Source organism: Ricinus communis, chromosome 6 (assembly GCF_019578655.1).
Source record: "Ricinus communis isolate WT05 ecotype wild-type chromosome 6, ASM1957865v1, whole genome shotgun sequence".
Taxonomy (NCBI): domain Eukaryota; kingdom Viridiplantae; phylum Streptophyta; class Magnoliopsida; order Malpighiales; family Euphorbiaceae; genus Ricinus; species Ricinus communis.
In genome coordinates this window covers 8,531,751-8,675,929 of record NC_063261.1, presented here as the reverse complement: position 1 = coordinate 8,675,929, position 144,179 = coordinate 8,531,751, and the positions used below count along the sequence as shown (strand labels likewise).

The window sequence follows — 144,179 nt, the reverse complement described above, 5'->3', positions numbered from 1 at the left end:
ATCCATTGAGATTTCTTTACTATGTTGGCTTAATATTATATTGTTGGATTGTTCGAGTTAGTTTTGTATTCTTCTTGCTTTCAGTACTAATAAGATAATGCATTATTCACGACACATTGTGAATTGTGGTGTTTAGATTCTTTAAGTGATTGAGAAGTCCATTTGGCAATTGGAATTTTGAATAGCAAGAACTGGTTAATAATCACTTAAAGATAAGGATAATTAACTAGCTGGATTAAGAATTAACAAAGCTTAATAGAGGCGGATTAAAGCTTAATGCTAATTTAAGAACCAATCGTTAGGAAGACATTCCAACTTTAGGTTATTAGGTTTAGGAATTCGGTTATCTCGAGAGAGAAACCGAATTCAGTTAAGAATTCGTCCACGGGTAGCATAATTGGACTCATCAATCCTTTATCTTTTGTTTGATTGCCAACTAGTTTATATTCCCTTTGGGTTTGCTTTCTTGTCTTGGTTATTTCATTTATCCATTTATTCCTGCATCTTCCTTAGAACTTAGCTTGTAGCTATTAGTTAGTTTAGAAATTATTCATCATTCATTTTAGGTTAATATAACAAAGAACAAAGTAGTAACTCTAGGCTTTCACTTTCCCGAGGAATATGACCTTGATACTCGCCATGAGTACTAGACTGCATCGATAGGTTCACTGCCTTAGATTGTAGCTAACACGAATAGCCCATCAGAGTTTCCTTGGTCATGCAGGTTTTTATAGAAGGTTCAGTAAGGACTTTTCTAAGATTGCTAGACCTTTGACTCATTTGCTTGTAAAAGATGTTACATTTGTATTTTCTAATGATTATTTGCAAGCTTTTGAGTTACTTAAGGAGAAGCTAACTATAGCCCCTATTATGGTTTCGCCTAATTGGGGGCTGCCTTTTGAGCTAATGTGTGATGTTAGTGATTTTGTAGTTGGAGCTATTTTAGGATAGAAGCTTGATAAGAAGTTTCAACCAATCTATTATGCTAGCAAGAAATTGATAGATGCCAAGGAGCACTATACCACTACTGAGAAGGAGTTGCTTCCTGTCGTATACGCTTTCGACAAGTTTCACTCATACTTGGTGCTATCTAAGACCGTGTCCTACACAGATCATTCGGTGTTGAGGTACTTGTTTGGAAAGCATGATGCTAAGTCGAGACTCATTCGTTAGAATTTACTTTTGCAGGAGTTTGACATTGAGATCAAGGATAAGAAGGGTGCAGAGAACTTGGCCGTAGATTACCTTTCAAAATTGGAGAACCGGAGCCTAAATGCACTTGATGAGAGGGCTATTGATGACAGTTTTTCAGATGAGTACTTGTGCTCTATTTAGGTATATTTGGATATCCCTTGCTTTTCCAATTTTGTGAATTACTTGGTTACAAAGGTCCTACCAAAAGGTATGAAATTTCTACAAAAGAAGAAATTCTTTGTTGATTTGAAGTACTACATTTGGGAATACCCTTTTTTATTTCGAGTTTGTGCAGACCAGGTGATTCGGTGATGCGTGTATGGGGAGGAGATCCTCCAGATTTTGAGGTATTGCCATGAAGGACCGACAGGAGCTCATCAAGCAGCTAACCATACTGCTAAGAAGGTTCTTGATGCTGGATTCTATTGGCCGACCATCTTTCAGAATGCTAGAGCATTCGTGCAGGTTTGTGATGCATGCCAGAGGTCAGCTAACGTCTCTACTCGTGATGAGATGTCCCAAACGTGCATTCAAGCGGTTGAGATTTTTGATGTTTGGGGCATTGACTTCATAGGGCCCATTCTTTCTTCTTTTGGTAATTAATATATCCTTATTGCTATTGAGTATTTCTCTAAGTGGCTAAAAGCGCAAGCTTTCCCTACTGATGATGCTAGAGTCGTTACTAAGTTCCTTAAGTGATTGTTTACTAGGTTTGGCACACCTAGGGCACTAATTAGTGACAGAGGGACTCATTTTTGTAATAATCAATTGGAGAGAGTACTTGAGCGATATAGAGTGACCCATATGTTTTCTACACCCTATCATCCGCAAACTAGTAGTCATGTAGAGGTTACCAATAGGGGTTTGAAATACATCTTAGAGAAAACTGTGGGAGTGAGTAGTAAGGATTGGGTAGATAAGTTAGATGATGCACTTTGGGCATTTAGGACAGCCTATCGTACTTCTATAGGTTTTACACCTTATAGGCTTGTGTATGGGAAGGCTTGCCATTTACCTGTTGAGTTAGAGCATAGAGCCCTTTAGGCCTTAAGAACTTGCAATTTTGATGTTGATTCTGCAGGTAAACAAAGACAGTGGTAGCTCAATTAGTTGGATGAGTGGAGCTGGCAAGCTTATGGCAACTCATTCATCTACAAGGAGTGGACCAAGAAGTGGCACGACAAGCGGTTGAGGGACTCCAAGGAGTTTCAAGTTGGAGACTTTACAATTGATTTGCGTAAAATACACACATCTAAATGAGGTTTCTAAGATTGATTTTATGGACATTTGGATGTGAATTGGTCCCAACATTCACCCTATGCGTCTGTTTGTGTGCATTAGGTCCAAAAGAAGTCAAAGAATGATAAAGGGAAGAATTGGAGCATAATTGGACGTCGAAGCTGCCGAAACAAGCTAAGTATGCGCATAAGGAAGCTGAACATGGCCGTGTTGGTTTCAACACTGGCCATGTTCCCAACACGGGCACCAACACGGCCGTGTTGGATGCATCAAACATCAAAGAAAAAGAAGTTTTTAGGGAGCACGACCACAAAGAGTAACACGGGCATAAACACTAGAAGAGTTTAACACTTTGGTATGATAGAGGCACTTAGGTTTTTCATTCTAGCCAAATAGCCTTCATTCGTTTATTGATTCTGTAGATAACCCCTTCTTTCACCATTTTTTTATCATATTCCATTACCACTTAGTTTTATTCTGCTTCGGGTTATGATTTTGCATATGAGTTATTTTTATTAGCAATTTTTGTCTTGGGAATAGTGTGGAATCTTGTAGCAGCTTTCTTCAATCCAAAAGAAATTAACTCTATTATGTGAATGTTCTTCCCTTATGAAAAAAAAGAGGAGAAAAAAGAAAAAACAATAATAAGAAGAATCGAGGGGAGGGTGATGAAAAGAAAGAAAGTAAGTGAGCTAATTGTTTAATTGCTTTTGGGAGTTCACATTTTGACTTGATTACTATTTTCCACCTTGGACTGCTGTTCATTGTTTATCCCTTGTAATTATTGTGGCTTGTGTGCAGGTCATTTCTCTCATTGCAGAACACCATAGGTTCAACTCTTACCAAATTTACCTACCCTTACCTAATCTCCATTACAACCCTTATAAAGACCTCTTCACATGGTTGTTGACTCTCCATAAGTGATAGGAGTAGGATTTAAGAGCAAGCATATAGTAAGGAAGGCAGTAGTTGATGCATTGAGCGATTAAACACTACCCTTTAAACACTTTGAGTGATTTAGAGTGAATCTGGTGAGGAGTTGGTTCTAAATAATTTTGTTGAGATAGTATTTTATGAATTATTGGCATCTTGGTTATGATACTTGAATTGATTGCTTCGTTTCTTTTTGTTTCACTTACGCTTGTTAAGGATATGTGCAGGAGCTCCTTAGCTTGTCTGTCAGCTTAAGTGTTGTTCCTTAGTGGTTTATTTTCGTTATTTTACTTTTGATTGCTTGAGGACAAGCAATGAGCTAAGTGTGGGGTTATTTGATGTGCGTAAAATACACACATCTAAATGAGGTTTTTAAGATTGATTTTATGGACATTTGGATGTGAATTGGTCCCAACACTTACCCTATGTGTCTATTTGTGTGCATTAGGTCCAACAGAAGTCAAAGAATGATAAAGGGAAGAATTGGAGCATAATTGGACGTTGAAGCTGTTGAAACAAGCTAAGTATGCGCATGAGGAAGCTGAACATGGCCGTGTTGGTTTCAACACTGGCCGTGTTCCCAACACAGGCACCAACACGGCCGTGTTGGATGCATCAAACATCAAAGAAAAAGAAGTTTTTAGGGAGCACGTCCCAAACCCTAATATTTCTCTCTCTAAGGGTTTTCTGAGCTGGAACCAAGGGAGAAGGAGACTTGGATCAAGGTTTCAATCGGATTCCCTTCAAAGATTGAAGATTGGGCGAGGTTCGTTGATTGGTTTTCAAATCGAGCAAGAGGAACAAGAATTGATTCAATTCGAGTAAGAGGAATTGGGGCTGTTTACTCTCATCCAAGGGTGTAATCGGGTCTTCTCTACCTTTACTCTTAATTGTAATTGTATTCTTGTGGATTTTGATAATGAACATGATTAGCTAGATTGATTAAATCCATTGGGATTTCTTTACTATGTTGGCTTGGTATTATATTGTTGGATTGTTTAGGTTAGTTTTGTATTCTTCTTGCTTTCAGTATTAATAAGATAATGCATTATTCATGAGACGTTGTGAATTGTGTGTTTAGATTGCTTTGTGTGATTGAGAAGTCCATTTGGCAATTGGAATTTTGAATAGCAAGAACTGGTTAATAATCGCTTAGAGATAAGGATAATTAACTAGCCGGATTAAGAATTAACAAAGCTTAATAGAGGCGGATTAAAGCTTAATTCTAATTTAAGAATCAATAGTTAGGAAGAGATTCCAACTTTAAGTTATTAGATTTAGGAATTTGGTTATCTCAAGAAAGAAACCGAATTCAGTTAAGAATTCGTCCACGGGTAGCATAATTAGACTCACCAATCCTTTATCTTTTGTTTGATTGCCAACTAGTTTAGGTTCCCTTTGGGTTTGCTTTCTTGTCTTGGTTATTTTAGTTATCAATTACTCCTGCATCTCCCTTAGAACTTAGCTTGTAGCTATTAGTTAGTTTAGAAATTATTCATCACTCATTTTAGGTTAATATAACAAAGAACAAAAGAGTAACTCTGGGGTTTCACTTTCCCGAGGAATACGACCTTGATACTCGCCATTAGTGCTAGACTACATCGATAGGTACACTGCCTTAGATTGTAGCTAACACAAGTAGCACACATCAAGTTTTTGCCGCCGTTGCCGGGGAATGTTTGAAAACTAGAGTGAAATTTGCTATTTGTTAATTTAGCCATTTTTTTTGTTTTTATTTATATTTATTTCTGTTTTGTTTGTACATATTTATTTAGTTAAGTTTATGATTCAGATAGTGGATGATAAGGAGGTTCAATGCTAAACTCTTTGTATGACACATTGGAAAATGGGATCAGGAACCAAGAGAGTGCTAAAAATTGCGATACCCGTGCATCTTTAGAAGCTCGAGTGGAATCGTTTTGCAGGGCTACCGATCAACTCTCCACTCTTATCCTTTCATCTCAAGTTTTTTCTGAATTTTGTTGTGGTTTACATTTGAGTAATGATAGTCCATTGTATAGTGATGTTGCTCATTGTTCTTATAACTATGAACAGGTGAATTATACGGGAAGTTGGCCAAATGACTCGTATGGAAGCACCTACAATCAAGAGTTGAGCATTCATTCACCCTTTGGATGGAGCTTAGATGGCCAAGAACCACCAGAATTTCAGCAGCCTAATCTCGCACCATCAACTCAAGGTGAAGAGTTAGTGTTAAAGGAGCTGACGATGAGGTTTATTGCAAGTCTTGAGGATAGATTCCAACAAACAGAGAGGATATGTGAAGATCAACAAGCCTCGATTAAAAACATAGAGCATCAAGTAGGCTTAATCTTCAAGTTACTAGCTGAAGAGCAATTGGGAACTCCATCAAACGCTACTAAATCCGAGGAACATTTGAGCGCCGTCACCTTGCGTTCAGGTGAGAATTTTTCTGGTTTATCTATTATGTTTAACGATGATGCTTCTTTGTAGGATGACTCTTTGAACATGGAGATAGAACCAAAAAAGGAAGAGGCAAACATGATCCCTCTGAAAGACTATCAACAGGAACGTACAGTTGATGATGCTAAGTTGCAGTTAGAGGAATTTTTTGTAGATTTTCCACAAGTCCTTTCAATGATGGAAGATGAGCACGAGTTATCCAATGAAGAAGTCTTTGAGGAGCTTGAGTTTCTTCTAGCAAGTGAACCAACCCAAGGACTAGAGAAAACCATCGACGTTCCTGAAGAAATTGCCTAACCGTCGATCCTTCCAATTGGTGAAACTTCAGCTTTCAAATTGGAAAAGCCCCTAGAGCATCATGACTACGTGCAATTATATGAGGAGCGAGTTTTGCTCATCATATTGGCAGCTTGCTTGATAGTCAGGAAGAGGAAATTGACGATTATCCCTATAAGTGGATACTTGAAGACATTTGCTTGGAAGAAGGATGGATGGTCATCAATCCCCATCGTTTGCTTTTCACCATGAGTCCAGCTAAAAAGACTCATCACATAAAAAAGAAGTGCTTTTGGGAGGCACCCCAATTCTATTTTTTAATTTTAATAATTTACCCTTTATTGTGAACTTAGTTTGATTAGATTTTACAGTTTGTTTTTCGTAAGTTTTATTTATGTTAAGTGTATGAGTTGAGGACTTATTGGTTGTGCAGGTGAGAAAGAGTGAGAAAGTGCTGAGAATCGCAACTTTTGCATTTTCTAGAGATCAATACGGGCATGTTCAAAACCGTGTTCATTAACACGGACCGGGTTCTAATTGAAGAAAATCAAATTAAGATGAACACATTCACAGAAGGCAATAAGGGCATTTATGCTCGACCGTGTCCCCAACACGTTCCCGTGTTCCATAAACACGGGCGTGTTCTCAGAAGTTGGTAAGTCAGAACGTTTAAATTCGCTTAACACGGCTAGATATCCGGCATCGTGTTCGAACACTACCCCTCAAGGAACACGTGTTCCGCATAACGCCTATATATACCACTTCATTTCGAAATGGCCAAAAATTTTGCTCTCCCTTTAGTTTAGCAATTCTCTCATCTCTTACTCTCTCACTTCTTATTTCTCATCTTGAAGGCTTTGGATATTGCGTTTGTCAAGTAAGTACCCTCCAACTTCATTTTCCATATATTTTTTTTTGATATTAGTTCGAATTTATGTTTTCTTTTTATGTTCGAATTTGTGTTTCAATTTTTTTTAGTTTATTTCCTTATTTTATTATTTGGTGCATGCATTTACATTCATGTTTGTGCTTAATTTTCTTTTGTTTTCTTTAATTTAGTTTATATATGTAACTTGCTCATATTTTCCATTTTTCTTTTCTACCATTATTCATGATTGTGATTAATTTTTTATTTTCCTTTTTATTATTATTGTTGGCAGCTAAACAATATGCTCTATTATAGTGTGACTCTATTGTATCTATTTTATATTAGCATGTTGGTTTGCTTTGTGATGGATTATGGCAAAGTTAAACTCCATGTGGATGAATTGAAAATTTAATTGGTTAGCATTAGTTGGCAGTGTTGTGGATTGAATTTTCTTTGCAGGATATTGAACAGTTTAATTTTATCAAGTTAAATCATTCGGTTTGTCCATTTTATGCCGTTATGCTGCCAGAATTTCGTTGATCCTTAGTACTAAAAATTTCTTGTTTAGGTACCATGTCCACCAGACGAGGATCGGGAGTTTACAAGAGGAGGCGGACCGATGGTTCCTCTTCCTCTCGATCGTCAGGCGCTGCACCGACTAGTTCAGGCCAAATCAGACCATCGCAGCCCCATTGATTCCTACTTTTCCAAGGGCAACCCACCTTTGAGCAGAGATATCAATCAATGAGGCAGAAAGATTTGGGAAAGGGCGAGGATAGATCGCCAAGATCGAATCCATCGGACTTGCACCGCAATCACCGATATCTCGAGACGCCCCATTTCAAAGATTTCTTTGAGATAGTTGAACCAATATATAGGGAGTTGATTGTGGAGTTTGCCAGCACTTTCTTTCCGCAGAGCCAGTTGCAGGACTTCCAACAACCGGATGCGATCAGTTTCAGACTAGCAAAGCAGACTTTCACGATGAGTGTACAACAGTTTGGGGTACACTTGGGCTTATGGACTGAGGAGGATGCAGTTGGAGAGGTTTACAGTCGCTATATACACACGCCTGGTGTGTCATATCCGCAGATGTGGGCCGAGATTTCTAATGACACTGAGGGATATAGTGCCAGCCAGTCCAAGGCATCTAACTTGCCTGAGGGACTGCAGTACTTGCATGCATTGCTGGCTAGAACCATCACTGGCAGGGGAGATAGCGGTGCTGTAGTTACCCAGCCGGACCTATTTATACTTTACAGCATGCACCAACACCAGTCCATCGACATGGGATACTTGTTGGCCAGACAGATTAGCGCCTTCTGCAATAACTCAAAGAAGGTATTTTTCTGTTTTGGGACTTACATTACTCGACTAGCTAGGAGCTTAGGAGTTTTGGAGGAGGCGATACCACATCTGACAGAGCTGGGGGTGATGGAGACGTTGGGACTTCCCCAATTGGTTAGTATGGGGATGGTGACTCGTAGGCAGGGTCCGCTAGGACTAGAGTATAGACTGAGGAATGCTCTCTTGGTAGCACTCAGAGAGGAGTGACCTGCCCCACAATCCCATGGTACACAGGATGTCCCACCTTCTTCTGATATTCTGGAGACTTCCTCTAGACCATCTACTTCAGCTCCTTCTGGCTCTTCATCAACTGTTTTAGGAGTCTCTCCAATTGAGTTTAGAGAGTGCGACACCAGTCTGAGCAGGTTAGCAGAGGAGCAAGCAAGAGATTTCATTCGATAAGAGGCTTTTCAGCAGAACCTTTTACAGCGTCAGGCTAAGTTTTAGAGCCAGATGATGTCTCAGTTTGAGAGGTAGAGGGCTATGATTCAGGCCTTGATTGAGCAAGAAGGTAGGTTAGAGCCCTTTATAGCCAATGACATGTTTGATGATATTTTTGCTATAGACTTTGCACCTTCCTGTCCACAGAGCCGGGTTCCAGAGCAGAGCCATTTTGACATCCCTCTAGCAGATGATCCAGCTGGCCCTCCCTCTCCGACTGAGCACCCTTCAACATAGCAGCCTGACGAGCCTCCTATTGACGCTGCTCCTGCTGATCCACCAGCTCCTGCATGTGACACTACTTCCGATCCTCAGAGAGCAGCCACTCCTCCACCACAGACTAGCCAGCGCCCTGATATACCTGCTGATGCACCTCTATTCACTCTTGAGCTATAGTCAGGGCAGTATTAGTTCTTTTTTCCTTTTTCATTTCTTATATTTTATACACAGAGGACAATGTGTCCTTCAAGTGTGAGGTGGTGATATTTATATACACTTGTTTTCGTGTTTTTATTGTTTTGTATATGAAATTTAGATCCTTTTCTAGTGTATATATCGCATTTCATTTATCCTATCTCAATTATTTGTTTACTTTTTATGCAATGTTTTGTAAAATTTTGAAAATTTTTCACTTTGTTTCGATGCTCTTAGTGTTGACTTGCTTTTAAAATCTTGTTTATGTCCATGTGATCGGGTAAAACCGATATTGTTGAGTTTTGCGAAAGAAAGTAAGATAATTAGTTTGAGTTTTGCACTAAGTTGCTTTGGTATATTTAATTCTATTTTGACGATTTTTGTTTGGAACCTGCTCAAAAGCACACTTGTGAGAAATTGAGCCTAAATTGTAAGCATACACTTTATATGCTTGTATTTATTTCTTGTTGAGAGTGCCAATTACTGTCTTTACTTTTAGAACTTGCTCGGTAATGCTTATGAGGACCACAAGAATAGTTTAACACTTTGGTATGATAGAGGCACTTAGATTTTTCATTCTAGCAAAATATCCTTCATTCGTTTATTGATTCTGTAGATAACCCCTTCTTTCACCATTTTTTTTATCATATTCCATTACCACTTAGTTTTATTCTGCTTCGGGTTATGATTTTGCATATGAGTTGTTTTTATTGGGAATTTTTATCTTGGGAATAGTGTGGAATCTTGTAGCAGCTTTCTTCAATCCAAAAGAAATTCACTCTATTATGTGAATGTTCTTCCCTTATGAAAAAAAAAAGAGAAAAAAAAAGAAAAAAGAATTAATAAGAAGAATTGAGGGAAGGGTGATGAAAAGAAAGAAAGTAAGTGAGCTAATTGTTTAATTGCTTTTGGGAGTTCACATTTTGACTTGATTACTATTTCCCACCTTGGACTACTGTTCATTATTTATCCCTTGTAATTATTGTGGCTTGTGTGCAGGTCATTTCTCTCATTGCAGAACACCATAGGTTCAACTCTTATCAAATTTACCTACCCCTACCTAATCCCCATTACAACCCTTATAAAGACCTCTTGACATGGTTGTTGACTCTCCATAAGTGGTAGGAGTAGGATTTAAGAGCAAGCATATAGTAAGTAAGGCAGTAGTTGATGCATTGAGCGATTAAACATTACCCTTTAAACACTTTGAGTGATTTAGAGTGAATATGGTGAGGAGTTGGTTCTAAATAATTTTGTTGAGACAGTATTTTGTGAATTATTGGCATCTTGGTTGTGATACTTGAATTGATTGCTTCGTTTCTTTTTATTTGACTTACACTTGTTAAGGATATGTGTAGGAGCTCTCTAGCTTGTCTGTTAGCTTAAGTGTTGTTCCTTAGTGGTTTATTTTCCTTATTTTACTTTTGATTGCTTGAGGACAAGCAATGAGCTAAGTGTGGGGTTATTTGATGTGCGTAAAATACACACATCAAAATGAGGTTTTTAAGATTGATTTTATGGACATTTGGATGTGAATTGGTCCTAACACTCACCCTATGTGTCTGTTTGTGTGCATTAGGTCCAAAAGAAGTCAAAGAATAATAAAGGGAAGAATTGGAGCATAATTGGACGTTGAAGCTACCGAAACAAGCTAAGTATGAGCATGAGGAAGCTGAACATGGCCGTGTTGGTTTCAACACTAGCCGTGTTCCCAACATGGGCACCAACACGGCCGTGTTGGATGCATCAAACATCAAAGAAAAAGAAGTTTTTAGGGAGCACGGCCATAGAGAGTAACACGGGTATAAACACCAGCCCATGTTGGGAACACGGGCATCAACACTATCGTGTTGGCAGCGATAGGGGGAATTAATTAAAAGATCGAAGAGATGAAAGAAAAAAAGGAGAGCGGGGGAGAACGTCCCAAACCCTAATATTTCTCTCTCTAAGGGTTTTCTGAGCTGGAACCAAGGGAGAAGGAGACTTGGATCAAGGTCTCAATCGGATTCCCTTCAAAGATTGAAGATTGGGTGAGGTTCGTTGATTGGTGTTCAAATCGAGCAAGAGGAACAAGAATCGATTCAATTCGAGCAAGAGGAATTGGGGCTGTTTACTCTCATCCAAGGGTGTAATCGGGTACTCTCTACCTTTACTCTTTATTGTAATTGTATTCTTGTGGATTTTGATAATGAACATGATTAGCTAGATTGATTAAATCCATTGGGATTTCTTTACTATGTTGGCTTAGTATTATATTGTTGGATTGTTTGGGTTAGTTTTGTATTCTTCTTGCTTTCAGTATTAATAAGATAATGCATTATTCATGAGACGTTGTGAATTGTGTGTTTAGATTGCTTTGTGTGATTGAGAAGTCCATTTGGCAATTGGAATTTTGAATAGCGAGAACTGGTTAATAATCGCTTAGAGATAAGGATAATTAACTAGCCGGATTAAGAATTAACAAAGCTTAATAGAGGCGGATTAAAGCTTAATGCTAATTTAAGAATCAATCGTTAGGAAGAGATTCCAACTTTAGGTTATTAGATTTAGGAATTCGGTTAAGAGTTCATCCATGGGTAGCATAATTAGACTCACCAATCCTTTATCTTTTGTTTGATTACCAACTAGTTTAGGTTCCCTTTGGGTTTGCTTTCTTGTCTTGGTTATTTTAGTTATCAATTACTCCTGCATCTCCCTTAGAACTTAGCTTGTAGCTATTAGTTAGTTTATAAATTATTCATCACTCATTTTAGGTTAATATAACAAATAACAAAGGAGTATCTCTAGGCTTTCACTTTCCCGAGGAATACGACCTTGATACTCGCCATTAGTGCTAGACTGCATCGATAGATACACTGCCTTAGATTATAGCTAACACAAGTAGCACATATAAACAATTCACATCTCCGTTTGTTCCCAGGGAAGTTTAGGAGTTGGTGTTCAGGACCGTTCATGATCCAGCAAGTGTTCCTATATGGCACGGTCAAGTTGCATCATCCTGAGAAGGGAAATTTCAAGGTGAATGGCCATCGCTTGAAGCATTATCATGGAGACTCATTTGAGGTTGAGGAGTGGGTCAATATGGTTCTGTTCCAGTGAGATGACCTTTTGTAGGAGTCTAGCTACACGACTCGGTCAAAAAAAGCACTGTCGGGAGGCATTCCCGAGCTTATCCTTTGCATTTCTACATTTTTTAGCATTTTACATTTTGGTTGGTTTGAACTTAAGTCTTTTCATTTTTGTGTTTTTTTTTGGTTGAAAATTACTTGGTTGTATAGATTATTGGTTTATACAGGTATTAGTGCACAAAATGGAGTGAAAGCACGTTGCTGGGCATCAACACGAGCCGTGTTTGATTGCCCAAGGCGTGTTGGTTGTGAAAAATGGAGCTACACGGTTTCTAACACGATCCATGTAACTCAAAATTGCATGTGTTAAAACCGTGTTGATTAGAAGGCATTCACGGACACAGTCCAAATAGCAAGCACGGCTTGAACACGGCGCGTGTCTCAAACACGATCCACAACACGGGGGTGTCGGTGGAGACGGCTATATATATGTAAAATCAAGAAAATTTCAAAATTTTTATCATTCTTTCCAATTTTCTGGTATTCTCTTACGATTCTTTACTTATTGTGCTTTTTTCTCGCATTTCGTCATCAACCAAGTAAGTTTTCTTCTTCATTTTCTAATTTCTTTTCATTTTCAATTTTTAGTTTTTATTTTCTGCTTGTTTATTTGATATTTTTGTTAGTCCATTCTCATTATCTTTTCTGTTAATTTTGTTGTTCTATTTTTCAGTTTTTGGTACTGTTATTATCATTACAATTTTCGTAATTTAATTGCATTTTAAATAGTTGCTGCATTTTCATTTAATTTTACTTTTTGTTGTTTAGCTTAGTTATTTAATTTCCATTATTTAATTCTACTATATATTTTTGTTGTTTCATTTGGTTTAAGTTGTTAAATTAATTTCAGTTGTTTAGTTTTGCAAGTTAATTATGTGTTCTTTTAATCTGCCCTACATTACTGAATTGTGGAATTTTGGTAACTGTTGCTTATTAATTTATGTTGGATTGCCATTAGGCATTGTTTTGCTGAATTTTGGGACTATGATCTTCAATTGTTTTCTATTTTGTGCTGGAATGCCATTGGGCATTATTTCTTTGTAGGAATTTGAGGTTTGAGGCATTTTCTAATGCCTCAATTTTTTGTTTTTTTTTTTTCATTTTCAACCATTATGCTGCCAAAATTTCGGCTATTTTTGTGTTATTTGAATGTTTAGCTGCTATATATGCGTTCTTTTCTATTCTTTTGTTACTGACTAATATGTTTTCAGGTATAATGTCAGAGCATACTAGATAGCAGTCTCCATGACAGGTCCAGTATAAGCATAGATACAGGTGCCTCTTCTTCTCAGCAGCAGCAGGGTCTAGCACCACCAGCACCAGCACAGTTGCAGCAGCCAGCCAAACCACAAAGACCTTTAGCACCACCACTAGCTCCTACGCGACACCAACTTGTAATTTTTCAATCCGCAGACCACGAGCAGCGCTTCCGGTCTCTTCGATGGAAGTAAGTAAGGACTGGATAGTGTATTGACTTCACCGCACTAGAGAGGGTCGGACTAGCCCCGAAGGTCAGCAAGCTCTTTGAGACCCTACCCTACGTTCACTTTTTCGACATCATTGAGCCTACCTACCGGGAGCTCACTATAAAGTTCTACAGTAGTTACTTTCTCCAGCAGTAGATCACTGATTGGCATCAGCCAGATGCCATTTCTTTCAGGCTCAGGGGCAGACAGTTTTTTATGATGGTGCCTCAGTTTGGGATGCACTTGGGGTTATGGACTGAGCAAAAGATCACCGGAGAGGCATACTAGGGATGCCTATATACTCACCCTATCGCTTATAAGAGGATGTGGGATGAGATTATGACCAACCCAGAACCTTACTATTCGAGCCGCTCGAAGGCGTCCAGCATTTTAGACCGGCTTCGATATCTATACTCACTTCTAGTAAACACCATTACAAGTAGAGGGGAGAGCTTTGGGGTAGTGACACAAACTAATATCTTTATCCTTTAAGCACTACACCAGCGCAGGAAGCTGGATTTAGGCTATCTCCTAGCCAGTAAGATCAGAACCTTTGTAAGGGAGTCCAAGAAGATACATCTCTATTTTGGCCCCTACATCACACGGTTAGCTAGGAGGTTGGATGTTCTAGATGGCTATTTAGGTGAGCTGACCCAGATAGAGGACATGTTACCAACGGGAGTCGGCCAGATGATTAACATGCAGATGGTGACAGCTGTTCAGGGGCCCCATGGCATAGAGCACATATTGATTAGCCGGATCCTGCGGGAGGCTAGGGAGGCCAGAGTTAGAGCACCATAGGACCCAGCTGTAGACTACTAGAGCTCAGACCACGAGACGTACCTGACCTAGCGCGTGCTTTCGCCCCTTCTCCTGGTGCTTCATCTTCATACACTGCCAGCATTTCTAATGCTTAGGTAGGTGGTCTTGCATATTGCTTAGACATGATTTCAGACCTTCAGCAATAGCACTTTACTAAGTTCAGGTAGTACCAGTAGGAGACCAGAGTGCAGCTCTAGGGTTTTCACGAGGTACTGCAATAGCTTTTGGAGGGTCTCAAGAGACAGGTTACAGAGGCCAATCAGATGGCAGCTCAGCTCTAGCGGATGGCCGATTTCGGCAAGGATGATGGAATGCAGCGACTCTTTGATGATATGAGTATATCAACCTGGACTTCAGCGGTTGTTTCCTAGATGCGACCCAACCCCCACCAGCTTCAGCTCCAACTCAGGACCCTCCACCAACTACTAGCATAGCTCTTACCGAGGATGCTAGGTTTACAAATTTCTATGATTCCTTGTTAGGTACTGTTGAGTCAAGTCTCAATAAAGGACCTATTTCTTTCAATTGTTTTCCAAATATCACGATTTCTTTAAATGACAAAAATGTTTTAAAGAGCATCGTTCTTCAAATAAAGACACACAATTACAAAATGCTTGAAGGATCTATTCCGATAGCATTAATTTTCAAAATTCATTACAAAGCTATGATTTCTGCCTTTGGTTCCAAACACAAACTTCACTCACCAAAAGGAGAAACACTGTTCCTACAAACAGATCTATCCAAATCCAACGCAACTATTCCAAAAACCATTCAATGGAAAGACATTACACTTCCAGAAGAATGGATCCTTGAAGGTGCAACCCAACCTACATCTCCAAAGCAAACAGAACCAAACACAAACCTTAAACACATAGCCCAATACCCAGATGGAAAGGTAAAGATCACATTCAACAGAAAATCAACCTCCTCTAGATTTTCTGATGATGGTTCTTCAACCTCGACCATAGATATTGGAAGGGTATCCAAAACACCTTCCGTTATCTATGCTCCTTACAAAGAACCAATTCCATCTCAAACTCAACCCAGATTTTCAACATATGATGTTCCAAATACACTTCAGAATGTTGATTACCAAAGTAATATCCCTAGACCAGTTTACACTGATCCAAAGAAAGATGACGAAGATATAGAGATAACCTCTACCCCATCTTCACCATCACCATCAGCCATAACCCAAAACCTTGAAGCAGAGATCAACATGATTTCAAAAGAGTTTCAAATTGACAAAAAACTCTTGCATGAAGATTTCTATTCAAAGAAAAACCATCTTAAAAAACTTTAGTTTTTTAAGAATTTTTTAAAAGAAAAGGATAGTATACAAGAAAGATACTATCAATTTTGCATTCAAAACCAAGCCCAAATCAAATTTTTTGATTGGTTTCAAATTTACTGCGAAGAAAATGGTGTCCTTTATCCCTTTAAGACTAAGACCATTAGTCCTGTCACAGTAAGGAACAAAGCCCCTGAGTGGAATAGAGGCTAGAGGCTACACCTTACAAATTGGTAGGTGAAGACCTAGATAGGAATGTCAAGAACATTGTTCAGCAAAACAATTTCTCAAATACCTGTCTAAACACTATAGGAAAGCAACTGGTTAGGATAGAAAACCAGATTCAAAAGCCTCCTATAGTTGTGACCTCTCCAATCCCCAATACTGGTCAAGCAAAAGAGTCGAACCAGTCAGAAAAGCTTAAAAACCCAGTTTTTAAGCCATATCAGCTTACAAAGCCAAGCCAAGACCATTTTCAAAAGCAAACTGAGTTTGCCAAAGCAGTCAGAGAACAACTAAGTAGATTAGCAACCTCTGAGTCATTCAAAAACCTAGTACCAGATACTCCTCAAAGTAGTAGGAATATCAGTGCTATAGGACAAGCCCAAAGCGATGAGTCTAACGATTCAGAGCTTGAAAGCCCTATTCAAAAACCCTTCAATATCAACAGATTGGGAATCCAATCCCCTAGATTGACCTGGAATACTCCTAGGAATAAATAAAGAGTTTACTAAGTAGAATACCTGAAAGGGTGACTTAGACAAAAATAGAGTATGCCTAGTTGAAAAACCAAAAGGGCAACTTAGGCAAAAGTAAAATAGCCTGCTAAGTTGAAAACCCGAAAGGGCGGCTTAGGCAAAAGTTAAGGTAGAAAGTAAAAGAAAAAAAGAGATTTGATTGCGTACTTGTAAGAGAATAAGGCTACCAATAAACCATTAATGGGTTTTCTACATGTCTAATCCAACAATGGTTTTAGTCAAAATCACTAGAATAGGATTAACACTACACTCCACTTGATCAGTGATATCAGCAATTTGGATATCTTCCCTTCCTTGAGGAGAAATCAGAAATAATTGGGCGTAAAGGCAAAAGCTCAATATCCTAACCAAATAGGTAATACCCCTTTCCTTCTTATCACAGTAGGAAATCAGAGAAGTAAGGGTAATGTACTCAGCAACTGAATAAGAAAGTACCTTAACTAGGGGCATGTTGAACACCTCTACTAGTTTGATAGGAAAAGGGTCATCCAGTCTTAGAAAGGCAATTGGATGTGTAGAGTCATTGGCACCTCCTAGGATTGCAGTGAATTCTTCAATCATTAGGCATAATTCTTGCCTATTGAAGCGAAAGACATGATCTACTTAGCACCTAAAGTTAACAGCCGAACAAAGGGATCTATAATCGAGCTTGGTGTGTTGTTGCAAAGCCTTGAAGGAGGATAGATGAAATTTTCCAAGTTTGATCCACTCATTGCCAGTTAGGGTCTTGAGGACTTATGCACTTCTTTCAGTCATAGTTTTTAAATTGAGAAAGGACGAATCTTATTTCAGGAAGTCCAGGAAATGTATGCATATTTATAGACCTAAAATTGATGGTGGAATTGGACTCTGTAACTGTAGCACTAATCGACACTACCTACAGCCGATCAGCTGTGTGATGTGGCCCGGCACTAAAACCTTATTATTTATGCATTTTTCATATTTTGGCACTTATAAGTTGTATATATATATATATATATGAAAATTAGCATTGAACAATAAAAATATGCATTTCATATGATCAAATTGGTTGTAGTATTCAAAATTCAATGTTATATTAATAATAAAGTAGCAAATATCAATATAAATTAGTGTTCTAAAATAGGAAAGGTAGTTAATCTAGTCAAAATCGTTGGTGCCCTCCTCGAGTCGTCCATCCCCTCATCAGAATTGGCCTTTAAACCTTGAGTTCGAAGAGCAAACAGTTGGAGCGTTAGAGTCTTTATCCGCCGCAGATGGGCATTGACTTGCCCTTGCAAGCCCTCGTGGTCCTTCTGCATAAACCCAAGGATTAGGCATTGGATTTCATGATATAACATGCATACATTTTATACATTTTTGTTTTATTTTACTTACTCTCCACTCGCCAATGATAAAGAACTGTCTCCCAGTAGCCGCAGGGTGTACGTGCTCAAACTGATCCCTCTAAATCTGTACAGTTACATACTTGTACTACTAACATTTTAGGGAAGTAAAATATAAAGCAACAGGAGGAAAAGACAACTCACATGTGTGAAACCACTAAGAGTGAACTCTGGATGGAGGCTCACTCTAGAGTAAGTAGGTGGTCTACAGTACCGAAAGGGTTCCAGTATAACACGGTCAAATCCAAAAGAAAGAATACTCTTGGGGATTACATCCGAAATCATCGTAGAAGGCACCTTAGAAGTGGTAATAGTGGATAAGCTAGAAATCTAAGTGCCCTTAAGACGACGAACAAGTCGCCCCTCCTCCTACTTTGATAGTTAAGGAGCACTGGGCCAGGAATACTATAACACGGAAGCAATACTTAGACAATCATACAACAATAATTAAGTAAAAGGAAGAATGCTGAGAAAGTACTTAAGCGATATATCTGTGTCTAGGGGCATAGACCCCAACAATTGAGGCATAAAGGATGTATAGTCAGTCCTCCATGACTTGATAGTAAGCTCCTAGAGGTCATTATAGCCCTTGAGGCACTACTTTAGCTCCTCATCAGCCAGGTCTATCATCCAGAACATGGACAAAGGTGGTCACCTAGGCACTCGTCATTGATTAGGCCCTCTCTCCCAACTAGAAATCCGCTCGCCTAAGTACCATACTCGACAAGTAAGTCCCGCAAGGAGTATCCTGTTGTGCATGATATCCGCAGCGAATAGCATATACAGGTCTTAGTAGTGGCAATCCTTGAGCTAGTTAGTGCGAATCTATAAAACATAGAGGTAGATAGTTGAACTTTAAATTTAAAAATGAAATTAATATGTTTTCTTTTCTACCTGATCCTAAGAGAGAGAATTGATCCACATACGATGCACATGGATGTGCGCCCACTCTAGCGAGATGCTCCTATTAGAGCTCCAACAGCTCAAACGTTAGAGAGCCCAAAAGGTGCTGATAGGCTGAGCTCCAAGGCCCACACCTGCATTTTAAATGGTCAGCAAATTATATATAATAAAGGGAATGTGAATGCACAATTGAAAGGAAAGACTTACATGAAGGGCGTGCTAGAAATTGCAGAGCCTTTTGCTCCCGTAGACCATAATATCCATTTGTTGGTATAAGTAAGCCAGCGACAAACCTCCAGTAGTACAAGGGCACTCGTCCCATATCTCTCAAAGGGGCTAAGTAATGGAGGTTCAACGAATTCCTCGAATCGTAAAACATAGTAGTCTTAAACAAGTAGACAAGGAAGGCTTAGGCCATCTTATCTACCTCCTTAGCATACTAGGAAGTGAAAGCTCCTAATTTTTTGCGATTAGGGTGCGGCTCTTAGATCTAGAAGAAGAATTCCCCATTTTAAGTCAAATTTAAGAGGATTTGGTTAAGAATCCAAAGAAAAGTCAAAGAAAAAGTGTAAAGAGAGTTAGAAGGAAAGGTGAAATGAAAGAATGAAAGGAAAAGAATAGTTATATGTCCTAAAAGAGGCAAATTTCCATTTTGGTCCCTGATCGGAAAATTAATATTTTGATCCTTAATAGGCAAATTACCAGTTTAGTCCCTAGAGGGCAAAAATAGTCAAATTACATCCTGAAGCGAAAATTATCAAAGAAAGCAAAGCTTACACTAGTTTAACACCCTGAAGTAGGAAATTTACCATGCCATAACCGGAAGTGGAAATCATAACTTTTTGCTTCCTGAAGCAAAAGGCAACCAAGAAAACTCCAAACAGTCGACGTCGAAAGTGCCCATCACCTAGAAATTCAATGAAATGGGCAAAGTCCCTAAGATAAAAAGGATAGAAAAGCCTACTGATTAAGAAAACCTGAAAAGGCTGTTTGATGGCTGCTACTCGTGTTAGCTACAATCTAAGGCAGTGTACCTATCGATGCAGTCTAGCACTAATGGTGAGTATCAAGGTCGTATTCCTCGGGAAAGTGAAAGCCCAGAGTTACTCCTTTGTTCTTTGTTATATTAACCTAAAATGGATAATGAATAATTTCTAAACTAACTATTAACTACAAGCTAAGTTTCGAGGGAGATGCAGGAGTAATTGATAAATTAAATAATCAAGACAAGAAGACAAACCCAAAGGGAATCTAAACTAGTTGGCAACCGAACAAAAGATAAAGGATCGGTGAGTCTAATTATGCTACCCGAGGACGAATTCTTAACCGAATTCGCTTTCTCTCTCAAGATAACCGAATTCCTAAACCTAATAACCTAAAGTTGGAATATCTTCCTAACGATTGATTCTTAAATTAGCATTAAGCTTTAATCCACCTCTATTAAGCTTTGTTAATTCTTAATCCGGCTAGTTAATTATCCTTATCTCTAAGCGATTATTAACTAGTTCTTGTTATTCAAAATTCCAATTGCCAAACGGATTTCTCAATCTCATAAAGCAATCTAAACATCACAATTCACAACGTCTCATGAATAATGCATAATCTTATTAATACTGAAAACAAGAAGAATACAAAACCAACTCAAACAATCCAACAATATAATATCAAGCCAACATAGTAAAGAAATCCCAATGGATTAAATCAGTCTAGCTAAACATGTTCATGTTTAAAACAATCTAGGAAATCAATTACATTGAAAGAATAATGAAAATAAAACATGTACACCATTTTCTCTCGAATTGGATGAACAGCTCCAAATCTGGATCTACACTTTGATTAATCTCCCAAACTGCCTCTTGAATTGCTTCCACTACGGTTTTGCACTCGAAACCTTGCGATTCTAGGATTCTTATTCCCCGCAACTCTCTCTCGCACTCAATACTGTGCAGAAACCGAACCAGCCGCCAGGGCTCTATGTCATTCTTTTTTTTCCTCTCAAAAAGAACTCAAAATTGCCCATATAGTTGATTCAAACAGTAGGAGTCAGGTGTGATGATTGACGGCCGAGTCCGTGCGATCTTGAATCTGTGGAGTCTGTTGTGCTAACTTCTTCTAAGCCGTGCCCAAGCCGGTGCTGAGCCACCACAGGCCGTGCTGGAGGCCGTGGTGGCTACGGAAGCCGTGCTGAAATGGCACAATTGGGGATAGCCTCTTAGTAATTCAGCACGCCCGGAGTCCAGGCCGTGCTCAACCCTCAGGGTGCTAGTTCTCACCCAATTTGATGGATTTTGGTCCGTAATCACACGTATTTCCCTCGATTATTGATGGTGTCCTTCGAAAATGACCTAAAACGAGAAAGGAAACAAAAGACAGGTGATTCTAGCATAAAACGAGATAATCATGCATAAAAATGTAAACAATCGGGCATGAAAACATGTGTAGTATGATGCTTATCAAATTACCCCACACTTAAGCTATTGCTTGTCCTCAAGCAATTAACAACTCACCCCATAAAACTACAGTTAGCAATTCCTTTCAGTTTATGCCCCTAGTCCACAACAGAGAGTATTCAACACATCTCAAAGGATACTCAATCATAAATCAAATTACAAATCATTAACAAAGAATGGAAATAATATTAATGCATGAGTAACTTAAATGACAACTCAACACAAACATCATGAACCAATGCCTCACAGGGATCAGTCAAGTCGCTCAAAGTGTATATTAGGTGAATAACAAATCCCTCAAGCAAATGCACAAGACCCGCTCACCATAAGCTTGCTCATAAATCATATCTTCGCTACTATGAATAAGTAAATACCAAAATCAAAGGGTCTTTACCAAGGTTGAAATGGGGCTAAGGTAAAGGTACGGAGATTTGGATAGAAGTGTGAAAGTGCTGGAATTCGTGCGATAAACAATAGTATATGCTCAAAGGATTAAATGCCTAAGATCACAAAAAGAATCATTCACTAAAATCCCTACTTCATAGAATAACGCTCGCAAATGCTCTAAATCCAATAAAAAGATAAATAATTAAAGAGAATTGTTTATTATATATTCTTTTTTTTCTTCTTTTTCTTTTTTTCTCTTTTTTTTTTGTTTTTTTGTTTTTTTTTATATAATAATGAACTAGCAGCTTATTAGCGACCGTTGCATACAACTCGAATAAACATAAAGAATAACAAATACAAATTGGATCAAAGGGAGCATTTAAAATATCAAAAAGATTTAGTGAATTTACCAACATAGCAACTAGCATTTTAATCCCACATAAAGTTGAATAAATCACAGAAAGAAATTCCAGCATAAGGGTAAAGGAAAGATAAATGCAAAGAATGGTATAATTGAAGTGTATACGTGTAGATTATGAAGAAAAGGTTAAGGCTCAAAAACTGGCTAACTAATGGAAACATAAGGTGATAGGCTTTTGGTCAAATGTGGTGAATCCTAAATCGCCCAAATCATCTCATGGTATTCACAATATTCATGTAACTTCAACACGCATTACAAAGCAAGTTCTAGAAGCAAAGTTAAGTACAATGCACACTCAAACAAGAAATATAAAGAGCATAAGTATAATGAATGCTCAACTGGCTCAAAATCTCACTTTCAGGTGTGGTATTAGGTGCAGTTGGTTCGCAACATCATTAATTGAATCATTACTTAAGAAACACATGCATATGATATTATCAACGTTCTAAGTTAAAATTCGACAATTTGAAAAAACAATTAAATAACACCGGTTTAACCCGGTAGGGCTGATGTGTAAAACACCATAAATTGTTTTCCAAGGACAATGAACAACAAAGAAAAGTAACTACAATTCTATAAATCAAGTCATCAATTAGCTTAAAAATAGCATACTCAAGTGCATAAAAACACAGTGTCCTAACATCCCCTAAAAATACACACCACCTAGCCATGGCAATTTCAAATATATTAAAAATCCATATGAGAGAGTAAGGTTTACCCATAAGCACCCCACACTTGAAGAACACACTGTCCTCAGTGTAAAATGTTATGGATACCCCGCATGGAATGCTCAACTAAGAGAACAAAGGCAATACAATCCAAGTGCATGACATGTATGAAAAATAAAGTAAATAAATGCGGAAAATAAAAAGATCTAGGGGACTACCCCGATCATCCATCGAGGGCCGATGTTGTGGAAATTCGGTGCCTCCTGGTAGAATCCGAAAATAATAAAATAAAGAAATAAAATCGAAACTGAAAATATGAAAACTAAAACTAATAAAATGTTTCAAAACAAAAGGTTAAAATATTAAAGATTAAAGATAAAGTTTGGGGTGCCTCCCAAAAGCGCTTCTTTTTTATGTGATGAGTCTTCTTAGCTGGACTCATGGTGAAAGGCAAATGGGCGTGATCGACGACCATCCATCCTTCTTCCAAGCAAATGTCTTCAAGTATCCGCTTAGAGGGATAATCGTCAATTTCCTCTTCCCGACAGTCAAGCAAGCTGCCAGTATGATGGGCAAGACTCGCTCCTCGTATAATTGAACGTAGTCATGATGCTCTAGGGGCTCTTTCAATTTGAAAGCTGGAGTTTCAACACTTGGAAGGATCGATGGTTGGGCAATCTCTTCAGGAGTGTCGATGGTTTTCTTCAGTCCCTAGCTTGGTTCACTTGCTAGAAGAAACTCGAGCTCCTCCAAGACTTCATCATTGGATAACTCGTGCTTATCGTCCATCATCAAAGGGACTTGTGGAAAATCTACCAACAATTCCTCTAACTGCAACTCAGCATCATCAACTGTACATTCCTGTTGATAGTCTTTTAGAGGAATTATGCTCGCCTCTTCCTTTTTTGGTTCCATCTCCATGTTCAAGAAATCGTCCTGCACAGAAGCATCATCGTCAAACATAGTAGATAAACCAGAAAAATTCTCACCTGAACGCAAAGTGATGGCGCTCAAATGCTCCTCGGATTTAGTAGCGTTTGATGGAGTTCCCAATTGCTCTTCAGCTAGTAACTTGAAGATTAAGCCTACTTGATGCTCTATGTTCTTAATTGAGGCTTGTTGATCTTCAAGTATCCTCTCTGTTTGTTGGAATCTTTCCTCAAGACTTGTCATGAACCTCACCATCAGCTCCTCTGACACTAACTCTTCATCTTGAGTTGAAGGTGCAAGATTAGGCTGCTGATGTAGTTGCTGAATTCCTAGTGGTTCTTGGCCATCTAAGCTCCATCTAAAGGGTGAATGAGTGCTCCACTCTTGATTATAGGTGCTTCCATACGAGTCATTTGACCAACTTCCCATATAATTCACTTGTTCATAGTTATAAGAACAATGAGCAACATCACTATACAATGGACAATAATTACACACATGTAAACCACAATAAAATTCACAAAAGACTTGAGATGAAAGGATAGGAGAAGAGAGTTGATCGGTAGCCCTGCAAAACGATTCCACTCGAGCATCTAAAGATGCATGGGCATCCCAATTTTTAGCACTCTCTTGGTTCTTGATCCCATTTTCCAATGTGTCATACAAAGAGTTTGAATTTAGCATTGAACCTCCTTATCATTCACTATCTGAATCAAAAACTTAAACTAAATAAATATGTACAAAGAAAATAAAATAATTAAACAAATAAAAATAAAAATCATAATATAATAAGAAAGAAAAAAAATGGCTAAATTAACAAATAGCAAATTTCACTCTAGTTTTCAAACATTCCCCGGCAACGGCGCCAAAAACTTGATGGGCTCTTTATGCAACCTACACCTAAGGCAGTGAACCTATCGATGCAGCCTAGCACTAGTGAGTATCAAGGTCGTATCCCTAGAGATCGGGTGAACCTAGAGTTACTACTGCTTGCTATGTTATCTAGTCTAAAATAGGGTGTGAAAGTTCCAACATACCAGCTAATGGTTATGAGTGCAATTAAGTAAATGAAGGACAATGGATAATCAAAAGACAATTGCAAAGAGAGAAACAAACCCAAAAGGGAGCCTAAGTGATGGAATTCTAAAGATGGATTTTATGGATTGCTGATCTTGCTTACCCATGCCTAAATCCTGAATTGAATCCCGGTTCCTCTCTCGAGCTTACCGGATTCCTAAACCTGCACTAACCTAATGGAATCTCTTCCTATCGGATTACTACAGATTAGCATTAAGTATGATTTAAAACTATTAAGAGTTATTAGTTTTTAATCCGGCGAGTAAATCAACCTTATCTCTAAGTGTTAACTACCAGTTCTTACTATTCAATGTCCAGTTGTAACAAGCATTTCTCAATGTCAAGAAACCACCTAATAAACAATTAATCCAACGTCTCAAATTAACTGAATCAAACTTTTATTGCTGAATAGCAAGAAGATTGCAAGAATGACAATTATAAAAACTAACAATTAAGCATAATCCATCAACAAAGGTGAACCCTAATGGATTCAAAAGATTTAGCTACTCATGTTCATGGTTAAAGCAATTAGGGAACAAAATAAGGAAAAACAAATTAAAGGCATGTACACCCTTCTCTTTCAAGCTGAATGAGAAACCCTAAATTTGCAAATTCGAAATCTCAAACCCTAGTTGCCTCTTGAATGCTCCCAAAGTTTATCTTGATCTTCAATTCGATGTTGGAACAAGTGAAATCCCTCCTTCAATTGATGAAATTGATCTCTCAAGGTCTACAATTGAGGTATATGAAACAATTGATTAAGTGTGTGTCTTGGAATTGAGTCCAAAAATCGTCCCTCTCCAAAAGAACTCAAAATTGCCTATATAGTTGATTCGACGGCGGAGTCCGAGCGGTCTTGAATCATGGAGTATGTTGTCTTGACTCCTTCCAAGCCGTGCCCAAGTCGAGCCACCACAGGCCGTCTTTGGAGGCCGTGGTGGCTACCAAGTCGTACGAAATGGCACAATTGGGGATAGCCTCTTGGTAATTCAACGCAGTACGGAGTCCAGGCCGTGCTCAACCCTCGGGGTGCTAGTTCTCACCCAATTTGATGGATTTTGGTCCGTAATCACACGTATTTCCCTCGATTATTTATGGTGTCCTTCCAAAATGACCTGAAACGAGAAAAGAAACAAAAGACAGGCGATTCTAGCATTAAACGGGATAATCATGCATAAAAATGTAAACAATCGAGCATGAAAACATGTGTAGTATGATGCTTATCAAATTACCCCACACTTAAACTTTTGCTTGTCCTCAAGCAATCAACAACTCACTCCTCAAACAGATACCAAATAACTCCATCCAATGCATTGCAGGAGGTTAGCTCAAAATAAATTTCAAAACTCCATAATGATTTTTTCCAAAATTCCCAAATCACTAAATCCTTAAGAGAGAGAACAAACTTAATAAAGTTGCTAAAGTTAAAATGATAAACCATCTAAATTGAGAAATTGAGAACCATGCCTCTCAAGATGTCACTCAAACACACAAGTGTATATAGGTGAAAGAAGATCGCCAAGCTCTCAACGCAAAAATACAGAAAAAGTCTTACCATAGGCTTGCTTATAGATCCAATCTCCACTACTACGAAATAATCAATAATCATGATCAAAGGGTCTTGAGCCAGGTTGTAATGGGGTTAAGGTAGGGTACGTATAAATATGGAATGTAGGCTACAAGTTGCTGGAAGTTAAGCAAGTAATGCAAGAAAGTAACGAAGGATCAAGTGTTGTACCAAAATGAACACTAAGTTGCTCTAAAAATAAGATGATGCTCAAAATGAACTAAATTAATACTCTTTTTTTTTTAATATATATATACTATGTATATATATTACAACAGCTTGTGTAGGGGTTGTTGGTTATTGACACATACAATAAGACTGAATATCAATTTTTATTTTTTTTTAATTGAAGGGAGCATCTATGAAAAATCTAGCAACTTAGTGAAATATATGATTGCAGATTGATCCAAAATAAAATGCAGTATAAACCTACATAATTTTCAGCAACAATGGTAGAAAGAATGGTCAAATGAATAGAAGTGATAAAATGAGTGTCACTGTTATTATTATCACGAAAGGAAAGGCTAAGGCTCAAAATTGGTTCACTAAGGGAAAAACAGGGTTAGGCTTTTTGGCCAAATTGTGTAAATCCTAAGTGCCCAAATCATATCACGATAATTGACAATTCATGTAATCTCAAAAGATATCGTAAAGCAAGTTCCGAAATGAGATTACGTACAATGCTCACTAATGAAAGAAAAGGGAGCATAATAGTGATGCACCAATTGGCTCAAAATCTCACCATTTGAGTGGGTTAAAATTGCATGAATTCTCAAACCAAAGTTTAAACAGTCAATCGTAATAATAAGCAACAATATTAACAGTGTTCTATATCTAAGATAAAGTAAAATGGAAGAATTTAAGGAAAAATACCGATTTTACCTAAATTTGGATTGTAATTAAGAGATTCGTTCATTGCCTTCTTCCAACAAGGTTCGATAAAAGCTATAAGGGAATCCATTCAAAGGAGAAAATCATTAACTGCACAGATCTACGGTACCTACCCCACACTTGTGAAAAACACTATCCTCAGTGTAAACAAGGTAGGCACTCCAAAATAAAAGGAATAAAATACGTAAAATGAAGCTAATTATGGGAGTCCATAAAAGAAATTAGAAAACTAAGAGAAAAACAAGACGACAAAAAGAGATAAAAACTAGAAAGTCTACTAGATACTGCCCTTGATGTGTACTTTAACACTTCAAAATATGTTAGTCCTCAAAATTACGTACGAGCATCAAGTAGGCTAACTCCTGCAAAATTCAAGAATAAACACATTCCAAGCAACATCTAGTAAAAGGTTCAATAAGATAGCATCTCCTCAAAATCAAACTTACTAAAAACAGACTGAAATATCTAACTGCAAATGACTACATAAAATAAAAAAAATGTCCAAAAATTTAGAAAGCAAAAATAGATTCGGGAATGCCTCCCGAAGGCACTTCTTTTTGTTCGAGTCGTCTAGCTGGACTCTGGATCAGCATTCCTGCATCGCGGGCAAATTAAGAAGGTAGGCTCAATGTAAGTTGGGGCTCGAGGCATAAAAGCGCAATGAAAAGGTCTGATGTGTGCAGTAGATGACCAAGGAGGTGCTCTCTGGACCGATTTGGGATGTCCATTCATCCACTCCGAATTCCGGCTAAGTGACCTGTCAAAAACAAACTTGCAACTACCCTTCTCGGGTCTATCACAGCACAAAGTCTCATATTGATACAAGTTATTTTTTTCAGATGAATAACACATACTAGTAGGGGAAGAAACATGTATAGCATCATCCATTTGTACATCTTGTGGTTGTGTATTACATGCAAGATCAATTCCATCAATACAACAAATAGCATGAACATGGTCGGTGGAAGAACTATCAAATGAGGGTAAACTAAAAGTGACATAGTCGTCCCCTACATTAAGTTCTAACTTCCCCTCAAATACGTATATTTTAGCTCTAGCTGTGGCAAGGAAAGGTCTCCCCAAAATTAATGGTACACCATGCTCATTGTCCATATCCAAAACCACAAAGTCCACAGGAAATATGAACTTATCTACCTTAACTAGCACATTTTCCACAATTCCCTAGGAAGCTTAACAGGCGGTAATTGAATGCACATCCTAGTGGATTTTGCCTCCCCCAAACCTAGCTTATTGAACAAACTAGTGGGCATGACATTTATGCTAGCCCCCAAATCAGCTAATGCATCATCAACACATAAATTACCTAAAGTGCAGGGAATAGTGAAACTCCCTAGATCATGACGTTTCTCTGGCAACTTGCTCTGAAACACCGCTGAGCACTCCTCATTAAGCTGAACATATGCGACCTCCTCCAACTTCCTTTTTCTACTAAGTATGTCCTTTAAAAACTTAGCATACTTCGGCATCTTCTCCAATGCATCAATAAAAGGCAAGTTAATATGCAGTTGTCTAAAAATATCTAAAAACTTACTAAACTGCTCTTTCGCCTCTGCTTGTTTAGCTCTAGCAGGATAAGGAATCTTAGGTTGATATTCCCTGACTGGAATTGATTTCACCTTTTGTCCCTCAGGTTCCCTAACCTTACTGCTTGCTTTAACCTGCACATTAATAGTGGCGTCATCAAAAACAGGCTTAGAAGGAGCTAAAACTAACTTACCTGAACGCAAAGTGATGGCGTTCACGTGCTCCCTCGGGTTAGACTCAGTGGTGCTCGGGAGCGCTCCTTGCTGCCTTTCAGACAACATCTTAGAGATTTGGCCAATCTGGGTCTCCAAGTTCTGAATTGAGGCCTGCTGGTTCCTAAGTGCACTATCAGTTTGCTGGAACCTCATCTCCGTAGATGTCACAAACTTCATCATAAGAAATAAAAATGTAATCATTTGGGCCTTTACGAAATTAATAAAATTGGTTAGAGTTTTTCTTAAACATGTATGTGAATGTTTATTGCTTTATCAATACTAAAAAAATAAACTAAATCTTAAGCAAAATCTATAAAATCTAAAATAGAAGCTTTTTAACTTTCTCCTCGTTGCACTTCATTTCTGGACTAGCAGCTAGCTCTTGAGTCCTCTAAAATCTTGCAACTCTAAGTGCACTAGTGGCGTGAAGCTGAACACAAGCCTTGAAGTTGTCATATGTGGTTAGATCACCTTCAGTAATGATGCTGCACTATATGGTATGACGGGGCCATAGCCTCCCAATCTTGTCCTAGAAATCATGCCTCAATAGGAAGCCTTTGAAGTCAAGAGAGTATTCTAACATCAGTTGCTTCTGGCCATATTGGTGACAGAGCCTAGAGGGTGTGTAGAAGGTATATGCTTATAACCCAGGCAAAGGGACGCAGACCCCATATATCAAGAGTATGACATGTCGAATCCTCCACTAAGGGCAGGTCCAACGAATTAGTGTATCCAAAATGCCCTTCATCCAAGAAATCTAGTTCTCATGACCGCGAGGCACAACAATAGAGCGGACTTGCACATGCTATGGCTCATTTTATCAATGTCCCTTTGGATAGTTATTATTTGAAGCTTCTCTTGTAACCAAATCTGCAAAAAGAGAAAAGAGAAGAGAAAAATGATAAATAAAGAAAAAATAATGCTAAGTTGGAAACTTGAAAGGATGGCTTAGGCAAAAATAGAGTCTGTTAAGTTGAAAACCTGAAAGCGCAGCTTAGGAAAAAGTTAAGGCATTAAAGTAAAAGAAACAAAGAGATTTGGTTGTATACCTGCAGGAGAATAAGGCTGCCAACAAACCTTTGATGGGTTTTGTACATGTCAAACCCAATAACAGTTTCAACCAAAATCACTAGAACTAGATTAACGCCCATGCACCACTTGATCAAAGATGCAAGCATGTCATATATCTCCTCCATCCTTGAGGATAAACTAGCAAAAATTAGGTGTAGAGCCAAAAGCTCACTATCCTAACCTAAATGGGTATTACCCCTTCTTATCACAATAGAAATCAAAATAAGGGTAATGTACTCACTAATAGAATAAGAAAGTACCTCGATTGGGGGCATGTTGAATAGCTCTACTAGTTTGCTAGAAAAAGGATCATATAGTCTTAGCAAGGCAATTGTACATGTAGAATTATTGGGACCTCCAAGGATGACAGTAAATTCTTCAATCAGTGGACATAATTCTTATCCATTGAAGCAAAGACATGGTCTTTTGGTCACTAAAAGTTAATAACCAAATGGAAAAGTCTAAAGTCCAACTTGGAATGTTGCAAAGCCTTGAAGGAGAAAAGATGAAATTTCTCAAGTTATTTTCATTTATTTTCGAGTTAATTAGTTATAGGAGAGTTGTAATAGTTTAGTTTTATCACTTGCTGTTATTTTTGCTTTATGTTTTGTGATCATAATTTGATGGACAAATGCCTGCTTATGTGATTGATAACTAAAAGGGCACGTCTAGACCTAGGCTTTTAATTGGACGTTGGCATGTATTTTGTAACCTAGTAGGTTAAATAGTTGGTAAGTTGGAACTCAATTATAAAATCCAATTAGACTTAAGCGGGCTTCACCGTGCTTAATTAAATGAATTGACCCACTTAGATTTAGAAAAATTAAAGCAGGCCTTGGCATGTAAATTGTAGCCTTAGGACTAATATTTGGTAACCAAACATAATTTATAATTAGGCTAGACTAAGGGGGCTTTTTTTGCATAACTAAATAGCTAATTAGATTAATCAAGGATCTAACATGAGTCTAGTAGTCCAAATAGGCTAATCAATTTTAACTGGTTCTAAAACCCTAAAATCCAAGTATACTAGCGAGCTTTTGCATGTTTAGTTAAGACTCGAACTTAGTTAAGGTTAAGACCACAATGAATGGGCCTTTTCATAACAAGTACTCTATTATGCTTGAAGGCTAGAATTCAAGAGCATAATTAGTAAATGGACTAGACTAGGTGGGCCATGTGCATAATTGATTAGGAAATTAGGCTAACCATTTAATATGGGCTGGGTTAAATGGGCTAGACTTAGGTGTATTATATGTGTTATTTTGGCATGCCTATATATGAATTACTTGCATTTATAGGGAATAATTCTTTAAATAATAAAATTAAAGACTAATATACACAAATAAGGAAGTTAGCTTTCGGATCCATCTTTGTACTCTATGGCGTAAGCTTCCTTATGGAATCTGAGAAACGCCACTCATTAGTAAAAGTGTCCCAGTGATTACCTAGGTGGCAACTCCCATCTCCGCGCTAGTCTCAATGACTAGTTAGCGTGTTCTTGATTAGGTTAAAAAGCCTTACAGTGCTGTAGTCGCTAAAGACATTTAGGTGCGCTCCCGAAACCGCTGCCCACAGTGGTTGTCTATGTAATGGTCACTGACTCGACATTAATTGTGAATACTGCCTTCGTGCTCTAAAAGCGCCCTCATAGGGTCCTTATCCATGCTTAGGAGTGCCCTCGCGCTCTAGAAGTACCCTTGTGCATCTAAAAGCAAAGCCTCTTTAACTGCTAGGTGTCCTAATATGGTTGGGGGTCTTCCAAGGGTTCTTTAAACGTAGATGGTCAAGACCAAATGGAAAGCGTCCTCGCGCTTCTCAAGTGCCCTCACACCTTTATAGCTTATCTTAAAACATTCTTGAGAAGCTTATGGCACTTTTGTCCAATCCTTGTCCCTCTAAGACACTATCGCATAAACACTCAAACAACTTATTAGCAACTCTCAATTTGGATGTTAAGATCAAAATAGAGATTAATCGGCCTTTAGATCAACACATTTTCTTATCAAAATACCCTTAATAAAATTTTCTAATGCTTGCATAATAATCCAAATGATAAACTTGCCAACCTATTTATAATTTTTTAGATTTCAATAATCCAAATGCAGATTTATGCCCATAAAATTTGATCATATAATCAGTTTAACATTCTAACTTTCAATTTAAACTAACAAACACCTGAACTTACTTTTATGTGATATTTTAATACTTGACATGTGTTTTCATTCAATACATCAACACGTATTACACAAAAGTGTTTAAATATTATCAAAAATAATAAATTCCAGGTGTATGTTAAGATATATTGAAAGTTAAAGGTGTTTATATATTAAAGAGAGTAAGATTTAGGTGTCTATTAGGTTAAATCAAAAGCTAAAGTATTAAACTGACTCATTAATACAAGTTCAGGAGCATAAATATGTATTTAGTCAAAAGAATTTTGTATTTTATAGCAATTTGCAATTCTAAAGTCAAGTATATGAAAATTAAATATAGGTGTTGATATTCAATTTAACTGATGAAGGTAATTTAGAATATAATCATTAAACTAATAACTAAAAGTAGAAAGTAGCCTATACTTCTTAACAAATTGAAAAGGAAAAGTGGCTTATCAAAATTGGACGGAAAAAATAATAATTTTCATAAATATGCTTTACATTACTCATTTATTATATAAACTCATTAAAAATTAAATTATATATATGATTCTATTAAAAGTATAATTAATATAATTATGAGATTGCTATGAAAAGATAGTAATAAAGCAATTATTATATCATGCAATGAAACTTCCTTTTTAAGCTTTATTACCAAACAAATTGTATATTTTAAATTAGTTTTCAAACTTTTTATTTGTTCATTCTACCAATGTATTTTTACATTAATTTTATGTGTTCCTTTATAAAACAAGAAGGGGATCGAATTGGTGAATGTGAGAATGGTTGGAAATTAAAATTTTAATAAAAGAAAATGAAGGAGTAGAAAAGAAAGAACCCCACATAATTTATAGTGGTTTGGGTATTAATTTATCCTACATCTACTCCTCAATCTCTAATTGGGTATTCATTATACACTAAATCAAATATAAAGGAGTTTTTCTAAGCTCACCCAAACTTAGTGTTTTGGCTCACATCAAATCTTTTTACACTTATATTTTATGGCCTATACATAGTCCTTACAAGAGTTTTACCTAGGCTAACTCTCAAACCTAATCTCAAGTGTTTAAGCTAACACTCAAACCTCACAAAAGCATTCAAGCTCTTATAACAACCAAAAATACAAGAAATTGAATGCAATAAGAATAAGAATTGAAGCACAATAATTGTTGGCTTATGGAGGTTGTTGATCAACTATTTAAGACCATTTGAGGTGGTTTTTATACCTTTGATACCTTAAAGAGTCTTAAATGTGTTACAAATAATTTTCAAAAGCTATACCGACTTTTAATTTAAGACAGTGCATAAAATGTATTGTCAAAGTTCAAATCATGGTCGCGCTTCTTGCTTCGCGATCGTGATTCTTAAAATATCCCTAACAGCTATCTGACTTAGAAAACAGGGATAGACTGCTTCGAAAATGTCCGTTGGCATTTTTCAACAGTTATATTCTATCATGAAATTAGCAATCGCACTTCTAAAGGTCGCAGTCGCAATTTTGAGCTTTAAAAGTTTGGTGGCCTCTACCTCTTTTCTTTTAGTTTTCACGATCACACTTCCCTAGGTGCAGTCGAGCTTTTCATCTTGAGAACTCCAATAAATTTTGTCATGCAAATGGTGTTGGGCAAGGTAGGGCTTTTAAGCAAAATTAACTATTAAGAACAACTCAGTCTATAAGAATAGAACTTGATAGATCATTACATATAGACTCAATTTGAGTTTCAAGATCAAAATTAGACTTTAGCCATATGATAAATCACCTAGGCTAACAATCTCCCCCTTCTTTATTTTGACAAAATAAATTGAGTCAAGGAGATAAAGAAGGAACAAGTAATGCGATGAAAATTGAAATAGTCCTCTTTAATCCTACACCTTTTGTTTATTTAGAAGAAAAGCACTTGCTTATTAATTATTTATTATTTTTCTCTTCCCTATTTTCAAGATTAAAAAGAAATAAAAAGAATAAAAGAACATGAAGACAAGCATTCATAATAAAGATTGCATTAGGTAAAGAACATATAATCATTGAAGGATTAAATTGATCATAAAAGCTGAAAGGAAATTAAAAAACAAGAAAGAAAATTGAAAGTAAAAGATGAGGATAAAATATGAAATGCATGAAATGAATGAGTGGCCCTAAACACTTTGAGAACTACTAGACTCTTCTTCATTCTCTTCTTCTACTTCACTACTCTCATTCTTAGGAAGTCTCCAAGAACCCAAATGACAAGGAAGGATATCATAAAGCTATTGAATTTCAATGGGATCCTCATAGACATGTTTGAGAAGTCTATATAATTTTTCAATATTCTTGGTTTGCTTTGTCATAAAGATCATCATTATGTCCCTTAGGGTTATTTTCCTTGTGGAACACCCGTTTCTTGTTTCTCCCTTGCCTCCTCACTAGGATTTTCATCTACTTCCTCTTTCTCTTGTCCCTCAATGTTCAATCTTACCCTTTTCTTCACCCTTGCTTGCTCTATAGTGGAGACAATATTTACACCTAAGATGGTTTCTTAAGAATCATTCTACACTTCTTTGATGAATTTAGATCGAAGGAAATATTAGAGATAATGTAGTTAGAATTTATGGGTAGAGGGTGTTTTAAGTAGGCTGCATTTGAAGAGGTAAGAAGTTTAAAGTAGTTAGCAATCATGGATACATAAGATGAAACTAATATGCATCCATGAGAGGATTTGTTTTAGTGGACAAAGTGATCAATGAGAAATTATGAAAGTTGAATTGGTTTGTTGTTAATAATGCAGTAGAGAATGCATAAATATTTTTGAGTAATTTTCTCATTTCCATCACACCTTCCAAGAATAGGGAGGGTAATGATTCAGTGAAAGGTCCAATGGAGAAGGGACTTTAGTTCTTTTCAAGTTTGGTTTCTATAGAAATAGTTTTCCAAAATTGAACAAGAATTACTTCTAACTCACTAAGAGCTGTGATGCCATGATATTAGAAGTTGGAGATGTTCCTAAAGTCGGCCCTTCTGAGAGAGTACTTTTGTCAAACAAGCTGAGGTTATGTAAAATATCCTAGATCTCCACTATGCCTTTTCACTTACTTCTAAAGAACTTAAAAATTCCAAAGTTAGTTCTTTATACCCATTCATTTGAACTTTGCTAAGGCACTTAAGGACGTCTTCGTATAACCCTAACTTTTGAAGATTCACATTGAGAGGGGCTCTAGATGCTTCGAACTTCTTCTTTGTTGGAGTCTTATACTTGGTTCTAGCCTCCTTAGAGATCCCTTTCATTTTGGTTGAAACATCAAGGGAGGATGCTAGAGTGTCTTGATCTTGTGCTATTCCTTTCCCTTTAGAGCCTTGAGTAGTGGTCCTTTGCTTAAGGGGAATTGATGATATGATAAATGACAGGGATAAAGAGAAAAAGAGCTTGAAAAGATGGCTTTAGAGAGAAAAAAATGCAAAATTAAAAAGAAAGGAGATGAATGTAGGTAAAATGCATGTAAATATAATGAAATGGGGTATATATAGCTAAAAGTAGCCTAGAAAATACTAAAAATACATATAAAAGGTGTAACTCCTCGTAACTTGGCAAAAAAATAGTAAGATTTTTACAAGAATCATGCTCTTCGCAACTACAACCTGTAGAGTGCGACCGCGAATTATAAAATTCTATCAGAATGGCTAGTTTGACTAGCATCACAACCATGAACACCAAGGTCGTAACCTTGAAAATGAGCAAAAATCTAATAGAAGCGAAACCTTATTTTTTACTACAGTTCACGATTGTACCTAGGCACTATGACTGTAGTTTTTGAAAATCTTAGACATCTTGAATAAAAATTTTAAAATCGAGCATTTAGGCTTTGTAATAATATTCCTCTTTAATATATGAATGGATGTGAGAATAATGAATGCATCATTTAAGATTCATAGCTCATTTCCATTAAAAACTGCATACACATAAAGAACAATCAATCGGGAAAGCTACAGGCCCAAAACCTTTAACCCTTCTTTCTAAATGAAAGAAAGAAGAAAACCTCCTCATTCCCGTTAGGCCGAAGTGTTTGGCATTTCCTTCTCCGCGCCCGCTCACGCTTCGCTGACCAATCGCATGGTAAAGAGAAGAAAGTATGAAAGAATAGTAAACAAAGCACACCGTAGAAAGATTCTAAATATGAGAAGTCCCTCTTGGATTCGAGAAGAAGGAGACGAAGAAGGGGAAGGAAACAAAATAAGGCGTTTCTAGCTCTAGTTTCGGGTGAGCTTCGCGAAATTATGTCTAGTAATAGAATAGGGTGGCTTGCTCTGACCAAGACTCCACTTTTTGCTTCGTCCATGGAGCGTATGAATTTCCTGGAATGTAGATACACCAAAAGAGGGAATGAAGATATAGGAATAGGACTCTAAGGCTTTATACCAAGTCTTCACTGACATAATATGCATGCTTTAGTAGGGTCAGGTAGAACCGTTGTTGCCTGATGGGAACTTCCCCCATATTGCTATCAATGTCTTTATATCGCACGACTTCTTAACATTACACTACTGAATCTCCAATCCTTCACTTGCTATACAGTGACAATACCAATATCCTCACTAAGTTCTCTCTTAATAAAATTCAATCATTAATATCAAAGTATAGTAATCCTCATATAAAATAATACACACTGTTATCTCAAGTTTAAGGATCACGTCTTATATGATTGTCACAAGAGTATTGTCCATAGACACTTGGGGTAAATTTCATATGAAGTACTTAAGGGGTCATGTTCAATGAACTTGTTCTTGTAACAAGCACCCATATGTTTATCTTAGGATCCCTATTCCTCAACCTTATGAGACAGATTGCTTATTTCACAAGTAAGTGATAACACATTATGGCAGTCTCGAGCATTTGATCAATATTCAATGATCAATGTTTAATTCTTGACTCAAAGATTGACTGTGAATAAAGTTTAGGAACATATGTAATGAGAACCTCATCATTATAATTCGCTTTATAATTTCTCTTACATTTGTGTTTATATTCCATGGTGTTCATCCCTAACGGTTTGGATTATTCTTTAATAATACCCGACTACTTGTACCATTAAAGTCAAATAATGCCTCTAGTATAATTGTATGCCATCAATTGTGATTTATAAATTAACATAGATCATCTAAAAACTCTTTGTCTTTAGGGCAATACTCTAACATTTCGGTCATGTGCCTTGAACATTCACTATCCACATGGTGTTCATCTTCTTTCAAGCTTGACTTGAAGCAAACCATTTTGGGTCATATAAGGTTAGTCATGGAAATCTTTCCTAATTGGAGATGTGCCTTTCTAAATATAACAAAATACATTTATGTGCCCAAGCTTCATGCAATAGTGACATTGAGCATTAGGCTTGAGCTTCCTTTTGCTCATATGCCTCCTTGCTTGAGGTTTAGGTCTTATCACACTTTTCGCCTTATCATGCATATAAGAACATGTTTTAAATGAGTGATGAGAAGATGTTTCTTATACTGAATGCATAATTAATTCCTTTAGGTTTATCCTTTTAGAACTTGTGAATCTCTTTCTTTTCTTTTAGGAATTGGAGCTTTAATGTTTGTTTTAGCCTTCTTTTCAACACCTCAATTGAAGAGGTTTATGGTGTTGAGGCTTTTACAAATTTAGATATGGGAGGAGATGAGGTAGATAATGATGCACCATTAATCCTAAACCATATTTAATTAAAAGAGACTTTAAGACACAATTAATATATCCATGGCTTCCTTCCCTTTGTGGAATTTATAAATTGAGCCTCTTGACTCCTAAACCTCCAATTTTAAAGATTTATTTTCTTTTAAAAGAGATTTTAGAGATGAGGTTTGAGATGAGAGCTCATTTAAAGATCTTTTTAAGTTGTCATTTGAAGATGTAAGCAAAAGAATTTATTTCTGAAGTTCATTTAAATCTTGCTTAAACTTTGAGCATTTTCTCTGTAAATCTTCATTTTCAAATTATTTTTGCATTTTTAGTTCATGGCTTCAACAAGCTCATCATCATCCCCATAATGCATATTATTTTCATAATCCAAATCATTACAAGAATGAGATATGGAACATACTTTATTGGATTCATCTTCAAGTGTCATAAAACATAGATTGGCTACTTCTTATTCTTCCTCATCTTCGCTTGATGAAGAGTCATCCTATTTAGCTTTAAAAGCTTTCCTCTTCTCTTTCTTCTTTTCATACTTTTTCTTTCTTTTATTCTTCAAACAATTAGCATTGATGTGCTTCTCCTTGATATCCTTGAAGCTTGAATTGGAGTTGGAAGATGACTTCTTGAAGGGCCTCTTTTCTCGCTCTCTATTCTTTATGATTTCTTTGATTCTCCTTAAGAGTATAACTAGTTGTTTATCCTCATCTTCACTAGATTCAGATGCACTTAAGCTATTACTCTCTTATTGTTTTGTGGAGCTTTTGAGAGCCAAGGACTTCCCTTTTACTTCTTTTTCCTTTCCTTATCTTCCTCTTTCTTGAGAGTCATCATCTCATAGGCAAGAAGCTTCCAAATAAGCTCATTCGTTGACACCTTCCTCAAGTCCTCATTTGAGTGGTAGAGCCTTAAGGATCTTGTTGTTGGTATCAACAAGTTCATAATGCTTTACCCAACTTTCTCAAGTTGATGATGGTGAAAAGCCAGTTGGTCATATCGATGATGCTCTTATTGGGTTTCATCTTGAAGAGCTCATATTCCATCATCAAGAGTTGGAATTTCTTAGATTTGACTTGTTTGGTACCCTCATGGTAGTTCTTTAAGGTCTTCCAAATCTTGTATGTAATAGGAAGATATTGAACTCTTTCACACACCTTTCTAGATAGTAAGCTAAGAAAAATTATCATAGGCCTTTTGTTCTTGTCATTTGCTCTTCTATGAGCATCCACTCATTTGCCTCTATCTAGAGGAAAGTCTCAACCATCTTCTTACTTGGTTGGTCGCCTTCATTCTTTTCTAACACAATTCCATACATCCACCGTATCACTATCCAGATAGATTTCCATCTTGTACTTCCAATGGGTATAGTCGAACCCATCAAAATATGATCTAAAGTGATGTATCCCTTCGTTGCACTTAAACTTGATGAAGAGTCTTAGCTCTGATACCACTTGTTTGCCCTTATAAACCAAGAAGGGGGGATTGAATTGATGAATGTGAAAATAGTTAGAAATTAAAAATTTAATAAAAGAAAGTGAAGTAGAGAAGAAAGAATGACACGCAATTTATAATGGTTCAGGTCTTAATCAATCCTACATGCACTTTTAATTTATATTCGAGTATTCACTATACACTAAATTAAATACAAAGGAGTTTTCTTAAGCTCACTCTAGACACAGTGTTTTGGCTCACACTAAACCTTTTAAACTTGTGTTTTATAGCTTACATACAACCCCTACAAGAGTTTTATATAGGCTAACTCTCAAACCCAATCCCAAGTGTTTAAGCTAACACTCAAGCTTTACAAGAGCATTCAAACTCTTGCAAAAATAAAAATAAAAATACAAGAAATTGAATGCAAGAAGAATGAAAATTAAATACAATATTTATTGACTTATAGAGGTTGTTAATCAACCATTCAAGACCATTTAAGGTGGTTTTTATACATTTGATACCTCAAAGAACTGTTACAAATAATCTCTAAAAGATATACTAACTTTTACTTTAAGACAGTGTATTAAATGTACTGTCAGAGTGCAAATTATAGTCATGCTTCTTATCTTGTGGTCGCGATTCTTAAAATATCACCAACGGCTATCTGACTTGGCAACTGAGGACAATATGCTTCAAAGATGTCTGTCGACAGTTTACGATGTTTACATTCTATCATGGAATTTGTGGTTGCGCTTCTAAGGGTCGTAGTTGCAATTTTGAGCTTTGAAAGTTCAGTAACCTCTGCCTCTTTTCTTTTGATTTTCGCATAGCACCTCCTCAGTGCGATCACGATTTTCATTATTTTCATTCTAAGAATTCCAATAGCTTTTGTTGTGTAAATAGTGCTTCTGACAGTCGCACTTTTTAGGCAAACTTGACTATTGAAAGCAACTCAATCTATAAGAATAATACTTGATAGGTCATTATATATACATTGAGTTTTAGTATTAAAATTAAAATTAGAGACTTTAGTTATATGATAAATCATCTAAGCTAATATTTTAGTCTTTAAAGAAATTGGCAATCAAAATACATTGACATAGCTAAGGTTTTGGTAATCTAATTTCTTACTCATCTCTTACTCTTTTTATCATTTGTTATAACAGTTGAAAGCATTTAAGGTTTTAAATGTCTAAAGATAAATTAATAATTTCCATATTGTCTTATTATTATTACTGAAATTGTAATCATGTTAGCAAATATTAACTGATAATTTTATCGAAAGTTAAAATTGAATTAATGTGAAATCACATTGCTAATATTTCAAAGACAAAAAAATAAGACTAAATTTAAATACAAGTGTAAAATAAAAAATTTATTTAACAATGAAGTCTTTATTTATTGTAAAAATATTAAAGATTTGTCTTATCTTATCCTTTTGTAACACTACTTAAATTATATATAATAATATTTAATTATTCTTTATTCTGAAAATTAAAATATTTTTTTAAATTGATAATGTATGAATTATTTTCTAATTTAGAATATTAATTTATATAAAAGAAAGATTACTTTTCATAATAATCTAGAATAAAAGAAAATAAATTAACTAATAAATTATTAAAATAACTTTAATTTATAAAGATATTTAAATACTAATTTTTGTAGTCCCTATTCATACTTTTATGCCACATAGGCATATACAATGCGTTCTTTGTCCAGCCTTTACCTTTGTTTGTCCAATTCAAAATTCTATATTAGCCACCTTAGCGCGGCCTAAACCACTACCAAATCCAATTCCAAATATAATATAAGAAGGGCAACAAAAGTTAAGGGGCAGTTTGGTAACAAAGGCTGAAAGTTTTCTTCTTCTTATGCTCTCTGCGAGAGAATCCATAAAATCCTATTCAAACAAAATTTATTTGTAACATAATTAAATTAATAAATATATTTAGAACGAAGAAAAACAAACAAAAAAGAGAAAAAAGAAAAATTAAACCCTAGCTGTTAATTTGAAAACAAATGGAGGGACGAGGAAGAAGAGGAGATACATAGAATAGCTTTGTAATTTGTCTTTGGTTTTGGTTTCTCCAATTATATGGAGAAAGAAAAGCAGGCAACCCGAACCGAAACCCAAAACCGTGAAGAAGAAGCAGAAGAAAGATGGGGGACATGGGAAGAGCTATTGCTAGCATGCGCAGTGAAACGACATGGTTTCAAGAACTGGGATTCCGTCTCCATGGAACTCCAAACAAGAACCTCTCTCCCTCATTTTCTCACCTCCGCCCGTAACTGCCAACAAAAGTACCACGACCTCCACCGCCGCTTCACCACTTCCAAAAACGACTTCGTTCAGCCACAGGAAGAAGAAGATGAAAATAACAGTAATAAAGTTGCTAGTATCCACATTCCATGGCTTGAAGAATTAAGAAAGCTCCGCGTCGCTGAGCTTAAACAAGAAGTTCACCGTTACGATATCTCTATCCAGTAAATAAACTCTCCTTATAATAATTATTATTTCATAATAATTATTTTTTATTTTTTATTTTAAAATAAATGAATAAATAAAATACTTTTAGATCTGAAACTGAAAACCTTCTGTGTTACAGTTCTTTGCAGCTAAAAGTGAAGAGATTAGAGGAAGAGCGAGAGAAAGGTAACCAAAACGACGACGTAACAATACCAGATCTGGAACAGCCACAGAGCGATAAAAAGGAGGAAGAAGAAGAGGAAGAGGAGGAATCTGAGCAAAAAGAATCTGTTTCAGGAGATGAATCTGACAGGGAAAACCGGTCAGTTAACGAATCGAACTCTACCGGTTCAGAGGGGGAGAAGAAAGGAGTAGCTAAACCGTCGGTTCAGGAGGATGAGGAAGCGCCGGTTTTGAGTGGTTCAAGCTCGAAATCGGTGGAATCGCATGAGTTGGCTGACTCGGTGACTCAGTTGAGTAGTGAGGTTCAGAGCTCGGCGAGTTTAGGTGGGAAGAGAAAGAGGAAAGGCAGAAAGAGGAGGGAGGAGATTGCAGCAGGAGGCGATGGGATCAAAGGTCGCATGATGGTCAAATCTGAGCCGTTGATTGCTTTGTTGGAAAGTATTCGGGCGCATAATCATGCTTCTTTATTTGAGGGCCCACTTAAAACCCAGGTCACCGACCAATTCTTTTTCTTTTCCTTTTCTTACATTAAAAAAATTTACTAATTGTACTGCGAAATAAATATTTAATTAGTATTAAATAATTTGATATAATACTAAATAAATCATTTAATCTACTTGGTCTTGTATTATAACCAGTGCTCTATCTTACTGGTACATCTGAAAAATGGAACTGAGGCTCAAATTTTATCAATAGAAAATAAAAGAAATTTATTCCATGTGAAAATTCATATTTGAGATGCTGATCTAAATAATGATTAATGGTTCATTTGTTATCTTTGGTGTATTTGGCAAATCCCAATTTTTAGGCTACTTGTTGTACGAGGATCTTGTCATATAGTTAGATAACTTAGGTTATTTGTTCTTTATTATTTATGTGATTTTTTTTATTGGTCAATCATTACCGGCCAAAATGAGTTCGTGGACCACTTTGTCTTTTTTCCTTTCATTATTGCAAGCTTTATTTATTTATTTATTTATTTAGTTTCAAAATGAATTTGATGGAGGGCTATTAGGAATCCTACAATTACCCTTATCTCTCTCAGTAAGAGAAGTTTTTGCTTAAGCTGAAAACAAGGTGGTGGCATTGGTGATTTCTGCACTTGTCGCAGCAGACATGCAAGCCTTTCAGCATTAGTTTCATGTAATCATTTTCTTAGCCAACTTGTGTTCTTGTAAAAAAGGAAACATGCCAATCATTTATTGGTCGGATGTAAATATGCCATATAGGCAAGTTTTTTCCAAGCAGTTTTACCAATTCTACTAGTTTGGTCGTACAACCCCTTTCTTTCTATTGTGCACATGCCTCAGTTGCTTTACTCTTCGAAAACTTTCTTTTTTATCAATGATAATATGATAGCTGCCTTCTTTTCACATTGACATGATACCATTTTAGTGATTAATAGGTCCATTCTTAGTAATTGTCCCGAGTGATAGTTCATTTCAATATATCTATCAAGATGGTAGCTTTATCCTGAAAAATATTAATGAACTCAGAATTCTTGTGCCTATTTATGATCTTGATAAATGAGAAACTCAAACTACTGTATTCTTATTTCAGGAAACAGACGTGTATAAAAACATGATCAGGCAGCATCTGGATTTGGAAACAATACAGACGAAGCTGGAACAAGGATCCTACTCTTCTTCAAATCTCTTATGCTATCGAGATCTCTTGCTTCTCTTCAATAATGCTATAGTTTTCTTCTCCAAATCCTCCAATGAATCTACTGCAGCCTATGAACTCAGATCAGTCGTCTCAAATCAAATGAAGAAAGAGATTCAAAAACCTGAGTTTACTGCAGTGCCTCAAGAGATTCCACCTCAGCCAAAAAGTGAACTGCAAAAGTCAGACTCATTACTTGCTAAGCACAAGGCTTCAGCTCCCATTGTAGTCTGCCGCAAGCGGAGTTCATTGACAGCTAAACCTTCCCCTTCTAGCTTTGGCCAAAAGACTGAACAGCAGCAGCCGCAACAGCAACAACAGCAAATCAATGACAATGAACCACCTAGTGATTCAAAGCCACCTGTTGTTGAACAGAGTTTATTAAAGATAGAAGCAAAAGAGAAGCCTGTTACTGGCACCAGGAGCTCTAGAAGAAGCAACAAGAATCTTGCAAAAGGTACAACTACCCCAAGCAAGAAGCAAAATGCGAGCCCTACCACAAAGGTTGACACAGTTGACAGGCCTGAAACTCCTAAAACTGAGAAGAAGAAAACTGAAGTGTTGGCATTGGATAAGAAACGAAGTGCAGCAGATTTCTTGAAGAGAATAAAGAAAAATTCCCCTGTGGAGACGGCAAAGAAAAATACTAGGGGAAGTGTTAATGGCGGCATGGAATGGAAAAAGGATAATAATACCGGGAAAGGGGAGAAAGGGAAAGAAAGAGTACTACGAAAAAATGGTGATGAAAAACAAGTGGAGGAGAGTAGCCCATCAAAAAGAAATGTTGGGAGGCCATCAAAGAAGAGTGTAGAGGTGAGCAAGGTTTCAGGGAAACGTGGGAGGGAAAATGTTGGAAAGGAGGCAGCAAAACGGCCAAAAAAGCGGTCTAGGAGGTAGATATTGGCTAATATGTAAAATTTGATTCTGTATATTACGTAGCTTAGGGTTTCATAACTGGATCAGTGAGTAATTTATGAATCTTTTGGTCTTTGTAACAATTGTATCATCAACTCTTATAAATTCTTTTTGACACGCAGTATTAGTTGAAACAGAAAAAGAAATGTGGTTGGCTGTGTTTCAGGATTTCCCTTGTAATTTTGGAATGGGGCTAGAGGTTTCAGCATTGCATCAATTCATGCTCATCGATGAAGTTGGCCAATTCATAAATCCTGAGTAGGCTGTTTAAAACTGACATTTGTCTATTGATAAATATCAAGCCCTTGCAGCAGCAGTATAGCATACAACAGAATTTTTCTGGTGTGTTTCACACTTGCGTGGGCGTGCGTGTCTTCCCACTGGAATTTAATAAGGAACTTAGAAAGAGACTATTTGTTCCTTTACAGTTTAGTAATGAACTCAAAGAAGATACAGCATGCAATAGACGGGTGATCTTAGTTCACTTGTACTACCATCACCAGGAAAGAATATCCAGGTTACAGCTTGACCAATTTTCATAACCATATGTGAAACACTTGAACTTGTATTATCTTGTCAAATAACTCTTTTGTTCTTTCACCATAACCTGCAAGATTAGCAATACCCAGCTATGTAATCTTCCACACCTTTAATTTTCTTCTTTTTTTTTAGAAAAAAAAAAAGGATCAAAATGTTACATGCAAGTACAAAAATGTTATTTACATGATGGGGCAAGTTAAAAACCTCCTGAAGAATTCTGGTGTTCATGTTGTTAAACTTAGTTCTGAAATCATGGACTAGAGAACTAATCCTATTTAATGTTCTTTAATTATCTGCAGAACAGAAATAAACTCTCGTGTAATGCATTCAGTAACATTGGCAACGATGAATCGGTAGTTCTAGATGGAAATTTGAGATCTTACCCATGAGCAGCTATCATCCAGGTCATGAATTGTGGTAAGAAAATTTGCAAAAGTAAGCGTGCCACATGAACTGATGGTTTTGTTATCCTTCTACTTGATAGATGCTGCAAGATAAATAACAGCTAAAATCTTTGTAATTTTTTAGCAAAGATGTGCGCTGATGATATCAAACAAAGGAACAAGGAGGAAAAACTTACAGACATGGGACCGGATTGAAAATGTATGTAAGGTTGGTAAGTAGTAAGCACTTTTGATGCCATTCTACTAGCAGCATGCACCATACTAACACGGAATATTCTTTTCTTCTCATATCTGTTCATACATATGAAAGCGAATTAGACCGTATTTAATGTTTTTCGGGATGAAAGGATACCCTTCCCTTTGCTTAGAATAACAAATCCATGCGATAATCAATAATGGCTCCGAGGACTATTTTGATTGATGCTGTAATCCTGACCAAAAGGAAAGTTGCAAATGGAATCTGTGCTTCATCATATTAATTCAGAAAAACTAATCCTGAGTTTTTAATTTAACATTTCTCGTGTACGATACAGTTTACCTTCTAAGCACAGAGAATATCTCCTCAGATTGTTGAACATCTAAGCCACTTTTATTGAACTTGTCAAGCTCAAGTATAAGTTGGTAACAATCCTGCACATATAATTTCCAGCACAATGATATGGGAATTCATCAAAAGCCTAATTTATGATACCTTTTACTATTTATGAATCTTAACAGAATCAAATTATATCTCCAAGGAAGAAATACTGATTGTAATTGAAGTATCCATCAGCAGATTACTATAAAATGATAAAAATCTGTGCTCTATCAGAGGTGAATTTGTTTAGCAGTTACTATGAAAACAAACAGTAGAAAATTAAAATAGCAAATTCATGAAAAGATTCCTTTAAATTCTTAGAATTCCAAAATCTGGCATTGGTTATAATGTCTGCATTGGATATAGGCTTAGTTGAAATTCCAAATGCCTCTTATGATATTAGACTTATCTATAGAAGAACCCTGATTATAGATGAACATACCTCAATTGCCATACAACCCCCTTGCCCCAAGTTTGGCTGCATTGGATGAGCGGCATCACCTAGCAGAGTCACACGTCCAATTCCCCAGGGATAGATCACGTCCCTGTCATAGATGTCCCTCTGTAGAATCATATCTTCTGGTGTTTCTGATATTAATGTGGTCACTTCGGTGCACCAATCTCTGAACAATTCTAGCAGCCACTGCCTCTTACCTGCAGAATTATATTTCCAGGTTGAAATAATGGGATTGATTGTACTGAAAGGAATCATGAAGCAAGCCAAAAAAATGTCCAGAATTGTGGACATTTCAGGAGAGAGAGTTGCCTGCTGGGGGAACAGAATTATTAGGGGGCTGCCTATGGAAAGCATACCATTGCATCTTCCCGTTTCCAACATCTGAAGCAACAAAGTACTGGTTCAATCCTAAAAACACCCGATACCTTCAAACGACACAGCAACACAAACAAACAGTACCAATGTTCATGCATATTGTCTGATATATTGTACTGAAGCGTCATTGATCAGAAGATTATGGCAAAATGATACGGTTCCTCACATACCCAACAGTGTCAATATATATTGGAACAAAGTCTGTTAGCCCACTATAGCATGTATAGTCTGAGTACTTCGCGTCTTCTTGCCCAAATAATTTAGATCGTACCTAAGGTAAATGTAAAACCTAATGAGAAAAATTGCAGAACAAAAACAGAAGGGATTCATATTGAAGCGAAGAATCCTACTTTCGACCATATTCCATCTGCTCCAACTAAAACATCACCATCATATTTCTGTCCATCCTCCAGAATTACTGTGACCTGATGGATATATGGTAAAAAATTCCGTATCATTATATGATCTAACATGCTTGTCTTTTCAGAAAATTAGATTCTAGAACAGCCTTGTACCTTGCTAGAGTCTTCCATGAAGTCTACAACTTTAGATTTGTTTCTTACTATGTCAAAACCCACTGCATTTAGTAATATGTCTTGCAATGCCATTCTGCAGATTACTCTAGTGACTGGCAGCCCCCTTTTTAAAGCAGGAGTCGAAAGATCAAATTTCGTAAACCTGAAAAAACAACGAGAGTCAATCACTTGGCAGGAATAAGCTTTCAATCTCAAGTTTCAGAAACAAGACTCTTTTAGAACAAAGCAGAAACTGAGATACGATGATCATAGTTTAATCTGAAAATTTATGTACCAAGATTCTAAAACTTAGGGTTGGTTAATCAAAATCAGAACAGAAAATTATTGTTTAATCCATTTTTGTAAAATCAAGTTGGCAAATTATGCACATGAAAAAGAGACAAATATAGTTAGTCTCCAACTGATTGGTATAAAAGTCATGCATCCTACAAACATAATCAAATAGGGAAAATTAATATTAACTATATCAATTAGACTACAACAATCTGCAAAATTTATCCAGGAGCAGAAAAATCATAAAATTTAGTCTAGAACCTTTTGATTTTTCAAGAGGTATTAACATCCAAAACCTACTACTAGAAGTGATTTGTGAAGAAAGAAAAATTGCATCAAAGTAAAAAATTGGTTTAAAGTCTTTAAGGGAAAGAGAAAAATACCATTCACCTGAAACACCATCAGCAAGGCCATTGATTCTGTCACCGGTGACACAACCAGTTTCAAGTATTTGATTTGCAACATTTTCATCAACAGCTTTAAGAACAGCCAAAGCGCTACTCAAAAGTTGTATTGGACCCCTGTGCATGCCTTCCCCTCTTACTGAACTCAAATCTTTCTCAAATATCTTCACATCAAATCCTCTCTTTTTTGCTGCCAAAGCCAAAACCAATCCCCCTATACCACCACCAGCAATCAAAATCCTAAGCCTCTGTCTACAAAAATCTTGATTATTACTATTATTATTATTATTATTATTATCACTATAACTACCTTCACATCTCACAATAGAGCTTCTCCAAACAGACCTTTCTGATTTAAGGTCAACAATACTATTGGAGTGATTGTTCTTGTAGTAGCAAGAACTAAGATAATTGAGAGTAGCCATTGGGAGCTTGATCAAAAAAACAAAAATTGGTCACTATTGCTTAGTGGGGTTATGCTTATAATACATGAGAAGAAAGTGGAAACGTGTTGAATTCTATTCATTATAAAAAATAAAAAATAAATAAAAAAGAAAGAAAAGAAAAGAAGAATTACACTTGACAAGATTTTCTTTTTTCTTTTGTATTTTTGCTAACATTTGGTACATAAGGTTGGCTAGAGAACATTGTCCTCAATCTGTACCTGATGCAATTATGTGAACTGACACATAAATTTCTGTCAAAAAATAACACAGAAAAAGCCATGTGAATTTGATATAAGTCACACTAACAGTAGCATCAGATGGATTTGTATTTGTACTCGTTGATCCTTGGCAGTTGATGTTCCTCCTCCACAATTCATCAAAGAATGTTTTTAATATTGTTTCATTTAAATTTACAAAGAAATGGCATTTATTAATATTTTAAAATATTTTATTAATAAAATAAAAATAGCATCTACTTTGTCCTGAAGCTAATGTGCGTTTTTTGTTGAGTTGTAAACTACTCTTATGTGACCACTGTTAATGGTTGTATATTTTTATATAAATTTTTTAATATTTGATTTTTATTTTTATTTTTTATATTAAAATATATTTGTTAATTTTTATTAATAGGATATTTATAATTTTTTTTAAATAGTATAATAAAATTATTATAGAAATATACTTTTGGTTTAAATCTTATGAAACTTTCAGAAAGAAAAAGGAAATTCTTTTGCTCTTTTTTTGCATGCCCTTTTGATGGCAAACATTAATCGATTAGAAAATGTATTTTCTTGCAAAATCCCCCAAGATAACTGCGAATGCTTAGACTTTGTATGATCTTAGTAATTGACAGATATCTCCTATTTCTTGCATATATATATATATATATATATATAAAAGGATATAACTTACTTTTTTCTTTTTATAAATTTTTTTCATGATTTATAAATTATTTATTTATATTGTAGTGAATTTAAGAATTTATATGAAAAGAAACTATTAAAAAATAATAATTATATAAATATTAAAGAAATGAATTAACTATATTTAAAAGATATATATTAATTAGTATTAAGAGTGTTATAATTTTATACTTAATCATTTAATTACTTTAAATTATTTTTCTCACCCTATCATCATAAGAATTATTCTAAAATTTTTAATTTACTTTTTAAAATTATAAATTTAATCTAATTTTTATGAAAAAAAATTATAATTTTTCTCTCATTTATTTAATTATTTCAAAGTCTTTTTCTTGTTCTCTTTTATAAAAATTATACTAAGATTTTTAATATTTTTTTATTTAATTTCATAAAAAAACTCTAATTTTATGTTTTAATATAAAGATTTCCATATGTATCTAAACAATTTATGATCGAAACTACTACATTTATGTTAATATCTAATTTATATAAATATTTTATCGTTAAATACAGAAATGGATCTTCGAACTCGTTCCTTTTTTATAATTGGTCCTCTGAACTTAATTTTGATTCAATTAAACTTCTTATGATTGTTATTTTTAACCCATCCACTAACAGTAATAATAAATATTAATATTCTCACTAACGATGTTATTTATAATAGGCAAAATACATAATTAAACTATTAAGCTTGTCTTATTTTCGTAATTGGCCCCTAAACTCAATTTTGATTCAATTGCGCAGACTAACTTCATGAATTGTTATATTTAAATCCTTCAAAAACGGAAATTAAACGCTTCAGATTAACCTTTTGTAAAAAGTGTGTTCTATTAATTTTAATATATTTTTTACTTTACATTAAAATTAGTTTATAAATTTATTAAATGAAATAAAATATATATTTTCTAAAAGATTAAAATAAACTCTTATAATCTTTTAACTTTTCTATCATCAAGTTCTTCTCTTTATTCTCACAGGCTATATTCACACTAATGATCATAACAATGAAATATTTAAAAAATATTAAAAAATGACAAGTTTTATTTGAGAATTAGAATTCATTGTTTTACTTTTTTATTTTATTTTATTTTATATACTTATTTTATATTATAAATATATTATCATTTTATTCGAACTTACGTGTTTTTTAGATGACATTAAATACATGCACTTAATGTATGTGATTGAAGGATTTAAAAATAATGACCAGTAAAGTTAAGAGGTCCAATTGAATCAAAGTTGAGTTCTAAGAGCTAATTACAAAAATAAGATAAGTTCACGAGGCCATTTATGTATTTAACCATTATTTTATATTTTAAATATTATTATTTTATTGAAACTTATGTGTTTTTAGATGGAGTAAAACATATACGTATAATGTCTATGATTGAAAAGTTTAAAATTAATAACCCGTAAAATTAAAAAGTCCAATGGAATTAAAGTTGAGATCGTGGGACCGATTGCAAAAACGAGAGAAATTCACGTTTATGTATTTAGCTATATTTTATTTGTATAAAATGACTTATATCCAAAGAACATGCACTAGACTATTTTATTACTGTAATCAATTTATTAATGACTATTTTTAATTCAAATATTCTACTTTCATTTTTAAATATAATTAAAGTACAAGTAAGAAAGAAAGTTAAAAAAATATTTCTAAAATTGTATTACAAAATTTATAATTCTCAAATAATTGAATTTTCAATTTGTAAAATAATTCATAATCATTTACTTATTCGAATTAAAAATTAATACTTTTTATATATTAAAAGTTTAATTTCATATTTTTATATAAATTTATTTTTATTTCTAAATAATTTATTTTTAATAATGCTATAAATACTTATATTAATTTTAATTTATATAAATATTTTATTTATGTAAAATGATTTCCATTTAAAAGATAAAAATTGAGCTAGTTAAGATTCAATATCATATAAAATCTAAATTATAATATTTAATTTTTATGAAATATATAGTTGTTATAATAAATATTATGGAACTATAAAATAATCAAGGAACTTTGAGACCTCCACAAATAAAATAAAAGTAAATTCCAATACTGCAAATAGAAGCCATATTAACATAGGAAGTGTAGGCTTTGTTGCACAAAATAGCAACAACCAGATTCTTCAATCATCATAGGCATTTCGGATCCTTTCATTTTTAAAAGCATGGAGCTTCGAGATTGCATGGCATGGACAACTGATTTTTATCAACCAAAAATAATATTTAAAAGAGATATTTTGAAAGTCATCCAAATAGCCAAGAAAAAAATTCCGATCTTTCCTTCATTTGTACTATTTTTGCCAACATATTTATTATAGTGAGATTTTTTACGTAAATTAATTTTTTTTATTAATAGAGCTTGTAATATGTTGGCTCATAATAAAGCTAAAACTGCATTTCTTTTACTTTAATACATATTTATCTTTTGATTAAAAAATAAAAAAGTGTGATAAATTTAATTTTTCGAAATCATATTTTTAAAATTGTTTTATTTAAATTGTAATTATTTTTTAATATTTGAATTAGATGTCGCACTAAGACCAAACCGTAATTGAAGTAATCAACTAAACTTTAAAAGGGACCTTTCATGCACAGATTGGTTCATATTCAACCTCAATGAATCCTGAACCGGTAGTTCAGAACCCACGGTTCAAGCTCTTAGTTAGGTCTATAAGAAGTGTTATAAACAAATGCCAAATAAGCATGACCCTTATTGAGTTGGGCAAGTGGAAGAGCCTTTTCTCACCGTCGGGACTAATAGTGAGCTTCTTGGTGCACTACCAGAGTTACTCTCTCAACAGAGGGGAGCCACTTTGTTAGCTAAATAGATGACCATTGAACACGTAGTTCAAAGATGGATAAATTTGTAAATGGCTAAAATGTCCATTTGTCTCCTGGATTTGGACTCGGCGAGAATCACAATTACCTCAAATTTTAAATTTTTAGGCTATTTGCCACCAATAAAAAGTGCGCATGGCGTAATTGGATGCGAGTAGATAAAAAGAATAAGACAATATTAAATGTTAGGGTTGGTTTAATCAATTCTTTTATAACACTTTAATATTTTATAAAGTAAATCCTTCGCGACTTGCATCCAAATTCACTAATATCGCTAATTTAATAGTTATAATTCATTTATTCAATACTAATTGTTTGTGATTCCACTATCATTTTATTTCTTACTAATTTAAACTTCACCATCTATTGATAGATCAATTTTATAGCAAACATACGTTATTTGAAATTTAATAGTCAAAACTATTAATGGAGTTGTGATTTTGGATGCAAATTATGAATGATTTATCTCTCAAGATATTAAAGTGTCACAAAAGAATTCACAAAAATTTTAGGTGTCAAAGATCAAAATACAATATTTCCCTAAATCTTATTTGTACACGACTCACAACTACAATTTCTTTGATCTCTCGATCTCTTTACCCATGATTGGTTTTTTCAAATTAAACATTTAAGACTCGTTTACTTGTAAAAAACTTTTCAAATAAAAATAGAAAAAAAATATTTTATATTTACTTATGATATTTTTCTAAAATAAAAATAGAAAACAGTTTTTTATGTTTTCAAAATTATAAATAAATTTTAAACAACTTTTGAAAATAAATTTAATATTGTCACGACCCGATCTGTGGGCTCGTTATCGGCGCTAGAAAATTGGTAGGCTTAAGGCCACTGAAACCCGTAGCAAACTTAATTACTCAAACACACAAATAAGCGCATACATGATTATATACTATTAAAACAACCAAACATTTCACTCACAAATCTGTACATAATTAAATTAATTCTTCAGCTAGATTACTAGCAAATATCCCATAATTTTTAACAGACCAAATTAAAATATAAGGTACTAAGTACACTACTATGAAGAGTCTAGAATTTCAAATAATTTAAAATACAAAAGTAATATTTAATTACAATAAGTTCGAAAGGAAAAAGAAAGCCGAACTGCAAAAAGAAGTCAGCGGAGAACAGAAAATTTAAAAATTGAGATTGTTAGTCTCGAGAGTGAGTTAAAATCATATATCTGAATTTAAAAAGCCATAAATATCCATGTGCAATGGTTGATAAAGTAATGTGGTACATCACAAAATAATAAGTAAGTATTATAGTATAATTTAAAATAACTAATTTTTAACTCATAAGGGACGATCACTTCAGCAGAATTCTAACCCCAATACTAGTAGCCTTTCGACACTCTTATTCCAATAGGATTAGCGCCCAGAGAGCGAAGCTCAACCATAATCCTTAAATCCAGCTTGGTCACTTGATTCCCAATAAAGCCGGCACCCAGAGAGCAACGCTCGACCAAGGACCTTTCCTCTGGCACTCAAATTCTCACAGCCTAGAGAGTTGTACTCGACCAGGGCAAATTCTAAAAATATTATTTTACTACCTGTCTCTGATTAATACCGATGCACATATGCGGTCCTGATACAACTTATCAGGTAGAATGTTTTACCGCCTCCTCATCCTGGATCAATATGCAATCATAATATTGAATACCACATAATTTACAATCGTAAATTTAGTTAATTAAATAAATAGTAAATAAATAATTAATTTCCTAAAATAATTATTTAGATGAATAATAAATAACTAACCTAAAATTTATAAATCAATCAATTAGATAGTTAATAAATAAATAATTTAGATCTATAAATTAATTAATTAAATATAGAATAAGAATTAGTAAAAATTTCTAAAAAATATCCACTATACCAAATATATATATATATATATATATATAATAATAATAATAATAATAATAATAATATATGTAATAATTGTTAATCGAAATTGCTATATAAAAATTTGGTAAGCCACATGTATAGAAGATAAATGACTTTAACTAACAGTTTTGCCATGCTCTGCAATATGCTCCCACGCCTTGGGTGGAGCTGGCCGGACGGACAGATTATCTATGAAAATAACTTAATTAATAAGGTATTCATAATTTTTTCTAGGCCTAGACGCCTAAATTAGTCTGCTTAGGAAATTCTGACTCAAAAATTCTCCCGAAAATTCGAAGAACCTCTCATAAAATATGGACGTTTTCCCCCGTATAATGGGTCCATAACCTGCTAGAGACACTTTAGATATTCCATATTAATATAACAGGAGCTGGGTCACCAAAACTGTATTATTTTTCCGATTTTGCAACACAACCCAAATCTCAATACAAAAAAATAACAGTCTGACAAAATAATATTATTTCACAATACATCACACAAATATTTTTTCTCATATTTAATTTAATTAATCACAGCCTCAATTTACATAACAGAATATTAACTTCTTCTGCAATTAATCTGCAACAATTTTAAAACAAGCTACTAATTGATTAAATAATTTAATTAATTAATTATAACTAACAATTAATATACCAAGTATTTTCTAATACTTTTAAAATAATTTCCACAATCTAAATAAAATTATACCGAGCTGAAACCTGAATTTCTGCGCATTAGGAAAACACTAGGGTCCGAAAGTCAGTACCGCCAATGGTGTCGGGTTTTGAATCCTGAGACGCCTATGCGAAGCTTGAGTTATGGTGTTAAGAACCTCCAAGGATTAGAACCACGAACCCTAATAATTATGAACCCGTGAATTACTATCTTAGAAACCCAAGAACAAATTGAGTTTCAAAACCCAAGAACCGCTTAAATCAGATTGCAAGGTATGGTTGATCAAGATCAGAACCTAAAGAAAACTAAGTTCTTTAAACCCTAACCCTTAACACGCCACAAGGATAGATCAATTCCTTGATAAGTGGTTTATGCATTCAACAAGAATTCAAGAATTCAAGCAAATATGCAAAGGAAACAACTACTATAACTTTATCAAAATCCGAATTCCCCCAAAACACAACTTAAGGGGCGTTTTTATAGCCACCTAACATAAGAAACCCTAGTAAAACTATTAACCCTAGCTGCCACATAAGAAAAATAGGCAATAACATTGTTCTGAACTTAAATAAGAGATTTCAGCCCAAATATTAGCCCACATTAGTCTTCATGTATTTGGACTTGCAAAACATTAAATAAAGCCCATTCAGATGTGTCTTTACTTGGGCCTATCCTAGCATGACCAATTGGGCTTCCTTGACTAGCCCGATCTTGCATATAGCCAATTAAGGCTTCTTGTAACTTCTTGGACCTTGACCTTGTAATTGGGTCTTGTAGCATGCTCAATGGATCCTTAGCTTTATCTTATTGTAATTGGGCCTTGTAGCATGCTCAATGGATCCTTAGCTTTATCTTTGGTTTTCTTGTTGTCCTCTCCATCAAGTCCATCTTTAAGCTTGGCCATGTCCATATCATATGGGGGGTTCAAAAACACCAAAACTATAGTCTAACTATTGTCAAAAAATGATTTATCGTGGAGGAGGAAATTCTGCTTCAGTGAGGCTATACGGAGGCTATCGGCAGAGAAAAAATAGTGGGGAGGAGCTGACTTGGGATTTTCAAGGTCCAAGAGTTCGTTTCCAGTGTCAAACCGGAAAATAGATGTCGGCTTGAGGTTGTTCGGCAGAGGCAGCAAGGTGAGTCGACTTTTCCTTCTTATTGCAATGAGAAACGATAAGGAGGAGGGAGAGAGAGATGGAGTTAGCAAGAAATGGGAGTGGGGAGGAAGCTGCAACGGTTGGAGGAGATGGCAGCGGCGATGGGGTGGTAAAAAATGAGAGGGAGTGACGAAGAAGGAAGGAAAGGGTAACAGGGAGAGAAAAGAAGAAGCTGAAGAGGAAAAAATTGTTATTTTTTTTAATAATAAAAGATGAAAAAATGCAAATAAGTCCCCCATTCAAAAAGTTGCTACAATGACACCCTTAATCCAATTATTTTTTATTTATTGTTTATTTATTCATATATGTAAAATAATTAACTCATCAACATTTAATGGAATATTAATTTAAAAATTTACCAAATTACCTCCGATAAAACTTAAAGTAATTAAAATTTAAATTCAAGTGTATTATATTCTCTCCATTGATATGGATGGGCCAATGCTTAAAGATGTTGGTTGGATGGGCTTAATGACGAGGGCAACAAGAAAAAATGAAGAAATGATCCATTAAGTTTGCCATAAAGTCTAACTACAAGGTCAAGTGCCAAGAAGCTTCAAAAGTCCTTAAATGCCTATATGCAAGAGTGGGTTAACAATGGAAGTCCAATGGAGTTCATCCCAAATGAAATTCATAAGGAATGGGCTTTGTTTAATATTTTTAAAGTCTAAGTTTGTGAAGGCTAAATGGATGGTGTTTAATGTTCTTCAAATCCAAGTTTATGAAGGCTTTGTTTAGCTCTTAGTATACTATTTGGTTAGATGTTAGAGTTTCCTGAACTTGTAAGGAAACTCATATTATATCAGATTAGTTAAGTAAGAGTTCTATTCTTACTAAGACTTTGGATATGTCTTTAAAACATGTCAAATTCATATGCATTTGGCAGATTATGATTAATTAAAATTTTTACTTTATTTCAAGCCAAATTTGCTTGTATCTTGTGTTCCTGTTTGAATGTAAAACTTACTTATCAAGGAGTTGATCTATCCTTGTGGCGTACTTAGGATTGGAGTTTAAGGGACTTAGTTTTCCTTAGGTTCTAATTTATGATAATCTTACAATTTGATTAGACGATCTTAGGGTTTGATTTCAAGTTGTTCTTTGGGTTTTCAAGTTAGTGATTCACAGGTTCATAAGGATTAGAGTTCGTGGGTTATATTCTTGGAGGTTCTTTAACACCTCTCTTTAGAAAATTCATCCCCGAATTTTGAAAAAAATAAGGCTTGCCTCAAGATTGAAATAATTGAGGGTAGAGGTCTCCTCATCTCCTGCTCGGCTTTTTAGGTACACTCCTTGGTCGAATGGTTTCGCCACAACACCTTGACCATCGGTATAATTGATGTGCGTAAAATACACACATCTAAATGGAGTTTTTAAGATTGATTTTATGGACATTTGGATGTGAATTGGTCCCAACACTCACCCTATGCATCTGTTTGTGTGCATTAGGTCCAAAAGAAGTCAAAGAATGAAAAAGGAAAGAATTGGAGCATAATTGGACGTCAAAGCTGCTGAAACGAGCTAAGTACGAGCATGAGGAAGCTGAACATGGCCGTGTTGGTCTCAACACAGTCACAAACACAGGCCGTGTTACCAACACGGGGACCAAAACGGCCGTGTTGGACATCAAAGAAGAAATAGATCTTATGGAGCACGGCCATAGAGAGTAACACGGCCAGGAACACAGACCGTGTCCTTAACACGGCCAGGGACACGGTCGTGTTGGAGGCGACAGGGAGTATTAATTAAAAGAATGAAGAGAGGAAAAAATGGAGGAGGCTAGGGTTAGAACGTCCCAAACCCTAATATTTCTCTCTCTAAGGGTTTTCTGAGTTGAAACTAAGGGAAAAGGAGACTTGGATCAAGGTTTCAATCAGATTCCCTTCAAAGATTGAAGATTGGGCGAGGTACGTCGATTGATTTTCAAATCGAGCAAGAGGAACAAGAATCGATTCAATTGGAGCAAAAGGATTTGGGGCTGTTTACTCTCATCCAAGGATGTAATCGGGTTTTCTCTACCTTTGCTTATTGTTGTAATTGAATTCTTGTGTATTTTGAGAATGAACATGATTAGCTAGATTGATTAAATCCATTGGGATTTCTTTACTATGTTAATTTGGATATTATATTGTTGGATTGTTTGAGTTGGTTTTGTATTCTTCTTATTTCGGTATTAATAAGATAATGCATTATTCATGAGACGTTGTGAATTGTGATGTTTAGATTGCTTTATGAGATTGAGAAATCCGTTTGGCAATTGGAATTTTGAATAGCAAGAACTGGTTAATAATCGCTTAGAGATAATGATAATTAACTAGCCGGATTAAGAATTAACAAAGCTTAATAGAGGCGGATTAAAGCTTAATGCTAATTTAAGAATCAATCGTTAGGAAGAGATTCCAACTTTAGGTTATTAGATTTAGGAATTCAGTTATCTCGAGAGAGAAACCGAACTCGGTTAAGAATTCATCCACGGGTAGCATAATTAGACTCACCAATCCTTTATCTTTTGTTGGATTGCCAACTAGTTTAGATTCCCTTTGGGTTTGTCTTCTTGCCTTAGTTATTTCGTTTATCAATCACTCTTGCATCTCCTTTAGGACTTAGCTTGTAGCTATTAGTTAGTTTAGAAATTATTTATCGCTAATTTTAGGTTAATATAACAAAGAACAAAGGAGTAACTCTGGGCTTTCACTTTCCCGAGGAATAGGACCTTGATACTCGCCACTAGTGCTAGACTGCATCGATAGGTACACTGCCTTAGATTGTAGCTAACACGAATTAGCCCATCAAGTTTTTGGAGCCGTTGCCGGGGAATGTTTGAAAACTAGAGTGAAATTTGCTATTTGTTAATTTAGCCATTTTTTTATTTATTTATTTCTGTTTTGTTTGTATATATTTATTTAGTTAAGTTTATGATTCAGGTAGTGAATAATAAGGAGGTTCAATGTTAAATTCAAACTCTTTGTATGATGCGTTGGAAAATGGGATTAGGAACCAAGAGAGTGCTAAAAATTGGGATACCTGTGCATCTTTAGAAGCTCGAGTGGAATCATTTTGCAGGGCTATCGATCAACTCTCCACTCCTATCCTTTCATCTCAAGTTTTTTGTGAATTTTGTTATGGTTTACATTTGAGTAATGATTGTCCATTGTATAGTGATGCTCATTGTTCTTATAACTATGAACAGGTGAATTATACGAGAAGTTGGCCAAATGACTCGTATGGAAGCACCTACAATCAAGAGTGGAACACTCATTCACCCTTTGGATGGAGCTTAGATGGCCAAGAACCACCATAATTTCAGCAGCCTAATCTTGCACCATCAACTCAAGGTGAAGAGTTAGTGTCAGAGGAGCTGATGACAAGGTTTATTGCAAGTCTTGAGGATAGATTCCAACAAATAGAGAGGATACTTGAAGATCAACAAGCCTCGATTAACAACATAGAGCATCAAGTAGGCTTAATCTTCAAGCTACTAGCTGAAGAGCAATTGGGAACTCCATCAAACGCTACTGAATCCGAGGAGCATTTGATCTCCATCACTTTGCGTTCGGGTGAGAATTTTTTTGGTTTATCTACTATGTTTGACGATGATGCTTCTGTGCAGGATGATTTCTTGAACATGGAGATGGAACCAGAAAAGGAAGAGGCAAACATAATTCTTCCGGAAGACTATCAACAGGAATGTACAGTTGATGATGATGAGTTGCAGTTAGGGGAATTGTTGGTAGATTTTCCACAAGTCCCTTCGATGATGGAAGATGAGCACGACTTATCCAATGAAGAAGTCTTAGAGGAGCTCGAGTTTCTTCTAGCAAGTGAACCAAGCCAAGGACTGAAGAAAACCATCGACACTCCTAAAGAAATTTCCCAACCATCGATCCTTCCAATTGTTGAAACTCCAGCTTTCAAATTGGAAGAGCCCCTACAGCATCATGACTATGTTCAATTATACGAGGAGCGAGTTTTGCCCATCATACTGGCAACTTGCTTGACAGTCGGGAAGAGGAAGTCGACGATTATCCCCTTAAGCGGATACTTGAAGCCATTTGCTTGAAAGAAGGATGGGTGGTCGTCAATCCCCACCGTTTGCTTTTCACCATGAGTCCAGCTAAGAAGACTCATCATATAAAAAAGAAGCGCTTTTAGGAGGCACCCCAATTTTCTTTTCTTTAATCTCTAATATTTTAACCTTTTGTTTTGAAACATTTTATTAGTTTTAGTTTTCATATTTTATTTAATTTTTGTTTCAGTTTCGATTTTAATTCTTTATTTTATTATTTGCAGCTACTCCTCTACCACAGACTAGCCAACGCCCTGATATACCTGCTGATGCACCTCTTTTCACTCCGGAGCTATAGTCAGGGCAGTATTAGTTCTTTTTCCTTTTTCATTTCTTATATTTTGTACACTGAGGACAATGTGTCCTTCAAGTGTGGGGTGGGTGATATTTATCCCATCTTAGTTATTTGTTTATTCTTTGTGCAATTTTTTATAAAATTTTGAAAATTTTTCACTTTGTTTCTATGCTCTTACTGTTGACTTGCTTTTGAAATCCTGTTTATGTCCATGTGATCGGGTAAAACAGATAGTGTTGAGTTTTGCGGAAGAATGTAAGATAATTAGTTTGAGTTTTGCACTAAGTTGCTTTGGTTTATTTAATTCTGTTTTGATGATTTTTGTTTGGAACCTACTCAAAAGCACACTTGTGAGAAATTGAGCCTAAATTGTAAGCATACACTTTATATGCTTGTATTTATTTCTTATTGAGAGTGCCAATTACTGTCTTTACTTTTAGAACTTGCTCGGTAATACTTATGAGGGCCATAAGGAGAGTTTAACACTTTGGTGTGATAGAGGCACTTAGGTTTTTCATTCTAGCCAAATAGCCTTCATTCGTTTATTGATTCTGTAGATAACCCCCTCTTTCATCATTTTCTATCATATTTCATTGCCACTTAGTTTTATTCTGCTTTGGGTTATGATTCTACACATCAGTTGTTTTTATTGGAAATTTTTATCTTGGGAATAGTGTGGAATCTTATAGCAGCTTTCTTAATCCAAAAGAAATTCACTCTATTACGTGAATGTTCTTCCCTTATGAAAAAAAATAAAAAAATAAAAATAGGTTCAACTCTTACCAAATTTGACTTGATTCCTATTTTCCACCTTGGACTACTGTTTATTGTTTATCCCTTATAATTTTTGTGGCTTGTGTGCATGTCATTTATCTCATTGCAGAACACCATAGGTTCAACTCTTACCAAATTTACCTAACCTTACCTAATCCCCATTACAATCCTTATAAAGACCTCTTGACATGGTTGTTGACTCTCCATAAGTGGTAGGAGTAGGATTTAAGAGCAAGCATATAGTAAGTAAGGCAGTATTTGATGCTTTGAGCGATTTAACACTATCCTTTAAACACTTTGAGTGACTTAGAGTGAATCTGGTGAGGAGTTGGTTCTGAATAATTTTGTTAAGACAGTATTTTGCAAATTATTGGCATCTTTGTTGTGATACTTGAATTGATTGCTTCGTTTCTTTTTGTTTGACTTACGCTTATTAAGGATATGTGCAGGAGCTCTCTAGCTTGTCTGTCAGTTTAAGTATTGTTCTTTAGTGGTTTATTTTCCTTATGTTACTTTTGATTGCTTGAGGACAAGCAATAAGCTAAGTGTGGGGTTATTTGATGTGCGTAAAATACACACATCTAAATGGGGTTTTTAAGATTGATTTTATGGACATTTGGATGTGAATTGGTCCCAACACTCACCCTATGCGTTTGTTTGTGTGCATTAGGTCCAAAAGAAGTCAAAGAATGAAAAAGGAAAGAATTGGAGCATAATTGGACGTCAAAGCTGCCGAAACGAGCTAAGTACGAGCATGAGGAAGCTGAACATGGCCGTGTTGGTCTCAACACTGGCCGTGTTCTCAACACGGTCACAAACACAGGCCGTGTTACCAACACGGGGACCAAAACGGTCGTGTTGGACATTGAAGAAGAAGTAGATCTTATGGAGCACGGCCACAGAGAGTAACACGGCCAGGAACACAGACCGTGTCCTTAACACGGCCAGGGACACGGCCGTGTTGGAGGCGATAGGGGTATTAATTAAAAGAATGAAGAGAGGAAAAAATGGAAGAGGCTAGGGTTAGAACGTCCCAAACCTTAATATTTCTCTCTCTAAGGGTTTTCTGAGTTGAAACTAAGGGAAAAGGAGACTTGGATCAAGGTTTCAATCAGATTCCCTTCAAAGATCGAAGATTGGGCGAGGTACGTCGATTGATTTTCAAATCGAGCAAGAGGAACAAGAATCGATTCAATTGGAGCAAAAGGATTTGGGGCTGTTTACTCTCATCCAAGGATGTAATCGGGTTTTCTCTACCTTTGCTTATTGTTGTAATTGAATTCTTGTGTATTTTGAGAATGAACATGATTAGCTAGATTGATTAAATCCATTGGGATTTCTTTACTATGTTGGCTGGATATTATATTGTTGGATTGTTTGAGTTGGTTTTGTATTCTTCTTATTTTCAGTATTAATAAGATAATGCATTATTCATGAGACATTGTGAATTGTGATGTTTAGATTGCTTTATGAGATTGAGAAATCCGTTTGGCAATTGGAATTTTGAATAGCAAGAACTGGTTAGTAATCGCTTAGAGATAATGATAATTAACTAGCCGGATTAAGAATTAACAAAGTTGAATAGAGGCGGATTAAAGCTTAATGCTAATTTAAGAATCAATCGTTAGGAAGAGATTCCAACTTTAGGTTATTAGATTTAGGAATTCGGTTATCTCGAGAGAGAAACCGAACTCGGTTAAGAATTCATCCACGGGTAGCATAATTAGACTCACCAATCCTTTATCTTTTGTTTGATTGCCAACTAGTTTAGATTCCCTTTGGGTTTGTCTTCTTGCCTTAGTTATTTCGTTTATTAATCACTCTTGCATCTCCCTTAGGACTTAGCTTGTAGCTATTAGTTAGTTTAGAAATTATTTATCGCTAATTTTAGGTTAATATAACAAAGAACAAAGGAGTAACTCTGGGCTTTCACTTTCCCGAGGAATACGACCTTGATACTCGCCATTAGTGCTAGACTGCATCGATAGGTACACTGTCTTAGATTGTAGCTAACACGAATTAGCCCAACACCTTAACCATCGGTATAATCTTAGAGCATAGTTCGAGAACTTGAGTATCTATGATCATAACTGGCTGCTCCTTGTAGGTCAATTATTCACTTACTTCCATATATTGAGGCTACAACACGTGCGAAGGATCTGAAATGTACTTCCTCAACATGGATATATGAAATACCGGATGCACATGCAAGAAATTTGATGGCAAGTCCAACTTGTATGCTACCTCTCCAATCCTGTCAATAATCTCAAAGGGTCTCACATAACAAGGGGCCAACTTGCCTTTTTTGCCAAACTGCATCACACCATGCATAGAGGACACCTTCAAGAACACATACTCACCAACACTGAACTCCACGTGCTTTCACTTCGGGTCCACATAACTCTTCTGCCTATTGAAAGTTGTCTTTAGACACTCGCGGATAATAGGAACCTTCTCCGAAGTGATATAAACCAACTCTGGTCCTGCTAACTTCCGTTCGCCAACCTCTTCCAAACACACAGGAGTTCTGCACTTTCGACCGTACAATGCCTCATAAGGGGCCATCTCGATGCTTGCATGACTCAATCAATGGTAAGTACCAATCCCACTGACCATCAAAGTCTATCACGCACATCTAAAGCATATCTTCCAAGGTCTGAATTGTCCTCTCTGACTGTCATCAGTCTAGGGATAAAAAGCTGCGCTGAAGTCCAATATAGTACTAAGCTCCTCTTATAGCTTTCTCCAAAACCTCGAAGTAAACTGCAGTCCCTTGTCAGATAGTATAAAAACAGGAACGTCGACTCTCCAAATAAACTCGAGCATACTTAGCCATAAAATAAGTAGTCTTTACGAGAAGGAAGTGCGCTGACTTAGTCAATCGTTCCACAATTGTCCAAATAGAGTAATAAACAACCGAAGTCTTGGGTAAACTTGATAAAAAAAAATTCATAATAATACTTTTCCATTTCTACTATAGTATGGGAAGCGATTGCAATAACCATGATAGCTTTTGATGCTCTAATTTAACCTGCTGACATGTCAAACACTTGGAGATAAATTTTGCTACATCCTTTTTATTCTATTCCATCAATAATTTCCTTTCAAATCATGATACATCTTAGTAGAATCCTGGTGTATGCAGCAAGCCGTATAGTGAGCCTTTTCTAAAATCACCTTCTTGAGATTATCCACATGAAGAACACACAGCCTACATCCCATCCTGAGAGTACCATCATCATCTATAGCGAAATCATTAGCTCGACCCTACTGCACTTCTTCCCAGATTTTTCTTAACTATGGGTCCTGACTTTGAGCTAACTTGATTCTATCAACAAGCACAGACCTAACCCTGAAATATGCTAATAATGCTCTTGAATCCAATACCTCCATCTGCAATCCTTAGTCGTACAACTCATGTAATTCTTTAGTCAGAGGTCTCTTCTCCGTACTGATATGAGCAAGACTACATGCTGACTTTCTGCTCAAGGCAATTGCCATAATATTCGCTTTACCTGGATGGTAGAGAATAGTATAATCATAATCTTTCAGAAGTTCTAACCATCTTCTCTACCTTAGATTCAATTCTTTTTGCTGAAAAATATACTTCAAACTCTTATGGTCCATATATACCTTGCACGTTTCCTTGTAGAAATAGTGCCTCTAGATCTTAAGGGCAAAGGTTACTGCTACCATCTCTAAATCAGGAGTAGGGTAATTCTGTTCATGCCTCTTCAATTTCCTAGATGCATAAGCCACTACCTTACCATGCTGCATCAAAATGCAACCTAAAGCGTTCGCAATACATTATGAATCCATCAGTCCCAAAGGGTAAGGTCAACACCGAAGTTGAAGTCAAACAGTACTTCAGTCTCTGAAAATTTCTTTCACATGCATTAGTCCATTAGAATTAGACATTCTTCTGAGTCAACCTAGTTAAAGGCGTTGCTATCCTCGAGAAGTCTTACACGAACCGGCGATAGTAGCCTGCCAAACCTAAAGAGCTACGAATCTCTGTCATCATGGTCGATCTCTACTAGTTAATCACCGCCTTCACTTTCTTGAGGTCCACTTGAATACCTTTTCTAGACACCCCGTGACCTAGAAAAGCAATGCTTTCTAACCAAAACTCGCACTTGGAGAACTTAGTGTACAACTGATGCTCCCTCAACACCTAAAGTACGATCCTCAGAAGCCATGTGTGCTCCTCTTTGCTTCTGGGGTACACCAAGATATCATCAATGAATATAATGAAAAAATGATCCAGGAACGGCTTGTACACCCAATTCATCAAATTCATGAAGGCTGTAGGAGCATTAGTGAGTTCAAACAACATTACCAAGAACTTATAATGCCCATAATTCGTCCTGAACACCATCTTCAGAATGTCTTCCTCGCGAATCCTCAATTGATGATACCCCGATCGCAAATCAATCTTGGAGAAGTATGCAACTTCTTGAAGCTGATCGAATAGATTATCGATGCAAGGAAGTGGATACTATTATGAATCATCGCTTTATTCAGCTGACGGTAGTCAATACAGAGGCGCAAGATACCATCCTTCTTCACGAATAGAACAGGAGCACCCTACGGAGACATACTAGGTCTGATAACACCCTTATCCAAAAGGTCTTGCAACTGCTCCTTTAACCCCTTTAACTCTACTGGTGCCATTTGGTCGGATGACATAGAAATAGGAGTTGTACCTGGTACCACATCAATGCAAAACTCTATCTCTCTATGAGGTGGCAATCTTGGTAGCTCTTCTCGAAATACATTAGAAAACTCGCAGAACATTGGAACGTCCTCAACTCTATCTTTTTCTGCTGAGGTATCCCTAACACCCACGGTGAAGCATCCGTCTAGCCGTAATGGCTGACATAAGATTTGATGGGGCAGGTATCTGCTCGCCTTTAAAATGAAACTTTGAGTCTCCCAGAATTTGAAAATTTGTTTGCTTCTCCTGGCAGTCCAACATGGCATAATGCATAGCCAGCTAATCCATTCCTAAAATTACATCAAAATCTATTACGTCCAACAGGATTAAATTGGCAATCAAATCTCGACTCTCAATTGACATCAGACACGATTGAAACACAACATCAGTCTCTAAGGCATCACTTAATGCTGTAGTGACCAACATAGGAACCTGAAGTCTAATCGGTTGAACCCTAACCTTAAAGCAAAACTAGGCGATACAAATGAATGGGCAGCCCCAGGATCTAACAAAACTCTAGCCTTAGAATAGCAGACTGGAATAATACATGACACCACAACATTAGAGGCTCACGCATCTTGATGGGTGAGAGTGAATAGTCTTGCCTGCCCATGGCTTGACTGCTTAAAGCCCAAAGCCTGACTCTGAACTCTGCCCCCTGATCGGCCTCCCATAGGCCTACTTCCAAAGCCATGGCCCTACTGGCTGATAAATCGAGATCCACCCTGAGAATAGTCAAGAGTTATAGAAAAAGTTGGTCGGGTCACACTAGTAGACGAGCCTTAAGAGAAAGCTGGCTAACTGAAATAGCAAGGACATGCTCGAGCCATATGACCTATCTCGCCACACCTGAAACAGGCTCCACTAATAACTAGGCACGGTCCTTGATGTGACCTGCCGCACACCTGACAAATGATGGCTCCAGAACTAGAGCTACTATAACCAAAACCTTATCTACTGCCACTGAAGCTCTGTCCTAACCTGAATCCTCAGCTACCCTTCCAATTATGTTTACCCTTCTTGTGAGTGGGGTAGCCTCTCTGCCTGGCCTGCTGGTCAGAACCCCCGGAGTAGCCTCCACTACTGTAAAACGGCACAGTTGGCTGGGCACTAGTCTGTCCCTCAGTCTTGGTCTTCTTTTCTTTTTGCCTCCATTAATCCTCTAGCCAAAAGCCTATAGGGTCATCTCCATTTGTCTAGCCATATCCATCACCTTTAGGAAGTTGCTCCTCTTAGACTGAACCAAGGGGACAAACTCTGGACCAAGCCTTGAAATGTACTTGTTATTCTTCTGCTCCTCAGTCCCTATAGCATAGGGTTCATACCTACTCAACTGCACAAACTGCTTAGTGTACTCTGCCATTGACATGTCTCTCTTAACCAGCCTCTCGAACATCTCTCTGTACTCTTGCCTTACACTGAAAGGGATGAAGTACTTCTCAAACCTGTCCCTGAACTGCCTCCATGACATACTGATAAGCTATTTATCCAGCTACAATCTAAGGCAGTGAACCTATCGATGCAGTCTAGCACTAATAGCGAGTATCAAGGTCGTATCCCTTGGGAAAGTGAAAGCCCAGAGTTACTACTTTGTTCTATGTTATATTAGCCTAAAATGAATGATAAGTAATTTCTAAATTTCTTAATAACTACAAGCTGAGTTCTAAGTGAGATGCAGGAATGAATGGATAAATCAAACAATCAAGACAAGAAAGCAAACCCAAAGGGAACCTAGACTAGTCGACAATCAAACAAAAGATAACAGATTGATGAGTCCAATTATGCTACCCGTGGATGAATTCTTAATTGAATTTGGTTTCCCTCTCGAGATAACCGAATTCCTAAACTCAAGAACCTAAAGTTGGAATCTCTTTCTAACGATTGATTCTTAAATTAGAATTAAGCGTTAATCCGCTTCTATTAAGCTTTGTTAATTCTTAATCCGGCTAATCAATTATCTTTATCTCTAAGTGATTATTAACCAGTTCTTGCTATTCAAAATTCTAATTGCCAAATGAATTTCTCAATCACACAAAGCAATCTAAACACCACAATTCATAACGTCTCATGAATTTATCTTATTAATACTGAAAGCAAGAAGGATACAAAACTAAACTCAAACAATCCAACAAGTCAATACTAAGCCAACATAGTAAAGAAATTCCAATAGATTTAATCGATCTAGCTACACATGTTCATGTTTAAAACAACTAGGAAATCAATTATAATGAAAGAATAATGAAAATGAAACATGTACACCATTTTCTCTCGAATTGGATGAACAGCTTCAAATCTGAATCTGCACTACGATTAATCTCCCCAATTGCCTCTCGATTTGCTCCACTACTGTTTTGCACTCAGAACCTTGCGATTTCAGGGTTCTCACTCTCTGCAACTTTCTCCCGAACTCAGTACTCCGCAAAGACCGAACCAGCCGCCAAAACTCTCCTCATCCTTGCTTGCCCTAGCTCAAGAAGTCGCTTTCCTTATATACTTTTCCCAGCACAGCCGTGGTCATGGTCCAGGTTGTGCTAAACCTTCGGATCTCCCAAGTTAGTCCCGGCCGTGCCCTAGGTGTTGAGCCACCACGGTGTCTTTGGAGGCCGTGATAGCCTCGGAAACCATGCCCAAAATGCCATATTTGAGGATCAAAGGCTAATGGTTGGTCACGGCCTTGACCTAGGGCGTGCTCAATGTTTGACATGCGAGCCCTTATCCAGTTTTGATGAATTCCTGTCCGTTTTCGCATGTATTGATCTATAATTGCTCAAACACTGATGATGGTCCTATAAATTCTCCTGAAATGCAAAAGAACACAAAACACGGGTGATCTTGGAATAAAAACACAATAATTGCTAAGAAAATACATAATAATATGCAAGCAAATATATGTAAAACTATGCACATCACATACCATCCAAAAAGGGACGAATGTAATCCCTGAACCATTGAGATGCTATACCCTTCAGAGAAAAATCTGCCATCTCGGTGGTCCTCTTATCTAAACAGTTTCAAATCTGATGCCCTCTTCTCAACCTCATCTAAGAAGTCCAAAGGGTCTCCAGATACCCCATCAAACTCCATGGGTCTCAGCTTAGTATATTCAGACATGGGGACCTCATCTGGATTCCCGATATCGGACCTACTACTGCAGCTCCCGACACCCTGGGCAGCCTGCTGCTGCTGAAAAGCCAAAAACTGCTCTAAATCCCTCTGCATCCTTGTCATGTCGGCTGCAAATGCTTTACCTAGGACTCCACCAGTACCGGGTGCCTCCTAAGCCTCGCCCTGATTTGGTTGGGCTGCCGCTCTAGGCCTACCTTGCCTCCTGGCATCGCAGGCTGGCGCTGGTGGGGCCGACTGGGTGGAAACCTCATCTTGGGCCTCTTGGGCTGCTACTACTGTTGCAGCTGCTCGAGTCCTCGGTATAGCAAAAACTAAAAACAACAAGATATCAAAACAACAACAGACTCTCTAACGTATAGCACAAATACTATAATCAATGAAACAAGTAAGGATAAACTCGACCCTAATTCCGCAGTAACTAAGGAAGCTAACCTAGGTCGAAAGAAATTTAAACCTAGGCTCTTATACCAATTTTGTCACGATCTGATCTATGGGCCCGTGACTGGCGCTAGGGAATGGACAGGCTTAAGACCACCGAAACCCGTAGCAAGCCTAGTTAGCCAAACATACAAATAAGCGCATATATGATTATATACTATTAAAACAATCCAACATTTCACTCACAAATCTGCACATAATTAAATTAATCCTCCAACTATATTACTAGCAAATATCCCATAATATTTGACAGACCAAATTAAAATATAAGGTATCAAGTACACTACTGCGGAGAGTCTAGAATTTCAAATAATTTAAAATACAAAAGTAAAATTTAATTAGAATAAGCCCGAAGGGGAAAAGAAAGTCGGCTACAAAAAGAAGTCGACGGAGAACCTAGCTATCACTTGAAAAATTTAAATTTGAGACTGTCAATCTCGGAAGTGAGTTAAAATCATATGCCTAAAGTAAAATAACTACAAATATCCACGTGCAATGGTTGATAAAGTAATATGGTATATCACAAACTAAAAAGTAAGTATCATAACATAATTTAAAATAATTGATTTTTAACTCATAAGGGACGAGCACTTCAGCAGAATCCTAACCCCAATACTAGTGGCCTTTCGGCTCTCTTATTCCAATAGGACTGGCGCTCAAAGAGCAAAGCTCAACCAGGGTCCTTAAATCCAGCCTGGTCACTTGATTCCTAATAAAGCCGGCGCTCAGAGAGCGACACTCGACCATGGACCTTTCCTCCGGCAATCAAATTTTCACGGCCTAGAGAGTTGTAATCAACCAGAGCAAATCCCAAAAATATTCTTTTACTATCTGTCTATTATTAAAATCAGTGCGCACGTGGTCCTAATGGAACCCATTAGGTGGCATGTTCTACTGCTGCCTCATCCGGAGTCAATATGTAATCATAATATCGACATTGCAAAAAATAATATATAAATAGCAAACAACTTAACTATTATTTAATAACTTATTAAATAATATTGAACATCACATAATTTGCAGTCGTAAATTTAATTAATTAAATAAATAGTAAATAAATAATTAATTCTATAAAATAATTATTTAGATGAACAATAAATAACTAACCTGAAATTTATAAATCAATCAATTAGATAGTTAATAAATAAATAATTTAATTCTATAAATTAATTAATTAAATATAGAATTAAAATTAATAAAATTTCTACTAATATCCACATAACAAATATATATATAATGATAATAATATATGTAATAATTATTAAACAAAATTGCTATATAAAAATTTGGTATAGCACTTGTATAGAAGATATATAACTTTAACTCACAGTTCTGCCACGCTCCGCAGTCTGCTCCTACGCTTCGGGCGGAGCTGACTGGACGGACGGATTATTTATTCATGGAAATAACTTAATTAATAAGGTATTCATAATTTTTTCTAGGCCTAGATTAGACTGTCTAAGAAATTCCGACTCGAAAATTCTATCAAAAATTTTCCATAAAATATGGACGTTTACCCCCATATAACGGATCCAAAACCTTTTAGAAACACTTCAAATATCCCACATTTATATAACGAAAGTCGAGCCACAAAAACTGCATTATTTTTCGATTCCATAACACAACCCAAATCATAATATAAAAGATAACAGCCCGGCAAAATAATATTATTTCACAATACATTACAAAATATTTTTCCTCGCATTTAATTCAATTAATCATAGCCTTAATATACATAATAGAATATTAATTCCTTTTACAATTAATCTGCAGCAATTCTAAAATCAAGCTATTAATTAATTAAATAATTTAATTAATTAATTAAAACTAACAATTAATACACTAAGTATTTTCTAATAATTTTAAAATAATTTTTAAAATTTAAATAACACGTCTAGAAAACACCGGGGTTCGAAAACCAATACCGTCAACGGTGTAGATTTTGAATCCAGAGATGCTTATGTGAAGATTGAGTTGTAAGGAGTTCAAAAACACCAAAATTACAGCCTAACTATTTTCAGAAAATGCTAGATCGTGGAGGAGGAGATTTTGCTCCGATTAGGCTATATGGAGGCTGCCGGTAGAGGAAAAAGGGCAAGGAGGAGCTGACTTGGGGTTTTTGAGGTCCATGAGTCCGTTTTTGGCGTCAGATCGGCGAAGAGACGCCGGCGGGAGGCTGTTGAAGCACCCAATACCTGCATAACTCAGCAGGCAAAGACCAACATTAAGGACCAACAATCTTTAACTGCTGGCCAAGGCCTCAGATATCAAGATCATCACAGGCCTAGTGAGGGAAAATGAGCAACACCTCTCCCCTAAGGGAAAAGGCTGCTTCTACCTTTCGCTACACAAAAAATTACCGTTGCTACAAGTGTATATAACAGGATACACACTTCCTTTGTAAATTCAGAATTCTTAATCATCATTTTATCAATAAAATCTCAGTTCTTCTACATTCGATTTTTCCACATGGTATCAGAGCAGGATTGATCCTGTCATCATCTACCCAACAATCAGAATTTTTTTTTTCATCATGTCACAAAATGATCTCACCAAACTCACAAACATTATGTTAAAGGGAAACCAGAATTATTTCGAGTGGTCAAGAGCAGTTTACATTGGTTTGAGTGGCAGGAAAAAATTAGGGTTCATCACAGGAACCCTAACCAAGCCAACAATTCAAAACCCGAACCAACCAACAAAAGAGGAGATTGAAACCATCGAAGAATGGCAGACAAACGACCATTTGGTCATGTCCCTCATTACCAACACGATGGAGCCTCAGATTGCCAGACTATGTATGCTCCTAGCATCATCACAGGCTGTGTGGGAGAAGATGAGAAATCTGTATGGACAAGAACACAACTTCGCACACATTTTCAGTCTAAAACAAGAATTATCACACATCAAGCAAGGAACCAGGTCCGACGCAAGCTACGCGACCGAAGTACTAACCCGGTGGGAGGAATTACAGAGTTACCTCCCACCCACAATGACCCGATCAAGCTCATGGCCGGCGAACAGGGACTTAGTATACACTTACCTCGGCGGGCTCGATATGAGCTACGAAGCTCTCTGGTCCCAATTACTTCTCTCAAGCAGCCTCCCTCCGCTTGACGCCGTCATAGCACTCGTACAGCAAGAAGAAACTCGCCGCGTCACCATGGGAGCATCGAACCCCGACGACAATGAAGGCCGAGCCTTCGCTGCTCTCTCGGGAGACCAAGCCCGAGGCGGGGGATGCCCCCAACCTCGAAGCGGTGTCACCACTGCAACAAGCGAGGTCACACCGCTCGTTGTGCTTTGCACTGACCTTCGGCCAGGTGAGGAGAGAGGCGGCGAGAGGAAGAAAGGAGAGGGGAAAATAGAATGGGTCTTGTGGGATTAAGTGTGTCTAACCCTACGGGTTATGACACACTTGGTCGGGAGGACCCATTAATGCCCGTCAGGCCGTGCGGCATTTGGGCCAGCCCGACCGTTCGACCCAACCCAGCGGCCATTGGTGCGGCGGCCCATTCAGCGGCTCTAGGCCGGTCCGTGACCAGTGCAGCCCGGTCTAGCAGTTCTGGGCGGTCCGTGAAACCAACCTGATGAGCCTACGGCCGGATCCGGCCCAGTTGACAATTCCCAACTCTCACACCTAATTTCTCAGCTCCAGTCCATGTTACAGTCTCAGCAATCCTGTGGGTCAGGTTTAGTATCTCACAATTACACAGATTTTTACCTACATATTCTGATTGGATTATTGATTCTGGGGCGATGGATCACATGACTTGGGATTCGACACAGTTGCACAAGTTTACTCCTGTGAATTCCCAACATGTGATCGTTGCTAATGGGGATAGAGCCGAAATTTCAGGTTTTGGCTCCTCCACCCTTTTGAATCACCCTATACCAAATATCCTTCTTTTACCTAATTTTAAATCGAATTTATTATCTGTTGGTAAAATAACCCAGACTTTAAATTGCAATGTTATTTTCTCACCATCTGCTGTGACTTTTCAGGATCGAATCACCGGGAAGACGATTGGTGAAGGATACCTTCACAATGGTCTATACTATCTTACCACTCCCGGTCGATTAACCGACCACAACCAACCCTTCCAACCAAGGCTTGTTGATGCATCAGCGGTTTGGGCATCCGTCAGATAAAATTTTGAATCACCTTTTTCATCTTAAAATAGACTCCAGTTGTTGTGATGTTTGTAAATTTTCCAAGCACACTAGATTACCTTTTCCATCGTCGTCTAGTAAATCAGAAAAATTATTTGATTTAATCCACTTTGATGTTTGGGGACCCGTCCCCATTACCTCCTACAATCACTTCCGCTACTTTGTCACTTTTATTGACGATTACTCCCGACTTACTTGGATCTATTTATTAAAAGGGAAAAATGACGTTTTTCCATGTTTTCTCAATTTTTATACCTTTATTAAAAATCAGTACAATGCCAAAATTAAAATCTTCCGTTCAGACAATGGTACTGAATATATCAACAAAAATTTTTTTGCATTTTTTTCCCAAGAAGGTATTCTGCACCAAACTACTTGCATTTATACCCCTGAACAGAATGGGGTTTCAGAAAGGAAAAATAGACATCTTCTTGAGGTTACTCGTACTCTCCTTTTTCAAAACAATGTTCCCCACATTTTTTGGTCGGATGCCATCCTCACTGCAGCATATCTCATCAATCGGCTTCCCAGCTCCGTTCTTAACAACCTTAGCCCCCTAGAACTCCTCAAACAAAGAAAAATCGATCTAGGTCACATTCGTGTATTTGGCTGCACTGCCTTTGTCCACATTAGACGTCACCATAAACTGGAAAAAAGTTGTGTCAAAACCATCTTCCTTGGATACTCCTCAGAAAAGAAGGGCTACAAATGTTATGATCCTACTACTTACAAATTCTACATTTCCCGAGATGTGACCTTTGACAAAACCATCCCTTACTTTCCTAATGATCCCTCTCTTCCCACAGCACCCCCAACCGACTTGTTTCCTTCTAATTTTTTCTTTTTCGACAGCATACTTCAGGACACTCTCTCTACACAGGAGCGCACTCATATGCCTGTCATCGGCCCTAACCCTTCAGGGGGAGATACGTCCATTCCCATGGCAACTTCCTCAGGGGGAAATCATGAGTCACCAACAGAAGAACTTGCCCTGCGGAGATCCACTAGACCTACCAGACCTCCTGCTCGGCTAAAGGACTATGTGTCCAGTTCGGTATCATATCCTATTCATCACTATATCAGTTATACTTCAGTATCACCTTCCTATAAGGCTTATTTAAACACTCTCACATCCCACACAGAGCCCACCTCATTCTATGACGCTAACACCAATCCTAATTGGTGTAAGGCTATGCAAGAGGAACTTCAGGCTCTGGAAAAAAATGAAACATGGGATCTTGTTACCCTACCATTAAATAAAAAACCAGTTGGCTGTAAATGGGTATATAAGATCAAATATAAGCATGACGGTACCATTGAAAGGTACAAAGCCCGGCTAGTAGCAAAGGGTTTTACCCAAACTTATGGTGTAGATTACCAGGAGACCTTTGCTCCAGTAGCCAAAATGAGCACGGTCCGTATTTTATTGTCTGTTGCTACTAACTCAGGGTGGAGCTTATTTCAGATGGACGTCAAGAATGCTTTTCTTCAAGGGTCTCTAGCCGAAGAGGTATACATGAAACTTCCACCAGGCCATACATTAGCCTCTGAGCCTTCCCTGGTATGTAAATTAAAAAAGGCAATCTACGGGCTGAAACAATCACCAAGAGCATGGTATGCCAAGCTTAGTCAGTTTCTCTTAAAAATTAATTTCAGCAAGTGTACCTCTGACTCCTCTATGTTTGTTAAACACACTCACACTCGTACTATAATTATTTTAGTATATGTGGATGATATTATTATTACAGGGAATAGCAATGAGAAGATTGAGGATGTAAAACAGGCTCTAAAGAAGGAATTTGATATCAAAGATCTCGGTCAACTAACTTACTTTCTCGGGATAGAAATAGCCAAATCTCATAAAGGCCTATTTCTATCTCAAAGAAAGTATGTCCTGGATCTTCTGCAAGAAACAGGAAAAATAGGAGCCAAGCCTGTAGATACTCCAATGGAAACAAAAAACCGTCTCAATCTAGAGGATGGCGGCCCTTTAAGTGACATAGGTCACTACCAGCGGTTGGTAGGAAAATTAATCTACTTAACTGTCACCAGGCCTGATATTAGCTATGCCGTAAGCATGATTAGTCAATTTATGCATGCTCCTCGTACTTCCCACCTGGATGCGGTCGACAGAATCCTAAGATATCTCAAGGGTACTCCAGGTCAAGGTATTCTGATGAAAAATAATAATAATGCTAACACCGTTGCTGGTTTCTTTGATGCAGATTGGGCAGGCAGTTGCGACAGAAAATCGACCTCTAGATTCTGTGTCTTTGTAGGAGGAAATCTGGTAACGTGGAAAAGCAAAAACAATCGTGCGAAGATCTAGTCTTTGAAGGCGAGTCACCGAGCCATGGCATCAACAGCTAGCGAGCTTATTTGGATTAAGCAAGTGCTCACTAACATTGGAGTAAAGTGCAAGGATCCAATGGAGATGTACTGTGACAACCAAGCAGCCAGACACATAGCATCAAACCCAGTCTTTCATGAAAGGACTAAACATATTGAAGTTGACTGCCACTTCATAAGAGAAAAGGTCCAATTAGGAGAAATCACAACCCCATTTGTCAGAAGCCACGATCAACTAGCAGATGTCTTCACCAAGGCCCTAGACAAAGCAAGCCACCAAAGACTTCTAAGCAAGATGGGTTCTATCAACTTATTCGAACCCACCTTGAGGGGGAGTGTTGAAGCACCCAATACCTGCATAACTCAGCAGGCAAAGACCAACATTAAGGACCAACAGTCTTTAACTGCTGGTCAAGGCCTCAAATATCAAGATCATCACAGGCCTAGTGAGGGAAAAGGAGCAACACCTCTCCCCTAAGGGAAAAGGCTGCTTCTACCTTTCCCTACACAAAAAATTACCGTTGCTACAAGTGTATATAACAGGATACACACTTCCTTTGTAAATTCAGAATTCTTAATCATCATTTTATCAATAAAATCTCAGTTCTTCTACATTCGATTTTTCCACAGAAGCTGTTCGTTGGCAGCATCAAGGTGAGTCGAGTTTTCCTCCTTGTTGCAGCGAAGAACGACGAGGGGGAGGAGAGAGAGACGATGCCAACGAGAAATGGGAGTGGGGAGGAAGCTGCGATAGCTGGAGGAGGTGGCAGGGGCAATAGGGTGGTCGGAAATAGGAGGGAGTGAGGGAGAAGAAAGAAGAGGGTGACGGGGAGAAAGAAGAAGAAGAGAAGGGGAAAAAATTATTATTTTTTTTTTTAATAAAAAAAGATGAAACAATGCAAACGAGTCTCCTCTCCCAGAAGTTGATACAATGATAACCTTGATCCAATTATTTTTTTTATTTATTATTTATTTATTTATATATATAATAATTAACTCATTAATATTTAATAAAATATTAATTTAAAAATTTATCAAATTACCTCCTATATAAATTAAAGTAATTAAAATTTAAATCCATAAATATTATAAATATGTCTTTTATATTTTTTTTATATAAAAAGTCACTTATTTTTAAATGAAAATAAAAAATTTCCACTTATCTATTTCAAGTCTATCCTTTAAGGTTAGAATATTACTTAAATAGAAAATAAAAAATTTCTATAAAATAAACATATTTTATAAATCTTATAAATTTTCTATCAAAATAAAATATCTTTATTTTTCTTAAAAATTAAAAAATAAAAATAAAAAAATTCCTTAAAAATAATCATGCTGTTATTTTCTAAATTAGATTTTGGGATCTCAACACTCAGGATTACGTGGTCTTTGCCATTAAATTCCATCTCCATCTTTTATGTTGAATTTATCACTAGATTTTGGGGCTTCTAAATAAACTGATACCCGTTTTTCTTTTTCTTTTTTTCTTTTTTTTTTTTTGTTAAAAAAATTAAGAATATTTGTTTCAGGTGAAGTTGAGAAGCTTGGTTTGGTTTGCAATTTTCTTCAGCCGAGCTAATTGTCTACTAACTCAAAATCTAAAAGGCAAAATTGGCGTTTTATGTGTTATTCCTTGAGTTCAAGTTTACTCCGTCTAACCCATTTGCTAACTGAGTAAATTGTAAAAGAACCACAGGTGAGACTCGATGGCGACCGTAGGTGTAAAAGATTTGTTCAACACTAGCACATTTCTTCAAAATTTGAAACATTTAAAAATAATTTAATAGAAACAATTTATTAACAAAAAGAAATTACATTATAAAAATGTAGCGTTTAAAACTTTTACACAAGAATTAAAAAATATAATAAATAATCTCAATTATAATAAGAGAATTGATACACCTAAAATAATCATTTGTTAAAATACTTAAAATTACTATATAATTTTACTTCGTACTTTATTATGTTACTTAGTACTTTCTCTCTCCTACTATACTATAGGAATAATTTTTACTCATAATAAATAATGATAAAATTTAACATAAATGTAATTAATAATTTACTGATCTTTTTTAAATGAAACATAATTTGAAATAGAAAAATTCAAAACTAAGGATAGATTGTTTTACTGAAGAGTCAGTACTGCACTAACTTTTGAAGTTTTTAAAATGGAAGTAACCAAAATTGTATCAAATATAAATATTACTGGATAGTATTAAATTAATTTTTTAATTCGGTACAAGTTGCTTGTTGGATGTCATTTTAATATTTGTCCATTAATACCTGTAAATAAAAATTATACATCTGAATTTTGTGTTTTTTAATGACTGAATTAGTCAACACCAGATTAATAAAGTACTTTTCTAGTGTCTTGTAATTAATAACATAAAATAATATTTTAAAAAGATAATTACTATTTGTCTCATATTTTTTTCATATTATACTAGTTACTTCCTAATATTTAAAAAATTTACTTTTTTATTCTTCAATTTCATAATTTTATATTAAAAATCTCTTGCATCATATTTTTCTTTAAACAATCGGTAATTAGATTTGGTTTTATATTATTTTCCTCTTGATCTTTGATGTAATATACAAATTACCTCTTATAATTTATTTATTATACTAAATCTTTCTTGTCTAATTTTTATATAAAAACTAATGTTAGTGTCTGTATAAAAATAATTAATTAGGATTCTTTAATTAGTCTAACTTTTAGCATAATTAAATTATAGTAAAATTTAAATATCTTAAAAGTATTTATATCAATTAAAATATTAAAAATCATATAATTTAATTTTAAATTGTTAAAATAAAATAGATGGTATTTTTATTATTAATTTTATTATAGTAGAATTGTAACTTGATAAGAAATTTAAAAATTAATTAAAATTTTTTATCAATTTATTTCCTTAATTACATTGAGTTTCAAAACATAAGGGGTTTTTAGTGCAATAAATAAAATATAGAGAGCAATTTGTATATTACACAAAAAATTAGGAGATAAAATAGAATAAAATCAAACCTAATTAAAAATTATCCAACGGAAATTCTGATGGAAGGGGTTTTTAATATATAATTATAAAATAAAAAGATAAAAAATATATTTTTTAAATGTTAGATAGTAACTAGTATAATATGGAAAATACAAAGAGCAAGTAGTAATTACCCCTATTTAAAAAATAAAAAAAAAAAACTAGCAAAAACAATAACAAGTTATAAAATAACCAACACAAAAGAAACTAAGAATCACAAGACATGGTTATTTTTACTTTTAAAACTAAGAGTAAAGTTTAAAAATATTATGCGGTTTAACGCTTTTCTACTTGAGAAACGGATATATTTTTTTATCAAAGAAGTATCACATGTTTTATTATTTTTAGTATATTTTATATTCATATTTATATTTTTATTATATAAAAATAATTCTACATGTATTTAATATAAACTATTACTAAATTATAATTTTATAAGAGCTTTTTCTGTCATGCACTTAGGTGCAATATGCACCTAGAGATTGACTTGCTATGAAAGATAAACACCAGATAAATTTAACTTGCTATAATAAGTTACTTAAGTTGCAGTGGAATCAATTTGTATTATAACATTTGATTAATTGAATAAATAAAGTTGGCTAGACTAATTAAATGGGCTAAATATGTGACTAATTAAATAAAACAATGGGCTACTTTGATTTAAATTGTTTGGGCTTCACTTACAAAATTTATTTTATGACTATAAATTAATTCTTACTTCTATTTTTATTGTGCTAATGAATTATTTTTACTGAATCAAAATAAATAGAAGTCCTTTATGTTTTCTAATAAAGCTTAAAATTTTGTTTATTCCTATTTTTAGTATAAATATAATGTTTCTAATAAAATATCTTATGTAACTAATCATAAAAAATGAGAGTTTAATTGCATCTTGGAACTGATCAATCGGTATTATATTTTTAATCTTGATTCAAATGAATCTTGAATATTTTTTGAAAGCCTTAGTTTTTTTTATAAAAATTGCTCGTTATATTAATAGAAACAAAGTTGATTTTTTTATGACAAAGCATTACAACAAAAACTAGGGAGATTATCAAATCCAAACATTTGGAATATCCAGACTTGCATTGGAAGTATATTTTCAGACCTCAAAATAGGTGATCATATAACCTGCATGCGACATTAACATAAAATTATGATATTATCATATACATCATATACACATCAAATCTTAAATCCAATTTATATTAGATCCTTAATGCTTATACATATATTTATTTTCAAAAAATTTAATATATTCTAATAATTAGAATATACTAAAATTTATATTAGAGTATATCAAACACAATCATTTATAACTCTTAGATTACTTAAATTAGAGATGATACATAGTACTGCAATTATGTGGTGCCTATCTAATTATTTGACGGTATATAAATTTGTCTTCTTTGGATGTTTACCTGATTAACCAAACTTCATAAAAATTTTGAAAACAAAAAGACAAGAATGAATTAAACAAGTAATTGAAAAAGCATCAGACCTTATATGAGGTGTATTGGAATAATTAGTTCAATAATAATAGTATCTAGAAAAATAATGATTTGATGAACAATGAATGATGCTGTTATTGACGTCCTTGAATTGGCAATATTGTTCCTTCTCAAGCCAAAAGATTTTAAATTGTCGTCTTCTTTTCTCCGCCACTTTCAAAATAACTCACTAAATCTATTAATCACTAAAGCCTAACTAACAATAATTCGTTTAGACATATTATCAAACACACTTATATGCATTATCAAAATCACCATATCTTTTAATAAACTAAAAGTAAATTGCACTATCAAAGTTATCATTTTTGCAGCAAGACGGAAAATAGAAAAGAAAATGAAAACCCAGCTGAAGAGTTATTCATTCATTAACAACAGCAACACAATCCAATCATTAAAATTTGTATTCGAGAAGAATCATGAACAAGTCCAAATGAGAGGAAATCCAATGATAGCATGACGTATTTCAAATATAATTTCAAATCTCTTCCAAACAACCCCTTTTCCTATCATCTTCTTCCTTCTCCACTTCCTCCGGTGGAGGAGGAGGCAGCAGAGGTCGTGGCGGCAGCGGCGGCTCCAATTTTAACATGTTTGATTTCACTGGAAAAGCACAGGGCAAGCCTGAATCATCTGATGTATCAAAACCGCACTAGTCTCCATCATCACCATAAAGTGGAATTAGTCACAGTTGTGGTGGTGATAATCCAATTCTCCCTGCATTTTCCTCATTCATTTCTTCACTTCGACGTGGACAAGCCACTGCTCTCCACCATCACCACCAGACCTTTTTAACTAAACCTATTAAAAAGCTAAAATGTCATAATTTAATTGGTATTAAACCAAACAGAGATAAAAGTTTCACATAATCAGTACAATGTGGTGGAAAACCATTTCAATAAGTTATAGATTTTAAAAATAAAAGAACATTACCGGTTTACAAGGCACTAAAATTAAAAGATTTCAATGTAATGTTTACAAGGCACTACAGAATGACTCTTTTATAAGTAACAAGTAATGTAATGTATAATGATTCATAAATCTATCACAAGGGTTATTTTTACTTTTAAAACTAAAGCTAAAGTTCAAATAGATATTATGTAGTTTAAAGCTTTTTCATTTAAGGAATTGAGATATTTTTTATATTAAAAAAGTACGGTGTGTTTTATTTTTTTAGTAGTTTTCAGCTACATATTTATATTTTTATATAGTTTTTTATATTTTTAATATGAATTATTTCTAAATTATAATTTCATAAGTAATATCACATATAACAATACATAAAAGAATTTATAAATATATTAAAATTTTATTTAAAAAATTATTTCTTAAATTCAATTAAAATTTTAAAAGATATATATTTTAACAATTTATTATCATCATAAAATATCTAACCAAATGTTATATTTATATTAATATTTATAATTTAATACATAAAAGAATATTAAATGTATTTAAAAATACTAAAAAATTATCACTTATTTAGTACAAAAGATTACATTTAGCCCTTAAATGTAAAAATACTAAACTATATATGATAATTTTTTAAATTTTACCCTAAAACTAAGGGTCAAAACATTTACGTAACAATAAAAAAAAGATAGAAAAGAATAAACTGCAATGATAAAAAGAGTTCATCTAGAAAAAACAGCTACCATAAAAAGCCGCATTGTGTATTGTGAAAAAAGAAAGAGCAAAAAGAGCAGCATTGTTATATAATGTGGAAAAAGAAAGAAATAATTAAAATTAATAGTTAATAGATATTAAATCTAATTTTATTACTCATAATATTACTAAGTATTAGATTTTACTAAAAAAAAATATATATAAATTATTTTATTATTTTACTTTATTTTAAAAGTACTTCAGTAAATTAGTGTTGATCATCTTTAGAAAAATTATATATAAAAAATAAAAAGTTTTTGATATATATTAAAAAATTATATATATATTCGGTTATTTTAATCTTGATATTTTTTAAAATAACTTTTGATTCGAATTGGGAAACCAAAATCCACGCTCAGGTTTTTATAGTGGCACTTATTTTAGAAAGACGAGAATAATAATAGCAATAATAAAATGTTGGCAAGCAGCAACTTGCCAAGAATAAAAAAGGTCATATTCCACTACTCACAAATGCTTGTGACATTTTGACACCTTGTCTTGCAACAAATCATAAAGATGAGATTCCTTTTCATTCAAGTTACATGGGCGAGAGAGAGAAAGAGGAAAGTTAATTGCAACAAGCAACATTATGATGTAGCAATAAAACAAAATTTTTACATCATGACCGTAGCACTAATCACTAACCAAATGATGTTACATATTCCCAAACTGAAGATTTTACTGCTAACTTAAAAAATTTAAAAGAAAAAATATTATCAACTGGCTACAACAATTTTATCACCTACAACAAAACCTATCCTAATGGACCGAACCCAGAAATATATATAATTATGGAAAATATTATACAAGAAAATGATCTTACAGTCATTTGTGTCTCTAAAATCTGAGGAGTCTCGTCTAGCCCATCTTTTGTCATAACAAAGAATCCTCCCTTTGTCCAGCCAGTTTTTTTCTTTATCGCCAGTAGTATAAATAATGCTGCATCCATTAGAACAATAACTGTTTTGATCATTCCCTCTCCATGGCCTGCCCGTAGTGGTGGCCTCCCTCATCTGTTCAAGCGAACAGCCAACATTGCGTATCAAGAAAGGAGATGAGCTTGGGATAATCAGCTCAGAATATTAAAACAAGTCTTAAATCCAGGATTGCTTCTAAATCTTTGATCCGCATAGAAATCTAAACATCTAAGAGTCACCTAATGTAATAGAAATTTTAGTTATTGGATAACAGCGAGATCCAAATGTTGTATCAGCAAAAAATGAAGTCAGCAGTCACAATGTTGCGTTGCCCTAGCCAATGTCTTATTCTGGATTAAGAAAGTCAAGCCTAAGGTCCGGTCTGAGCAGGATCATCCAGACTGATCATGTATGGAGTTCAACACTAAAGGAGGGGAATCAACAAGTGGCTCAGAAAAAGTGTCTCGAGAAATATAAGCAGCAGGGAAGCATTAGATATCCTACAGTCATTATTCATTTGACAACTAACGGGACTCTGTGATATCTGCCTGGAGATGCTTGAATAGAATTCTATTAAGTGTTTTAACCAGAGATGCTTGAACACGACCCTGCTAACGATGCCATGACCAGAGATGTTTAATAGGATCCAGCTTTATTAGGTTATCTTATAATTGGCTAGCATGGATCCAGTGAAGTCCTGGCAAATGATGCAAGAGAAAATGTTAATTACCGCTCTCCCCATCAGAAATATCTGCAATCCTTGAAATTGCATCAATAAGTGCTTGTTCATGGTCCTGCATTGAGAAAATTACTTCAATGAAAATGCTAAAGAACATGAGAACTTCAGAGAAGATGAAAAGAAAAGTCTGCATGATTTGTTATCCAACCTTCAACACTTTCTTCGCTTTCTCAATCTCAAGAGGATCAGGATGATTTGTACCAAAGACTCTCTCCACCTGCCCCAATTGCTAATGAGTATACGTGTACAAGAAAAATTAGGCATTTACAATTCCTCACATGGATCAATCAATTCTCACTTACTTCCTTGATTAGAGTATCAGTGTGAAGAATTTGTATATCATCTGGCATCTTCTTTCCAACTCCATTCTGTGAAGGCAACAATTCTTTTCTGGATTGACCCTTTGGGACACCTCTGCCTCTTCCTATGCCTGGAACATTATCACGTCCTGCAGATCTGTTAATTCCATAGCCTGATTGACCATAACCCCCTCGATGAGATACTTCAGGGTCCTCGACTTGCCATTGTATATCCTCAGGAGAGATCTGCAAAAATAAATAGGAATGAGCATAAGAAAGCCATTGGAGAAAAGCATTTGATATTAATTTGAGTAGTTCAAGGCTCCATTCTTTCAACATGGATGCTAGGAAACGACTTGGGAAGTCTACTATCACTGCACACCGCCTTTATAAGTCCTGTAAGCTTCACTCTATTGATTCTCTTAAGTGAAGAGAAATAAATATCATTCAGTTATGTGACTACAAAATGGCTCATCTTCATTTTGTAAGATATTGGCTAGCTAGCAACACAGCAATAAACATTAAGTTTAACTAGTAAAATTAAACCAGTTGGTAGTCACAAAATATTCTTTTCTGCTATTCACTATAAACCAGCACAAATGCCTTCTTGTGGCTTTGTGCCATTGATCATGCAGAAATTTCATCACACAACACTAAGATCCTTCACTATGCTTTTTGATATGATCATTTACTCTCTTTCTACATAAATATCACATGCTTGCCACTTTGCTTATCATCAATTTCTAATCATAGTTATGCCCTAGAAATATTTGAAATAATAGAAATACAATCATTTGAAGGACCATTCTAAAAGCAGAATTTTCTAAGAAGAAGTGCCAAGAAAAAGAAAAACAATAAACCAACGCACTGGTGGCAGAGTAGTTCAAGTGATTGAACCTTCCGTTGCAAATTCCATAAGCTTTACCTATTATCACTTTGACACAAATCACGCAATATGGCTCACAAAGCAAATTTGCAGCAAAGGGAAAAAAAATTAAACTCAAACGATGATAAGATGAGAAGAAAATACATGAGCTCCAAAGGATAAAGCAACAGATGTACCTCAGAAAGATTAACCCACTCCCATGTCTCATTCGCTGATCCCATATCATATACCAAAGCATGTCGTCCCTAATAATAGTTGCGAAACTCAGCCACATATGGGCATTTGGAAGAAAAAAATTAACAGAGCCTTACATACCTCAACAGGGTTATATTGAGTTATAACAGCTTCATAAAAGTTATTGTCATCAGGCCACCTAGTCTTGACTTTCTTCCCAACTAATGATTCTGGTATAGCTCCTTCAGGAGCAGCACCAGAAGAAATTCTATTAGCTACTTGACCCCTTCCAGATGGACCTGAGGATGGGTATGGAATGGACTTCATTGACGATGCACCTGGTAAAGCCTGCAAAAAGATAAAGACAGTATTAGGAACCTATAGAATAAAAAATGAGTATTATTTTACAAACTTATGTGTATCAATCCAAAATTGCTCTTCACCGACAGGTTTTTGCTTCTTGCTCTTTGATCCACTGACAGGTCCACGTTTAGCAGAGGAAGATGGTTGATGTGAAGCAGAAACAGCTTGTGGATGAAATGATGGAGATGGCCCACCGAAAGATTGAGAAGGTACTGAAGGGGTAATCTTCTGTTTCTTGCGAGATGCAGAGACAGTGGGGCTGGGTATTGGGTCATGAACAGCTTGACCTGTACCAAGCATGCCAGATTGAAGTCCACCTGTCTGTCGCCATTCCCTAATGATAGTCACCATATACAGTACTTGTCAAAAGGCAGAATAAGATCCAAAGCTTGCAAAATCAGACAGACAGGTCCAGATCTTAAGTAAAATAGTCAATTCTGGAATTCAGTTAGACCTTATCCTTCGGATGACATCATCAGCATTAACCCGGCCAAGAAGCTCCCTATGCTCCTCATTAGATAATCTCAATTCCTTTCTAAGTTCTGTTATCAGACTTTCTTTCTCCTGAAGAAAATACATTTCATGTAGCAGTCAAAAACCTGATCAAACAAATTTTCAATTATTAGGTTCAACAAAATGATGACAAAAAGTACCCAAGTAATGGCATCAGCTTGAGCTTTAAAGGCTCTTAGAACTGAACTGTATGCTTCTTGCTCAAGTTGGTGAATCTGGGTCTCCATGTCAGTTTCACCATACATTCTAGGGTATGGCATAGAAGCTGCAACTGGCCGTCCGTTCCCAGCCACACGCCCCCCTCTAGGAATTCTGCTTTGATGTGATGGGGGCAGATCATCATCAGTTCCTGAAATTAACCAGAGTGACAAAAAAGTTCTTAAACTCCATGATTTCAGTGCTGCAACTTGACTAGAATTTAAAGAGGAAAAAAGAACAAAATAGCATGTCTTCATAAAATAAAAGGTGGGCAATCAAAAAGTCTATTCAGTTATTGCAAAAGCAAAGTCCAATGACAAACACTCTCATATAAGGTGATTTACAGGCCAATGATGCATATGCATTGTCTCTCTTTGAAAAGGTCAGCAGCATCATTTGTATCTCTTAACATATAAGAAATACTAATGTGCAGGATACCAATAGAAATGATTTTCACTGTTAAATATCAACTCCTATAGCATAAAGGCATTCTCAATAGCCAGGACCACATGAGATAAGTAAGAGGCTCAGATGGACATCTTGATGGAACAAATCACAAATGAATCATCAATTACATGAATTATGACCAATAAATGCATTTACTTGAGCAGCCCATAGTTGTCAAAGGCATGCCTGAGGCGAGAGGCGCACAAGGCACAAGCCTTAGCGCCTCAAGCCAAGAAAGGCAGGCAACTTCACAAAGGTGCACGCCTTTGTGCGCCTCAGACCTAAGGCGAGGCACAGGCAAGGCGCGCCTTTGTAATATTTATCTCAGACCTTCATCATATACTTAATATAGAATATGTAGGCTTACCCACACCTAATTATCTCCAAAAAATTTTTTAAAAAAATGGAAGAAACAAGATTAGGGCAAAAAGACATTGATTAAGAAAAGGAAGAGAAGAATTGCCTAGAAGTGTAGGAATAGGTCCAAGGCCATAATGGAAGATGCTTTAGAATTTCTACTATTCTAGGACTCCTAGTTATTTATAAGACTATGTTTTACTTTTATCATCTCTTTGAATATGCCTTTTTGTTGTTTGTTAAATGCCTCTTGAACATGATTGTCAAGATCTTTTTATTTCTTTTCTTTGGTTGTGTGTTATATTTTTTATTTTATGCATGGATTATGTTATGAGTCCTAGTTTTATTTTATTTAATCTTTTGCGCCTCACTTCCGTCAGGCGCGCCTCACCTTGCACCTTGCGCCTCAGGCACCAAGTACCCTTATCGCCTTGGTGCGCCTTTCGCCTTTAACAACTATGGGGCAGCCAAGATTAATTCATCATTTATTAAGAGTGAAAATGAAATACAAGCAGCGCATAGAGGGAAGAAGTACAATTCTAGCAACACTAGTTGCATAGAAACATACTCCACGAAGAAACAACAGAACAAAGAATTTTACAACACATAAACCTGCTGCAATACAAGGCATGCCATATCCAAACTTCAGACAGCTTTGATAAGCCTGTTCCTCACTAATGCATAGTATCTGGGATTATCAATAATCTCTCTTGTTGTTATTCATTGAAGTAACAATAAAAAACAAATCTCATCCAATTTGTAAACAATCCTTCTTTCACCTATTCTATCCAAAATAACATCCTCCTTGTATGTTTAAAAACATTAATTCTGGTATACACTTGAATCCAATGCAATCTAGAAAACAAGCAAAGAATAATTTTCTAACTATCTCCCGAAGCTCCACCTACTTCAGTAGAGCTAGCTCACTTCTAGAAAAATCATCTCCATTAAAGTTTAACCACCATGGAAGTAATGCTATCAGTATTGGCAAATTCCTATGAAACAACCAAAAAATTAAATTATTAAGATGCAACTCAATCTGTCAACTATCATCTACCAACAGCAAATATGATGGATTCCCAGAATCAATAAAGGTAAGATGCAACTTCCATCTGTCAACCATCATTGGCCAATATCAAGTGTGGGAACTCTAGAACCTATGTATACTTTCAAAACTTCCTACCCTCCTGATTTTGAAGAGCTCCAGAGAAAAAAGGTGTTAAAGAGCTGTTCATTTCTTCTCCAAACTAAACATTTCTTTGCTCAATATTTTACTATTAAAAGAGTAAATCCTCATACTTTTAAATGCCAAAATAACAGATATAGTTAGGTCAGAAATCCAAACTACATTTAAACAAGGATTTCACATAATCAAATAAAGATGGGCCAAAGGCTCAATTTGGCCCTTGAACTTGTAATTTGTAGCCAAAAAATTAAATTTGTGAACAAATTAGACATCTTCTTAGCTCTAGTCCTAATCTCTGACAAAGATAATAAAACTTTAATGTATAAAAAAATTTATCTTTGCTTTTTTTAGCATGACAATTTTAAGCATGGAAAAAGTTAAGAAGGAAAATCCTAAGTACCACAAAAGAGTTAAACATTTAAAATTATAAACTTCATATAACCCTGTTAACTTCGCCTTTCTTTGTTACAAGCTATCAAGTAATCACAATTTCTTCCTCTCAACAATATTTCTTTTCAACCCTCATGTCATGTTTTCTCTCCCTACCCCTCTTGCTAGAAACATCACATAATATTTTGAGAAAGAAACACACCTTTCCCTTTATCAAAATTCTAGTTAAATTAAAAGAATACAATCAAGGGTTTGTATGAGCTACTGGCTTTCATTCTCAAATTGCTTCAGTCATTGACAATGTGATCAACTTCTTGTATTAACATTTGATGACGCTGGTCAATTCTTGAGAGAGAGAGGTCATCTTTTTCACCATAGATCTCACAGTTAGGTTAGAAGTTGTCGATTGTTAGCAATTTTACCATGTTTGATGCTCTCTCTCAATCTCAGGATTATCAATTAACTAGGTCTCTAAGCAATTTCATTAATTCAAAAATTGTTGATCTGTGTTGGAGATCAGTGAGAAAATAGAACACTAAAGATACAACAGTTAGGCAATTAGGAATTAGCTAGTAGTGAGTTTTGGGGGATTCCTGTGTTGGCTGTTGGGATTAAAAATGAGTTTGCATTCTGAACTCGAATCAATGGTATTTTGTTGACTTCGAAGAGTTCAGACCTGAAACTCAATTTCTATTGTTTTAATGAAGATAACTTTTTTCAAAAATGTTTCAATTCTTGTATTCTTTAAAAGATTTAAATTATAATTTTTATCAAACATCAAGATTCAATTGAGCAGCCATTCCTGATTCTGTCCACATCTTAATTTGGGCCAAATTGAGATTTGATCACAAGCTTAGAAACCAAATTGTACCTTTTTCGATAAAGGTAAAATGTTTCAATGATTGTCAACCACTTCATAACTGCTAAATTTTATTTGGTTTTCTTTAAGGTAGTTTTTTACAATTTTACACCAATTGTTGAAGAAAGTAATAAAGTTTGCTTTGCATCGATCCAATGGATTATAATGTGCAAATGTCAATTTCTTTAATGCACCATTTTCAGATCAAAGTTATCTCTCAGCTTCAGCAAGCAACAACTGGCCCAGCTGACTTAAATTTGTGTAAAACTGTAAATAAAAAAGTTAGAGAAAAATCTAGGTCCAAATTCAAGGGCATGACCATCGGCATTGAACAAGTGAGAAGAACCCATCATCAACAGAAATGCAAAATTGCGAGCTCATATATGCATCATAAAAGAGAGAGAGATGCAAGAAACTGAAAACATGAAGCTCTCAAAGCTCACAAACACTACAAATTTAACTTTTGAAAGACAATCAGAACAACACGTTGCCATAAATCTAACAATTGCTAATTAATAATAGCACAACTAGCTAAATACACTCCATCAAAAGTGAGCTTCTAACACTCAACTCCAAAATAAATTAAAGCTCAAAATTTTATATATCTGCATTAGAGAACCACGAAAAGAATTCAAATTACAAAATCCCACCACCGAAGCACACAGACAGACTGAAAATACTATTTTTAAAATTCAAATTCTAAGAAGTTGCATTGCTTACGACTCAAAAACCCTAGTTTTTGTTTTTCCTTTTTAACCCAAATCCAAGTTTATCCTCAATTAGAGCTGTAATTTGAAGAACTCACAAAAAAAAAAAAAGCAATGCCAATAAAAGTTAATAAACTCTATTACATCAAGAAAAACCAAAAAGCACAGAAAAACACAAAAGTGAAGAAATAGATTTGATCTTTGAGAAGTAAAGTGACTAACCGCTGCTATCGTAGGGCTCGTAATCCATAGCCAGCTTTAATACTCAATAAGATAAGATACTCCTACAGCTCAAACAGCAAACCCTAATTTTTAATCTCTAACCCAACTATTGTTCAAAAGAGTGGAATTTTTTTTTAATTTTACAAATCCAAATAATCAGCTCAGAGAACTACGTCGTTTTGTCCTCAGCTCCTAGGGAAATTGGTAAGAAAGTTTCTGTATATTCCAAAAAATGAAACATAACAACAAAGCCAGAAATATGTATCTCTATATTTGCTTGATGAAAGAGTTTTTAAGCTGAGAGAGCTGGAGAATGATTTGATAATTTTTATTTTTTTATTTAAAATAATAAACATATTAAAATAAAATAAAGTTTGTTTTCTTTTATTTTTCTAAAGAAAAATAATAATATTTAAAAACTAGACCAGAAAATTCTTATGAAGTATTATTTTATTTGAATTTATAGTTTGTCTTGATCTCTTAACTTGTTTCATCATTATAAGTCCACGTGGACATTCCAAAAGTGAAAATAACTCAAAAAAATTAATTGTGTGATATTATTATTATTTTAATTATAAAATTAAATAATAAATATAATTTAGTAAATTTTTAATATTTAATACTAATTTTTAAAAAATTAATAGCAAACTAATTATACTATATATAATATTAAAAATATTACTAAAAATATTATTCTTTAAATTAAAATTATTATATAATTAGAAACTAATATACTAATAAAAATAATATTAAAATATAATATCTTAAAATAAAATTAGTATTATTCTCTAATTAGAAAATTATTTATTAGTTAATGTATTATTAAAATATAATTAATATTTTATTTTTTAGAATTAGAATCAGTGTTTAATTAGAAATGTAATTTATTAATCAATAAATTAATAGAAAAATTATAAAATTACACATAAACTTAAATCTCATGTGTTAAAAATAATACATGTCAAAAAATTTTAAGTCTAAAAATTAATATATATATATATATATATATATATATATATATATATTACATCTATTTAAATTTTTATTAATACGGTAGGTTTTTTATTTTATTTATATAGTATCAATTTCATTATTTTATTTTTATTTTTTATTTATACTATTTTTTTATTGACTTAAACTCTTTTGTTTTTCATGTATTTCTATTTTTTTTAGTATATCTATCTTTTAAATTAAAATGTTACCTTATTTATCTTTTTTAAAGGACTAACTATTTATAAATATCTAAACTATTCACTTTTTTTTTTATTTGTATTCCATTCTACCAGTTCTATTTCACAAATCGCCATTCTTTAACTTTTTTGCAAAAGAACAATTTGGCCACTCATTGCTATGGTTGTATGTTAACTGTATAATTTAAATATAATTTAAAAAAATGAGTTAGCTCAAAAAATTTGCTGACTCATTCTATTACACAAAACACATCGTTTTGAAATTTCTTTACCCCTTTTCTCAAATCCCTAAATTGTTAGGGTTACTTTGCCTTCATTCAAGCATCATCCATCAAATTCCTTATAATCTTTCCAAATTAGCAAACAGATTTGATGTTGCAACAATATAATCTTTAAAGTTCTTCTTCTGTGTCATCGATCCCTAGGGTCGTGTGCAGATATGGGAATACTGAGTGGTTAATATTGTGGACGCTTGAAAATCCAGGGAGAAGGTTCCTTAGGTATCGATTGTGGCAGCAGGTGGTGTTTTGTTTGTTATTAAGTTTTTTAGATAAATTATTTTGAGTAAAGCATGTCTTTAACGACCCGGTTGATTTGTAAGGGACTACAAATTTTTTGAGTGGTTTAAAGAGCTTTACACTGATAGGGTGTGAGAAGTCTTAACTGAGCTTTTGACGAAGAAGATATTATTAAAGGAAGCTTGTAAGCTTCGAGATGTGAAGATTGAATTGTTGGAGGAGAAATTGAATTCATGTATCGATGATAATCGTACTCTTTTGTATGACGTTGACAACGCCAATAAAGGGAAGGCCATTCTTGAAAATGAAAGGATTAAGTTGCTGATAGAGAATAAAAACTTGATTAATGATGTAATGAAATCGAAAAGAAACTTTTTCTTGGCAAAAATAGTGATTATGGGTTTACTAACAATTCTAATTAGTTGTTTTTTTGTTGGAGGGTAGATGATAAAGCAAGTGTTTTGTACTTGCCAAAAGTTATTGCATTTAAATACTTGTGTAATGTAATTTGTAACTGAGTAATGTAATTGAATTGTTTGAGAAGTAATTGTTTATACATCTATGTTAAATTTTAGTTACAGAAACATTTAAATTAAAGGAATGAGTTCGAGTAAAAGAAAAGAGGGAACATCAATTTTTTCTAGGTATTACAGATGACCATAATAAAATTATTTGAAAAAGGGTAAAAACCACTAACTTGGCCAGAATCATAGTAACAATTGTGCTCTAAGTGGCAAAAAACACTAACTTGGCCTTCATCAAAATAAAAATTATTTTTTAAGTTTCAGAAAAGCCCAATATTGCTTACCATTATATTATTGCCAAACAGAAGTAATAATTAGAACAAAAAGTCTTCAAGTCTACAACTTGTCCTTGTCTAAAATTTATTCATGCAAATTTTCATTTTTTATCACTATTGATCCTTGATTACTCGTCAAATTATTCGTGGGTTGGAATAACTCTTTAGCTAATAGAGTTTGTAGTGGAGGTGGTGCAAGAGCTTGAGTTGATGCCTATGGTAAAGCTTGTGCAACCTGCACTACTGGTCCTGATGGTGGTGCTTCTCTTCTAGGTTGCAGATTCACAGATCTAGCAGTTGTAGCTGCTACATTACCTCCACTAACATAATTAAGCCCTAGTCTGACCATGCATCTATAATGAAGAAAATATCCTCATATATTAACATCAAACACCATCTACACATAACACATACTAACCATCACAACTAAAATTTATAGTTATAACTTACCCCGCTCCATATATTACCAGCCTTAGAAAATATTTTGACCCTATATCCTTGTTGTGTCTGCACAAACAAGCCATTTAATAACCACCTCTAATAATGTTTATAGTGCATATATTTATGAAACAGTACCCACCATGTGTCGCTCTTTAAATTCATTTGCCACTTCAGCATCAACTTCTCTTTCAGGCTTCCTCATCCTAGGTTGTGCATTCCTTATAGTAGGCCTTGTCTTGGATGTGTTGGTGATGTGAACTCTATCTATAGAGAGATAGAATCCAAATTAAAATTGATGCTAACCCAACTTTCTTGCAAGCTTGATACACTTTGCTAGTCATTATCATTTTCATATACGTCTTTAATATACTCAAATCTTAATAACTTGGCATCTACAGCAGCAAGTAATGTGTATCTTATTGAAATTGCATCGGTCACAATATAGTCCTTACTTTGTTTGTATTTAAATATATCAGGAATGGACTCTATAATATCGCTCCACTTCGCATGGCCGATTGAGATTGTTTTACCCTTTCAAGTGCTTTAAAGACTCATGATCCATATGAATCACAAATTCTTTGGTCATAGGTAGTGTTGCCACATCTTCAAAGCCCTAACCAACTATAGCTCTTTATCATAAGTAGGGTACTTTAATGCAGCACCATTCAGCTTCTCACTAAAGTAGGCTATTGGTCGCCCTTCTTGCATCAATACGATAACAATTCCTAAACTTGAAGCATCACATTCAATTTCAAAAATGTTAAAAAAATTAGGAAGAGCAAGTAAATGAGTAGAAATCAACTTCTCCTTTAATATCTTAAATTCTTGTTCTTGCGCCTCCCCCTATTTGAATCCCACACTTTTCTTGATAACTTCAGTCAAGAGTGTGACAAGGGTGGTAAAGTTCTTCACGAATTGTTTATAGAAGTTGGCCAATCCATGAAATCTTCGCACATCACCAACACTTGTAGGCATCGACCATTCCTTGATTGCCTTGACCTTCCCCTCATCCACCTCAATTTCTTTTCCATTAACAACAAAATCTAAGAAAATAAGTTTATTTGTGCAAAAATCACACTTTTGAGGTTAGCATACAAACACTGCTTGCGCATAACATCCAAAACCATGCGCTAAGACTTGCTATAAATAAGAATATCATCAAAATAGATAACCATAAATTTACAAATAAAATCACGCAAATGTGATTCATTAGTCTCATGAAGGTACTAGGTGCATTAGTTAAGCCAAATGGCATCAATAATCACTCATATAAACCATGTTTAGTCTTAAAAGCAGTTTTCCATTCGTTGCCTTCTTTCATGCGAATTTGATGATACTCACTTTTCAAATCAACTTTAGAGAATATTCTAGAACCATGCAACTCATCTAACATGTCATCTAATCTAGGAATAAGATGGTGATGCTTTACACTGATTTTGTTGACAGTGTGACAGTCAACACACATATGCACTAAGTTCCATCCTTTTTAGGTACAAGTAGGATAGGTACGATACATGGGCTCATACTTTCTCTAATGTAGCCTTTGCTCAAAAGCTCTTCCACTTGCCTTTGAAGTTCTTTCGCTTTCTCGTGATTACTTCGATAGGCTGGCTTATTTGGATGAGCTAGGTATGAAATCAATTTAGTGCTCAATGCCCCTTATAGGTGGTAAACTATTTGGAAGCTCATCAGGAAAGACATCCTAAAATTTATACAAAAGAGACGCAAAAGAACTAGGCAAAAAGGGTTCAGCTTATTAGTACTCAAGCATGCCTCTTTGTACAAAAGCACATATATAGGCTGCCTTCAAAAGTAAAACTCTCCTCACATCTATTTCTTTTGCATAAAAGCTCATTTTTTCCTCTTTATTTTCTATGCTCAACTCTTCTTTTGCATCCACATCACTGTCTTTTTATTTATTGCGCATCCTCTCATTCTCTCCTTTCTCTACTCGTGTCTCACACCTCTCATTCTTTCCCACACAGCTCTCATTTTTCTTAAGTGCCTTTTCTTTTTCATGCGCTTTCTCTCTCTTTCTCTCTTATCATCTTTTGATCTTTATATACTTCCTTTGGGGTTAAAGGTATAAGGGTAATAGGCTTATTATGCTGATGAGCATAGTTTTATACATATTTGCTTGCATATTATTGTATATGTTCTTAGCAATTATTGTGCTTTTATTCCCAGATCACCCGTGTTTTGTGTTCTTTTGCATTTCAGGAACATTTATAGGACCATCATCGTTGTTTAAGCAATTATAGATCAATACGTGCGGAAACGGACGAGAATTCATCAAGATCGGACAAGAGCCCGCATACATTGAGCACGGCACGGACTCTGGCCGTGCTCAACCATTGGCTTTGATTCTTGAAATTGGCACTTTGGGCACGGTTTCCGTAGCCACCACGGCCTCCAGCACGGCCCGTGGTGACCAACACGGGGAGAAACACGGCCCGTGGTGGTTAACACGGGGAGGAACACTAGTGGTGAAACCCTCTTGATGAGATCCACGGTTCGTACGGCTGGACTTGGCTGACCTGAGTTAAATATATAAGAAAAAATGAGTTTTTCTTAAGAAGAAGAGGGGAAAGAAAAAGAGTGACATTGAGCCCCAGTGGTCGGTTCGGTTCTGCGCACAATCTTGAGTGCGAGAGAGTTGCGGTGAGTAAGAATCCGAATCGTAAGATTCCGAGTGCAAAAACGATAGTGGAGCAATTCAAGAGGCGATTTGGGAGATTAATCAAAGTGTAGATCCAGATTTGGGTACATTCATCCAATTCGAGAGAAAAGGGTGTACATGTTTTATTTTCATTATTCTTTTATTGTAATTGATTTCCTAGATTGTTTTAAACATGAACATGTTTAGCTAGACTGATTTAATCCATTCGGGATTTCTTTACTATGTTGGCTTGATATTATATTGTTGGATTGTTTGAGTTGGTTTTGTATTCTTCTTGTTTTCAGTATGAATAAGATTATGCATTATTCATGAGACGTTGTGAATTGTGATGTTTAGATTGCTTTATGAGATTGAGAAATCCGTTTGGCAATTGGAACTTTGAATAACAAGAACTGGTTAATAATCGCTTAGAGATAAGGATAATTAACTAGCCGGATTAAGAATTAACAAAGCTTAATAGAGGCGGATTAAAGCTTAATGCTAATTTAAGAATCAATTGTTAGGAAGAGATTCCAACTTTAGGTTATTAGGTTTAGGAATTCGGTTATCTCGAGAGAGAAACCGAATTCGGTTAAGAATTCATCCACGGGTAGCATAATTAGACTCACTGATCCTTTATCTTTTGTTCGGATGCCAACTAGTTTAGATTCCCTTTGGGTTTGTCTTCTTGTCTTGATTATTTCACTTATCAATTACTCCTGCATCTCCCTTAGAACTTAGCTCGTAGTTAATAGTTAGTTTAGAATTTATTCATCATCCATTTTAGGTTAATATAACAAAGAACAAAGGAGTAACTCTGGGCTTTCGCTTTCCCGAGGAATACGACCTTGATACTCGCCATTAGTGCTAGACTGCATCGATAGGTACACTGCCTTAGATTGTAGCTAACACGAGTAGCACACATCATATGCATAAGAGAAAAGTACATATTTGAAAACCCATCATGAATAACCTTCCTATCGTATTACCAAAGATGCCTCAAAATGATGTGTCTCGCATGCATAGGCACTACTTTATATAAAACTTCATCTTCACACTTGCTTATGGTGAACGTCATTCTCACTTGCTTGTTTACCTTCACTTCTCCATAACCATTCAACCATTGTAAGGTGTATGTTCAAGGATGCTTTAAAGTAGGCAACACAAGTTTCTCTATCAATGAGGTGCTAGCAACATTGGTACAACTTCCTCCATAAATGATCATGTTGCACACCTTATCTTTCACTTTGTGTCTAGTGTGAAAGATATTTTCTCGTTGCACTTTCTCTTCTACCTTGGCTTGACATGTTATTAACATCTCACCATATGCAGGCACTTGCAAGGACTCATCTTTGCTTGCATCTTCTAGCTCGGGCATCTCATCTTCCTCACTCTAGCTCACAACTTCACCATCGCCTCTAAGGTACATAATAGCTTGGTTGGACAGTTTGAAGCTATGTGCCCATATCCTAAGCATCTAAAATACTCACATCCCTTGTTTTAGTTGCTTGACCCTCGCTCTTCTCCTTTTCTTTTCCTTTAATATTTCTGTCTTCTTTATCACATTTGATGAAGTCTTTGGATTTGTTGAAGATCTTGTCTCCATTCCCAATTCGATTTCCATGTAGAAGTATGGAGGTTGAATTGTTCTTATTGCTTTTAACTTCACTTGTCTCTCAATTTTGACCGCCATGTGTAACCTATCTCTATGTCGACATAGTGATGTAGTTCTACTAAGTCAACAATTTTCTTGTTTAGTCTATGTAGGAACCTTGCCATGGTTGCCTCTCAGTCCTCCTCAATATTGGCTCTAATTATCACCATCTCTATTGCTTGATAGTACTCTTCCACACTTTTAGAGCCTTGTACAAGACTTTGAAGTTTATTATACAAATATTTATAATAATATGAAAGAATAATCTTTTTTTTGCATAATTTGCTTCATCTCCTCCCATGTCTCAATTGGTGGCTCTCTATTCCTTGGTCTAATAGTTACCAATTGATCCCACCACACTAAGGCATATTTAATGAACTCAACTGCGACTAATTTGACCTTATTTTTCTCAAAATAGTGATGGCACTCAAAGATGAAATCTACCTTTTCTCCCACTCCAAGTTTGCTTCGGGGTCACTTTTGCCTTGGAAGCTTGAAATTTTATTTTGATACTTCCTAGTTTGTTGTCAAGTCGTGCACATCCATATCTCCCCGAATTAGACATTTAGTCATCATCTTTTTAATCATCTCGGATCTCCCTTCTCCTATGGAATTAATTGTTGCGGTGTATTATGCTCCCCTTGAGTTTGAGATTCAAACTTGTCAAATTTGTGCTCAAAGTCACCTAGTCTCTCGGTGAACCTGATCTCCATCTTTTCCATCATTTGTTGGATAGGCTTCATGTAGAGTTTTATATGTACATACCCTTCCTTACTTTGAGTGCCATTTGCTTTATCTTGAGACATATTGTATGAACTGCCCAACAAGAAAGAAAATAAAAGATACCTCACCTAGTCATTCCCTTACGTGTTTCACTCCTTTGATAGAATCGCTTATGTTTTCGCTCACTTTTATGCTTTTAAAATTCAAGTGCAACACACAAGTATCAAATAAAAGAGGTAATCAAATGAACAAGACTGGATTAAAAATAAAAAAAAGAAAGGTATAAGCTACCACAATTGTGAAGGAATGGGTAATAAAAGGGATTCAACAAGGAATCACGTTTCGTAGTTACAAGCCACTTCCAACTCACTTTTTGTACACCAAACAACTTTCTTCTTCTCTTTCTTTTAACTAGGTGCAAACTGAAATTGTATGACCTCTTTTTTTTAATATAGGCAGAATTAACAAAAGAACTTGCTAGAGTAGTATTTTGCTTAAATCCAAACCCTTTAGCAATAAGAAATTATTTTTTGCCCTTTTAGTGTAACAAAGATAATTTCGGCCTTCTTTGAATGTTTTTGAACAAGGTAAATTGATGTGGAAAAGGAATAGGATCGTTTTTGGAATGAGTTTGAGTACTTTGAATGGTAGGGAACAAATAAAAGAACACGACACTAAGTAAAGCACTCTCAAACTTCTACTCTCAAACACTAAGTAGTAAGAGCAAAAGGGCGTGTAAACACAAAGTAAAACACTTAGAATAATTTCACAAAGAAATCAGATTTGTTTTCAACTCTCAATGCCTATAACACTTGGCCATGAGTTCTATTTATACTCAACCACTAGAAGAGTTACATGACATAGATAAACTCTTCAACTTCCTCCTAAAAACTAACCAGCTACAAGGATTCACATTCCCTTGTAACATCCCTAATTAAGCAATGAAATAAAAGTGCTAGAATAAAGAAAATCTTTGTACTTGACTATTAAAGGCTGATTACAAAGATTTTATTACACACTTAAAACTGAAATTCTAACAGCAAATTAAACAAAGAATAACTCCAAAACGTCCACCTTTATGGGCAATGGCCGAACATAATGAGCGTGAATAGAGTAAGGAATAACTCCAAAAACGTCCACCTTTATGAACAACAAAAACTGAACATAATGAGCAGCAAATATTCCCCTTTTCAAGCTTTTATTCAACCATCCAATTAAGGCAAGTGATAAAGGTTTGTTTTGATGAGAATCCCATGAAATGTTCTGATCTTTGCTTAGCATTTTCATGCATTAGAAAGGCATGGACCGTAGCATCATTATCTTGCACTTGAGCTGTGTGATGGACCTCTTATTGGACTGATTCCATATCATTCTCCCCCTCTTCGAAAAAGTTTGTCCTCAAACTTTCATTATCAAGGTATGGAGTTAAATCCCCCACATTGAAAGTTGCACTTACACCACCATACTTACTTGGAAGTTCAAGTTTGTAAGCACTTTCTCCAATCTTTTCTAACACACGAAATGGACCATCTGACCTAGGCATGAGTTTGTTTTTCCTAAGATTAGGAAAACGTTCCTTCCTCAAATGTAACCACACTAGATCACCCTTAGCAAAGGTAGGCTGTTTTCTTCTCTTGTTAGCTCTTGCCTTGTAAACTACATTCATTGCTTCAATTTTCTCCTTAACTTGAGTACATGTTTTCTGAAATGCTTCCCATCTTTTCTTTGAATCAACATGGACTAAGTCCTTTCTTGGCAATGGAACAAGTTCAACAGGAAGAAGAGGATTAACCCCATAGACCACCTCAAAAGGAGCACGACTTATAGTTGAAGAAGGTGATCTATTATAGGCAAATTCAGCATGTGCCAACTTGATATCCCAATCTTTCTGCGTTTTACTCACAAGTCCACGCAACAAAGATCCAAGTGTTCTATTAGTCACTTCCGTTTGGCCATCGGTTTGAGGGATGATGAGAAGTACTAAAAAGAAGCTTAGTACCTACCAACTTCCATAAAATTCTCCAAAAGTGACTTAGGAATTTAGAATCCCTATCTGAAACAATTGATCTTGGAACACCATGCAAACGAATGATCTCACGAAAATACAAGTCAGCAATTTTGGATGCATCATCCGTCTTATGGCACGCAACAAAGTGAGCCATCTTTGAAAATCGATCAACCACCACCATGATGCTATCCTTTCCCTTTGAGTCTTTGGAAGCCCCACAATAAAGTCCATACTTACACTTTCCCAAGGGGCATCGGGGACGGGTAAGGGATGGTAGAGACCTTTATGGAAGGTACTCTTGGACTTTTGACAAGTAGAACATCTCTCCACCACATGAGTCACGTCTTTTATCATGTGTGGCCAATAAAAGTGTTCATTGAGTATGTCCATGGTCTTGTGAACACCAAAGTGACCAGCAATTCCACCTCCATGGACTTCCCTAATCAAAAGCTCACGAACACCACACTTAGGGATACAAAGTTTGTTCCCTTTAAATAAGAAACCATCTTGAACTATGAACTCCCTGAGTAGGCTTTTGAAATATAGTAGCAAAGTGTTCATCATTCTCATATAAACCTTTTAAATGTTCAAAGCCTAGAACTTGAGTATGGACAGTGGCAAGTAGGTAACGTCTCCTTGAGAGAGCATCCATAACAACATTGTTCCTTCCCTCCTAATACTTGAATGGAAAGTGAAAGATTGCAGGAACTCTACCCACTTAGCATGTCGATGATTCGGCTTTTGTTGGCCATGTATGTACTTCCAAGGCCTCATGATCCGAATGAAGAACAAAAGGTTTTAGCCTTAGATAGTGAGACCAATGTTCTAAAGCTCTAACAATCGCATAGAACTCATGATCATTGTTGGAATAATTCAGCTTGGCTCCACTTAGTTTCTCACTAAAGTAGCAAACTGGACGCTTCTCTTGAATAAGGACAGCTCCAATACCCACGCTTGCATCACATTCCACTTCAAAAGCTTGTCAAAATCCTGGAAGAGCAAGGATGGGTGCATTGCATAATTGTTTTTGACTTCTTCAAAGGATTTTTGGGCCGCTTCACTCCATTTGAATTCTCCTTTCTTCATTAACTCCGTCATCGGGCTGTAATTGTTGAGAAGTTCTTGATGAAGATTCTATAGAAAGAAGCAAGGCCATGAAAGCTCCTAACTTCATGAACATCCCTTGGAACTAACCATGTGGAAATGGCCTTCACTTTCTCCGGATCAACTGTATCCCTTCACTAGAAACAATGTATCCTAGGAAAGAAATACTATTACACATGAAAGTACATTTTCCATTTTCCATACAACTTGTGAGTTCTCAATTTTTCAAATAAATCTCTCAAATGCAACATATGCTCACTTTCGGATTTGCTATATACTAAAATATCATCTAAGTATACAACAATGAACTTATTGAGAAAGGTCAAGTACCTCATTCATAAGTCTCATGAATGAACTAGGGGCATTGCAAAGTCCAAATGGCATGACAAGCCACTCATACAACCCTTGTTTCCCGTTTTGAAAGTCGTCTTCCATTCATCACCTTCTCGAATTCTCATTTGATGGTAGCCACTCCTCAAATCAATCTTGTTGAAAATTTTGGCACCACTCAATTCATCAAACATATCTTGGAGCCTAGGCATAGGAAATCTATATTTGATAGTTATGTTATTGATTGCACGACTATCAATACACATTCTCCATGTTCCTTCTTTCTTAGGCACTAAAAGTAGGAGCGACACATGGACTAAGGCTCTCACGCACATAACCTTTCTCCATTAGTTCTTCCACTTGCCTTTGCAACTCTTTAGCTTGCTCGGGATTGCACCGATAGGCTGCTTTGTTAGGCAATGGGGCTCCCGGGATTAAGTCAATTGCATGCTCAATCCCACGAAAGGTGGCGATCCTTTCGGTGAAATCACTAGGAAATACATCGGAAAATTCTTCAAGCAAATGACTCAAAGACAAAGAGTTAGTGGCATAGGAAACAACATTAGAAATGGGTTTAACAAGAAGTACAAACCCTCCTCCCTCCATTGCACACTCTTTTCGAACTCTTTCCTCGAAATCGGAAAATTAGGTCTCCTTTCCACCATAGGTTCAACCTTAGGAGGCAAAGGCAACAATCTAATCTTTTTTCCACCCGTGGTAGTAACCGTATATATATTAGAAACACCATCATGTACAGCATTTCTATCAAATTGCCATGGTCTACCAAGCAAAATATGACATGCACTCATAGGCAATACATCACACCAACGTTCATCATGATAATTGCCAATTGTAAATGAAACTAAAGCTTGTTTCTTGACCTTCAAACCAGTTTCATTATTTAACCAATTCAATTTGTAAGGCTTAGCATGATTTCAAGAGGAAGCTTAAGCTTACTCTTGACAAGTTCGTGGATGCCACATCCGTGCATGATCCTCCATCAACAATCACATCACATGTCTTATCAAGAACCTTGCACCTTGTATGGAAAAGGTTCTCTCGTTCTTCGCATGTCTTTGAGAGGTTGATCGTAAGACTCTCCTAACAACTCCACAAAGAGGGTTGTCATTCTCCTCCGCATCATACTCCTCAACATCTTCATTGTTACTTTCAGGATTCATAGCCGTAAGAATCCTCCTCACCGGGTGAATTGTGAGAATATTCCTTTTGGGCATTCACTAGCAATATGCCCACGTTCTTGGCACTTGTAACAAGTCCTCTTGAATCCTTCTTACTTAAAACTAGATTTTCCACTTTGAAACTTTGAAGGATTAGTAGAAGAAAGTTGTTTAGAAGAGCTAAAAGAAGACTCACTCTTCCTAAAAGGTATGTATGGTTTATATGGAGTCTTGACACCACTTGTGTTCGCCCTTAGGCTTCTCCCTGTTTCACTTGTGCTTCCACCTTCCTAGCTACATCACAACTTCATCAAAAGTAGAAAAGCTCATAAGATCTACCTTGTGAGAGATGGGTTTGGACGACCCTTTAGTGAAACGAGCAATCTTGAGGGCTCCTTCTCTTGCAAGTCACACATCAAGCCTAGCCTCTCAAATTCACGAACATACTCATCAACACCGAGATCACCTTGAGTTAGTCGAGTTAGCTTGACATATTGATCTTGCTCATACTCACGTGGTACCCAACGCCTCTCCATTTTCTTCTTGAGTTTCTCCCATGACTCGATCTTTTCTTTCTCTTCTCTTCGTCTCTTGGCTTTTAGATTGTCATACCAAAGCCCGTGAAGCTTTGTTAATCTAAGGACAACCATCTTACACCTCCTCCTATCATCAAAGTCTTTATAATCAAAGACACTTTCCATTCTTCGAACCCAATCTAAGAAGTTTTCCGGATCACTTGAGCCATCAAATTCAGGAAGTTCCAATTTGAAACTCCTATCTTCTTCTTAAAAATTTCGATAGGTAGGATTCCCAACGGAGCTTGTTTGTGTTCTCCAAGTCTCCAATAAGTTCTCCCATCTTTAAGGATAATTCCGCGAATGGCATCCATCCTAGCTTCATGTTTCCTCAAGTCTCCTTGTAGCTCACGAAGTTGCTTCATGATAGCGACCAACATTTCCGAATTAGACTGATTTGTTTCCATTACAATAGCGTGCAATTTTAATCAACCAAGAAAAATATCAAACGGACTTCAAAAATTTTGTAACTTTACAATCACAAAACTCTCAAAGAGAAAAACAATTTAAACTCAAGAAACACTCAAAAATCTTCAGGAACAAGGGAGATACGAATCAAAACCTTCGGACTGTTTTCAAAGAACGTAATCCTGTTTTTTTTGTCACGAAACTCACACTCTCCAAAGCCTAAGCTCCGATACCAATTGATGTGGAAAAGGAATAGGATCGTTTTTGGAATGAGTTTGAGTACTTTGAATGGTAGGGAACAAATAAAAGAACACGACACTAAGTAAAGCACTCTCAAATTTCTACTCTCAAACACTAAGTAGTAAGAGCAAAAGGGCGTGTAAACACAAAGTAAAACACTTAGAATAATTTCACAAAGAAATCAGATTTGTTTTCAACTCTCAATGCCTATAACACTTGGCCATGAGTTCTATTTATACTCAACCACTAGAAGAGTTACATGACATAGATAAACTCTTCAACTTCCTCCTAAAACTAACCAGTACAAGGATTCACATTCCCTTGTAACATCCCTAATTAAACAAAGAAATAAAAGTGCTAGAATAAAGAAAATCTTTGTAACGTATTAAAGGCTGATTACAAAGATTTTATTACACACTTAAAACTGAAATTCTAACAGCAAATTAAACAAAGAATAACTCCAAAACGTCCACCTTTATGGGCAATGAAAACCGAACATAATGAGCGTGAATAGAGTAAGGAATAACTCCAAAACGTCCACCTTTATGAACAACAAAAACTGAACATAATGAGCAGCAAATATTCCCCTTTTCAAGCTTTTATTCAACCATCCAATTAAGGCAAGTGATAAAGGTTTGTTTTGATGAGAATCCCATGAAATGTTCTGATCTTTGCTTAGCATTTCATGCACTAGCAAGGCATGGACCGTAGCATCATTATCTTGCACTTGAGCTGTGTGATGGACCTCTTGTTGGACTGATTCCATATCATAAATAAATTGAATCAACAAGAAAACAAACAAAGAATTGAAAAATTAGATAAGTAAACCTGATATGAAGCTTAAGCTCTGATACCAAATTATGTTAAGTCTATCTATAGAGAAATAGAACCCAAATCAGAATTGATGATAACCTTAGGATCATCAAATTCAGATTTATGATATGGAACTAAAACCCTTTGATTATAAGGAATCAAGAACTTTAGTTATAAAAATATGTATGTAGCAAAAAATCCAAAAGCTTAAAAGATTAAGTTTCAAAAATTGATAAGACAAAAAATTTGCAAACAATATAAGAAAACTTGAAAAGTTCACAAAATATAAAGTAAAAAAATCCTCTCACTTTATTGATGAAAAATAATTCATACAAGATTGATTAACATAGGTGGCTGAATACAAGGTATTTATAGGCCTCCTACAATCCTAGAATGACACTAGAAAAGGAATAAATCACTTAAGAAAATAATATATTACTTCCTAAACTAAATAAGAAATAAAATAAAAATTCCTAAATAGCCAACGATCATATGTCCCCTATGATTAGGCTAGAAAAAAGAAAATATATCATTTAGGGATTAAATCATTACTTCCTAAACAAAATAAAGCAAATAAGAAATTTCCTAAATAAAAAATAGAAGGTGCCGCCCCCTTGTTGATTAGTCAATAAGTTTAAGTTGAAACCTAATTACTTAAGGAGGTCACACACATCGGCTTGCTCCTTAAGTGCTCATTGGCCCAACTTGCTTCCTTAGTGTCTTATTAGCTTGATTTGAATAATTAAGACTCAATTGGAATTAATCAAACCACTTGGTATTGATTCAAGCTAATAAGTCTTGGACTTGATTTTAGAGTTGACTCATCATGACAATGTAGTGTCTTGAATCTAAATATTCTTGATAATCCCAACAAGTGTTTCCTTCATCTTCTTGTCCTTTGATCTTGTAATTAGTCATTCTTAGATGTTTAAAGGGTCTTGGCCTTTTGAAGTGTGTGGACTTTTAGCCTTGATCACATCATCCCCCCTTCTTTAAGAATTCATCATCAAATCAAAACCTTTATCAAAATCAAAAGGATACAAGTTAGCAACATTAAAAAAGGTAGCACTAACACCATACTTACCAGGCAAATCTAGTTTGTAGGCATTGTCATTGATGCGCTTAAGGACTTGGAACGGTCCATCTCTTATTGGCAAAAGTTTGGATTGTCTCTTGGTTAGAAAATGCTCCTTGTGCATGTGAACCTACACCCATTCGCTATACTCAAACACCACTTTCATTCGCCCCTTATTGGCTTGTTTTGCATATTGTTCATTCTTTCTTTCAAGGTTCGCATGCACTTTTTCATGTAGCGCCTTCACAAACTCTACCTTCTTTTGCCATCTATTTGCTTGTTCACTCAAAAGTAAAGAAATTAAATCTAAAGGACTCAATGAAATAAAACCATAAACAATCTTAAAAGGACAGAAATTAGTAGAAGAATGCACACTACGATTATATGCAAATTCAATATGCAGCAAATAATCCTCCCAAGATTTCAAATTTCGCATAACCATGGTCTTAAGTAATTGAGACAAAATTTTGTTAACTACTTCGATTTGGCCATTAGTTTAGAGTGACAATTAGTAGAACATAAAAGTTTAGTACCCAACTTTCCCTATAAAGTTTTTTAAAAGTAGCTAAAAAACTTGACATCCCTATCACTAAAAATGGTTTTTAGCATTACCATGTAAGCGCATAATCTCTTTAAAGAACAAACATGTAATATGTTGTGCATTATTGGTTTACTACAAGCAATAAAATGTGACATCTTATAAAACCTATCAACAACAACATAAATAAAATCATGCCCACACTTAGTTCTAGGTAATCTAAGCACAAAGTCCATGGAAATATCAATCCAACGGGAACTAGGCATGGGTAAAGGCATATGTTAACCATGTGGTTTGGTCTTAGACCTGGCATATATAAACCATGGAGCTAGATGGTTGATAAAAAATGATGAAGACGATGATGCATATTGAAAATCTAAAAGTCAAGGTGACGGTAGGAAGCATAGATCTACATATAACTCAAGCATGAAAGGACTAAATCATTTTTCCTTAGGCTGTACTTATATTTGTGCGATGGTAATGGTGTCCTCCCATAGTCTCATGTAGATAGTAACAAAATCATTTCTTTTCTTACTTTTACGCCTTAACGTTTGCCTAATCCACCTTTTCAGGTTTTCAACTTAGTAGGCTAATGTCTTAACTTTTTTCTAAGTTACCCTTTCGGATTTTCAACTTAGTAAACTTTATTTTTGCCTAAGCTGCCTTTTCAAGTTTTCAACTTAGCAACTTTCTTTCTTCTTTGCCATAATTTTTGCCTAAGCCGCCTTTTCAAGTTTCGACTTAGTAGGGTTTTTTCTTTCTTTTTTTATTTTTTCAAAATTCAATTGCTTGAGAAGTATGAATTGAAGCACTCACAGTCCCTTTTTTCAAGCTTATAGATAATTTTACTAATATTTAGGACTTCCCTTGAGATAAGATTAAAAGACTCTAGCCCTACTGATTCATTTAAGCGCGATGTCAAGATCGATGGAGACTTGAGTGCTACAAATTCTTGGCTTTTTCTATAAGAAACACAAAAACAAAAGTTGAAGAAGAATGATCTTGCTTCTATTTAGGTCTTATAGATTTTACTTCTTATTTTGTTTTTCTTTTTGATAGCGTGCAAGCAATGAAAATTGGTGTACAAGTTTGACAAAAATTCTAATAAGATTTTATTCATTTAATAAGGGCAAAAATGGGTTCATTTTCTATTTCACATAATACTACTCTTATTGTCAACTAGTCCATTTGGATTTTCTATCGAATATATTTCTCATTTTATTTCTTTAACTTTGCCTAGCTAGCCTATTCAGGTCCTTTAGTTAGCAGGATTGTCTTTCTATTTTTATTTTTTTCTTTATTGTTTCTTCAAAGATAGTATCTAACATGGTCTAGATTGACTTGTGAATTTATGGCCCTTAAGATTTGAACTCCTTTCAACATCTTAGAGCTTAATCTTTTCTTTCTTTAATATGGAAGTTTTCCAGCTCGACCTAAATTTCTTTTTGGAGTCAAATGCAATGGGTCTTGCATTTTTCAAGATTAAAGCACTAATCTTTAATCACTTCTATCTTCAAAGGTCCTTGTTATTCTCAAGGTTGTTATATGATAAAGGATGAACTCGGTCTTCTTGCCTTACCCCTATTTTGGTGAATAATTCTGCTACCTTGAATTCAATCATGTTATATCAAATACTATTCCTTTTTTTTTCTCATTCTCTCAACTTTTTCCTCTCTCTTCAAGAGTTATACTATGTTCAATGGAAATGTACCCAGGATTATCATTTATGCCTAGGTTAAATAAACCAATTCGAATAGAATTAATGTTAAACATGCTCATGTAGTAATCAATGTAATGCACAATTCCATTAAGATAAACATCATATAAGCAAAATCAAAGTTTATATTATCGATTCTAGAAACAAAATCATGTCAATTTTAAAAAAAATCGACAGTTAAATCTTACGAAGCTTCATCATCTTCGGATGGTAGGTCTTCAATTTCTCTAGCTTGATAGTTTCCCATGTACCCTCTAGCTCTAACATTTTCAATTTTCTCTACTTGTAGACCATCATCATACAAGGCTGCAAACGTCTCAAGGTTCATCATTTGTAGCTTTTCCATCCAAGATGGGAGAATATTTTGAATTACCATTCGAACTTAATCCTTCTCCAAAGGCTTGTTCTTCACTAACCCTACTTTGTTTCTCCATCTAGTTAAGAAGTTAGAAAAAAGACTTATTGGGCTTTTTTTTTGTTGATTTCAAATCCTTTATAGAGACTTCTAAAATGTTCATTATAATCATATTGCTTCATAAAAGCATTATTAAGCATTTTTCAATCAGATTTAATGGGCCTTTCTAACCTATGGTACCAATTTACAGCTAGCCCTTTTAATGAAAGTACAAGCAGCTTGATAATTTGGGTCCTAGCCAAATGAGTAGTACTCATGGTAGTAGCATATTGCTTCAAGTGCAACTTTGGATCTCTAGTTCCATGAACTTTTGTATTTTAAGCATGTGAAAATTTAGGAGGCAACTTGTCTTCTCCAATCAGCATCAGTTCATCAAAATCAAAAACTGAATCTAAACCTTGATCTTTCAACATATCTTGCATCTTGTCGAGTCTTTTAATCAAACTATGCCTAATCTTAGATTCCATAACAACTTTTGTAGTAAGAATAAACTCTTTCTTAGCTTATTCTAGTATGTAGTAATCTAAATTCAAGAGGTGTTCACCACGTGCTTCTTTATGACCACTAGTTATTTTGCAGTAGTTACACGGGTAGTAGTAGTCTTTTGAAGTATGTTTCCTAAAATCTCAGCCAAAGCTTGCTAGAGTTCCTTTCGGATCACAATCCTTAGGTTAGCCATGATTGCAGTCTTAATAGCATCAATGTCTTGCTCGTGGACCATCTTTGGAAGTAGTAGACTTTTAAGGCTCTTACCCTTCTTATCTTATCCAAATTAAGGATGATAATCTAAAATGGCTTCAAAATAAGGAGTTAGAGTGATGCATGAGATGTATGGTATACATGATGTACGTGAGATGCAAAAAGATAAAGGTTAGAAAACATAAAGACAACGTATAGAAAAACCATCCTTCCAACCTTATTACTCTTGTACACGGTTTAAGGTGAGTCTCTCAAGACCTATGTTTTTGGGCTTGGGCTTACTATCAACAGGGAATAATAATCGTGACGCACATGCCAATAGCTCTCAGAGCGATTAAATTAGACAAGGTGATATTTTCTAATATAAGAACAAAGCCAACATAATTTTGGGCTCAAGGCCTTTGACATCACATGTTTTAGGCCAAGGCCCTCCATGATGTGGGCTTACACTCTTATAAGGGAAAATACCTCAAATAGCAAGCAATTGGGTACGTAGGGGAAATTTCTATTGTCATTACCATAGGCTAAGTTTTGGATAAGGATAAAGGCTTTCACAAAAAAAATATCATTCATTTGCTCGAGTCCCCACTCAAAGATCCATATGACGTAGGAAACTTACTTATTAGTTATGAGTGATGGTTAGCCAGTATCGTAATTCAAAAGTTTGAGTGGCGCCAAAAAACTACTAACCGAAGCCATCAGAGCTATAAGGACCAAAGTGCTCAATATGTGAGAATGGTGTAGTGATGCAAGAATAAACCGTTAAATAATAAAATAAAAAATAAGGATACACTAGAATTAGCTTCTTTTCTCCTTAACGGAGTTGCCACCGTGGGTAGTAGTTTCGAGCGTGTACCCAAGTGTCTCTAGCGACTACGACACTTCAAGGCTTTTCAACCTAATTAGGAACAGGCTAACTAGTCATAGAGACTAGTATGGAGAAAGGAAGTTGTCACCCTGGTAATTCTTCGGGATACTTTTACTAATTTAGTGGCATACTAAATTCCATAAAGAAACTTCGCCATATCCATAGATGGATCCAGAAGCCAACTTCCTTATTTATGTATCCCTAGTTTTAATTTTATTATTTAATGGCATATTCCTTATAAATGCAACAAAAATATTTCTACATATCAAGAACTACAACATGTGAGGTCCACCTAAGTTTAGCCCATTTTAATTTTAGCCTAATTCCCCCATTTATATGGTTAGCTTAAATTAATTATTCAATTATGTACAAAGGCTCATCTAGTCTAGCTGAATTACCAGTTATGCTTTTGACAACTAGATCTTTAACCTAAATGAACTACCTTTCTTACATGCCAAGATCCAATTGAGTGATCTTATTCTAAGTGAGTCTATTAATTAATTAAATATATGGCAAAGATATATGAAATTTAATTTAAGCCCAATTTACCATCTTATTAAATAATGAATTATAATTTTCATGCCAAAATCTAATTTTAAGGCCTAATGTCTATATGTCCAATTTTATTAAGTAGTCAGATACTCAAGTATTTAGCATAAATTCAAAATAAAGGAAAAATAAAGGCAGAAAACTAAATCTAGCTATTATAATTTTTCTATAACTAATAAAATCAAAGTAAACAACTAATCTAGTTTACAAAGTATAGAAAATGTCAAAAGGGTTAAGAACAGCAGATTGGTGACATTACAAAGCCCATCGGCTTAATGCATAGCCAATCGGCTCTGAGCTCCTACTCAAGTCGATTTTGATTAGGCCAAGGTCCTTCCTCGCCCGAAATTCGATTTACATACACATAAGACCTTAGATATGATTAATATATGAAAAACACAAAAATAAAAGACATAAAAATTAAATAAAACAAAGTCAAAACAAATAGAATTATAAAAAGGAGATAAACTAACAAGGGACATAAACTTCACATGGCAGATCCTAAAACTAATCATGCAACTCTAAAATCCTATCTAATCACATAATCTCATGAATTGTCATAAAGACAAAATAATTCTAACATGTTAACCTAATTATTTAACTCATCATATTCAAACCCAATAAAAATATGTTATCAGATTCAAAACCCTACATATATCGTGTTATCATATTCAAAGTCCAACATGCATAAACATTACAGAAACATATAAAACTATTAAAACATCATAGATTTGATCACGTAAATCATATAAAATATTTGAAATCAATCCTAACATGTTTCTAAAATTATATAATTAAAGAAAAGGGAAGAAAATGATGATGATGCTAGATTTTGGAACCCTCAAGTTGTCATCATATTGTGCTGATCCTCGACTATCAGGTGATGAGGATGAGGTAGAATTGAATATGGGTTATGAATCCAAAGTTTTTGAGGTTTGTTTCTAATGTTTGATTTATAAAAAGGATTTTGGAAGACTACTGTCATTCTATAAAAGTTGCCTAAAGTGGAGTTCTTACTTACTGTCTCTTTCTTAATTCCTATCGACTACTAACAAAAACTATATGATAATTACTAACAATAGCTAACCTTAAACTTAGAATGTAGCTTTCTATTTATAGCAGTAGGGTTTAGGAAATAATATGAATAATTAAATTAAAAATTCCTTTTAATTTATCGAATGTTTAGTTTGACAAATATCAAAATAATATTATTTTAAATTCAAATAATTATTGATAATAGCTTTTAAAAGACACTTTCGGCATTTTAAATCAAATATATGCATAACAAGATGTCAAAAATAAAATACAGGCTAATCGGGACTTTATAGAGCTAATCGGCTTTACACAGAGCTGATCGGCTCTATGTTGAGCCGAACAACTCTGGTTACAGCTGATTCGGCTGTACGTAGAGCTTATTGGCTCAGGGACCAAAAAGTTTTGAAATTTCTTGTGATTTAGTCCCTGAGCTTTTTAAAAAACTGCCATTTTACCCCTAAAAACTTATTTTTTTCTATCAATTGGATCCAAATTGATTTTAGAAATAATTTTGGTTCAGCTACTCATAACCCTAATTGGGATTTGCCCATCCTCAACCTCTTGAGACTCGAGAAAGAAAATAGCTTTCATGATCGTATTTTCATAATCCCTCAATATTTAAATCCAAAAAATGGGTGCTGACACATTGATTAATGACTTATAGAAAACTTTAAGGTTTCTTTGCAAAAGTGCCCTATATGCATCCTCCAATTCATCCTTCAACTCCTTCAAATGTCAGTGATAATGGGATTCGCATGTGGACTTGGGCCTAATATACTGTTTTTTCCAATTGGCATATATATATATGCCTGCATAGTTTTTGTGCTCTATTTGTGGTGCTAATTTCCTAACAAAATTTAATAGTTGTTATCATATAAACACGTTATATAAAATTTCATAATAAAGCTAATGTCCTATTATAAATAGAAAAGCCAAAATAGAAAATGACAAGCACATTTATGTTTACCTTTTGTTAATCATTTATGAATGACTAACCAAGCCTATCTACTATGCCTAATTCCTCAAACAAGATTTCCATGAACTAGGTCCATTTTTCTTTATTCTCCCTCTCAACGACTGCTTATGCAATAAGGTACACCTTATTATTTGCATGCTTGGCAATAATAGATATAAGAGCACCTCCTAAAGCAGTTTTCAAGAAACAAGCATCAAACCCTATCATCCTTCTATATCTAGCATAAAATCACGTCCTTAGTGCACTAAATCATATTTAGAACCTTTAGAAAACAAATTTACCATTACTCTCAAGGTCTGTATTCAATCCGAACCTACCATCTCTATAAATACTTTATAGTCCATAAGCATATCTCAATTTTGCATAATGCTCCTTAAATGAACCCCTAATTGTGTTTAGAGCCTTCCAATTTGCCTATAGCATGTCATTGAAGTGACAATTACATCATATTTTAGGTTCACATCATCAACCATTTCCTTGGCATTATAATTAGGATTCCTTTTTATTATATACTTAACTACTTATTTGCCAACCATTATGATGTAACTTGCTTATTGTTTGGCTCTCTAACATAACTATGCTCTTCATAAAGAGATATGATTACAAAAGTGTCCTTACCTTGCATTTTTGAACCATAAACTCTCCAAATACACTCCTCAACACACATAGTATGAAGCTTCCCACCGCCAGATTTATGCTACTAAAGATTATGGCCATTTAAGATAGCCCAACTTCGAAACTGTTGTCCCTTAAAACCAAGAAGGGGAGTTGAATTGGCGAATTCAAATTGTAGAAGATAATAATTTTAGATAAAAACATAAGAGATTAAGGATAATGTATGAGAGTAAGAGTTAGAGAAGATGGTACAAAGGTTTATAGTGGTTCAGGAACCAACCTCCCTACATCCACTCCTTAAGGTCACATTTGAGTGTTTCACTATAATCACTAAGATTACAACCTCTGGATTTTATAAGTTCACCCAATAACTTGGTGTTTTCAAGGTTCACACTAAACCTCTTCTTTTAGTGAATCAATCTCTCACTAAGTCCCTTAACCCATAAGTATTAATGGTTACTCAATAACCAATTTCTTGTATTTTTAATGTGAAAAGCGCCCCCGCGCCTTGGAAGCACCCTCATACTTTTGGGGTCTTTGTACAAGACTTGCTTCAAGGCTTAAGAATGTTTAACCTAAGCTTGGTTCCTTTAGTGCTCTATTATATAGACACTGAATCATAATGTTAGAGATAATTAATTTGGTTATTGGGATCAAAATAGAGATCAATTGCACCTTAGATCAACAATCTCCCTATTCTTGATTTTTACAACCAAATTGATTAGAGATTCAAAATTGATCAAGTATAAGTGCAATTGAGTAGCTAAGAATTAACATTCAAGAGCCAAAGGAACAATTCACTTGAAGTAATCTAATAATTTGTTATTCCCCCTTAATGTTTGCATTTTGTCTCCTTTAGTTTTTATAGTTAAGGATATTTGATTTATACTTCTACCCCTTTGAGTAATTAAGCAGATACTTGATAAATTTTAGTAATCAATTACTCAAATTAAGTATCAATCAATTAAGATTTCTCTCCTCCTTTGGCAAAATTAAAAAGAACAAGGAAGGTAAATGGTAAGGAGATAGAAAATAAGATAAGATTGCATTCATAAAAAATGCTTTACATATATGTGGCTAATGAAAGAGATACATGAATGAGAAGGAAAAGTAAAATGAGAAAAAGGAAAAAAAATTAAGAAATCAATTCTTCATCCTTTGCTTCTTCTTCTTCTTGAGAAACCATAAGCTTCTTTCCTTTTCCACTATAGCTTGCTTGAGGAGGTGGAATTGGAGTCTCTTCTTCCTCCCAATCCTCTACATGACAATGAGGAATCTTGTGGGCCTTTTGGATTTCCATTAAATCTGCATGCAAATGGTAGAGATAATTCCAAGTTTTCTCAATTTGCTTAAGTACTTTGTCCTCAAAAGAAAGAAAAGATGAAGTAGGAAAAGAAGAAGGGGTTGGCTCACTTGGGATCCTATAGTCTTCTTTCCTTTTCTTCCTATCATCCACATACTCTCTTATAAGTAAAAAGAATTTCCCATCACTTTTCCACTTAGGTCTAAGTCTAATGACTTTGGCATGCTCAAGGAAAGCTAAGCCTAGCAAAAGTGGTGAGATAGAGGGGTTAGAAAAGTCTTGTTTAGAGGAGTGAAGGATTAAAAGTGTTTGGTAATTTTTGTGATATGAGAAGAGACAAGAATGACACCTTTTTGAGTATTGCCAAGATGAAAAATGTGATCAAGAAAAAATTTAGAAGTGAGGATGCGGTTATCTTGAATCATCGCATAGAGGAAAAGAAGGTATTTTTATGGAACTTTTTCAACCTCATTATCCCTTACATGGATGTTGGTGACTATCATCTTATGCACTACTCAATATGTTAGGGATTTAAGATATTTGGAGAGAGAGTCTTTAGAGTGGGTTTGTTTGGTTAAGATTGGCCTCCAAAATTTGGAAAAAGAAAAAGGCATTTCTGTAAGATTTTTAATAATTGAGAGATGGCTTCTTTCTTGAAAAATAAAGATGGCAGAGAATTGGGTTCTAGAAAGGGTTTTTCTCTCTCCAAGAGCCTAAACTCTATCTCGTAATAATCATCTCATCTCCCTTTTTATTAATTACTAAGGTAGAAAGAAATTCCTTAGTGAGACTCTCAATTCCTATTTCTAAGATTTGAAGTAGGAAGAAGTCTCTAAGCCCTACATTATGAAGGAGCATGTGTACCTCTTGTGAACTACTAAGCTTAAGGAGGACTTCTTTATCAAAGAATTTACTAGGTTGAGTTTCTTTCCTCTCAATAGTCATGTACTTGATCCTTGCTTCATCATTCACTCTCTTCATTATTTCTATGATTGTTTCAGATGATGAAGAGCTTATTTCAATTGCTTTTCTTGGACCCATGCTTGTCTTGAGAAAGTGGAAGAGAGATTTATAATTTTTGAAGAAGAAAAGAAGGATTTTTGAAAGCTCAAGTGAATAATTGTGAAAAAATTATGCAAATGTATAAGATGTGGCTTTTATAGCCTTAAAGGGGTTGTAAAAACGGTAAAAAATGGTTAGTTGTACATTAAAATCCATTTCTAAAAAATGTATAACAATTGGTTTTTTGCTAAAATCAGGAAGAAGTGTGGTCGCGCTTTTGAAAAAATAGTCACAACGGCTATAATTTTAAGAAATCGCGATCACACGGAGGTGTCACGAGCATGCTTTTAAGGTCATTTCCTAGATTGCATGCCGACCTATAAAGTGAGAGCGCGCTTTTTATAATTTCATACAAAAAACTATACAAAAATGAATATATGAGCATGCTCTTTTCACATTGATCACATCATTTTATGTATGAGTATTGAAATGCACAAAGATTAAAAGTGATATAGTGGAAATACAATTTCAATACTCAAGTGTTGCACAAGAATGAAAAAGGCACAAGTACAAGCATCACAAATAAAATAATATACACAATTATATAAGCAAGAATTTAAGCTAAGGTGCTTCCATCTTTTATTCCTAGTTCTCTTTTTATGAAATCCATTCTCTCCTCATTTAGGGGCTTAGTGAAAATATCGGCTAGTTGTTTGTCTGTATCAACATACTCTAGTACTACACTACAATCTTGAATATGATCTCTCAAAAAATGGTGTCTAATAATTATGTGCTTACTCCTATAGTGTTGAATAGGATTCTTAGAAAGGTTTATAGTACTAGTGTTGTCACATTTGATAGGATGTGATCAACCTCTCTCATATAATCTCTTAATTGTTGCTTCATCTATAGGATTTGTGCACAATAGCAATCCACCGCCACATATTCAGCTTTTGCGGTGGAGAGAGCGACTGAGACTTGTTTCTTACTAAACCAAGATACTAAGCATTCACCTAGAAGATGGAAAGTTCTGGAGGTGCTCTTCTTATCTAAAACTACCGACATATTCGGCATCCGAATAACCTATTATATCAAAGAAGGTTTCCCTAGGATACCAAAATCCTAAGTTCAAGGTTCCATAAAAATATTTCAAAATTCTATTTACGACATTTAAATGAGACTCTTTTGGACAAGATTGAAATTTAACACAAAGGCAAACACTATGTATAATAATGGGTCTAGAGGCGGTTAAATATAAAAGTGAGCTAATCATGCCTCTCCAGAGCTTTTTATTTATGCTCTTATCCTTCTCATCCGTGTCTAATTTAGTTGTGACACTCATCGGGGTCTTGGCTACTTTGCAACCATCCATCTCAAATTTCTTTAGGAGCTCTCTTGTATACTTGGATTAGTTGATGAATATCCCATCTTTGCTTTGCTTGATTTAGAGACTAAGGAAAAATTTGAGCTTTTCCATCATGGTCATTTCAAATTTCATAGTCATACACTTAGCAAAATCCTCACAAAGTAACTTATTAGTAGCTCCAAAACATAATGTCATCAACATAAATTTGAATAATTAGAGTATCATGTTTATGTTTCTTTACAAAAAGAGTAGGGTCAACCTTGCCTTTTTGAAATCCATTTTCAATTAACAAACTAAGCCTTTCATAACAAGCTCTAGGAGCTAGCTTCAACCCATACAAGGCTTTATAAAGTTTGAAAACATGATTGGGAAACTTATGATTTTCAAAATCGAGAGGTTGCTCAAAATAGACTTCCTACTCAATTAAACCATTTAAAAAAATACTTTTCACATCCATTTGAAAAAACTTAAAATTCATGAAATATGCATATGCTAAAAGCATCCTAATAGCTTATAATCTAGTAATCAGAGCAAAGGTCTCATCATAATCAATGCCTTCCTCTTAGTTGTAACCTTTTGCAACCAATCTAGCTTTGTCTCTAGTGATAAAGCCTTGCTTATCTAGCTTGTTTCTAAACACCCATTTACAACCTATAATTTGGTTATCCTTGGGTCTAGGAACAAGTTCCCACACTTTGTTTCTCTCAAATTGGTTGAGTTTGTCTTGCATAGCAATCACCTAACTCTCATCATTTAGAGCCTCATCAATGGTCCTTGGCTCAATTTGAGAAACAAAGGCTAGATTATTTAAAGCTACTAGTCTAGAATGAGTGCTTACACATATTGATAAGTCTCTAATGACTTGAGTAGGAGGATGATCCTTTTTGAAGTTCCAAGCTTTTAAAAGACTTTAGGAGCTTTCCATCTCTTTGGGGTCTTGAGTTGCATCTTGATTATGTTGATCTTCTTGAACTTCCTCTATAGGTTCGTCTACTCCTTTTGAGGGGTCATGAACATTCACTTTGAGTTTCTCAAATGTACCTACAAGATCATTCACACAAATACATTTCCCAAGATCAAGCTTATTTAATTCATTAAAAACTACATTCATAGACTCTTCAACTACTAAAGTACATTTATTAAAGATTCTATAAGCTTTGCTTGAGGTGGAATAGCCTCAGAAAATTTCTATATCGATTTTTGCATCAAATTTTCCAAGGTTGCCCTTAGTATTTAAAATGTAGTATTTGCAACCAAAAACTCTAAAATATGAGACCTTAGGTTTTCTTCCTTTACAAAGCTCATAAGAAGTCTTGTTTAGTAAAGGTCTTTTGAAAACTTTATTTGCAATATAACAACTAGTGTTAACGGCTTCGGTCAAAAGTAAGAAGGAAGTTTATACTCATTAAGCTTTGTTCTAGCTATTTCCACTAGTGTTCCATTTTTCCTTTCCACAACTCAATTTTGTTGAGGAGTTCTAGGAGATGAAAAATTGTGAGAAATTCCAAATTCTTTTACAAAGGTTTTCAAAAAGATCATTTTCAAATTCTTTTCCATGATCACTCCTTATAGAGGAAATCAAATGCCCTTTTTCTATTTTGAACACATTTTTCAAATGATTTGAAAACATTGAATGTTTCATTCTTATGAGCAAGAAAATTAACCCAAGTAAATCTAGAGTAATCATCAATAATCACAAATATATATGACTTTTCATCCAAACTAGCTACTCTAGTAGGTCCAAACAAATCTATATGTAATAGCTGAAGTGGTTTAGAAGTACTCACAATAGTTTTGGATTTGAAGGATGATATATGTTATTTTCCCATTTGACATGGTTCCCAGGGCTTGTCTTTGATGTACTTCACTTTGGGAAGTCCATTAACTAGCTCCTCTTTGGTTAACTTGTGTAGAAGCTCCATGCCTGCATGTCCAAGACTTCTATGCGATAGCCAAGATTCATCACTAATAGACATAAGACACTTGAAAGATCGATTAGCAACTTTGTGTAGGTTAATTGTGTAGGTGTTGCCACTTCTTTCTCCCTTGGATATCACTTTGTCATCCATTAGGGAATTGACAAGACATCCATTAGAGTCAAAAGTGACCAACTGACTCACGCTCAATAAATTATGTTTCAAACCATCAACTAAGAAAACATCATCAATAAAAGATTTACCATTCTTATCAATAGAGTCGATGCCAATTACCTTACCATTGACATCATTTCTAAAAGTTACTTTGCATCCTTTATAGTCCTTGACATTTACAAAGAGGCTTTTGTCACCCGTCATGTGTCTTGAATATCCATTATCAATATGCCAAAGATTTATGCTTGTGTGCTTAAGACACACTTATAAAAGGACTCAATTCACTTGATTTTAGGTACCTAAATAAGGTTAGGTCCTTTGGGGTTAGCATTGAAAAATTCATTCATGAAAAGGTGCATTTTTCTTATTTTGCATTTCACATTGATGTGTCTAATTCTCATGCAATAGTGGCAAGTGACCTTAGAATTCTTAATAGGATTTGGATTGGTATTCTTAACCACTTTTGCTTGAGGCTTGGACCTCATGTGATTACCTTCACACATGCTTGAGCAAGATTTACCGACATTTATGTTCTTATACATGAATGCATGCTTTGTTCCTTTTGGCTTAATCTTTGGAACATATGTGCCTTTTCCTTTCTTTTGAATAGGTCTAGTGTGTATATTTCTCTTCGAAACTCCATTTGAGTTTCTCTCAAATGCTTATGGTTGAGTGGCTTTGATAAAATATTATTTTATGAGATGAGGATGATGAAGCTCCTTGTAATCCAAGTCCACATCTCATAAGGGGAGGTCTTTGAGACACAACTAGTGTGTCAAGAGATTCTTTCCCTTTGTGAAATTATAAAATTGAGTTCCTAAGCTCTTCAACTTTATTTTTCAAAGAATTATTCTCTTTAAAAAGTTTTTCTTTTGAAACATCATCTAATGATTTCCTTCAAGTCATCATTAGAAGTTTTTAAGAAGGCAATTTCCTTCTTTAGAATTTTAATGTCTTCATCTAAGCTAGAACATTTTTTTTATAAAAGTTTAATTTTGAAAGCATGTTTTGTAAGAGCTCATCCTCATCATCCAACAAGTCATCACCAAAAGATTGAGAAGATGAATAATAAGAAGAAGAATTACATGAATCAGAAGTGGAACGTACCTCTTTAGAGTCTTCCATATTTGCTATAAAGCAAAGATTAGCCTCCTCTTCTCTTTCACTTTCATTGTTGGAGAACGAAGATGCATCACTCCAAGTAGCCTTCAAACCCTTTTTCTTCTCTTTGTCTCCTTTCTTCCTTTTCAAGCACTTGGGACAATTCGGTTTGATATGCCCTTGCTTCCCACATTCGTAGCAAGCGACTTCCTTCTTCTTGTCCTTACTTGTTCTTGATTTGGAGAAAGACTTTTTGCTTGTAAAAGGCTTGTTGCTTTTTCTCCTTTTGACTTCAAGTATCCTCTTGACATGTTTAGTGATGAGCACCAAATCATCACTCTCACTTAAAGCTTATCCTTGATCCTCATCATCACTTGAGACATTAATTGTATCTTGAGCTCTTGTGCTAGCCTTGAGAGCTAGGACTTTTTTCTTCTCACAATCTCTATCAACTTCATCCCTCACAAGAGACATCTCATGATTTAGAAGCTTACCTATAAAAATATCCGTAGGAACTTTCCTTAGGTCTTCATTTGCTTCTTCAACGCTAACCACTCTAGCACCAAATTTGTCCAAAGAAAGGCTCCTAATAATTTTGTTGTTGATGTCCACTAGCTCATAGTGCTTTCCAAGCTTATGTCCACTAGCTCATAGTGCTTTCTAAGCTTTCTCATGTTGTTGATGATGGTGAGAAGTCTATTAGTCATATCGGTAATGGACTCACTTGGCTTCATCTTGAACATCTCATATTCGGTAATGTACATTTGGATCTTCCTTGATTTTACTTGCTTCATGCCTTCATGATAGTTCTCCAAGGTAGTCCAAATTTGATGAGTCATAGTTAAATATTGCACTCTCCCACATTCTTCTTTAGAGAGGCAACTCACAAGTGTAGCCATTGCTTGCTTGTTCTTGTGGTTATGCTTCTTATGGGCATTAACCCATTCTTCTCTAGGAAAGATTCTTTCTTCACCATTCTTTATTTTAGTGGGAGCTTTCTATTCTTTCACTATATAGTCCCACACTTCAATGCCATAGGAATCCAAATAGATTTCCGTATGAAATTTTCAAAATGCGTAGTCGGATTCATCGAAGAACTGCTTGAGGTGTTGGGCTCCTTTATTGGTTACCATGATCTCTACACTCACAATTAAGCTTGATAAGTGTGAAGTTGCTCTAATACCACTTGTTGTCCCTTAGAAACAAGAAAGGGGATTGAATTGGTGACCTAAAATTGCGGAAGATAATGATTTTAGATAAAAACACAATAGATTAAGGATAATGTAAGAGAGTAAGGATTAGAGAAGATGACACAAAGATTTATAGTGGTTTAGAAACAAACTTCCCTATATCCACTCCTCAAGAGCACACTTGGGTGTTTCACTATAATCACTAAGATTACAACCTTTGGGTTTTACAAGTTCACCCAACAACTTGGTGTCTTCAAGGCTCACACTAAACCTTTTCCCTTAGTGATCAATCTTTCACTAAGTCCCTTAACCCTTAAGTATTAATGGTTATTCAACAACCATGTCCTTATATTTTTAATACCTAGGCTCATACAACAACCCTTTTGAGTTTTAGTTGAATAAAGAGTTTCAACTTAATATACTTTACAAAGAAAGAAATTGAGTGTAGAAAGTTGAGAATTAAATTTCCAAGAGTTTTAGTGTATCTAATTCACACACTTAGTTGTAGAGTCTTTAAGAGGGGTATTTATACACTTACCAACCCTTTGGAGACGTTATAATGAGGCCAAAACTCTTTAATTGCAAGCCATGAAAAGCGCTCCCACGCTTTTCAAGCACGCTCGCACTTTCTGAAAGGAGACTTGGGGCTTCAACGGCTCCAGCCACATGGCACTGATAGGATGACTGATATCTCAACGGTTACTGACATCACATTAATTGCAAAAACCGTCCCCCACGCCACAATAGTGCTCTCACGCTTGCCTTATTCGAGCCTAGAAGCACCCTCGCGCTTCTCCTCGCGCTATCTTCTGCCAGTTTTTGTCTTAAGTCCTAAAGTGAGGCACCCTCGTGCTTCTTGAAGCTTTGACATTTTGACTGCCAGGTGTCATGAGGCAATTGGATTGCTGTCAAGTGGACTTTTAAACATCTTGTAAGCTATTGGTCATATGAAAAGTGCCTTTGTACCTTGGAAACGCCCTTGTGCTTTTGGGGTCTTTCTAGAAGACTTGTTTCAACGCTTAGAAATGTTTAATATAAGCTTGGTTCCTTTGGTGCTCTGTCATATAGACACTGAGTCATGATGTTAGAGATAATTAATTTAGTTGTTAGGATCAAAATAGGAATCAATTGCACCTTATGTCAATAGAAGTGCTTCTTTACACTCAATGGCACCTTTGAATCTCAGTCCTAGCTCCAACTTCAGCTCTATATGATCACAATTCGGTTCATACACTTTAGGTCTTTATCTTCTTTTTACATGGGGGCTGAAGTCACCCTAGGAACTTGATATAGGAATTAGGACAGAATTATCTAAATCTTAGTATCTCATTTATATCCACTCTCCTCCTTTTCATTGTCAGCCTAAATAAGACCTTTTGGGTGCAATAGTAGCATTAGAAGCTTGACCCTTGAATCTTTCTTTTAGCTTTTTACAGTAGCATACCTTTTCCACTTAGGCCTACTAGTTACCTCATTCTCATCATAATCATCAATTTCTTATTTGTGCAATCATGTCCATCTCAGGTTCCTTCTTGCCTCCAAGTATCCTTCATCTTCACTACTAAAATCCTCATCATCCATTCCATCCTTTGTATCTCTTTTGAATAGGTACATACTCTGGATCCTCATTATCACTCCCACTAAATAGCTTGCTAGAGCCTCCCATAACACCCTCTTATACTCCTCCACAAACTGAAGCAACCAGATTATCTTGTCCACCATCTACCCCAACTTCATGAACCATATCCTTGTCAACGCCAGCAAGATTACTCCCTTCCTTAACATTCCCAACAACATTATTACCTTTGTCAACATTCTCACCTTGAAACTCCACAATTAGTTCACCCTTTATATAAGCATCAATTGAACCATTCCTCACCACTTTTAGTATCTCCATCACTCCTTTATCATCATAAGAGCAAAACACCCCCTCATTAGGATTCAAGTAGGCTATTTTACTTATGGTCTCATAACCTAGTTCTCTAACATCACTCAGAATGTCCAGATATCCACTTCTATCTGGGGTTGTAGTTATCAAAGTGCACAACTTCATCACCAAAATATCCAGTTCTATTAAGTTCATTTTTAATAATAAGAACCTCCATGATGAAGGACCATAATGTACTTATCGTTTATCTTGCATGCAACATATGATGCAAGTTAAATTATAATATTCACAATAATACATCATCCCTAAGTTGTCCTTACTATATTAAACCAAACGCCTCTCTGCAAAAGTGATTTTTAATTCATTTTATTGAAATATACTACTAAATATACCACACATTCCATCCAAATATTATGAACCTTTAAAATATTACTCATTTTCCCAAATAGAACAACTTAAAGAATGCTTCGAATACCACAAGCAGAATAAATAAAGAATGACAAGTGTTACTCGTTAATTTTCAATCCTCAGTGCGTTGAATGCTTCATAATAAAGAATTAATGGTATATGTCGCCCACCATTAAATTGAATGATTGAGAATTTTTGATCTCCTAAATCCAATGACCAATGTAACTGGAGGGACCATAAACCATAGATTTACCGGACTTTCTTGTCATCTCTCAAGTGTAAAGTTGGTGTTAGAAAAGTAAGCTTTACACTTTTTGGGAATTTAGGGATTTGGGGAAAGGGGTAAGAAGTTTCACAATGTTGTGTTTTTGTAATGAGATGAGTGAGCATACAACCACCACTATGGGTAGCCAAATTATTCTTTTGAAAGAAAGGTTAAAGAATGGCAATTTGTCAAATAAAACTGATATAATGGGATATAAATGAAATAAAGTTGAATTGTTTAGGTATCTTTAGGTAATTAGCCATTTTCTAAATTTGAAACTTGATTTTTCTCAATTTATTGCTTAAAATTAGGAGTGATGACGAGATTTTAATGGATAATAGCTCTATAAATTCAATTTTCATTGTGAAATCTAATAATCAGTTTTTGAGATAGTTGATTAAACCTTTCTTTTTTGAAAATGAAAGTAAGTGAGGTTAGATTATACTATTTAGATACTCAAAAGATATGATATATCAATATATTGTTAAAGTAATAAAGTTTATTAGTTTTATCTCTCGAGTAGAATAATTAAAGTATATTATTTAGATACTGAAAAAAATACTATATGCTAGGATAATATTAAAATGATTGAAATATATTTTTGTTTTTATTTTTCTAAAACATGATATTTAAATTATTCTATTTGTTTCGTTTATTTTAATTTTGTTATTTTACATAGAGTATACTAACAATATGCAAATGATATACTATTTTTCAATAATGTTGTAGTTGAATTCTATAGTCTTTTTAATGAATTTGATGATGGCTATAAAAGAGATACTATTTAGATACTAAACAAATATTATTTATCAGTATATTATTAAAGCAGTGAACTTTATTTTGTTCTGATTTCTCTAGGGCATGATAATTAAAGTATATTATTTAGATATTGAAAATACCATTAAAATAATTGAAGTGTCTTTTTTTTTCTTTCTAAAATATGCTATTAACTTTGTTTATTTTAGTTTTGTTCCTTTTTTATAGTATACTAATCATACACTTTTTATTTTATTTTTTATATTATTTATGTAAAACATACTAATAAGATATTAATAATATATATTTGTTAATTTATTGTAGAGGTAGGATTGAAAATTAAACCAGAGGAGCATTTTCAGGCAAAAGTGGGAGTTATTTTTAAAGAAAATATAATTAATCATATTAGGGAAACTCTTTCAGAAATTCAATTAGAGTTGTTTTGGGCCATGTTTTGGATATTTTTTAGATTTCAACCTCAACTTATTTATTTTTTATTTTTGAGAGTTAAATACGACATAAATGATGAGTTTTAGGTTTCCACCAATGAAGTTAGGTTGAGATTTTTTTTTTGAAATTTTTTCTTGTGAGTGGTTTGAAATGTATTGGTAAGATTAAAAAGTTGGGGCTTCGTGATTCTTCAAATAGATTGTTAAAAAAATATTTTAAAAGAGTTAGCAAATAAATAGATAATTTATTGAGAGTATTTTTTTAACAAGAGATTGGAGAATATTGATGCTGATGTAGTAAAGATTGTTGTTTTCTAGCTTGTTGAAATATTTTGTTGGCTACACCAAAAGTTAAGATTGTTGAAATGCATTATGTTGATATTATGATAATGATGCTTTTCATCTTTTAGTTGATTCTTTGAGTAGGAAGAATGTTTGTATAAAGAAGAAAGGTGACGACTTTTACTACAGAATATATGATTTTTCAACAGTAAGATTTTTTGTTAATTTATTTTAGTTTTATAGGTTATGTATATTTCTTTGTTCTTTTAGAATATTGGAAAGGAAAAATAAGATGATATTAAGAATTTGAATAAAAATTACGATAATAATGATGAAGAGGTAAAAAAGATGATGATAATGGTGATGAAGAGACAAAGTAATAAAGAGGGGAAAAAGAATGATGATGATGATGGTGATGAACAAGCAAAAAGTAATAATGGTGATAATGAGGGAGATGAATATACTAAAAATGCTGAAAATGATAAAGAGAAAAAGGATGATGATGGAAAAAAAGAAAAATTCTAGTGATGATTCAGATTCAGATGATGATAGTAAAAAACCTAATTAATATAATGTTATTTTCATTGAATGTAATGTTAGTGTTGAAAATATTAAGAAGAGTAATGATAGTGGTGATAACAAAGATGAAAAGAAAGTTGGAGGAAAAGGTTGTGTTATTCAAGATACTGGAAAAACTAAAGTAAGTGGTGATAATGTTGATTATGGTTATTTTTATTCTTAGGTATTTTTTATTAATTATTTTATGTATTTTTATTGATTTTTATTTGTTATTATATTGATATTTTATTTTATTTTACCTTTTTAATGTGTTAGTCAAGAACTTAATAGTCGAAATTCTGAAAAGAGGGGAGCTCAGGCTAGTTCATCTTCTTTTTCTAATAATATTGATTCTAAGTCTCTTTCAGAAGTTGACAATGCTATTAATGTTTGTCACGACCCGATCTGTGGGCCCGTGACCGGCACTAGGGAATGGGTAGGCATAAGGCCACCGAATCCCGTAGTAAGCCTGACACTCATTAACTCAATTAAATCTCATCTGATATTACTGATGCCACAATTTATCTAAATTTTACATATTTAATTCGGTCTGCCAAAAGAGTTAGGCGAGACCCTAAACCACATAAAATTACAACTGATAAGTCTATTATTTCTACTGCGGAGAATCTAAGATTTTACAAGTTAACATACCAAACCAATTACATCACCCGATGATGAAGGAGTCGGGTTGCTAGATAGGAGCCGCGGGAAGACTAACAATCACATATCTGAAAAACAGTAAAATTGAGACTATCAGTCTCGAGAGTGAGTTAAAATCATATATCCAAGGAAAAATAGTTACAAATACTTCAATAATACAATTATTTAATTTAAAATAAATACTAAGTCATGCAAGAATAAACGTGTCATATCATGCTTAAATAAAATAATTTTCACACACTACGGGACGGAGTACCTCAGCAGAACCCTAATCCCAACATTGAACATCTCGACTCTCTCTCATTCTAACAGAATTGGCGCCTAGAGAGCGAGGCTCGACCAGGGTCCTTAAATCTAGTTCAGACACCTAATTATCACTAACACTCTTAGCCTTTCGGCTCTTTTACTCCAATAAGACTGGCGCCCAGAGAGCGAAGCTCGACCAGGGTCCTTAACTCCAGTCTAGTCACTTAGGTTTCTAAATAAGCCGGCACCTAGAGAGCAATGCTCGACCAGGGACCTTTACTCCGGCAAACACACTCTACTAAGCCTAGAGAGCGATGCTCGACTAGGGCAAGTCTTAAATTTACCCCTTCTTAAATTTACCATTTTACCCCTTTTCTATCACTCTCGGATTTATACCGGTGCACTCCTCAAAATAGTATGTTCTACTGCCATCCCATCCCGAGTTATCAGCCAATAATAAATTCAGTGATGAAGAATATGATATATATGATAAGTAATCAAAGAGCATGATATATGAATAGTAATTAAATGAATAATTTAAATTTGCAATCAATTAATTACAATAGCTATTTAAAATTTTTGCATGACACGTGCATAACAGATATATGACTTTAACTCACACAATCGGTTCTATATAGAGGCGATTGGCTCTACATAGTCCCGATTGGTCTATATTTTGATTTCTGAGGTCACTTTACATACTTATCTAATTTTAAAATGCCAAAATATCTTCTAAAAGTTATTATCAATAATTATTTGAATTTAAATGAATTTATTTTGATATTCATTTCACTAAACATTTGATAAATCAAAAGATTTTTATTATTATCGATATTATCTATCTAGGGTTTCTAAATCCTACTGCTATAAATATACATTATATTCTAGGTCTAGGGTTAGCTATAAGGATTATCAGTGTTTTTTCAGCAATCGATTGAATAAGCCAATAAAGAAAGAAGTCATTTTAGGAAACCCTTTTTTTAGAACTACCATAGCCTTTCTAAGAAACCTTTTCACCAATCAAACACTAAATCAAACCCTAAAAGAATTGGTTTTATATCCAATCTTCAATTCTACCTTCTCATAGTCTCTAGAGACTCGAGGATCAACACAATACGATGACAACCTAAGGGTTCTAAAAGCCTGCATCATCAACATTTTCTTCTATTTTCTTTAATTTTATGATTTTTGAAACATGTTAGGACTGATTTTTGAATCATTTATGCGATCAAATCTAAGGTTTTAATGATTTTATATGTTTATGCATATTAAGTTTCGAATATGATAACATAAGTTGTATTAGCTTTTGAATCAGATTACATGCTTTTTATTGGATTTTGAATATGTTGAATTGAATAATTAGGATAACATGAAACTTGAGATGAAAGGATAGGAGTGGAGAGTTGATCGGTAGCCCTGCAAAACGATTCCATTCGAGCTTCTAAAGATGCACGGGTATCCCAATTTTTATCATTCTCTTGGTTCCTAATCCCATTTTCCAACGTGTCATACAAAGAGTTTAGCCTTGAACCTCCTTATCATCCACTATCTGAATCATAAACTTAACTAAATAAATATGTACAAACAAAACAAAAATAAATAAAAATAAAAATAAAAAAATGGCTAAATTAACAAATAGCAAATTTCACTCTAGTTTTCAAACATTCCCCGGCAACGGCGCCAAATACTTGATAGGCTAAATCGTGTTAGCTACAATCTAAGGCAGTGTACCTATCGATGCAGTCTAGCACTAATGGCGAGTATCAAGGTCGTATTCCTTAGGAAAGTGAAAGCCCAGAGTTACTCCTTTGTTCTTTGTTATATTAACCTAAAATGAGTGATGAATGCTTTATAAACTAACTAATAGCTACAATCTAAGTTCTAAGGGAGATGCAAGAGTAATTGATAACTAAAATAACTAAGGCAAGAGAGCAAACCCAAAGGGAACCTAAACTAGTTGGCAATCAAACAAAAGATAAAGGATTGTTGAATCTAATTATGCTACCCGTGGACGAATTCTTAACTGAATTCGGTTTCTCTCTCGAGATAACCGAATTCCTAAATCTAATAACCTAAAGTTGGAATCTCTTCCTAACGATTGATTCTTAAATTAACATTAAGCTTTAATCCGCCTCTATTAAGCTTTGTTAATTCTTAATTTCCTTCCAACATTTCACTCACCTAATTAATCAAAAGATAAAAAGAATCTGACACCCACATGCTTAATAAAAATAGTTCTTATTTCATCATCTTGGCATGTTAGATAAAATTTAAGGTACCAATATATCACTTTAGGATTACTCGAGCCAATGTGCCTTCCCTTAGGTGTATGCTAGGCTAATCCTTCCTTTCTCACTTTTACATGTTTAAATAAAATAATAAAATATTATCGTAATAAAATGAGTAGCAACCAAGCTAGTTAGTACGATTAGGAAAATTAAAAGCCTTAGAGTCTAGTGGATACCGGACTTTTATCCGGGCGTGTTAGGGTGTCTAACCCCTTTCTAGCATGTACCTAACTTTCCAAACTCAAAATCTCTAACTCAACGAGAAATCTGAACCGTCGTCCTTCATCCCTCTCTATTTATTCCAATTATTTTATCCAGATGACGACTTTTAATTTTTTCTAATAATTTGCGGTCATTCAGTTGTTGTGATTCCTTGAAACCTCTTCCCAAACAACTCATTTTTGAATCAAGCCTAGTACAAACAAGACAATTTCTGAAATAGTGCCGTAGCGCAATCACTTAAGGCAAGACCTAAAAAAGCCTTGCTCACAAATGCCATCACAATTCATAAGTTTAATGTAATACCCAGAATTTTTATATATTTAATAATGAGTTTTTATTTAAGTTAATTTTAGCTTCATTTTTATTTGGTTTAATTTGAAATGATTTAATGGAAATTTTAATATTAGTCAATTAAATGAATTATTTTTCTATACCCAATTAGTTTAAAATTTTAAGAATTAATTAAGTAAATTATTTGAAGGGTAGATTATATTTTTGGTTATGCTAATTTTTCCCCAATGTATATGTATATGTATAAATAAAATTATATATATTGGAAAATTTTGGAAGAAATTATAAAGAATGTTTTTATAAAAGAATTTTGGAGAAATTGTTATTTTAATTAACTAGTGGTATTAAAATTTAAGTTGGAAAATAATTAGTAAATTGGTTATTTAATTTAATTGTGTGTTAGGACTAAATTGGAAATTTATTTTGAAATAAGGATTAAAAGTATAATTTTATTTTTATGGGGTTTTAATGGAAATTTGTGAGTTTAGTATTTTTGTAAATAAATATGTCGGTCAGGGGTATTTATGTAATTGTATATTTTCAATAATTCTAATTTGGCCCAAATTAATTAGTTAAGGGCTTAATTGAAAGGATAAGGAAAGTTTAGGGGTTAAATTGGAATTCTGCAGGATGAAATTGTAAGTAATTGAAAAGGTTAAGGGACCTAGTTGTAATAAGGAAAAGTTCGGGGGCTCAATGTCGATATTAAAGAAAGGAAGAAGAGAGGCGTCAGGGAGAGAGAAGCGAGGCGCCGGGAAGAGAGAGAGAGAGAGGCGGCCGACTGGCCTTGTGAACAAGTGCGCAAGGAGGCAACGGCTTCTAAGCGATTTTTCGGCTGATCCCGGCAGCCTTGTCGGCTGTTTCCGGTGGTGATCGGCTCCTCTCGGCAAGGGCTCTCTTCTGGCAGCAGTGGCGACGCCTGGGGTGGCTGGAGTTGCAAGATCCGGTAAAGTGAATTTTGAGGGGCAGTTTCGGCGAGCTATAGACGATCTAAGGACGTATCCCGACTCTCCTCAGCTCAAGCTTCGCAATGGCACCGGTTTCGTGGCGATCGGGCTTCGTTTGTAAATCGACGACCGAGATCGTCCAGAAATCTCTCCGGATGATCGGGTGTCAGATCAGAAAATCGGAAGCGGAAATCGTCGTCAGCATATCGTTTCGAGTCTGATGGTGAGTTCGGATCGTCGATCGGACTCTGGCGGCTGGAGGTGAGTCGACCGAGCGACTGAGCGTCTCGGTAATTTTCTCTGGCCTGTAATTTTAGAAATTCTTGGTTTAATTTTGTGTCTATTGGTTTATATTGAGTATTTGATGATATTTGTGAGTCAAAAATAATTGTCTATCAGTTTGCCCGCCTCGTGTTTTGTGCTGTGTAGCGGAGTCGGGAAAATAGTGAAGTTTGGGGACCGGACTCCCGTCGTTTAAATTGTTGGATATTTGAAGTGTTTTTCTGGCAGGTCCTGGACCCGTTTTTACGGGGGGTAAATATCCGTGTTGTAGGGGAGGTTCTGCCGTATTTTCAGTAGAATTCTCCCGAATCGGGATTCTTAGACAGTCAGTCCTAGGAATCTAGGGTCAATTGTAATTGTTCAACATAATTGATAAATTATTTTTCCGTGATTAGATGATCTGTCTGTTCGGCTCGCTCCAACCGAGGCACTATTCTGTGAGTTAAAGTCATTTAATCATTGCACTATTGCTAAGTCTGATTTTAATATGCTATTTTAGAATTTATGCTTAATATGATTGTTAGTATCACAATATAAATGATTTCACTTGATTATTAATTATTGAAAATAATATAAATATTATTATTAGTAATGTTATAATAATACAAACGTTATTATTTTTCCTCACGAATTGCGCGTTGCTTTACCCTAAATCTTTAATCTTTACTTCAATATGTGTTGGATGATTTCATTAGACAATGATATTTATTAAAAATGATGATTGCGACTTGGTAATGTGGCTTTCGTAGAACATGCCACTTGATGAGTTACATCGCGTAATAAGATTATTATGAGTTTTGCCCTGGTCGAGCATGGCTCTCTGGGCTGATTTGAGTAAATTGCGGTAATAAGATTATTATGAGTTTTGCCCTAGTTGAGCATGGCTCTCTGGGCTGATTTGAGTAAATTGCCGGAGGTAAGGTCCCTGGTCGAGCATTGCTCTCTGGGCGCCGGCTTATTTGGATACTTAAGTGACCAGACTGGAGGTAAGGTCCCTGGTCGAGCATTGCTCTCCGGGGCGCCTTATTGGAATAAGAGAGCTGAAAGGCTTAGGCGATAGTGAATATTAAGTGACTGACCGGAGTTAAGGACCCTGGTTGAGCTTCGCTCTCTGGGCGCCAGTCCTATTGGAATGAGATGCCGGAGTAAAGGTCCCTGGTCGAGCATTGCTCTCTGGGTGCCAGTCTTATTGGATTAAGAGAGCCAAAAGGCTACTAGAATTTGGGGTTAGGGTTCTACTGAGCCATTCGTCCCATAAAAGTAAAACTATATTTTTATTTATTTATTTATTTATTATGGTATGATTATAATATGAATTGTATTTACGTACATGGTTTGATATATTGATTCGAATAATTAATATTTTCTGTGAAGACTGCAATAGTCTCTAGATTATTTGATTTTAACTCACTCTCGGGACTGACAGTCTCAATTTATTTCTTTTTCAGATGCGTGACTGTTAGTCTTCCCGCGACTCTTATTCAGTAACCCGACTCCTTCATCATTGGGTGATGTATTTGATTTGGTATGTAAATTGGTAAATCTTAGATTCTCCGCAGTAGTAATAGTAGATGTATCAGTTATAAATTTTTCTGAGTTTCGGGTCTTGCCAAGTTCTTCTGGCACACCGATTTAATTGTGTAAACTTTAATGTTACTGTAAATTATGGCGTTAATAATAGTAAAAGTTGAGATGAGATTTGTTTCAGTGGTGAGTGTCAGGCTTACTACGGGACTCGGTGGCCTTACGCCTACCCATTCTCTAGTGCCGGTCACGGCCCCACGAATGGAGTCGTGACATTTAAGGTTTTATTTCCAATGCAGTATGTTATATAATACATCTAAATAAAATGTTTATGAAAAGTTTGAATAATAAAAAATTGCATATCTTTTCCTTTTAAATAATCCATTTAATGAATATTCTTGGTGTTACTTTTATATATAAGAAATTAAATAAAACAGTTAATTGAGTACAATATTGATGCCATTGCTAAGCCCTCTCTCTCTGTTGCTTCATCTAATCACATAAAGTTTCTTTCTTTCGCTGTGCACTTTAATGTTGTTCTTCATTAATTGTAATTTTACTATTTATGCTTGTCAACTTTTTCCCTTTTATTTATTTTTGGTTTATTATAAAATATTTATGAATATTTAATTGATAAAATAGCTGTATATTTTTGTTCCAGTAATTCAATTAATGACTATTTGTAATTTTCCTTTTCTATGAAAATAATATAAAATAATCAATTGAATAAATTTATAGTCAATGATAATTTTGGGTTAAATACTATTTAATAAAACTAGCTATTACATTCTTCCGTGATAGTCGAAGAAATAAACTGGTAATTTGAGATTCTAATTTGATTCTTAAACTTATTATTAAGTATCAAATTTGTTAAAAAATTAATTTTATTATCAAATTAAAGTATATTATTTTTAGCACAAGTTAATTTTATTGCCTAATTAAAATAATAAATTTAATATTTTTTTACTTGTTTATATCTTTAATATTCTTAGCATAACTTAATTCTAAAAAGGTTTAAACACATTAAAAATACTTATTTTTTTGTTTAATGTTATTAAGTTACTTTGCAGTTTAATTTCAAAACTTTAAATGAAATAAATAGGTAAAAGTTATTATTATTATACACTAAGATTATACTATATTAAAAAATTAAAATCCTACTCTTATTAATCTCATTTGAATAGTTGATAAAAAGTACCATTTTTAACATATAAAATTATCATAATCTTCTTTATTGATAGTGAATTAATCAACTTGGTGTCAAGATTATTTCACTAGATTTCTATTTTTATATACTTTAACTATAATTTATAAAAAATAACAATAGAATGATATTTTTAACTAGAAATGTTTATTTTATATTAATAACTATAATTCAATTAAATAGTAATTTAATAATAGTATTGTAAATATAAGTATTTTTAAAATATTTAAATTCTCTTGAATTAAATTGTATTAGAAATACAAAATTAGAGTATGAAAAAGAATATTAAATTTTTTATTTTAATTTGACACTAAAACTAACTTGTGCTAAAAATAAAATTTAATCTAATTTGATAATATAATTAATCTTGAACGAGTTTGATACTTAACAATAAGTTTAAGAATCAAATTATAATATTAAATTACCAGTTTAGTCATTCAACTAATACAGATAGGGTAGTAAAAAAGAATCTTAATATAATAAAAAATACAGAGACCGTCTCATATATTAGACCAAATCACGAGTAAATAGTATTTAACTCTAGTTTATTTTAATAAAAAAAACAATTATCAGCATATTTACTTTTGACATGTATGAGTCCAAGTATAATTTAGTAAATCTAAAATTAATTACTTTAAGTTGAGCCCATAACTTATAGTATAATAAAGAAAAATTTTTAAAAATTACCAAGAAATGATAAAAAATATTATTTTTACTGTATATTCTAAATTCTGTTAAAAATACTATATTTAACTTTCAAAATATTATTTATACTATACTCTATATAGAAATCAAATCTACACCAAAAACTACACTCAAACTCTTCAATGATTTCTTCAAAAAAAAAAATGCAAAAGTATTCTATCAGATTCATATTACTTTTCTAATCAATTTTCAAATTAAAATCAATCATCACTTACAAACAAATAGAAAAAAATCAGATGTTCTTTTTTATTTCTTTATAAAAAAATCTGATTATGAACAAAAGAGAGCTTTGTTTCAATAGATTTTTTTATTTTTTTGTCAATTTAGAGTGAGACATGATAAATCAACACCGGTGGAAGAGTTTTATATTAGTTCAAAAGGTTCTTTTATTGATTTTCAAAAATCAAATTAGAAAACTAAAAGTAAAACGAAACTTAGAAAAGTAGCATAAATTTTCTACAAAAATACAGGAAATGGTAATACTTTTATATACAAATGTATATATGTTAACAAAAATTAGAATTTTTTTTAAAAATTATGAATTATTAATGTTAAGTTATAAATTGAATTTATATCGTGCTGAATTTATTAAAAATATAATTTATTTTACATATATGTCAATTTTAATTTTTAAAAATTATAAATCATCATAAAGAGAACTTTTTAATAAATATAAAGTAAAAACTATATATTAGGTATATATTTGGTATATATTAATTAAAATTAAAATTTATTTAATTAACATATTTTAATTTTAAACATAATTTTTAGTAGCTTTAGATATAATATCAGTTTTAATTAATTAATTTAGTTAAGATTTGTTTATAATAACACTAACTATTATTAAAAATTAAAAAATTAAATATGATAATAAATTTATTATTCTATATTTTTATAAAATTATTAAATAATTTATATACTTACAACATAATATAATAAAAAAGATAAAAACAAATGAGATTCATTCTACAAAGCATGAAATACATTGAGTACATTTTTAATATCGAAATAATATTTGAATATATATATATATATATATATATATATATATATATATATATATATATTAAAATATAGAAGCCTAAAAAATAAATTTAAATTATATACATTATACTTATTTTAGTATTTGTTGGATATATTTATAGTATACTTCAAATATTTGCACCTTTATTTAAAAAGAGTATCAGTAAATAGTATACGCTTAATAAAATATGATATACATTAAACATATATTTAGTATCTGCAACTATTTTAATTCAAATAGATTGCAGGTTCATAAAAATAAAGATAAATTCTTAGTATATATTACACTTACTTTATTATATATGTTGGATGTAAAATATATATGATAGCTATATATTAGGTATATCTAGATAAGCTTTAATCAGAATTTCAATTTGATTAACATATTTTATTTTGAAATTTCTTAATAGCAAGAAACATGATATTAATGTTCATTTAATATAATGGAATACATTCAATTAATTTTAATATATACTTCTCATATATAATATACTTACAATATTTATATTTTTATAAAAATATAGAAAAAGTTACAATAAATGGTATATGTTTCATATATATCTAGTATATATAATATATAAATGGCATCTGAAAATATTTTTGGTTTATGGTTTGTGCCTTTGGCATCCATGCACATGTAAATTTGGCCACTATTAAAAAAATATTATTAATTTCTTAGAACAAGCATATTATCAAATATCATCGGTGCAAATTATAATTTCATTTAATACAGTTTATCAGCCAACTTAAAATGGTCATATAATTGTTTGTCCATACATGGATAGCACCATAATAAGAAAAAAAAATTGAATAACTAGCTAGCAAATCTTGAATTAATGCTTAGTCATCTCCTTTTTTTGCTAGTTGTATAATCACTCCTTACTTTTTCTTTGATCATTCTATAAATGCTATTCAGTTTTCTAGTATATATCTAGTATATGTTTGGTATATGTTTAGAATCTATTCAACAATATTAATTTGGCATACAAAAATAATATCTAAGACTATTTTTTCATAGGAATTAGTCATACAAAAATTAGTTACTTATAACCTGTAAAACTTTGCATCCACCAACAAGCGATCTAGTTCCAAAATTGGTTTAATATAGTTAAGAACTTATTTAGGTAATGTACATGTTTTAGACCATCCATTCATCTCTACCTATGTTCATATAAACAATTATTATGCTGGAAACAATATACCAACAGTTTAGACACAATAAATTTCAAAGATTTTAACAATAAAAATATTTGGTCTCAATTTAATAAACATAAAATAAAGTTAGAGAAGAAAATGTTTTAAGTATTTCAAGTGAAAATCTACATGTAGAAACAAAGACAAATACAATCTACTCAAATCACACCTGCATTTATTAAGCATATACTCAGGTAGATACTAACTAATGCTAGCAAAAATGATAATTAAAACAATTAAAAAGAAATTTCCAAGCCATAAGCCATATGCACCCGACTTGTACTACTTTATCAGAATGCATAGTGGTAGCAATTGGATATCAATTTTCATCTCTATTTTATAATATGTAAGATTATACTCAACTTCTTGGAACTCTATCAATCTTTTCAGCAAGGTTGGCAACCCCATAAAGAAACTCTCTCGATTTTACTAAATCTATTTTCATTTCTCTACTATGGAGCTAATTAGCATTCTCTTCCTATTAAAAATATATGATATATGGTTCAAGCATATTAACAAACAGGTGAAAGACAAGAGAATTTGAAGACATAAATTATCATTTTATTCACCTTTAAGACATGCAAAATACTATTATACTTATTGATACATGTATTCATATTTTATTTAACAATAACATAAAAAAAATTTGAATTAAACACTAATAGATCAATTCCAATAAATCAAAACTAAATAATCATACAACTAAAAACTTTTGGATAGAAATACCTCAGTGCCCACCTTCACATAAAGAGAAGATAAAAATAAATAAATAATAAAATTAAAATTTCTCTAGGTTAAGATCTTCGTCTCTTAAGAAATCTATAAATTCTCCTTGTCATGCCCTCATTGATTGTCACTCATCTTCTTCCATTAATGATGCTGCTGTCGATTCATATCATGAAAATATTTTTACTAAGCTTCTAAAACTCTTTGGGTTCGTGATTTATTATTGAATTATAATGGGTTCTTGAAAGGTTTTAGTTGGTTATGTAGAGAATAAAGAGAGTAATGAAATCATAGAGACAAGAAGTGGTGGAGCAATTGATTCTGACGTTTTAATTGTGGTGAACAATAGAAAATAAAAAAGAAAAAACCAACACCATATATAACAAAAAAAAAAATAAAAGTAAAAATGAAAGAAATTCAAAAGCACCATATAAAAGATATTTGTCAGAAAAACTGTAAATTATGTAATTTCCTCTATAATAAACCCACAATTAATCAATTAAGTTGAGTCCATAACACTAACTTATATTCATAACACATGCCTCAATATCTTTATGTGTTTATTTAAAAAAAATTTATAATATTTGAGCTAAATTTATATAAAATATTTTAATATGTAACTTTTTTATGAAATTACACATTAAAATATTTTTATTTAAATTTCTTAATGAAAACTTTTATGTAAATTAATCTAGAATTTTATAATTTTTATTCAATAAATGCATAAAGATATTGAAAAGTCGAAGTAATTATGTGATGCGCGCTATCCGCACACGGCAAAGTGCATCGATCGTATCAAGTAATATAATGATAAGTAAGAGTATCGTTCCACCGAGGACCTAATTGTGAATACTACCTTTAATCATATACTAATATTTAGCAATCAAAATGTTATTTGGATATAATTATATTTAAAAGTAAAACAATCTTGAAAACAAATATTAAAACAATTGGTAAACTTATCAAGGATAAAGCCTATTTAGGTAGTGAATTCTCCTAATAATTTAAGTATTTCATGAAACAAACAATAATTAATTCAAATCAAGAGTTAAGTTGGCATTTCACAAAATTAGGTTTAACCTTTCTCAAGTGATCAAACCCTTAATTCCTAAGAGGAGAGAGAGGAATCTATTCTCAAACCTACTCACTTAGGTCATGCATTAATATTAAGGAACTATTGAATCAAGGATCTTGTAGATCTATCTCTAGTATCTCATCAATTCTCAATCCCAAAAATGTATCAATTCATAAAAAGTTATCTTTAATTAATTTATAAAAATAAATTCCAATTAATACGTTCACTTATAAATTGAAATAGATAATTAAGCAACCAAAGAGACAAAATAACTTATAGAAGAAATTAATTGCATTAACTTTGAATCAATCCATACAAAACAAATTGGGGTTCATCAAAATTCAAATAGCAAGAAAATTAGTTTCTAAGCATCACAATAGAGAAATAAAGATTAGGGAAAGAAGATCTCCTAAAGAGACAAAATAACTTATAGAAAAAATTAATTGCATTAACTTTGAATAAATCGATACAAAATAAATTATGGTCCATCAAAACCCAAATAGTAAAAAATTAGTTCCTAAACATCACAATAGAGAAATAAAGATTAGGGAAAGAAGATCTCAAACTAATCATGGAAGAAAAGAAATAAAAATCTTCAATCTTTAAAAGCAATGAAGGAAATGATGTTCTTCCTTGAGAAATAACCAATCAAGCTGTATAAATGAAAGAAAAGTGGAGTCTCTAAGTGTTTTTCTTTTTAGAAATGAAAAAATGACAGAACTCCCTCAAAGAAAACCTACAAATTTGCTTAAATAGTATGCTTTTAGGAACCACATGGATGCCATATGAGTACCACATGGTCATGTGGTGTCGTTGACCGAAATTCATTCTTGAAAACACCCTCTGTCCACACGGAAAGACCACATGGGTGTGTCCTATTCCCATGTCATTCCTTGAGCAAGTTGCCATTTTTGCCAACTCACACGAGAAGGCCACACGGGCGTGTGCCTCCCGTGTTATGAAAGTCGTCATTCTGCCATTTTTCACACTTTAGATGGGGAGGTCACATGGGCAGCTTCTTCCCATATTATGCTCTTGTGATACTCTTGTCCTTGATGATAGGTGCTCTTTGGCTGATTTTTCTTGCACTTTGAAGCTAAAACTTCCTCTCATCATGCAAGCTTGCCAAATACCTAAAAAGAAACTGAAGATAAACTCTAACAAACAAATTAAACTAAATTTAAGGTGAAATCGAGGTAAAACAAGATTCAAAAGTAAGTGCTTCTAGCACTTATCATTATAGGATCTTAGAATTCACCTAAAACTTGAAGACTTACTGGTGCAGATTGAAAATTACTTTCTATTCATCTACTGTAGTACGTCACATTTGCAGGTGTAAAATACACTAGGAGTGCGTGCTAGGACTTTTTAAGGAATTAATATTCCTCATCACTACCAAGGTACAATTTTTACTATGGAAAAAGGTGCAAATAAGCCCCTCATTTTGGACGAAGAGCAAATAAGCTATTAATCTTATTTTTAGCGCAAATAAACACGTAAAAATATTTTTACTGTATTCTAAACCCTGGTTAACGGTGTTGTTTGAAAAAATTATTTCAAAATCAATTTTAATTTTAATATTAAAGAACCTTTAACTTTGAATTCTTGAAAAGAATTTAATAGAAAAATCTTTAAATTCCACTGTAGGTGATAGTTTCGAGCATGTACCTAGGTGTCTCTAGTGACTACGGTACTGCAAGGCTTTTCAATCTATAAGAACACGCTAACTAAACACAGAGACTAGCAGAGAGATATGATTTTCCATCCAGATAATTCTTTGGGACACTTTTTCTAATTGAGTGGCGTTTCTCGATTCCATAGATAAGCTTTACTACATCCAAGGATAGATCCAAAAGCTAACTTTTTTTTTTATATCTTTATCCTTAATTTTATTGTTTAACGGGTTATTCCCTATAAATGCGACAGTTGTTTTTCTATAAACATCTATTACAGCATGTGAGGTCCTCCTAATTTTAGCCCATTTTATTAAGTCCAATCCCTATTTAGATGATTAACCTAGTTAGTTATCCAATTATGTACAAAGGTCCATTTAGTCCAGCCCAATTATAAGTTATGTTTATGATTACTAGCCTTTTAGCCTAAGTAGACTACTTTTTATGTTAAGGCCCAATTGGATGACCTTATTTTAATGTGATTCATTAGTTTATTAAAAATATGGTAATTGCCCATTAAGTCTATATGAATTTTAGCTTAAGCTCAATTTAGCATCCTTTAACTTAATGGACTATAATTTTTATGCCAAGTCTAATTTTAAAGCCTAATGTCTATATGTCTAGTTTTATTAAAAAGTTGACATACATCTAAAATAAAGCAAAATAATAAAAACAAGAAATTAAATCTAACTATTTTATAATCCTCCTACAACTAATAAACTTAAGGAAAATGACAAATCTAGGTCAAAATTGGCAAAAAGCAACAAAAGGGCTTGAAAACGTGAATTAGGAAATTTGGGACGAACATCTGATTAATGACATCATAGAGCCGAATTAGCACTGCACAGAGCCAAATCGGCTATAAAACTTGGTAATGGTTGGTTTTGCATCTTTTCTTCGATCTTCTCACCCCGAAGCCCATTTCACATGCACAAGAGATAAAAGAATCGATTAAAACTCAAAGAATGAAGCAAGAATTATAACAAAACAAATCAAAATAAGCTAGAAAATATAAAAATAATATAAACCCTAGAAAATAAAAGAACTGACAAAAAGGCAAATAAAACTTCACATGGTAGATCCTAGATTTCAATCATGCAACTCTAGAAATTCAATATGATCACATAATAAAAGATAAATCTAACATAACACCATAATTATTCCAATCATCAAATTCAAAGGCTAATAAAAAACTAAATCTAACATGTTCATATTATCATTATTCAAAGCGCAGCATATCGGAAACATGTTAATTAAAAAAAAAACTAAATCTAATCAAGTAAATCATGCAAAGCAATTAAAAGTCATCCTAATCATGTTTCTAAAAAATTATAAAGCAAATAAACCCATATGGGATAAGAGATGCCGATGATGTTGGATTTAGGGGAACCCTCAGGCTGTTACCGTAGAGTGCTGATCTGCGAGTCTCTGGAAATGATGAGGTAGTTGAGTCAAAGATCAGATGAAAATCTAATGTTGGTTTGAGTTTGATAGAAATTTTTATCATTCAAGAAGAAAACTTTCTTAATCTTGAGTTTTTTTTAGCGACTTCTCTCTCTGTTTCCTAAAACTCTCTATTTAATTAATTAACGTAGCTCTAGTAATTAATACGTAGCTAAAACTTAGAGCTAACACTTAACGATATATTTATAGCCTTAGGATTTTACAAAACTTTAGATGTATTAGATAAATATTAATAATCAATTAAATCCATTGATTTTATCAAATATTCAATTAAATGAATATCCATTTAAAATTCAAATAATTATCAATAAAATCTAATAATTATCACTAAATATCCATTCTAGAATCTTCTTTTATTTATTTTGCTATTTTTAAGTCAAAACATACATAAACGATGTTGAAATTGGAAAATAAGCCAATCGGCAATGTGTTAAGCCGATCAGCTCTCTGCTAAACTGATCAACTCTGTACACAGCTGATTCCATTGTACACAGAGCCAACTGGCTTAGGGGAAAAATATTATGAAAAGTTTACATTTTAGTCCTTAAACTTGTAGAAACTGTCGTTTCACCCTTCAAACTTAATTTTTTCTCCCAATTGGGCCTAAATTGATTCTAAGAAAGCAATTTTGGTTCAATTATTCTTAAGTCTAATTGGGATTCGCCAATCCTCAATCTTTCAAGACTTGAGAAAGGCAATTACTTTCATTATTGATGCTGACATCCACCATTTTCATTTTTAGTCTACCACCACCTCCTCCGCCACTATTACCTCCATTGAACCAAATATGAATAGCCATTATAATTCTTTAATTTCACTATGTAAGTGCGAATTAGACGTCCAAGAAGGGGGGGGGGTGAATTGGACTCTTAATAATTTGTGGTTGAAAGTTAGAAAACTAAATATTTTACTACGTGTAAGGTGATGTTTAACAACAGTATGATTGTGAGCTTAAAGCTCACTGCACAGGTATCTAACTATGCTTGAATAAGTTGTTTGTTAGACTACCTACAACAATAAGCTAGCTACTTCGACTTATACTTCAAGTGAGAGAGATGAGATGCAGATGTTATGATGCATTTCCTTAAAGGATAGTTAGATATCTAAGTCAGCAATTATTAAGTTTAATAGTAGTCACACAACTAATAAGTTTTATAGAGATAGATATTTTATGATTTAAAATATAATTGACACAAGTATTTATCCTGGTTCGGTACAAAGAACTAAATCTAGTCCTTAAGAATCATACCTCAAGATTATCTCCACTATTTTGACTCTATTAATATCTAGAGATCAAGCTTTACAATGTCTAACTCTAAGACACCTGTTATAGCTCAAGATATCCCCTCTCTAACTATCCCATATAAATTATTAGGCTTCTGTTAACCTCTCACTTACTTCATTAGGTGCAAATGGACCTCTTATAGACTTTAAATAGGGAGGCTATGTCACCCTACAAATCACAGGCTTTACCACTAGGTGCTTGACAACCTTAACAAGAGAGTTTTTTTCTTAAAAGCAATAAAAAAATACATGAAATTCCTATATGGATTAATGGCATAATAAATGCAAGAAAAACTGATTTTTGGAAAGCAATAAATGAAAATACTCAAGAATGAAAGAAGTAAATGAAGAGTGATAAATGTAACTTTTGACTCTTGAGAGTTTTTGGAGTTTAAATGCAATTCTTTCCCCTTCTTGATTTTGGTAGGTGAGACTTATATTTATAGATCAATTGAAAAACTAGATACTAGAGACAAGGATTAAATATATTTAAATAATTCATTTTAACTTTTCGTCAAAATCTCTTTACAGTTGTTGATTTAGACATTTGATAGCTTTTGTACATTGTCCGTCAGTAGACAATAAAAAGTTGTCAGAAAAGTCTCCCACTATGACAGACAACTAAAGTTGATAGCTTTAGATTGCTTTTACTTCGCCTAATCTGAACTAGCCGTTTGGACACATGTGGGAAGAATGTAAGTGTGGAAAGCCAATGTGTCAGTTCAGATAACATGTAGATGCCTTAAAAATATTGAATAGATATCTGACCTATAATAGATATCTTAAAGTAGTGATCTAAAAGAAATAAAGTTCTATGTAATCTTAATCACTTTGAGAAAATTAAAATATATCTTTTCATGATTTAAAATCATAAGAAGATTTGAGATTTTACGATGTGCAAAAATTTGTTTTAGTTTGAAAAGCAACTTGTTCTACTTAACAAAGTATTTAAAACACATAAATTTCTTAGTAGAGATTACTTCAACCACTTGACTTCTTTTTAGAGTTATTTGTTGAACTCCCTTAACTCAAATAGCTATCTGATGTGGCTCTTCTAATTTACCA

The 144,179-nt window shown here is 34.5% G+C and overlaps 3 protein-coding genes across 7 annotated transcripts; 1 reads left to right on the top strand and 2 right to left on the bottom strand.

Moving 5' to 3' along the window:
• Positions 1–41,155: 41,155 nt before the first annotated feature.
• LOC8289198 (histone H3.v1) lies at positions 41,156–44,654 on the top strand. The gene is made up of 3 exons (XM_002512110.4): positions 41,156–41,845; positions 41,968–42,502; positions 43,572–44,654. Exons 1-3 carry the CDS (start codon positions 41,457–41,459, stop codon positions 44,571–44,573), a joined length of 1,926 nt encoding a protein of 641 aa, XP_002512156.1. The 5' UTR covers positions 41,156–41,456; the 3' UTR covers positions 44,574–44,654.
• A 181-nt stretch (positions 44,655–44,835) lies between these two features.
• LOC8289205 (zeaxanthin epoxidase, chloroplastic) lies at positions 44,836–48,965 on the bottom strand. Of its 5 annotated transcripts, XM_025156101.2 has the most exons (11): positions 48,468–48,965; positions 48,137–48,371; positions 47,460–47,622; positions 47,295–47,369; positions 47,115–47,215; positions 46,879–46,994; positions 46,555–46,766; positions 46,074–46,165; positions 45,712–45,826; positions 45,515–45,636; positions 44,836–45,198 (listed from the first exon to the last, which is right to left on the bottom strand). In XM_025156101.2, the coding sequence occupies exons 1-11, from the start codon at positions 48,580–48,582 to the stop codon at positions 45,189–45,191; spliced, it is 1,356 nt and encodes a 451-aa protein (XP_025011869.1). In that variant the 5' UTR covers positions 48,583–48,965; the 3' UTR covers positions 44,836–45,188. The 5 variants fall into 5 exon arrangements, 3 of the variants coding, with proteins under 3 accessions (XP_025011869.1, XP_048231724.1, XP_015584627.1); XM_048375767.1 differs by having other exon boundaries at positions 48,137–48,961; XM_015729141.3 differs by having other exon boundaries at positions 45,515–45,618; positions 48,137–48,957.
• A 33,867-nt stretch (positions 48,966–82,832) lies between these two features.
• Positions 82,833–90,798, bottom strand: LOC8289292 (protein EMSY-LIKE 3). Its single transcript, XM_002512112.4, has 10 exons — positions 90,522–90,798; positions 86,296–86,504; positions 86,097–86,206; positions 85,727–85,976; positions 85,421–85,627; positions 85,282–85,350; positions 84,223–84,465; positions 84,069–84,137; positions 83,912–83,975; positions 82,833–83,277 (listed from the first exon to the last, which is right to left on the bottom strand). Exons 1-10 carry the CDS (start codon positions 90,547–90,549, stop codon positions 83,234–83,236), a joined length of 1,293 nt encoding a protein of 430 aa, XP_002512158.1. The 5' UTR covers positions 90,550–90,798; the 3' UTR covers positions 82,833–83,233.
• Positions 90,799–144,179: the final 53,381 nt, after the last annotated feature.

Excerpts from the sequence above, each read along its gene's own strand:
- LOC8289198 (XM_002512110.4), top strand. The coding sequence starts at position 41,457 with ATGGAGAAAGAAAAGCAGGCAACCCGAACCGAAACCCAAAACCGTGAA. Across the intron at positions 41,846-41,967 it reads CGTTACGATATCTCTATCCA|TTCTTTGCAGCTAAAAGTGA; the intron begins GTAAATAAACTC and ends TCTGTGTTACAG. Across the intron at positions 42,503-43,571 it reads AGGGCCCACTTAAAACCCAG|GAAACAGACGTGTATAAAAA; the intron begins GTCACCGACCAA and ends TTCTTATTTCAG.
- LOC8289205 (XM_048375767.1), bottom strand. The coding sequence starts at position 48,582 with ATGGCTACTCTCAATTATCTTAGTTCTTGCTACTACAAGAACAATCAC. Across the intron at positions 47,216-47,294 it reads CAGATGGAATATGGTCGAAA|GTACGATCTAAATTATTTGG; the intron begins GTAGGATTCTTC and ends CATTTACCTTAG. Across the intron at positions 46,995-47,114 it reads ATATATATTGACACTGTTGG|GTATCGGGTGTTTTTAGGAT; the intron begins GTATGTGAGGAA and ends TGTCGTTTGAAG.
- LOC8289292 (XM_002512112.4), bottom strand. The coding sequence starts at position 90,549 with ATGGATTACGAGCCCTACGATAGCAGCG. Across the intron at positions 85,628-85,726 it reads AGAGCAAGAAGCAAAAACCT|GCTTTACCAGGTGCATCGTC; the intron begins GTCGGTGAAGAG and ends ATCTTTTTGCAG. Across the intron at positions 84,466-85,281 it reads AGTGGGTTAATCTTTCTGAG|ATCTCTCCTGAGGATATACA; the intron begins GTACATCTGTTG and ends TTATTTTTGCAG.